The 144,179-nt window shown below is 42.6% G+C and overlaps 4 protein-coding genes across 4 annotated transcripts; 1 reads left to right on the forward strand and 3 right to left on the reverse strand.

Annotated features, from left to right (window-relative positions):
• Positions 1–276: 276 nt before the first annotated feature.
• ACAT1 (acetyl-CoA acetyltransferase 1) lies at positions 277–14,937 on the reverse strand. Its single transcript, XM_054164725.1, has 12 exons — positions 14,870–14,937; positions 13,515–13,562; positions 12,196–12,313; positions 11,199–11,294; positions 9,828–9,928; positions 7,480–7,623; positions 5,528–5,678; positions 4,572–4,667; positions 3,791–3,904; positions 3,318–3,382; positions 2,204–2,361; positions 277–943 (listed from the first exon to the last, which is right to left on the reverse strand). The coding sequence occupies exons 1-12, from the start codon at positions 14,921–14,923 to the stop codon at positions 823–825; spliced, it is 1,266 nt and encodes a 421-aa protein (XP_054020700.1). The 5' UTR covers positions 14,924–14,937; the 3' UTR covers positions 277–822.
• Positions 14,938–21,722: 6,785 nt separating this feature from the next.
• Positions 21,723–56,025, reverse strand: CUL5 (cullin 5). The gene is made up of 19 exons (XM_054164546.1): positions 55,663–56,025; positions 48,708–48,817; positions 46,300–46,399; positions 44,859–45,035; positions 41,423–41,564; positions 40,159–40,304; positions 40,002–40,082; positions 38,715–38,808; positions 35,462–35,592; positions 34,564–34,671; positions 33,913–33,977; positions 31,699–31,831; positions 30,424–30,555; positions 29,675–29,798; positions 28,762–28,937; positions 28,482–28,643; positions 27,659–27,777; positions 26,113–26,236; positions 21,723–24,963 (listed from the first exon to the last, which is right to left on the reverse strand). Exons 1-19 carry the CDS (start codon positions 55,684–55,686, stop codon positions 24,769–24,771), a joined length of 2,343 nt encoding a protein of 780 aa, XP_054020521.1. The 5' UTR covers positions 55,687–56,025; the 3' UTR covers positions 21,723–24,768.
• A 9,017-nt stretch (positions 56,026–65,042) lies between these two features.
• On the reverse strand, positions 65,043–74,427 carry RAB39A (RAB39A, member RAS oncogene family). Its single transcript, XM_009907280.2, has 2 exons — positions 73,888–74,427; positions 65,043–66,705 (listed from the first exon to the last, which is right to left on the reverse strand). The coding sequence occupies exons 1-2, from the start codon at positions 74,208–74,210 to the stop codon at positions 66,279–66,281; spliced, it is 750 nt and encodes a 249-aa protein (XP_009905582.2). The 5' UTR covers positions 74,211–74,427; the 3' UTR covers positions 65,043–66,278.
• Positions 74,428–97,255: 22,828 nt separating this feature from the next.
• Positions 97,256–118,707, forward strand: SLC35F2 (solute carrier family 35 member F2). Its single transcript, XM_054164751.1, has 8 exons — positions 97,256–97,452; positions 104,274–104,449; positions 105,593–105,720; positions 110,453–110,612; positions 112,238–112,394; positions 113,181–113,233; positions 114,029–114,183; positions 117,679–118,707. The coding sequence occupies exons 1-8, from the start codon at positions 97,289–97,291 to the stop codon at positions 117,895–117,897; spliced, it is 1,212 nt and encodes a 403-aa protein (XP_054020726.1). The 5' UTR covers positions 97,256–97,288; the 3' UTR covers positions 117,898–118,707.
• Positions 118,708–144,179: the final 25,472 nt, after the last annotated feature.

The following is a 144,179-nucleotide window of genomic DNA, read 5'->3' on the forward strand; positions in this document are numbered from 1 at the left end:
GGCTTTTGACTAAGCTGCTTACTGAAATCTCAAACAAGGTTAATTGCAAGGAAGCAGTCTCCTGTCTCCCCCTCTCTGCAGTAGAATTGCTTGACTCTGAATCCACCATTAGTCTTTGGGAGTACAAGGGTGCAGCCAGGTATGGGGCAGTCCCGAATGGATAAGCAGCACCAGTAACTGTACTCTCTCAGTCCTGAATCTGCCTCTGCTATTAAGCATCTTTACGAAACTGTAGCACAGAGCTTTAAATGAGAAAACAAAAAGAAGAAGAAAAAACCACCAAACCCTTTTGAGGCTTTATTACTACTGGCATGTTTAAGGTACAACCCCATCTCCTAGCTTGCTGGGATACTTGCCCCAAGCAAGGACTCCTTTGCATTTAACTGGGGTGTGATGCACACAGCAGTAGAACAGCAGCCTTGGAATTAAACTGTGTTTTCCATGAAAGTCACTTAGTACTCAGGAAAAATAAGCAACTGTAGGAAACAAGCTGCTTCTAGTAGAAGCTCTACATGAGTTACCAAGAGAATGAGTTTTCAGGAGCACTTGTGAAACCATACAGCAGTGACAGAGGAGATGCAGCTAACAAACATTCATTGTTGTCAGGTGTCAGGATATTACCATAACTTGTACACTTTCTAGTTGCACTGTAAAAAACACTTGCACTGAGTCAAAAGTAATAAAAGCCCAGTTGTCTGTGTCAATAATCAATGAAAATAATCAATGGCATCCATCCATTTATTGAAAAATAAGCTGTAACAGGTACCACCCATTGATCTGATCTGAGAGCATTCAAGGCTTTGCTTCCAATGCTCTTTAGGCCTACAGCTTCTCTATCAGTATTGCAGAAGCACCTCCTCCTCCATTGCAAATTCCTGCAAGGCCATACTGTCCTTGTTTCAATGCATGGGCCATGTGAACAACAATTCTTGCTCCAGACATTCTAAATAAAAAGAAAAGAGAAAAATTATACATAGTTTGGGTTAAAAGAAATTCTTCAGTTGGCAGAAGATAGCCCTGATCTTCTTAGTGGTTTTTCTCCCTCTCCAGTGAAAGCCCAAACAAGCCCTTTCATCTACACCTACAGGTTAGTTTGCTCTAGCTACAGTACTTAAATATATTCCTACATATACACAAAAACTCCTTGTTTAGAGAATGTTCCTTCTGGAAAAGGAAACTGCCTCCAAGTCAAACGTGTTTGCTTAGAGCTTGCTGTACTGCAGTATGCTACTTGGATCCAACTAATGTGCAAAATCAGACATTTAAATTCTGTCCTTACACTGTCAAAATTAAGACCAACCCCCCCCCCCCCCATAAAATACACACAAGCCAAACATATTCCTTTATCAGAAGCAGCTGATACTGCACAGGAGATGCCAGCATGTCTTGCAGGATTATGCCTTGTTTAGAGCTGGGTTTGAACCATGAAGTCCTCCTGTCTCCTGATGTAGAGTGTGGTTACTTCCCATCTGTATTTACTTAAGAGGTTTCAAAGTGGGTTTTTCCTCACAGAGCTGAGCCATGCAGCATGATCACCCTTAGGAAGCATTAATGGGATACACTGGTCATGCTCTTGGGGAGCACAGCAGGTGATCTGACTTACTCCAACTTCAAACAAAAGAGTCACTAAAATCCCCCAGGCTCTCCCTGTCTGCTGCCTTAGGTGCCTGGAGGCTTTTGGATTCACTTCCAAAAATACTTTGACAAGACCTGGAACTTCACTTTGCTCCTGTAAGAAAATTAAAAGTCCCTGTTGCATATCCTTCACTATTTTCAGAAGTTTACCTGTAAATTTTATTAGCTTAACTAACTGGTTAATTACTTATTGTTTATTCTGTCATGTTAATAGTGATCTGGTTTTAATACTTCATAAACCCATAAATTTTACTAGCTTAACTAACTGGTTAATTACTATTGTTTATTCTGTCATGTTAATAGTGATCTGGTTTTCATGCTTCATAAACCCATGTAGCTATGCTAACAAGTTCTTCATAAAAGCAGGTGATAACTAACTGAGAGGAAAAACAGGATCATGCTCTTTTCAAGGTACCCTGAAATTTAACACCTGCATGAAGCCACTGTGTGCTTGATAACAAATTTCTGTTGCCCTTCCTACTTGCTTTAAGACTGAGAATGAAGGTAGAAGTTGTGTTCAGAAAACAGCACCTCTGTGCAGAACAAACCTGGTGCATATTTTACTTACCCTATTGGATGTCCAAGAGAGACAGCACCTCCATTCATATTTACTTTCTGTGGATCAATACCCAGCATTTTAATGTTGGCCAGCACCACAACGCTGAAAGCTTCGTTGATTTCCCACATTGCAATATCTTCTTTCTTCAGCCCTGTCTCGCTTAGAATCTAGGAACAAAAGTAATGGCCATTATGAAAAAAAAAAAAAAGGAAACTAATTCTAGAAATAGTAAGGTCTGTTTTGAAGTCAGTGACTCAGGCTGCCCATAGTCTGATTGCAGTTCACACTTCAGAAGCTCTTTGTCAGATGGGAAAAACGGGAAACAGGCAGCGAAGCACAAAGTCAAGCTTTTGCAAGAGAAGAACGGAGAGTGCTCTGTGCTGAGAAGAGGTTTTCATCCCAACACAGCTCCTACACTAAGTGCATTGAAACTGATGGTCTTGCCTATCACCACACACTCATTTTCAGTTCCCCTTTGAACTAGTCTACACTTGTATAACCACAATTATTTTGCCTTTTGGCCATACTAGCTGCAAAGCCTCAAGCATTCAAACAAGCCCAGAGATAGTGAATCATAGAATCAGTAAGGTTGGAAAAGACCTCAAAGATCATCAAGTCCAACCTGTCACCCAACACCTCATCACTACTAAACCATGGCACCAAGTGCCATGTCCAATCCCCTTCTGAACATTTCCAGGAATGGTGACTCCACCACCTCCCTGGGCAGCCCATTCCAATGACTAACAACTCTCTCTGTGAAGAACTTTCTCCTCACCTCGAGCCTAAACCTCCCCTGGTGCAGTTTGAGATTGTGTCCTCTTGTTCTGGTGCTGGTTGCCTGGGAGAAGAGACCAACCCCCTCCTGGCTACAACCCCCCTTCAGGTAGTTGTAGAGAGCAATAAGTGAAAGTGAAATAAAACAATATTCTCTTTCAAAACAGGTGTGAAAAATTGATCACTCCAAACATCTGCATTCTAACCCTGATCCTCTGAACAAGTTATTTGCATTTATGATGTAATTGTAATTTCAATCCTAATTACAGGAAGAGCCAACTGAGGGATGAACCAGTGATCCAGTGCTAGGGAGGTTTGTTGGTTTTCATCAAACCAGTTTTATTCCTACCTTGGGAACAGCATATGCAGGTGCAATTGGGAAGTCAATGGGATCAACAGCAGCATCTGCAAAAGCTGTAAAAAAACAAAAATCAGAAAAGATGTTTAAAGACCTCTTCATTTAACCAGACATGGTTTTAATCTGTGCAAGCAGCAAATCCAGCCAAGAGAGAAAAATTCTGCATATAATGGTCCATGAAACAGATAAATCTGAAGTTTGGTGCCTTAAGTGAGCCACAGAAGAATTTTCTCAATTGTTAATATAATTCCATACAGAAAACTCTTTTAGGATTGAAAGCCTGCTTGGCACAACACTAAAGTTTCGAGCACTGCATTGAGAAGACACAGTCATAATGCCTAAGGCCTCAGCTTTTCTGTGCCATGAACATCAGATAACCGCCCAAGCAGGACTCCCAGTCTGTGAGCATACAATGGGAGTACTTTCCAGGACTGTAATCAAAGGTAAGAAAAGAAAAGCCTTACCCACTATCCGTGCCAATGGCTTGACTTTCAGTCTCTTGGCTGCCTCTGCAGTCATCAGTACCAAAGCAGCTGCTCCGTCATTCAGAGTGCTGGCATTAGCAGCTGTAACTGTTCCTAGAAAAGGTAAAGTGCTGTTTAAACAGAGAGGAAAGCGTCACGTAACTCATACATACACTGCAATGATTTTTGCTTTACCTTAATATGCTTGAACAGAAGGTCTTAATGATATGGTGGTATCTACTGCACTGAATTAACCTAAAGTTAGTTGGGGTTTTTTGTAGCAGTTGGATCAAACAAGTACAAGTCACAGCCACTCACATGTTTGTCTAGTGGCTGCTTAGATCACACCTTCCCTGCCAGCTACATTGCTGGCATTAACCCAGACTCCAGCTCACAAAGGGTTGTGACTCTGTGGCAGGTTTTATTTAGCCACAAAGACTGATCCATTAGAGACTTGGAAAGGAACAGGCAACCATGTAAAGGCACTCCATGTCCCACTGAAACAACAGCTTGTACTTCATGGAGACCAAGGCAACAGCTAAACGGAAACCAACCTGTTTCACTCTTTTTTAATGTCAAAAGCCAATTTTTCACTGTTTTAAGGTTCCTGGACCATCTTTTGATCCAAGCCAGTTCATGCTTTTGTGACACATTTCTTTATCTCAGCAGACTTTCGGGAGTTAACGGTAGGGCGCTCAGCTCTTGCCCACAGCACTTTTTGCTGTAACAAAGCACCCCTGTGCTCTGTAGAGAATGAAGCAGTTAATTTAACAATGGTTACCATTTTCCTTTTGGAAGACAGTTTTCAGCTTTGGAACTTTACTGAAATCAACACGTTTGTATTCTTCATCTTCTTTCACTTCCGTGTCTGGTTTTCCTGAAATGCAGGTGTGGTTTAGTATTCCATAGGACAGTCCATGCTCAAGACATTCTCACACAGTACTTATGTACACTGCCTTATTTAAACAATTTACCTCAGTAAAAAACCAAACACATGTAAGATGCATCTCATAGAATCAATAAGGATGGAAAAGACCTCAGAGACCATCAAGTCCAACCTATCATCCAACACCTCATAACTAAACTATGGCTTCAAGTGCCACGTCCAATCCCTTTCTGAACACCTCCAGGGATGGTGACTCCACCACCTCCCTGGGCAGCACATTCCAACGGCCAATCACTCTTTCTGTGAAGAACTTTCTCCTCACCTCAAGCCTAAACTCCTGGCACAGCTTGAGACTGTGTCTTCTTGTTCTGGTGCTGGTTGCCTGGGAGAAGAGACCGACCACCACCTGTCTACCACCTCCCTTCAGGTAGTTGTAGACAGCAATAAGGTCTCCCCTGAGCCTCCTCTTCTCCAGGCTAAACAACCCCAGCTCCTTCAGCCTCTCCTCATAGGGCTTGTGCTCAAAACATCCTTATGTCAGAAACATCCTTATGAAAACTGAAAAAAATTATTCCTTAATACAATTTATAGACAGCAAATCCATTTATACTTCCTGGTGTCTGAATCCAAGGGACAAAGAACATATCGTTGAGGTAATGAATGCAGACATTACAACCACAGGTGTCCTCAAGCCATACTGCTGTCCACCAGATAGTCTGCAGAACAAAACATTCTAATCTAAAATGAGTGTTCCCCCACTCTGCTTGTTTCAACAACAACATTGGCACTGAACACAGACAACATTACAGCTTTTAATGAGAAACACAACTCGTCACACCTTTCCATCATACCTTTCTGTGACACAGTGACAGGAACGATTTCATTTTTCAGTATTCCCGAATCCCAGGCTGTTTTGCTCTTCGTGTAAGAGCCTATGGCGTAAGTGTCTTGTTCCTCTCGGGAAATTGTCAACTTCTTCGCAGTGTTCTCCGCACAGTTGCCCTTGGAGGAAACCAGGAAGGTTAGGTTTGGTATTTCTGCTGATGTGACAGAGAAACATAACTGAAAACACTCAACCCATTTCCAGAACTGAATGCAACCAGCACTTGGTGTCCCCTCTTGGACACCTCCAGGAACAGTGACTCCACCGCCTCCCTGGGCAGCACATACCAATAGCTAACAACTCTCTCTGTGAAGAACTTTCTCCTCACCTCAAGCCTAAACTTCCTGTGGCACAGCTTGAGACTGTGTCCTCTTGTTCTGATGCTGGTTGCCTGGGAGAAGAGACCAACCCCCTCCTGGATACAACCTTACAGAGTCATTAATTCATTACCACCACTGTAATTACCTGGTGACAAAATCAGTAATTTTCAAAGGACACTCATTTGGCCAACCTGCAAGATTTGCTCTTAAACACGTTTTGTTCCACTTCTCATTTCTGTAGAAAACTTGGTGAATCAACACAAACCCCTTTGGTACCCTGCTCATCCACTTCTTCAAACAAGCAAGCTCACTTCTATGCATTTCAAGAATTTGAAGTCTTCACAGCACCAGCAACCTAAGTCTACTGCCAAAACATAGACAAGTTCCTACGGCCATAGGATGGAGCCTCCTGTACGTTCACATCTGCAGCTGCTACAATGAAGACAAAAGGCTCTGAAATACTGTCCCAACATTGGAAAAATTTGTGCATTATAACCAACTCCTAGAGTTTTCCCTCCACATACAGGATCCAACAAAATCATTATTTACATCCCTATAAAAATCCTCACAATTACAATCCATTTGGGCTGAAAGGTGGGAGTGGATTTTAACCAACAGCCTAAGCAGCGTGCTACGCTGCAAAAAGAATGAATTGCATGTGGAAACAGTGAGGTTTCTGTATCAAATTTAGGCTGGAGGTTAGGAGGAGGTTTTACACAGAGAGAGTGATTGCCCACTGGAATGGGCTGCCTGAGGAGGTGGTGGGGTCGCCGTCGCTGGGGGTGTTCAGGGCGAGGCTTGACAGGATGCTTGGTTCCATGGTTTAGTTGATTGGGTAGTTGGATAATGGGTTGGACACGATGATCTCGAAGGTCTCTTCCAACCTGGTTTATTCTATTCTATTCTATTCTAAATACATGGATCACAGTGAAATGCTATTCATGATGGGTTTCCTGTAGAGCTGCAAGAACACTGGCTGACCTACAGTGTCCTACAGTGGTGAATTACCATGGGCAAAGGTCAGAAATATTCCTAAACTGAAAGAAGACATTTTCTTTCCAAACTACTCTTCCCTGATGCTTGTTCTTCACTATCTTCATATCAGTTGTTCTCCAAACCCATCCTAAGTTTGCAGTTTTTTGTCCCATTTGAATTACCATGCTGATGAGTAAGTTTATCAGCTGACTCAAACCCTCCAACAGAAGATAAGAGGTATGTACACTGGGGAAAGGAAAATAAACCTAAGAGCCTGCTGAACACTATAGGATAGGTACCTTCAGTGCTCTCTCCTACATACATAGTAACAGCAATCCATCAGTAACAGAACTATTCTTCAATCCCTGCTTTAGGCTATTCAGACTTCAATCAGAAATAGCTAATTATTAGCACACAACTTGCTATTCTGTTTCATTCTTCTGCTTAGCCCCTCAGGCTTCCCCTACAGGAAGCCCTCAAGTGGAACACCTTTTCCTCTTCTGTTAACTCTATTCCTCATATCCAGGCTTGGTAGACTAAACAGTTTGATAATAATTACAAGTAAGCTCTTTAGAGCTGCACCAGGTTTATGGCTGGTAATTTAGCACTGGGCAGGAATATTTACCATATGGATATGGTTATAAGCATCTGTCAGCCCATCTTTCACTATCAGGTCTTCCAGCTTTACTCCTCCGTAAGGTGTTGATCCCCTGCTCATCGTATAGGGAACATTGGACATGCTCTCCATTCCACCAGCAACCATTACATCCTGCTCAAAGCAAACAAGTTAAAATTAGTAAGGCAGGGTGTTCTCTCTGACTTAATGTAGGAACAAATATTAGCAAAAGCTTAAGCAAGGAGGTTTTATACTTCTGAAACGTCTTAAGGAAAGCAAGCTTAAAAAGTCTTGATGTATTTAGAAAGCAAACAGCAGGAACAACAGCTGAAGAATCCACTCTGACAGAGCAACTGGACTTCTGTCTTGTGTGCAGCTTTAGAATGCTGCAAGAGCCAGGTCAAGTCCCTTGGACTGTAATTTGACCTTGATCTTTTGGAATAAAAAATAATGATTTACTTTCACTGGTTTCTCTGTAAATTTCTCCTTTTTGTTTTTCCATTTGCAGCTCCATATCCCTGTGGAACAAGCAACAGTCAGAATCTGAGAGACCAGGAAGAAGAGACATTTACAAATGAAACTGCAGTTTTAAATAATACTGCCTCATCTTACTGTGTAAAGAGAGATAACTAATGACATCATGGGCAAAAAAAGATTGGGGAGCTTGAATTAAGTTGAATCATTATGGGCACTGATAAATTAGTGTACTTTTCAAGCTGAGACAAAGCAAACAATCAGCAAAGCTATAAGGACCATAAACACATGTATCTTCATCAGGCCTTTACCCCAAAATCTTGAAGATCTCAGGATGGGAAGAATAGACACAGTTATGTTTAATGGCATGTGTGAAATACAGATAAATGCAAGAAAGATACACACACTGTAGTGTGAGTCTTTGAGAGTTCAGTAGTGCTGTCAGTATGAATTCACAAAGATTCTTCCATCAAGCCAGCAATAAGATAAAGATCAAAGGGGCTTCGGTTCCTTTCAATTACAACTCAGAAATGATGGTTTCTTCAGGACAGATTAGGGGACAAACTAGAAAAGCAGATAAATCAAAAGGCATCTGAGATATGGATGCAGCAAAGGAACAGAGGAACAGGAGTCCCTGGCATTCCATAAATTGAAAGAACTGGAGACAGAGGTAATACAATTGTTTATATGGTGATGTAAACTGATTCAAGCCACTGGGAACCATCACTGACTTTCATAGCACAGATACCTCACAGTCCACAGCCAGGGAAAACAAATACCAAAATCCCCCATAACTTAGAACTCTAAGTGGCCAGTAACTTGTGGAGTCTGCTCTTGCTGTGACTGGCACCACAGCATGTATGGTAAGCTATGATGAAAACTTCAGTTTTCAGAGCTCATGGCCTGCATCTATCAAACCAACCTAAGGCAGAACCACTGTCACCAAGTCATTGGATGTAAATTATTACATCCAAATGCAGTTATTTACACAGACACGCTGGGCTTTGTTCAAAGTCCAGTGACAAGACTTCCAACCACCTTCAGCAGGCACTGGACAAAATGCTGCTCTCTGCAGGGCAAGGCCAAAGCAGTAAGGAGATGCCTAGCTCAGCTACAGCATTACTTTCACAGAAAGGACAACAAAACTTAAGTATTTCACTTTTGTTCTAATAAAAACCCCAACCAACCAACACCAGAAAACTGAACATGAAGTAGCAGCTACATTTCTCACTCATAAACCACTGACTTTGCAAGCCAAAAGTAGATACTGAACTGACAATGCTTTCAACTTCAGAGGAGTTCTTGCCCAAATGCTTTGAGCATGGAATTAAGGACAAAACTGAAATGTCTTCACATTCTCACTTCTCCCACATCCTTTGCTGCACAGCATTTAACAGCTTGCTGAAGATGGTTTCTTCTATCCTCCCAATCAGTGATAATATTTTTCCCTATTGTACAGAGAATCTTGCAACAGAGTTGACAGAGGTAAGCAATTCTCCTCCATCAAGTTCTCTGCAATGAAAACACTTACTCAGAGGCAATAGATCACAGTCTGAAACACCTTTAATGTACTTGGAAACAACACTGCTTTAATATGTGTATTTCATTCATTTAGATGTTTAAGTGGCTGAAAACTCAAACCCAAACTCTATTCAAATGTCTTCATCTGACAATCTCCTAATTACAATACACTTTAAAAAATGTTTTTAAGCAAAACACACTTAGATGACTGTAAAATTCAGGCTGCATAAGCAAAACAAAACCTTACTAATTAACTTTATTACCCAAGCAGTCCCAGATCAAAGAGCACAGTCATTAGCAGGACAGGGTCTCCAACATGGGGCTTGTGGGGTTTACATAAAATAGCACTAGAATTCACATACCTGACTCCCACACATCAAGCTTTGTGCTGCCATCATGATTGATTTCATTCCTGAAGCACAGACCTTATTGACAGTTGTAGAAGGAGTGCCAATTGGTAGACCTGAATCAAAGAAGATGCACAAACACATGTGTTCTTTAAAGGGTAGACTACCATTTACTGGTGTTTCTGCAGTATTTCATGAGAACAATTTTCACCTAAGCCCAGGGTGTCCATTGTGCACTCTTTAGCTAGCCAGGGCAACTTATCTACTCTCATCCCTAGTTACCCTTCTTTGAGATTCTTGCTGTTTCTCCCCTCCCAACAACAGACTTCCCAGTAAGTGAAGATCAGAGACAGAAGAGTGAAGAAGCAACTCCAGAACTGTTCCTCCTCCTGACACCTTGATCCCTGCCTCTAAGAACCACTGAGGTCTAAAAAGGTATAAACAAGCTGTAGAATTTAACAAACAGCAACAAGACAGATTCCAGATGTACAGGGACTCTGAACAACTGCCATATTGAACAAGACCAAAAGCCCCAGGTGTCAGTGTCATTCACAAGGTTATTAACAAGTTGCTGGTTTTGACAGTTCATTATAATAGCTCTGAGCTCAGCTGCTGACAGCTTGGCTCAAGACAATTGCACCTCTGCCTCTACCCTAGGCTCACTCTCCAGTACTATGGCTCTGCTACCAGCACATCACCTCCATACCAAGAGTGAGATGGGGAAAACTAGGGGAAAGAAGAGAGCTGTATGCATCCCTTTGCCTCACATGGAAGCAGTTCCTTCTCTTTCAAAGCACTTCATGAAAGTATCCAGTTCTTACCTGATCTAGAGAGTTCCCTAGAGTCATACTGAAGTATGGAATCCTGTCCCCAAAGCACAAGGAAGAAGAAAGAGTTGCTGCACCCCAGTAACACTCATGCTGCAGTTAATGTTATAAAGTGAATCCTTCCAGTAACAACTCCACACTGCAGAAGATGAGTGTAATGACGTACTTTTATCTGCAGTTCAAGGAAACTCACTGACCCCTTATCCAATAAGGCTTAAGAGTAATTGTACACTGAAGAGAGAGTCTGTTTCATGAAAGATTCAAAGAGCAGCACCCATCAGGAGTTTACTATGCTCCAGAAGTATCAGCCCAGTCTCCAGTACTGTTTTCTCCATGGTGCAAACACCATAGGCTGTTACACCCATTGTGGGTATGAAAATTGATTCCCGAGAACACATGATTAGGCTCACTTATATTCACTCACCACAGGACAAAAAGCAAACACAGAATGTCTTGACAAAAGGCTGGGCACTGCTTTGCTTTAACTCACAGCTCAAGAATCTACACTGTCCACATGAAGATGGAAAACATTTATCCCCAGTAACAAGATAATGAATACCTGCCCCCAAGACTGCTTGTCTTGTTGGAGCTTGTCCTTGTCCAGCCTGCAGGACATTGCCCATATATGCTTCTTTCACTTCTTCTGCAGGAATACCTATAAACAAAATTGTTCCAGTTCAGGATTCTTTGCATGGAAGGAATCACTCCCTTTGACAAACCTCCCCACTGAAGTTGTCTGTCAAAGACTGATGAAACGTGTCACGTCCCATCTGTGTGCTTACATCACACAGGCCTGGGTGCGTTCCAGCTCTCTACCCTCACATTCACGGACCACAGTGAACTGGTGACCCAGACAGAATTCCCTTCTTACGTGGCAGAACAAACTACAATTAGATTACTAAAGCAAATATTTTCAAGTCTCAGTTTCCATGAATGATTAAATGCACAAAGCTTTCCACCCACATTTATGTCTAAAAACCATGTTTGTCTGTTTGTCTAACAGCAGCAAGCCAAGGCCATAGCTAGTTCCCACCAGACACAAGAGGCTGCACTCCTGCTGCATGTCTTGCAACAACCCTGGTTCAAGTTCTTGCAATGTACTGTTTCAAGAAGCCAAATTTGGAGAAAATTAACCCTCCTCAAGAGACTTTTGTTACTTTGAATCCATCAATTGTCTCACAGGGGTGTTTCCATGCAAAAAAAAAAAACAGGCAGGGAAAGAAAGGGCCACTGGTTTCAGCAAGGAGTAGCCTTTGCATCATCTTAGGTGTGCCATAAAACCCCAGCCCAGAAAAACAATTAGCATGCTCAGTCAGATTTGCATTGACACAGATATCCCTAAGTAATATTCTGCTCCTAGAAGTAGTACATAATTCAGACTGAAACAAAGCTCAACAGCCAACTTTACATATATGCCGTTTATGGATAAAGACTTCAAGGGTTCCACAGCAGCAAAAAGCACAGGCTCTTGTATTACCAAGCAACTGAAGACAGCATGATACTGTTCTGAGCCACTTCAGGTTATCTTTGTCACAGAAAAAAAAATGTACATATACCTGCCCTTTCGATTGCTCCCTTAATTGCAATGGAACCAAGTTTAGTGGCTGGCAATGACGAAAGTGATCCTTGGAAAGATCCAATGGGTGTCCTTACAGCACTTGCTATCACCACCTCCTAAGAAGAGAAGCATGGAGTCAAAGTCACAGTCTCTCTCACACAACCACACTTACACCCACTATTGAAATTTATTCCCTTTTACTCTTTCATTCCCACCACAGCTTCCTTCCTATCCTGCATGTGTTTTAGAGTAGGAAAATAATCTTTATTAACACATGTAATATGGGCAATAAACACAAGGAATTAAGAGATTGGTGTGGAAGCAGGACTACAATCTTGTTGGGATCATGGAACCACGGCTTCCAAGGCTGGAGTGCTAATACCATGGAGGAGATACAGGAAGAATGGACCAAGACAATGAGGAGAAAGTTGTCCTTTACATGAAAGAACAGCTGGAGTGCATTGAGCTCAGCCTTGGGATGGATGATGCTTGCAAGAATACCAAGGTCCTGCAATGAGTCATCCTCAAAGAAAGCTGGTTAATATTTGAGGATCTCTAGAGGTCCCTTCCAACCTCTATTGTTTTGCAATTCTGTGATTATCTCCTCCAAGCTCAAGAGCAGTCCATACCAACAAGCAGAAAGTCAGGTGAAAAAGCCACGCTGTCTGTACAGGTGACCAAAACTCACAGACAAAAAGCATACAGAAGGTGGAAGCATGGACAGAGAATCTCAGAGACACTGTCTGAGTATGCAGGGATAAGGCTGAAAAAACTAAAGCCCAAACAGAATCAAATCTGGCAGGAGATACCAAAGGCAACAACAAGGGCTTTCATAAGCACTTGGGAGGCAGTGAAAGGCTAGGGAAAATGTGGGGGGAGTTGGTGACACAGGACACAGAAAAGGCTCAGGTAATGAGTGTCGTCTTCATCTTACTCTTCACTAGTAAAACTGGCCTTTGGAATTCCAAGACTCCAGAGATCAGGAGTGTGGTGGGTTGAAGTTTCCCCCCAGCAAGTTGCAGGATAACATATAAATAACCTCAAAAGCCATACTTTTCAGTAATGGAGAGATAGCTGCATTAAGCCTATGTTAGCTGACACACTTCTACCCCATTCTGTCCCCATACTACCAACTAGCAAACCAAAATAAAAAAGGAAGCATTTTACTCTGTGTTTTTCAGTAAAGTATGACTTGGATATCAGTCACATTGTCTTCAATGTAGATTTTCTTTGGTGATAACTTTGTAAAAGCTTCAGCAATTAAGAAACAGCTTTAAACCAGTGGTTTATTACAGTCAGATAGTGCTTTATACTTACGTTTAAAGTACGCTGTGATGCATAGCCACGGCGTGGACACTTCAAAGCCTGAAAAGGAGAAAGTCCTCAGAATGTCACATCAGGAAAGCCAATGCCATGACATTTCAGTAGTGTACCATTCTCACAGAAATCACTCACTGAAAAAAAATAGTATCTAGAAAACACTGGGAAGGTATTTTCACAGAATCAAAGAATCACCAAGGTTGGAAGAGACCTCAGAGACCATCACGTCCAACCTGTCACCACAGACCTCATGACTAAATCATGGCACCAAGCGCCACGTCCAATCCCCTCCTGAACACCTCCAGTGATGGTGACTCCACCACCTCCCTGGGCAGCCCATCCCAATGGCAAATCACTCTAACCAAACACAGACACCAACCAACCAAGAAAAAAACCCTACCCCCCAAAACAAACCCCAAATAAAAAACCCCAAACAAAACCTGCCCCAAACCAAACAAAAATCCTCCCCCACATTTTCTACAGCTGGTGAGACACAACCTTCCGCTTCGCATATGGCAACACTTCCAATCCACATGCAATCCAGCGCAGCATGGACGCTTCACCTGCCCCTTTCTTCGTCGTACAGCTCTCTCTATACCAGTGACAGGATCTCTAGTCCTCCAGGCCAACCAGGCAGCCTCACCAATACAGTAAGCAGTGCCCCAAAGCAACCACGTACTCCATGTGGCCCTTCCGGCACTGGGGATCTCTCCCCTCGTGCACATGGAGCCACGATCGCTGCCTGCTTCCCCTCCCGGCCCTGGCTAGCGGAAGCCACTGACAGCTGCTACACAACCTTGTCGCTGAAGCCAGTGACGGCTACAGGAGTTCTGCGGGGCAAGATGGGTATCACGGTTCTGAGGGGGAGCGAGTTACGACGGAAAGAACTGAAGAGGCCGGCGAGGGCCCCGCTCAGCCCGCGGCATTCCCGGCGCTGGCAGGCACCGGAAAAAAGCCGCTGTCAAGATCGCGGCTAAAGGTCCTGCTGGCTTAGCACGGCTGTCGGCACGGGGCTGCCGAGGTGGGGGGAGCCGCCCTTCACCGACCGGACGGCTCCGGGGCGACGCGGCCGGCTCGGCCCCGCAGGCCGTGACGAACACTAGCTGCCAGCTCCCCCGGCCGAGACTCCGCAGCAGCAGCCGGCCTGGGAACCCGCTCCCTCTCCTCAGCATCTCTCTCCCGCCGCGCCGCATGGGTGAGGCGAGGGGGATGAAGCCTTCTCAGCCACTGACGTGGGTGCGACCTTGGCCAAGTCCTTCCAGGCCCAGCGGCAGGCGGAGGCGTGCACAGGGAGAGAAGAAGGAATACGGGAAAGGAAAGGAAGGGCTCGCTCTGCGCGCCACTCGCCTTACCCGCAGCAGCTCCGCTGCCGGGTGCCGCCAGCCCAACATCGCCACTGCTGCCATGGTCCCGCCGGCCACCGTTCACCTTCACCGCTGCCCCCACCGCGGCCTATAGCCGGCGAAACCCCACCTCTTCCTAGCTCCTATTGGTCCTGAGACCGAGGGCAATGCCAAACTGGTTCCTGCCATTGGCTGGGCTGGAAGGAGGGCCGCGGCGTCAGCGGGGCCGAGCGGGGAGCGGGAGGCCCCGGCGCCTGGCGGGTCAGGGCGCTGTGGGCTGGGAAGGTACTTGGTGCCTGGCAGCTCCGCACACCGCTGCGGAACCACTGTTTCCTCTGGGAACCCTCTCTGCAGTGACTGACGCGTTTCTTTCGTCCTTAGACTGCCTCTAGGAGGCCAGGTGGGGCGGGGGCGCCGAAGCCCGCCTTGAGAAGAGGGAAGGGAGCAGCAGTGGGACGGCCTCGGGTGTGGGACGGGCAAAAGTGGTTTCCGTGCTGAGAAGAATAACTAGTAATGAACAGAACGAAGACAGCGTGGAAGATCCTTGCGGGGCGAGAACCAACTCCTAGGGTGTTAACAACTCTAAGGCTGCGCACCGCCGATCCTTGGCCCAGCCCCTCGCCCAACTCTCCAATGTTGAGCTGAAATGAGACAAAGGAGTTTACCCTCATGTGGAGCTCCTATCAGAAGCACCCCAATTCTGGAGTATTTCCGAGTCCCGGGCACTTTGTGTTCAGTGTGCCCTTGTGCTGTGGCTGCTTTTTGGAAAATCCAACAACTTAATTCTCTTTAAACACCTTCCTGTCTACTCCTGCTAGAGTTACCTTCAAATTCAGACCTGGCTGGGAATGGAATGGAATGGAATGGAATGGACAAAGTTGGAAGAAACCTCTGAGATCAAGTCCAACCCATCATTCAACACTGTCCAATTAAACCATGGCACCAAGCACCCCGTCCAGTCTCTTCCTAAACACCTCCAGTGATGGTGACTCCACCACCTCCCTGGGCAGCCCATTCCAATGGCCAATCACTCTTTCTGTGAAGAACTTCTTCCTAACTTCCAGCCTAAACCTCCCCTGGTGCAGCTTGAGACTGTGTCCTCTTGTTCTGGTGCTGGTTGCCTGGGAGAAGAGACCAACCCCCACCTGGCTACAACCTCCCTTCAGATAGTTGTGGAGAGCAAGAAGGTCTCCCCTGAGCCTCCTCTTCTCCAGGCTAAGCAACCCCAGCTCCCTCAGCCTCTCCTCATAGGGCTTGTGCTCCAGACCCCTCCCCAGCTTTGTTGCCCTTGAACTGTCTGAGCAACTGCCTTTACAGAAAGTTTAGTACCCACTTGACCGCAGCTGGTTTTCAGGGTGTCCATACTGGTTCCACAGTCTTCCTCACACTTTGCTTTTCCCCACCCCTCTATGCTCTTTGTCTGAAGGCCAGTATGAAATCCCTTCAGCTGCCTGTCTGCCTGTCCCCACTGTCTATCCAACATGCACAGAGCTAAGCCAAGAAAGCTTGGTTCTTCCTGGTCTTGAACTTTATATCTCAAAAAAACTAGGCTCAAAAGGCAAGGTGACATCTTCCATGAATTGTGCTGCATGCTCCTTAGTACAAGCAGTTCTGTATTTTTTAATGATCAGTCTCACTCACCTTCTCCTCAGCCACTTTTTTAAACTCTTGAAGGAGTTAGCATGAGTTCTGTTACAATAACCCATGACTGATGCATTCACTGGGGTTGGTATCCACAAGCCAGGTAAAGCAGGATTTACTTGCACCTCTCCTTCCCTTCAGACCACAAACAGGAACAAATGCCAAGAAGCATGCTTCGGATACAGCATCTGGAAAAGTAAGAGTATCTCAACAGCTTGTTACCATCCATTTGCTATCTGCTATCTTGACTGATTTTGTTATTATTTCTTCTTCACATTGTAAAACTAAGTCATCAAAACTGTTTGGGATTATCTTCTGTTCTGCATCTTGTTCATTTCACTTTAAGAGAGGATTTCATTTTCCCTTTCTGTCTCCCCTCAAAAGTAAAATAATTCTTCCTTTCCATATATTCTCCAGACATGCAGTAAGAGGATGATTAGAACTGGTAGGGATGAAGGAAGTATTTGTACTGTTTTGCATCCTTGACTATGAATAGCTGATGTCCTGAGAGTTTCACCAATCTAGTCCAGACCTTTGATTTAGAGCTGAAGTTTTCAGCTACAAACCCAAGATAACAGGAACTGACAAATACTGACTCAGGAAGAGCTTCAGATTTTACCCTGAATAGAAGTATGTATCATATAGGAAATACATCCAACTTGGTTGGATGAGGATATGTTTTAGAAATGAGTAATGCCAAAAGCATATAGAGCAAAAACCAAAATGAAACAAAACAAACAAAAAAGGAATGCTCTTGTTTAATTTTGCCTCTACTCCTACAGTATGCTGCCCTTTTTCTGGGGTAGAGCCTGCTAATGCATCAGGACTAACATTTGTGTCATCCCAGTCAGAAAGGCACTTAGGCTCCCAGACATATTGGTAAACATGCTCTTTATTTGAGCTCATACAAAGAGGAAAAAGGGGACAGTAAAGATTATCCTACCTCCCTTCAGGTGCTGGGAACCCAGAGCTGAGCAGCATCAGACACACCTCTAGTCAGGGCATGGCTGGTGGTGCAGATGCCATTTGTGAAGGTTCCCCCAGGATTTTCTCCTTTAGAGGTCTTGTAGGATCTTCTGAGAAAAAAAACAACACACAATTCTGGTCATAATGTCTTCTGTCAAAAGGATATGCACAAAGAACATGCTGATTTGCTCTGAGATGATCAAAACATGCAGGTGGTGTAACTGCCAGTGCCAGAAGGAAACTCCTGTGTGTTCCTTTGTTACAATTAGTAGTAGTTTCTGTTGCCCTAGGACAGGTGCAGACTAGGACAGGCCAGAAGGGCAAGCTTCTCCTGTGCCATAGCAAGCCACAGGCTGTGCAATCACATAATAGCTGTAGATGGCTGTACTTCTCAGGTTAACTGGAATGTAGGTCATTAAATCCTTGGTATAAAATGGTCTTCTGGTTAGGTCACAGCTAAAATATGGCTGTTGTAATGTACAGAGCAATCACATCTCTGGCCTACAAGGTAAGCAAGGTCAGTTGATCATTTACCAGTTTTCAGCAAAGTACTGACTCCATGGAAATTCAGAACTAAAACATAGGAGTACAATGAAATGAATTAAGTGTTCTACAATTTCAAGTCTCCAATAAGGTAACATTAAATGAAATAACATTAGTTTAAAAGTGATCTGGAGCTGTGTAAGAACTCCAGTGCATAGAGAAGCTAAGTGAAGGAAAGAGAAATATCCCTTCCCTGGAGTTAATAGATGTATTTCAGGACAAAAATCCCCTACTGAAGTATCAACACAATGCAGAAGGAATGCCTTTAGGTCAGACAAAACATCCACTGCACCTGTAATTACCTTCTACACTAATGCCCTGGGGTTATGGTGCAGTCCTTTTCCCAGCAGTTTGGGCTGCACCTTCCCCCACAGCTATTATTTGCACCCTCCCTATCATGAAGGTATGCCAGTGGCAGGATGCCCTCCCCAGCCACCTCCTAGCCCTAGCCGATTTGCCCTGAAGGAGCAAGCTGGAGCAGGAGGAAACCCTTTTGCCAGTGGTATCTAGGTCCTCTCCCATGAAGCAGCATTCAGGAGCTGCTTGCACGTCTCTGTGAGATAGCAGGCACTGACAAAGGTGCTCCCTAGATTGTGTATGTTTGGTCCTGGACCAGTGATCTTCATACATCTTCCCTCTCCCCATCCTGAATCTCCTGCTGCCTCTAAAAAGTTAGTTACATTTCACCTTCCTCCCTGCCCTCCACCTTTCCCCTCTTCAGCTCTTTTCTTCTGGGAAGGCTTTAAGAGTTTACTATTTAGCAGATTCAGGAGTTCAACAGGGACTATAGGAGAGGAGCACTGCCTATGGTGACCACTTGAGGCTGAGCAGAACAACCAGGGCGCTTTCTCTGCATCTTCTGCATGACTTCCCCAGCATCTACCTTCACCATTTAGTGATGTTAAGAGTATATACTTATCTATTACCCATGAAATTGTCTAATCCTTTTTGAACCTGCTGATACCTCTTCCAAGAAAACTCTCCCCAGCATGCCCTGCCAACAAGTCCTCCTTTAGTGTTTTAAACCAATCTTCTGGTTTTATCAAGTAGCCCCAGTGTTGGTGTTCTTGTAAAGCTTGCTCACATCCACATTTGAATTCTCCTCTCCCAGCTGAAGCTCCAGCTTCCCTAGCTTCTTGGCAATTTGGTTTCCTTCTCACATTTTGGTGTGGAATCTAGCCAAAAGCTGCTGGCAACCCATCAGTCCCCAGCCACAGAAGGTGGCTTTTAGAACTGTGTGACACACTTTGGCTAACAGTTCCCTTTGACACCTCCATTCCTTCAGAAGTGATGACTGAATTTCATCTGGGGCTTACTGACATCTACCACACCTGTTTGGTGCAATAAACCCAGCACTTACCACAGCCTGAGGCAAGTTGCAATTGCCTGCTACAAAAAAAGAAAACCAAAAAACCAAACCAGGGGTGTGTGGTAATTTCCTTAATGCCTTCAGTAGTAGATAATCAACAACTGCAGTAGATGGCAAATCCCAAGCTGTACATATTAGTATTAGACTGTGATCTTAAAACCTAAAAGAAAACCATGCTGCATTCCCTTCTCAAGTTCTTTCAGCATCTCTCCTCACCCAAGATCAATTGTACTATACCAATTTCAAAGTCACTGATTTTCACTGTTGTCTTTTAAACACAGCCATGCTGCGCTGGTGTTTCTTAGCTTGGGAGATGAGATTTGCTTTGATTGTGCCCCAGATCAGTAGACTGAAGCAGCAGGTCCCAGCTGTTCTTTTACAGCTCTTTTCAGATCACATACAGGACTTGGAGCATAGGATCCAGCTGAAGTTACATAGCAAATCTCCCATTACTAGAATGCAGGTGAAATGCAGGCATCACACCAACACCTAGAGAGAGAGTCACAAGTCCTACAAGGAGCAGCTGAGGAAAATGGTGTTTAGTCTGAGAAGGAGTCTGAGGGGCCTTACCACTCTCTATGACTACCCGAAAGGAGGTTGTAGCAAGGGGAGGATCAGTATCTTTACCCAAGTAACAAACTACAGCATGAAAGGAAATGCCCTCAACTGGCACCAGGGGATGTGGGTTGGACATTAAGAAAGATTTCTTCACCAAAAGGGTTGTCAAGCATTGGAACAGGCTGCCCATGGAAGTGGTGGAGTCACCAACCCTACAGAGATTTAAACAATATGTAGATGTGGTGCTGAGGGACATGGCTTAGTGGTGGACTTGTCAGTGTTAAGATTCATGACAAAACTCAATCGTTAAGGACTAAACAATTCTAAGATTCTATGTGGACACACAAAGAAAAGAAAGCCAACTTCTTAGTTTATCATGTTTAGGTCAATGATCCTACCTAAACTGTGATCAATTCACACTGGTAGGAGTTGATTCATCTAAGCAACTCCTGTGATAAATGGCTTATTTCTAGAGAACAACTCCACCTGTGAAACCATTGTTGTGAGAGACCACACTCAGCCCTAACAGAAAGAGTGTTTGGAAATACTGGCAGCCTGCTATCAAAGTCCTGCCTACAAGTACTGCCAGTTTGCAGACTGCCATGAACACTTGAATAGTCACTCAGGAATAGGTATTCCATACAAATAGTTTCTAACCTTTGGATGTAACAGAAAGCACAAAACACTGATGTCAGGTGGTGCACTTCAAAGAATAAAGGAGTTGAAATGTAGAGAGATTCACATTAAAAGGCAAGGACAATCAGAGAAGAAAAGGATTTGCAGTAAAAGCTCTCCTGCAGTCTATCCATTGTTCTCACATCATTGTTTACTGCAGGACCAGGTACCTGAGGGTGCCAACAATCTGGTGACACCAGCAATTTTCAGTGACACTCATTGTAAGCAATTTTGGAGACAAAAATCAAACAAAGCATTCAGCAATCTGAATATAGCTCAGTAAGTTACACAGAAACATAGCCCTTTTAAACATGTCATAAACAGATTGGGCACCTCCAGCCACATTTGTCAGGGCAGGCTTTGATACAGTGAAGTAGAAAGACTACAGCTCCCATTTAAATAGAATTTAGAAGACTAAATAGCTCTACATCACACGGAAAAACAAATCATACAAAGGAAAGAACTGCAAGCCTTTCTCTTCAGATCAGGCACATTTTACAGTGGCATTTTTCAGGACCAGTGCCCAAATCCACCTTAAAAATGTTGCAGGGGAAAAGACATGGAAAAATACCTCGCTAAAGGAGTAGTTCTTTTATATTACGTTTTTATTTCGCCAAGAAAATAAATTATACAACTTAAAAAATAAAATTCAAAAAAAATTAAGCAGTACATCAAAATAGTTCAGCTGGACTGCCATACAGAAACTACCACCATTCAAAAATTGTACAGCATTGTCATCTCGGTAGTGGCACACATTCAAAATTGCAAATACCATACGCAGAGAGATAGTACAACTCGGGAACTCAAGTTTGCTCGACACTCCAGACCTACAGATAGTGTACGTGACAGGAAAGCTTTCGTGTGTTGTTCATTTCACAAACATGACCTCCAAGAATTACAAAGAGAGCATCCCAGTCGTTTTTAGATGAAAGATAGAAAACAGTTTCAGATAGCAAATCTTTCTGTAAAACTATCAAAGCTTTTTGCCAACTGTGGTTTGAAAATCTGCACTTGACCGGACAACGGCGTCCCGATGCAAGTCAGTGCTAAGGTGTGAACATTCAAGAACACTTATGTTCAGAAAGGTGAAAAGGAGAAGGTCACGTTGTCTTTTGTTTGGAAATGTCTTTGCATTACAGTCATAAATGAAAGAGAGATGACTGAAAATAGAAGCTAGGGACACCAACTGTGGAAAGAGGAAAATGGAAGACTTCAGAATTGAAACCGAGATCGTCGTCAAGTTGTTGGGACAGAGAAAGATTTAACAGCATTTCTTAATCAAACCCACTAAGAGTGACTGCCCCCCGCCCCCCATTCTGCACCAGGTTTCATTCCATAGCTGTTCACCGTGGCAGTGTGTGTGGCAACGTGTTTTTCAGATGCAGCACCTCTTTTAAGCTAGGTCTTTGGACATACATATTCATAGCTAAAAACTGCAGCCTTAAAAGTGCGTTGTTGCCATATTGCAAGTGAAGAATAGTTCATTTCCATTCAGATCTGAACTCTACCCTCCCCAAAATAACAGTTTACCCCAGGTATCTCCCTGTGCCCCAGGTGATCCTAGTTTTAAGTGCATATTGGTGAAAGTAACCTGATGAAGGATGCTAAATTGATTCTGCATCTGTAACAAATTTGCTGGTGTGAGTCTCAGATTTAATAAAAAACCCAACATCCATTTCCAGTATATATTTAAAGAAAAATGACCATGTCATAGGCACATTACCCATTCTATTTCTGCATCCCAAGTGTTCAGAAATACATAGATAACATTTAGATTGTATTATTTGATGTTTACTGGTTGAGGGAACATGTAGCTCCTTAGCTTTTAGCAACCTGTTGCTTTCTGCATACACTCCTGCTTGCTGACAGCTGTAACTGAGATGCAGTCTCTTACACTCCTCTCTGAAGTCTAAACAAATGGCTTCAAAACCTGCATTACCCCCTTTGCAGCTGTTTCTGTGTGACAGTTTCATACCTGCTCTTCTCTGGTATGGGCTCAAAGTTTTTATGTTTAAAGGTGTGCTCAGACTGCCATTTTCCCCCCAGTTATCCCAAGCGAGCATTTATTACTTTTAAGTTACAAAGACTGAAAGTCTTGCAGCACAAAGTTTTTTATTAGATTTTTGTTTTCTGATGTTGAAATAGTTTTACCAGTTACCTACACAGAGCACCACTTGCTTTTGATTCTGAATTGCAACATCACAGGGCCAACAGAAAAGATGCAATATTTTTTAAACAGCATCTACTTTTGAGTATCAATAAAAGCACGTAACATAAGCTGTGAGACTTCAATCAATGGCAATTGGCCAGGTCTTGATTTCTCTCCATCTCTTGGTACAAAACCCTCACTACCAAAATTCTCTTAAACAGATGCCCATGTACACACTGTCCTCAGGCAGTCACATTGGCATTTACATGAGTGTAGAGCATGCAGCCTGCTGAAGGGTGCAAACAGCCATTCTCGTAAGAGTTTGCTTGTAAACCACTCCTACTGTACACTCTACTGCAACCATGTGAAAGCAAAACTCTTCTTACTTACTTGAAGGTTTTCCTTTTTCACTAAAGCCTCCTCTTCCATCTTTCAATCATCACAGATGATGAGACTCTTAGATGCTGAACTTGAACTGGTTAATTAAAAAACTGTGCACACCTGTGATTTATAGAGTAATATCCACACAGAACTGCATAAAGCTCAACTTACCTTTTGTCCCAAGACAGGCACTCTGCTTGTGATTCACATTATCAGTCCAGTACATTCTGGGACATTTCAGAGTAGCAGAGAGGCAGGCAGTGCCAAACAACTACTTCAGATGATTGAAAATAGAAGAGGTATAATTAAAAAGCTAAAATTCCTGATGTGTATTTGGCACTCTCTCTGCATTTACTAAACAAGGTATTTTTCCTTAGCTTTTTACCATTTCTGTTAAAACTGTATTACCCTGCCAGTTTCAAAATAAAAAACAGAGGGCTTGTTTTTCATACAAAGATGCTGAATTCTAAACAAACCAGTTCAATTGCATTAACCTTGTATGCATATATAAAGTTACCAGTGAGAAATTAGTACAAGGATCTTCAAGTGTTATTTTCCTTCGGGGGCAGCTGTACATTACATACTCTTTAATGCATTCAGATGTACGTAGTCAGACTTAAATATCTGGAATACAAATATTAAATGTACATGAAAATACACTTAATATTTCTGTTTAGTATAACAGACCCACCCATGAAAACTGGTTTTAGAGTGAAGTGTAATTAAAGATAGCTCTACCCTCTCAAAAAGGATTGTAGCAAATCATCCATTCAAATAAGGTAACAATGAATGTAGATCCACTTGTTTACAGCAAACAATTTAAAAACAATGATCCCTTGCTTAAGGAAAAATATCACCCATGACTTGGAATTATTTGTATGTTACTTACGTGTCCATAACTAAAATCCAGTTACTAGACTGAAGCACTGCTCTAGCCAACAGGTTTCAACAGTAACAAATACTTATCAGTTGTGATGCGTGTGTTTGTGTCTCTCAATGGTTATTACACAAAAAGGATCAAAGGACAGTACATTACTCTGTTGATCCAAAACACAAAAGTGAAAGTGCTACTTCTAGTCCTAATTGCATTAAAAAAAAAAAAAGGAACAAAAACAAACAAGAAACCAAAATAATCCCAACCCAACCAAAAAACCAAACCAACAGAAGAACCCCAAACACAAAAAAAAACCCCAACCCAAACCAAAAAACCCCCAAAACAACATCCCAAACAAACCAACCCCAAACAAAACTAATAGCAGTTCCTCAGTGCATGAATATTTGAGTATTTTTTTTTTTTTCCTTGTGCAAGTACTGGTCATCTAAAAACCCAAACCTGTGTTCTTCCTGGTGGGTATAAATCAAATCTACTTTAAAAAGTTCACAATGGGCTCTTCATGAATGCAAGTTTCCCACAAAACAGCATGCTGTTAAAAGTGTGCAACATGAAGGGAATGCCATCATGCTAGCTGAATGAGATTGGCAAAATATAGACCTCTGTAAGGTAAGGCAGGGATTTTTAATACGTAACGAAAAGTCAAAACAAGTCCTCCTGCAGCACAAACTGTTGCAGCTGTCTGTCCAAGCACCCCTCCATTCACGTTCTCAGCATCCTGCAGAGTCCGCCAATTATGCCATGTATATGAAGGTGTTGATATCCGACTCATCTCTTCTGATATATTTGTGCTCTATAAGCCACTCAATTTGCTCTTTTATCATTTTCTTTTGTGGCAAGAACATGTTTTTTAATATTTCTACCAGTTCAGTCTGCAGCTGGGCATTAGTAATTTTCTTCCGCATTTTCATTATTTGGATGATAGCCTCCTGGTGGGGACAAGAGGGGAAAAAAGACAAGTGATTTCTTTTAATGCCTGGGTGAAGTGACAAAGGGAACAAAGCACTGTGGTAAGGCAAGACAGCAAGGAAATCTGCATTTTGCCTTCAAAATCAGATATATGCTGCATTTCTTAGGCTAAGTAGATACCAGACTGCTTTTGCAAAGAAGCCGATGAAGGAAAAGAACAAAACGCTGTCGAAATGCAAGAGAGAAAAGACAAGTCCAGCCACAGGAGAATCTGCAGTGAAATCTTATACCTAGAACATGAATTGCTCAGTAAAACATAGTGCTCATTCACTCCCTGAGCAGGAATCGACATTTCTAGGGTGACTTGTGATATACTTTGGGAATACCTCATGAAATGCAAACAGTCTGAAACTGAACTCAATGATGAGCTCTCATTTCATAAATAAAGTCACACAGTAATTGTTCTGGAAGTATAGCCAGGAAGTCAAGTCAGGAGGTGTAACTAAAATGCACCTGGTGTGGAATCTAATCTGATTGCCAGAACAGACCTGCCATTTGAAGGCAAGATGGGTTTTTTTGAGACTCCATCATGGGTAATGGTCTCTGATGCCCCCCTGCATTAAAGAGTTTTTGGGGTTTTTTTAAGAATTGTCAGCTCAAAAGGTGCTCATGAGCACCTGACCCAAGAACAACCAACCACAAAGCAGAAGCTGCAGTCTATACATCTAAGATGTAGGGTATAAAGTTCCCCTCTAAAGAGAGGGCCTTTCAAAAAGTCATACTGCTATTTCTACACACCCTGATCCCATCTCAGAAATGACTCTCTTCATACAGAGCAAAGAAATCTCAAGATCAACAGTGGTGCTTGTTCATGTTGGTGACTCAAGTCAGTCAACTTTACCATCTGCTGCTGCCACCCCCCACTTAATCTGTTTTGTCCTCTTTACAATTGATGATCTGGTACAAGAGAACAGAAGGCTGATGGCTACAAGCTCACAAACACACAGGCAAAATTCACAAATGCTCTAAGACAAATAGCAAAAGTAAGTTCCAGTGGGACTCAAAAGCATCCACTTCATACATCAACATCCAAATGTGGACAGCATGCAGTACTGGTAAAACAACAACAGAAAGAGGCTAATTTTCTATTCCTCTGGCAGTTTACTTGCCTGTGTTCGTAATATTCTTAGCTGGACTATTCCTTCATTTTCTTCTTCCCGCATTCTCTCTGTAGTAAGTTGCAATCGACCAATCAAATTAATCTTGCCCCTTTTCTGAACTTTAGCATTTTTTCTGAAAAAGTTGTATTGTGTGAAAAACAAGCAAAAAATACACTTTCAATTAAGGAATTCCTGTTAAACTTCAAGTACAGCAGCAAGGAGTGCCATCCCACATCAGACATTCTAGGCTATCCACGCTGCAGCAGGGAGATAGCTGGCATACAGTTCAAAACCCACTGCAGAATGTCTCTGCACAATAAACCCCAACATGCTAGCATTACAGAAAACCCATCAGCTGAAGCTGACAGTGTCCAAAGTTGAAGTTACCAGTGTTATTTAAAGAGTAACAGTTCAGAGAAACTGTTTCAGTCTAACGATATAAAACTAGGGTCCTTCAGAGGAACTGCTTACAGCAAAGCGCAGGAAATCAGACTAGTTAATAGTCTATAAAAAGAACCTCCTATCAGAACAAAAAATGATGACAAAAACCCAAGTATTGTTACAAAGAAAGCTGATGGCATTCATCAGTGGTAACCCACAAAATTTCTGTACAGCCTGTCTCCTATGTCATGCCCCCCCATCACTTCCCGAAGCACACGATCCTGATGACAGGAACGAACGTCATGGCTCTGGGCAAGAAACTAAGCCCCAGGAACTGTCACCCCTCTCTCTCCAGAGATCAAGACGTCCAGCTCCTACTGTGAATGAGGCCTGAAATCTGAGGTTGCTAGCAAGGATCAGTTCTAATTTCTAATCATAGCCATTGATTATAGAGAGGCAAAATCCAAAGTAAAATGTGCTGAATGTGGTTTGTACCGTTTAGACAGTCTCTTTTTATACCATCTTAGGCTCTGAAGGATATTAAAGCACCAGTAAAAGAGCACTGCAATTCCCAGTGAAATAAAGACACTCCTCTCCAGTGAAAGCCACACCAAAGGGCCCAGCTTCTGACAGCATACTGTATCATTAAGCAGTTTTACTTTCTTTTTTAACTTATCACTGAAACTGTGTGTAGTGATCAGTACAACTCTAGTGCTCTGCTTACATACTCTTCCTCCTGCATGAAACCTCATGGGCTCATTAGTAATAGGAAGATGGCAAAACCTCCAGTTTTGCACCTCATGCCTAGGTATTAAAAAAAAAAATCAATTTCACAGAAATCAGAATCATAGAAACATTGACAGGATGCTTGGTTGTATGGTTTAGTTGATTGGGTAGTGTTGGATGATAGGTTGGACACAACGATCCCAAAGGTCTCTTCCAACCTGGTTAATTCTATTCTATTCTATTCTATTTGTCTGAAGTGACTGTTGGATGTCATCAAATCCAAGCACCTTCTTGAAACATGGCTATTGCCCAAACTAAGTGAGGCTAGGGCAGCAAAGCATGTGTCTAGCTATTCTTGAAAACTTTCCAGAATGAGGGTTAGCTTAAAGTGAATTCCTTTAGTTAGAAAATAGCACATTGTTATTTTACTTTTCAAACATCATCTTACATTAAACTGAACTCCTGGTTCACGGAGAAGAGGGTTCCTTCTGTAAAGTCTTTGGGTGAATTGACTTGAGGTTCATACAATAAAACCTGACGTTTCAGCTTTGGAAATGCTACAAGAGACTACAGAGAAAAGGGAGGGGGGGGTGGGGAAAGAATGAAAATAAAACACCAGACTTTCTAAATGGAAACAATCACTTTTTCAGAACATAGGTCACTGCTGTGCAGACTGTAGTAAGAGAACCACGTAGCCTTGTTTGGAGCTGCTAGAGAGCAATACAAAGACACTATTAAAACCAGAGCGGGGACAGAGCTTACCAAATTTCCTTCTGAAATGGGTTGGTGGAAGTAAGTAAAATCATACAAGAAAGTAAAACACATGAACTCATGGCTACAGAATTGGTATTAAATCTGATTTACGTGTTTTCTCTCTATTCTTGAGCTAAATAATTAAAAACCTGACAAACACTGAAGTTGTTTTTAAGCAACATATAAGCCACTGATTTCCTAAAATCTGATCAGTCCCACTACAAACAAACTGTGTGCTTTAGGCAGTATAGGGTCAGAAATACCTTGCTGCTTCCAAAAGTTTACCTTAGTTAATATTGGGTAGAGAGAATGAGTTAATGTAAAGGCTGTGTGTGCTCAGCAGTAGTGCAAGGAAGCCAGCATTACAACTGATTCATGAGCAAGTAAGGCACTCATGTTTCTCACGTTTCAAAGTGACAGTGTTTTCAGTGTTACCTGACAGCTCTTTAAAAACACTAATCCAGTATTTCTGAGTGAAAAAAATAGGAAGAAATCTGTTTCAAGAGAAAGGGAAATACCCATAAAGTCCTCCTAAGTTCTGCATCAGGGAGTTCAGTTGCCAGTTTAAGATTTTCAAAGCTGATCTTCTCTCTGGGTCTTTGGTTCCATGCAAAAAGCACAGCTAGCTGAAATGTTGTTACCTCCAAGTCGTACTGGCCAACCTCATTCTTAAATGTTATCTGTGAACAGAATGACAAGTGTCCTTATGAGCCTTTCTGGATCACAAGCATTCCTACTACTATAAATACACAGAAAGCACAGCCATTGAGACTGATACACTGAAAACCACACACTTACAATTCCATTGGACATGAGGTGGTGCCAGTGCAGTTTTCTACCACTGTGATTCTTTTTATAGAATTCTTCAACTTCTGGGATGAGATCTTCTAATTCAGTGGGCAGGGAGACAAACACCTTCTCAGAACTTCGGGACCAGGCACCAGCATTTAATATTTTAATATTCACAGAGTCAGCTGTAAGACAATATTGGATTCTATGAATCTCCAAGATAAAACGGATTGGGTGGGGTTTTTCTTACCCTAAATACAATTATGGCACACTGAATTTTCAGAAAGCAGCAGGGTGTCTACCTACTTAAACATTATGGTACTCCAATTTATGCACCACTGGCTTTCTGCCAGCAAGACTGACTGAAATCTTCAAGGTTTTTTTCAGCTTGCCTCTGCAGAGCTCCTTAAGCCCTGATGCAGCTTTATAGCTGATGCTTGTAAGCACTACTCAAGGGTTTTCAGCTGCAGCAGGTCCAAAGCTGCATGTTCCTCAGCCTCTCTCATCAGTGAAATTGAACCTCAGAAATCTGATTTGAGCTCTCCATAGCATGCATCCAGCTCTCCTGCTGGCAGATAAAGGGGGAGCACAGCATGAAGCACTCACAAGGAATGATGAAGGCAAAGAAGCAGCGGGTAGTTCAGGCATTCACCTGGTTAATACTGATTCAAGCCCCTGCTTGCAATCTGTAAGAGTAGGGAGTTTGTATCTACAAGACTGCTCACAATGAAACCCCACAGTAACTTACAGAATGATGGAGCTCCAGCATCAACTGTAAGAGAAAGCAGATTCTACAGACACTTCCAATCTAGGAGTTAACAAAGCCCTGAAGACTATGTTTCATCTGCAGTTGATTTAATTTTTAACAGAATTATTTTTCACAAATACAAACTAAAAATAGCAAATCATATGACAACAATACCTGGTAAAGCAAGTTTATTATTCTTGTGCATTTCTTTGAAGGCCTGGTTCAAGTCTTCAGACACTTTGATATCTTGGAACATTCTAGCCAGCTTGTTCACATAGTCTGCTGGCATTCCCACTTCCTGTATGAACGAAGAGAACACTAAACTATGACACAGACAACTATGATCAAAAACCTTTATATTAAAAATAAGCAGCTCAAACAAATGAAGAGCATTGAAGTACAGAGATATTATCACTTTACAGTAATAGCTCATCTGCAATAAAACAGAAACGAGCTTTTTGCATGTATCGCAGGGAGATAACCCTTAAGGGCCCACGTTCATTCTTTGCAAAGAAATCCAAATGCTGAAGAACATTTGCACACATTGAGGAATCAATGAGTTCAGAAATTTGAAGGAATGTTTCAGGCATGTAAATAATATTCTAATCTATGTAAAAATTCACAATTAGAAAGCACCTCACATTATTTACATATCTTAATGAGTGCACTTCATTTTTGCTCATTTGCATTTGGAATACATGAAGCTTCAAAGAATCAGACATGAAACATTTTAAAATCTATCACTACCATTACCACTATGAGGATCAACATTTCTCCTACAAATGTGTGCAGTAAAACCAGAAGTTGACCTCAGTGGCCTGCTATTTAAGACAGAACTCACCAAGAAGGCTATCTAAGTTGAAGAGTGGGAATTAATACCACAAGAGGCACAACCAAAGACAGAGAGACATGCAGCTACTTACTCTGAGCCATTCCACCATATTTTCCTCAATTTCACTATCAGCTGATATATCTAGTATCAGGCGTCTTGTTAAGTGAGCTTTGTGATACCGCATGAAAACGTCTTTATTCTGTACATATTTAAGTACCAAAAGCTGTTCAAAAAAGGAGATTTTGATATATTTATTTACATTGTCAATCAGACAAGTCTTTGAATGCTGATCTAATGACACTGTAGACTATGAAGTATAAAGACTACTTGACGTTGAGAGCAATTGAATAAATCCTGTCACAGGCATCAGCTATGAATCTTTCATACACTTTGCTTTTCTTCATTTGTCAACCATTATGAACCTTCTCTTAAATCACCAAAGGCATTGACATTGATATGTAAAACCTCCTGTAGTGCTTTCTAGACTGACATTAGTTACTGCAATACATTACAGTGCTACAGGCATTTATTTAGCATATTGACTTTTGGAACTGACACAGAGACATAAAACACTGCATGGTTTACAGGGTTTAAACACACACATTCGGTGACATAAACTCTGTCATTATACATCGCCTAACTGTTTCTGGTTTTGAGCCAGCAGTGTGCCCAGGTGGCCAAGAGGGCCAGTGGCATCCTGGCCTGTATTAGGAATAGTGGGGTCAGCAGGAGTAGGGAGGTCATTGTGCCCCTGTACTCTGCATTGGTTAGGCCACACCTTGAGTACTGTGTCCAGTTCTGGGCCCCTCAGTTTAAGAAGGTCATTGAGTTGCTGGAACGTGTCCAGAGAAGGGCAACAAGGCTGGGGAGAGGTCTTGAGCACAAGCCCTGTGAGGAGAGGCTGAGGGAGCTGGAGTTGTTTAGCCTGGAGAGGAGGCGGCTCAGGGGTGACCTCATTGCTCTCTACAACTACCTTAAAGGTGGTTGTAGCCAGGAAGGGGTTGGTCTCTTCTCCCAGGCAACCAGCACCAGAACAAGAGGACACAGTCTCAAGCTGCACCAGGGGAAGTTTAGGCTCGAGGTGAGGAGAAAGTTCTTCACTGAGAGAGTCATTCATCATTGGAATGGGCTGCCCAGGGAGGTGGTAGAGTCACCATCCCTGGAGGTGTTCAAGAGGGGACTGGACGTGGCACTTGGTGCCATGGTCTAGTCATGAGGTCTGTGGAGACAGGTCGGACTCGATGATCTTTGAGGTCTCTTCCAACCTTAGTGATACTGTAAAGATCAAGGCCTCGACACACATCAGGAAACAAAACAAACAAATTCACTCTTTAGAATAATTGAGAAGCAGAAAGGAAGAACATACCACTTCTTTAAGCTTTGCTTCAATTTCTTCAGAGGTTAGTTTTTTGCTTAGTGGTGTTTTTCTTAGCAACATGTCACAGTAATTAGCAAGAAGCTCCGGGCATTTGGACTCTGGCTGTGTTTTCAGTCCAACGCTAAATAGAACAACAACAATGTATCTTCAAACCATATAGAATACTGCTGTCCTGGAGTAGTCACACTGTTAACACCACAGACCATTCTTGCTAGGTCCCCTTGCCAAGGATTCATAGCCTTGTTAAACTAATTAAAAACCAAGGGTAACTCTTTTCTTCTTGAAAGCATAAACACTAAAACATTTTCCAACAGCTTCTACAGCTTGAACATTCAAAGTGCTTTTACTTTTAGAGCTCCGACAATAAAAAAGTTGAAACTAGTTTGAAACAACTGAACATTGCATGGCACCAAGTATTGCAGTAAAGCATTATCAAATGCTGCAGTGAAATGTTTCACTCATCTTGTCAGTATGCACTAGTGAAAATCTCAAGAACAGCCTCCTGTGCTGCATTTCAGACTGCAAAACATAAACCAGCTATCCCGGAGTAACAGAATAAAGCTACTTTAACAGGTATAAACAGCATACTAACAGCTGGGAGATTTAAAGCAGATTACAGAGCTGAACAAGAAGATGCTACAGCAGACAGACTATGGTTCTTCAAAACACATGCAAGCACAAAGTCATGTTCTGAGTCTGTCTAAACTGGTGAATAAAACAATCCCAAGGACTAATCTCTATTTCGAGAGTCAGATGGCACCAACTTCATTGCTACTCTCAAAGACCCAAAATGAAGGCAGTAAGAGAAGCAGGTAGGAAGCTGTGGGGAAGCTCAGGAATCCAGTGTTCTCACTCATTCTCTCACCCACTCATCAACTTGTGCTAAAACTCTTAAGAAGACTTGTCCTTTGTAATTCATGAAGTAGGTTGCAAGCTAGTGTCTTCATTCCTCTTACAGACCATTTGGAGTAAAAAATAGTCTTTTGTTTATTACATGACAAAACTCTTTAACCAGTGTGTTCCCAGGTATTTCTGAACAGAAGTCTTCAAGACCCTGACAGCAATGAAAAATGACCAAATTACATATCCTTAGGCTGAACTTAATGGCACGTGTTAAGCAGGGTAAGGCTTCATTCTACTTAAACCCAGCTGCATATGAAAACTATTTCAAAGAGCTTGGGAAAAAGAATGCTGAACAGAAGACCACTGCCATCATGGTAGCTCCTAAGAAATCCCTAGACAGGCTTAACTTCAAGACTGAAGTGCAGCTTGAATGACATATTGATTTGGACGCTCCCAGGGAAAAGGAAAACATCCACAGAGACCTCAAAATCTTCTACCTTGGCTACATCTATATGAAGCATACAAAGGAGGGGTCTAGTCTTTTGTTTTATGTTACTAGATGAACATTTTCACAAGCAAGGCTAACCCCTGTCCTGGCTTACCATTAGTCCAAAACCAGAATGCTGAGCAGGTATTACAACCATTCATCCCTAACTAGAAGTAACTGGAAAGAGAAACTAGCAGCTCAGCCACATTAAGTTTTCTTCTGTAGTAAATATGACTACGAACTATATATAAGCCACCCCAACCACCTAAATACATCCAGATTTTGACTCAAGTGGAACATCTCATATGAAATGTTAACAATCAGTTAACTGACTGCTACTTTCTCTTGACTGACTTAAGAGTGGCCACTCTAAGCATGGCTCTTCTTGAGTCACACAGGTCTGTTTATTCTACTGAAGTCTAATTCTGCACTGAAACAAAAATGTTAACAACCCAGACAAGTCCCACTCACAGATGGCACAAGAGGAGGTGGCAAACAGCTTGTGGATGGCTGGTTACACCTTAATCAGCCAGTTATCCCCATAAAGATTACTGCCTGTTTTCCCCAGGCCTTTTATTCAAGTTGTGGCAGTGTTATAGACTTCAGGTTTTTGCAATTAATAACCCAGGGAGGTAGTATTAAATTCAGCTAGCAACTGGACTCATTACTATAAAAGAATGGATCATCAATTACTACAAGTAAATTTGAGTTTATGCAGCATGCTATTAACTGGTTCATTGCCATGCGAAGGGTGTCTTACCAGAGAACACAAAGAACTTCTCAACAGTGTTACTTTTTAAAGAGCTATTTCAAAAGAGAAGCTCAATCTTTACCAACTTAAACCAGCCTCACATAAAGTTTAGAAGGCTTACCCCTTTTGCTTCAATGGCAATTCAAGTTTAAATATCGTAGCGTCATTCACAACTGCTTTGTACGCCTAGAAAATAGTAACAGATTATTATTTCTTCATTCAATTTGTCTTTATGATACAAGTCACAGAAGCTTTATCTCTTTTTTACATTACTGTAACATGAAATTAATCTGATTATTTTTATTAGCCCAAAGTTTGCAGATCCAATTTTTTTAATAGGAGTTCAAATTCTATGACTAAGTTTCTCCTTAACTGATATTTTGCACTGTCCTCTTTTTCATTAACATTCTACCTTCCTTTAAAAGCAAAAGGTTAGGAAAGGATTGCAGGCTGAAGTCATGAGAACATGCAAATACACAGTAAATTTTAAACATATTGATAGAATCAGACATTAAGGTGTTCAACACAAAGATCATCTCCTGATGTGCTTCATAACGCTACAAAGCCGTACACAAATGCGACTTCATGCACAACTACAATAGAAATTGAAAGCTCATCAGTCAGTAGCAAGCACTAATGTTTTAGTCTGCATACTTACTAGAGTATTAGCAGCTTCTGGACTTAACAGCAAATGAACACAAAGATTTCAGAGACATCACAACATGAATGACACTACTTAAACTGAAAGCAAATAATCAGGAGAAACACATACCTTATCTCTTGCAGTAAGAAATCTTGGATCATCTTGAAAAGCTTCTTTAACCAACTTACTAAATCGATTAAATAGCGTCAGCAATTGCTCTACATATTTTTCAGAATCCTAAAGTTAAGAGGTAAAAATCAAATAAGAATCAGGCTCCATAAAATTCAGTGTGAACTTACATATCTGTAATAATGTAGTATCTCCAAGTCTGCATACTGAAGATGAGCATTTAATCTTTATTCTCTGTGCTGAAGAGCCCCATGACATGTAAGCTTCACCAAAGACTTTTAGGATAGTGTTTCTGATATGTAAATATATATATATACACACACAAAAAACACCCAAACAACCACCCTTCATATTTTCAACTACTATATTATAACCTCTGAACATTAAAAAAAAAAAAAGAAGAAACCCTTTCAAGGATTAATAAAAGGCACATCCTAATTGCTACAGATACTAAGGCCTCCTAGACCCAGAGAAAAAGACAACAAATAGCTGAAAAAGAACAGCGAGGAAAAAAGAATCATTTACTTCCACACTGAACAACAACTCCAGATTGGAAGCAAATTTGAAATTTCATCAGGAAGGCAAGAATGCTGAAAAACATGATTATGCCTTTTTAGTTAAGATACCAACACAATGTAAGTATCCAATGCACTCAGTTTATAACATTTCCTTTACTGCAAATGGGATTCATCTTTCAAAGTTGTGACTAAAACCAGAAAGAATAAAAAAAAATAAATATTCTAAAGTTACTTAAAACTTCCAGTGGATCAGAATTTGATGTTTAAAGATAAAATCTTCAACATCTTATTTCCATTCATATGTATGTCTCACAAAGAGTACTTAACTTCTGCAAAGTTGTGGTTTTCATTGTTACTTGATGAAAAAACAATGCACTTACAGTAGTAATAGTTTCAGCAGCTGCTACCATATCTGCAAGTCCAGCACTAACAATATGCTCTTCCAAGTCCTTTAGCATAGGCTCTATGCCATTCGGAACTTTATCCATCAGTGAGAACATTAAATGCAACTCTGAAAGATATAAATACTGATAAAGTCACCAGTCAAAGATGAAAAACAAACACACTGCATTTCTGCTAGAGAGAGCTCAAGTGGAACACTGCTTATGTAAAGAATGGATAATCTAATAAATCCCTTAAAAGGAGAGGTCTTTTGAATACTGTTCCAATTCCAGCCCCACAAGGAGATCCTTCTGGTGGTAAAAAAAAATACTTACTTCAACATAGTATTTGCTTATGCATATCATATCACAAGCTTGAATAAAACTCCCTAAAGTCAGCGGCAATTTGGAATAAATCCAAGTTCCCAGTATAACTGCCTTAAAATCCCTGGCAAAAATGGATCTCTTATTTGAAGGTCTACAGGAGTTTATGCAGGACATGGGATGGATTCAAGGTGTTATTTTTTTAAATTGAAGCCAAACAGAGCTGTCTTTATCTTCCAATACCATCTACAACATTTTAAATCAAAAGCATGCCAAATTCTAAAGTAACAAAACCTTACTGAGTTAAACAGCATTCTCTCCTTTCTGTTTTTCAAAAGAATTTGTTCAGTTTTTCTGAAAGTTATCAGTTCAAAAACTCTAAAAACTAATAGGGTTTGTCTACTTTATGTGACGGTATTTCAATACTGCTAATTCTAAAAACAAACACAAAATGGAAAAGTACTGAAACCAACCATACTGATAAAGCTGTTCACAAAGGAACACCTGGATTAAAGCCACCAGATTGTTTTAAAGACCACAAAGATTTGAACTAAACACAGCAAAGGATTCTGCTTAATGAAGTGGAACTAACCAATCACATATTCTGATTGGCAACACCAAGATCCTGTCACCTCTGACAATTCAATAAATACATACATAGAATACATGAAATATGTTATCAACTTCTGTATCTTAACAACTGTTGCAGAACCAAATAGAAAAGCAAAGCACAGAGAAGAAAAAAAGTCCTTTAAGAACAATGCAAATAAAAGAATGCAAGCTACAAATGACCTTCAATGAGAACTTACAACGCTACTAGACACAACTCGTGATGGGTTAAACAATGAGAGGTCAGAGGTATACTCAGTGCAATTTAGACATATTGTAAATGATGGCAGCGCTGTCTTACACAGGGTAAGTCCAAAAAGCTCAGTCAACTTTTACTGGATCTTTTCATCCATACTTCAAAAAAGGGTGAGAGGGAGGAAGAGTTGGTGGAAAGAAGGAAACAAGGAGATATATAAAAGGATTCTATAACTGGTTCTGTAAACTAGTGATGGCATGAATAATTCAAGGGAAAAAAATAAAAATCAGTGGTTTCTCCTAATAAATGGTGGCAAAGGAAGACTTTGCTGCATCCCTAGGAACCTAAAAAGCCCGGATTCTTCAAAGACAGATTTCAAAGTGACAAAACCAAAACTGGTTTTCACTGGAATTTCTCTCAAAATACATTATGACACTGAAAGGCAAAAAAACTCACATTGTAGCTGTTGGGACACTAAAGTTGTGTTTTCACTTTGTGCTTATAAAAGCCAAATGTACTTTTTATTTCTGTTATGAAGTGTTTAAAAATGAAATTTAAGGCTCCCATCTCTAATACTACAAGCAATAAAAACCACTAAGCAAATTCTGAAGAGCATTTGCAAGTTACACATCTTTGATAGTTTCTAGTTGAAAAATATTATGGCTGCCTTCCTTTGCATGGCATGTAAATACTAGGTACTTAATGTAACAGTGTATTTTACAGCAGTGCCCAGCTCATAGTCAAAACACCCAGTTCTTTTAATAAAGAACACATAATGAAATTCTTTGGGGTGAATAAGGACATATGAATAAGCCAAGTACTGCAGAGTATCATGTATAGCTCCAGTATTTAAATAAATTATTATCTGCACCTGTTACCTTCATGAAAACATTTTAAACAGCATAGAAAGGTCTAGGGAAAAACAAGAAAGGAAAAAAAAGAAAGAAAATAATAAGGCTTACAAGAGATGCTTGAGTTCTTATATACTACACTGAAGTATTTTATTTCCAAACAGTATCACAGGACAAACATAACCACAAGGGAAGTGTGGACAGTGTTTCTAAAGGAAGATGCTTTGGATGCTGTAGACGAAACCTTCTGAAGCTCTGCATTTAAATAAGCTTCTTGTACTCTCCCAAAGACTGTAACATACACTCATAAGAAGTTTGGTGACTTTCTAAATTTAGCTCTGGATCACTGCCAGAAATCATGCAGCCAGATGAGCAGATCAGTATGACATACTTTTGAGGTCAAGTATTTTCTGAAATGCTAGCTTTAGAAGTGAGTATTTCCTACACTGTTCTGTCATAAAAGAGTTTTTACATTTGCACAGAAATTAAAACTTCACACAGACATTAGTAAGTGTTCCCTGGCTGCAGTATAGAGACTTCAAAACAACAACAAAATTAACCTGAGATTTCACTTTTTCCCCCACCTCCTTTTCAATTTCCCTACTTGAATTATGACATTTTAATGACTTGTGCAGTTTGGTTTACCACACAGGACCAACACAAGACATCTGAATTACACTAAGCTCTCACTTCATGGCAGTGGAGTTAAAAAAACAACACCAGACCTGTGAAAAACTTCAAAAGGCATGCAGAGCTAACTTTTAACACTCACAGTGGCCTACTAGCTATAAAACCAGAGGAAAAACTTGCAGAGAGTTTGTTTGTTGACCTGCACCAACAATCAGAATAAGAAAAAAAATTCTCCCTGCTTTTCAGGAAAACATCATTGTAAACAGATGCTTCCCTTCTTTTTCCAAGTGGAAGATGATTGTGGGGGTGCAATGAAGGGGGAGTGGTAACAGTTGCCAGAGTTAGTCAACATGAGGAAAGTAAGTTGTGGGAAAAATAAAGAAAACAGCACATAAAAGCAGGCTGAGAGCTATCCAGACATTCATATTAGCATACTGCACATACAGATTTCAGAAGTGATATTAAAACACTTAATCAATGATGGCAATTTCTTGTGAGATAAAATTGCCCACGTGCAGCAGTATCTTATCTAGGAAACACTGCCCTCATCTATTAAAATCAGTAATCTGATACATCTACAAACAAATCTATTTTTACACAGTTGATGCTGAGTTTGTCGTGCAGTTCTTGAAGCTTCACTTACTTTCTGTTTCATTTCGTTTGATCATGCCTTGGCATTCAGCTAAAATAGTCTCTTTAAAAGATGTCACCAGGGCATTGACACAGCACTCCATCAGCTGAAATATATTAAACACAGAATTAGCTCATTTAACCATCTGAACACCAAAGCCTATCTCAAGTTTGCCATGACACAAAACTTAGCCTGTTCTCTACAACTACGCTCTGTAAAAACAAATTAATTCACTGATTCATGAAAGTATGTGAAAGTTTGAATGAAATCTATAAAGGAAATTGCATTTCTTCAAAACGTCTAAGTTCGTAAACATGGTGAACTCTCTCTCAAACCAGTAAGGAGCTTCGTATTTCCGTCACCTCTTTTCTCTCAAGGGAGCTCTCACTTTCGGAACATCAACTACCCTACTTAGTTTCCAAGTATACATCCAAGAGCTAAGAATAGTTCTCATTCCAGCATACTCTTATTTGGCCCAGGCTGGTTGGCTTGAACAAGACACTATGAGTAGATCTGGAACAGAGACTGCTTGTACATGTCAAGACCATCTCTATTTTTTTTTCCCTCAGCCTCTTTATATGGGTCACAAATTTATTGCTGTGCAAAATGAAAGACTTAGAAGTTAGCAAAAGCCACAAAATACATTTTGATCCACCGCAGAAAACACAGATTTGAAGGGCTCTTATTTAAAATGACCTGTTCCCTGAACAAATTTCAGCATACTCATGAACTACTCACTGCAGTTAAATCTTTCTCCAGAATCTGAATGATGTAAAACACTGCTCAAGGTGGGGAAGGAAAAAAAAAAAAAAGAAATAACATCCTTTGTATTAAAAGGCTATATTTCAGCCTAACAGGAGATTTTGAATGATATTTTAATGATGTTTTAATGCTATTTCTATTGCACCTGTTGATTACGATGAATGAGAGCTCGCTCTTTCAGGAATTCTAAATGAGCCATTCTCTGCTAGCTTATTTTCAAATACCATCCTTACTGGCTGGTAAGAGTAGGGGAAAATCATATCTTACTCAAAATGAAATAATAAAAATCAACTTGAATTAAAACCTGCCCTTCTGTCTTAAATTCTGACCTACACATCTGTGGCAATTGTAAATTGCTAGATACAGGATACAGAATTCTGCAAGAAAAATATAGAATGGGTGACTAAACCCATACAATCAAACAGTTTTACATCAATCTACTGCTACCAAATAATACTGCAACACACACACAAACACTACAATGTAGTAACACTTTAACTGTAAAATACCACAAGTGTTCTACACATCTATACTTACTGCTTCCACTGAGTTACATTCACGTCTTGTTTCTAAATACCGTAGTGCTCTTTTCTCCTCTTCTTTTAGTTTAGCATCTGCCTGCGCAAAAGTAGACCAACAATCATTTTAAGTACTAACACTTTCAGTAGAGAGTTACAACAGAGTTTTTACTTACATATTTCATATAATTCTGTACACCATTTTGCTGTAAATAAGAAGGAGCCTGTGTTCTATAAAACCTCTCTGTTGAATCCAAGTAGGCCTTTTCAAAGTTATCCCGATATATCTGAAGTTTATCTTCAGGATTAGAACAAAGGTTCACTGCAAAGAGAAAAGTCCAAACTTACTCTCAAGTCCTGGAAACTTACATGGTTAAAAAAAAAAAAATAAAAAATCAGCAAATCTCTCTCACTTAAGTGAGTCTTGTACTAGTGGCTGCATTGAACAGAAGAATCCTATAAATACACTCTGATCCCTACAGGTAGCAAAAATTGTCCCATCTTTGCTCCAAAAACATTTAGATTAACTATAGAAAAGTAACTACACAATGAACTGCATGCCCATCTCCAGCATTTGAGAGATTCAAACATGGCTAGGAGAAATACACATATGATTGCAAAACTGGGAGGTAAAAAGGGAAAAAAGCAACCAAGCAAGCAAAAAGCTCACTACAATGCCTCAACAAAAATTTGTTCACCTGAATAAACAAAGAGCTTTTTTTAGACAGGTACTCCAACTTTAGTGTCTTCATTTGAGACATTTATTTATTTATATATCTGTGCATTGTGGGGGATTTGTTTGTTTGTTTTGGTGCTCTTTTTGGTGTTTTTTTCCCCCCCATGTTTTACACGAATGGAAACAGTGAGTTTACTGCTATCCAGAAGTGCTTTGCACTCTTTGGAAAAAAATTTCCACTTTCCTCTCAACTGTTACAGAAATAAATAATAAAACCAGTCTTTAAATGGAACATGCTAAAAAAAAAAAATATTAGAATTGGACATCTATAAAGCCACCTGAATGTATTAAGCACAAGCTTAATTCAAAAGGTTGCAGAACTTTGAAGAAAACAGTGAAAGGTCAGAGAAGCTGCAGAGACACAGATTTGTTCGGCAAAGAAGAAAACACAGTGTTATACACGGCCTGTTTAGCATTTCTTCTTCAAACTGATCCAAGAAATCAGAAACAGTATGGAAAGGAGCAGAGACATCAGGTAATATCTGTGACCCTAAAAGATCCAAATGTAGTTTGCCCTTCAAAAACACTCATTTTATAGTAACTAATATGTAGCTAGATCACTTAGAAGTTAAACAGAAATTAACCAGTATCACACACCACCACCACCACAAAAAAGCTAGGTTCATTCACATGGTAACTTTGTATGATGGTAATTCAGTTATTAAACTAAGGAGACAACAGAGATTAGTGTGTGCAAGACATACCATATGATTCTCGAACTCCAATAACAAGCTGAGAGTCGAAAGCTTCTCCTAGTCTTTCAGCATGAACTAGCTTCATTGCACTGTCCTGAAGTCTATTTTTAATATTTGAAAATATGGATTCATTCCACGTATCTAGCATGAGCTGTGTGTTAGGAAGAAAAAAAACCCCAAACTTGTTAGAAAGGTAGGCTCAGATCTAAGTTTATGCAAAAGAAATACAAGAAATTAGAAATAAATAATTTAGTGTCACAGAATGGTAGGGGTTGGAAGGGAACTATAGCCCACCCCTCTCCAGGGCTCACACAGGTTCACCTAAACCAGGTTACACACAAGTATCCAGGGGGGGTTTGAAAGTCTCCGGAGAAGGAGACTCCACAACCTGCCTGGGAAGCCTGTTTCAATGCTCCATCACCCTCAAAGTAATGAAATTTTTCCAAGTGAAACCTCCTGTGTTCTAGTTTGTACCCACTGCCCCTTGTCCTATCACTGGCCACTACTGAAAAGAGCCCAACCCCATCCTCACGATGTCCACTCTTTAGTTATTTCTATGCATTTGTAAGATCCCCTCATAGTCTTCTCTTTTCCAGACCAAAAAGTCCCAGGTCTCTCAGTCTCGCCTCACAAGAGAGATGGTCCAGTTCCCTAATCATCTCTGTGGCCTTCTATTTGACTCTCTCCAGTTGTTCCCTGTCCTTGAACTGTGAACAATATTCCAAATGCTGCCTCACCAAGGCAGAAAGGGACAAGACCCTCCCTTGACCTGCTGGCCACACTCTTCTTAATGCACCTCAGAATTCCTATTGGCCTTCTTGGCCACAAGGACACACTGCTGACTCACAGTGAACTTCTTGTCCACCAGCACTCCTAGGTCCTTACATTTGTAATGCAATTTTCAGGTTACATACAGCAATTAAATCTCCTTAGAACTTGATCTTGCTCTGAACTCACTGTAGAATTAATATTCTACTTACATTACAAGCTTAATTTACTGAACTGGACAGATATTGGAAGCACTATTTGATTCATAAATTAATTCAGAACGCTGTATTATTTCTACAGTTCTCAGTAATCAATCAAGTAACTTTTCCAGCAATGCAATGTGTCAGGAGTTCCAACTCCAGGTGGTACTTTTGAGCCAAACATCCAAATATAGCTTACCATTTGGCAGGCTCAGTCTTAAACAAAACAAAACCTCAATTGACACCATCGTTATGTGGGGGAAAAAAAGAAGTTTTGGGTTTACCTAACATTCAGTATGCAAGTAATGCATATATAAAAACATAAATCATAGAATTGTTTTGGTTGGAAAATATTTCCAGTCCAGCCATGAACCTAACACCACCACGGCCTTTAAATCACATCACAAAGCACCACATACTTCATAAAAAGCTCCAAACCTTATCTAAGCACTGCAAAGTTTTAAAGTTAGTTATGGAGGCTGCTACCCAACTCCTCATCACTCAAAGAGTCCCTTCATACTCCACTGTCTGATTTTATTTTTTCTCATGAGCACTGCTGATACTGCTGTAGGTGCATAGCATTCCACCTGATCACCAGCCCCAAGGTGCTACAGCTGAGCAGTATGAAAAAGAGCCCTGACATACTTATGCCTACCTAAGCTCCACCAGCTGTTCAGTGGTTGATACTCATAGCATGCTACGTGTTTGCTACAAAACCTTTGCTTTAGGATTCAAGTTACTGCAGTAAGTTACTTACAGTATCTTCAAACATGACACCAGCTGCTATGAACATCATTTATGTATGCCAATTCTCAGCCTGCACTGGCGGTGGAAAGCACGTTGAACCAAGGAAATTTACCAGCTCAAGCTTCACCGTATAACTGTGAATAAACTTACTAAAAACCTAGCTTAGAGTGACTTGATGGGGTTGTATAGCTAAGTTAAAAATAAAGGCTAGAGGGTCTTACTTAATGCTTGCTTTTTAAGTTTTAGATTTTAACACAGCAAGCACCTAATAGATGTTGCCATCCTTTATCCTTTACTTCTGCATAACCAGGTCTCAATTTCAGCTAAATTTCCATTTCTGACACCAAAGTCATGTATCTTGGAAGGAAATTACTGGTCAAAATATTGCAGCATTCTTAGAAACAAAACTTTATTTGATTACATGTCCTCAGTTATTTATTTCATTATGACCTTCAGCAGTGAATAAGAAATTACTACACAGGTTCAAGACTCTGGGTATTGAGGTTCCAATCTTCAGATGGTCCTAATTGGAACGCATGAGAGAGAAGGCACATCTCTATCAGCTTCAGACCTGAACAAAATTGTTTCTTTCTCCTTACTACTTTCTCCACTCCACTTTTTTTTTTTTAACTTTCATTTCTTAGTTCTCTTGCCTTCTGCATACAGCACTGAAAAGTTCAAGTTTGCCAGATACTAGAAACCCTAGTAAAATCACATGCCTTCTCCAACAAACAATGAAAACACAGAAAAGGTAATTTGAACTGGTGATCCTCTCTGCCATTTCTTCAAGAGGAATAGAGGATCAGATTTCAAAATAGGAAAGAAAAAAAACCAACTTGCCCAAAGTAATGCACTTGAACTATTTTTGTTCTTCCCATCCTAAAGATAGGGGAAACAGATTAAAATGATCTTCAGTACCAAATGAAAGAATACAAACAGAAATCTGATTTCCCTACAGATACTTTCTGCAATGAAAAGGGATAATGTGTTACGTCAAACTAAAGAACTTAGCACTTTACAACTACTTTGCTCCATTTTTTATTTTTTTTTTAAATAATAAAAGACTAAAGCAATTTCAAGGACAATTATTCATGGACAATTATTCATGACAATCAGAACACTGAACATTCCATACTCAAAACCCTCCCCTGTTTGATATAAAATAGTAAAAATACCACATTCACAGGATTCTACATGTTCAATCTTTTCATTGACACGACTGACAGTTTGGAGAAAACAGGGAAATGAGTTTAAAATGACATATTTAATTGGTCATTTATAAAATGTGGAGATGTGCTCAAATTAAGATCTTGGCCCAGTGAAATAAACTAGGAGTACAAAAGCTACTCATGTGCATATACAAGTACACTTGCTACTTGCAAATACAGAAACAAAAGGTGAATTTACAACTGCCTCCTGCCCCAGGATTCAAGTCGTAATTAAAAACCAGGTAAACAGAAAACCCAAACAAACTGAATGCCTCAGGAAGAAGTGGTTTCATCATGTGAACAAAACACTTAACAGCCAAAGCAAAACTAAAGGAACAGAATGAAACTATTAAGTAGGGTAAAACCAAAAAGAAGGTGGGTTGTTCTGACCCTCACACTGAAGCGAAGTGTGATGTCGTATTTCACAATCAGTGCAGTTTCACCTTCAGCTACAGAATCCTGTCTGTACTATTACTGTAGGCAGAACAGCGTGCAACAAAACTTCTAACAGCCATCACTTACCTTTCGAACAATACTGTCTTCTACGTTAGACTTCTTGTTGCTGCCCTGCTTGCCCATTAAGGTAATCTCTAACTGACAAAATGGTTTGGGCAAAATATCACACTGTGTGAAGAACTTGCGCCACTCCACTATATATGCTTTTAGTAAAGCTGTATCATCTTGATGACTCAGCACTCTCTGGAGGAAGTGGGGAGAAGAGAAGGCAATTTATAAACAGCTTTATGCACAAAATATGGATTGACTTTGGTTAGGCTGAAAATAACTCTCCATATATAAGTAGAATATACAGATATATCAGAATAAGAAAATCTACATATTTAAGTGCCATTAAGTTTGGGAGAGTAGTTAACTCGTGACATATGAGCCATTTCTGAAAGCTTAAAAAAGCTAACAGCAAACAAACAGCAAGTTTAAATTTTCAAAATTAAACTCTTTTTATAAATTTATTTTAAGCTATCTGCAAATCAAAAAGATTACAATGTTTGGTCTAAAAGTATGTACCAGTACAACTGTAAAAAAACAAACACCTGGAATTAAACCTGTAAAGACTATGTTCTGTTCCACACAATGAGAAGAGTAATTCAATGGCATCCTATTGGCCTGTCAGATGTCTTATCAAAGCTTGGAAACCACAGCTATATTTTACAATGGCTATCATAGTGCCTTAAGAAAAGGCCTCTCTAACAACCGCTAATGCAGGCTCCATCAAAGGCCACATTTCAGCACAGCATTTATGTAAGCAAGTACGCTGATGTGACTTACAAATCAACAAGAAATTGTTTTCCTTTAAGCAAAGTCTTGGTGATACAAATTTCTTTACTAGAAAAAGACTTTAATTTTCTCCTTTCCAAACCTCTCTCTTGGAACTTTAATTTCATTACCTCCTCTTGTAAATCCCTTATTGCAGAAAACATCTTTTGCTATACATTTTACAAACATGTATATGTCCTTTGAATCTATTAATGACTTCTGTTGGGGGAAGCCCATAAAATTTGACTCAGCTAAGCTTGCTGAATCAATAGCATGGATACTGCCAGTACACCATCCATATGGCTTATTTGAAAGCCACCTATGAACATGTCAGCACAGCACTGAAGCTAGATTAAAAAAAACCCGCAGAAGTACAGAAATTTCTTAAAGAAAACTTTGTTTCAATAAATTTTCAAGTGGAGGAAGATTCCATAAGTACTGCTGGATAAGCAAAAATAATGCTTCTTTCTGTGGTTATTTTCAATGTAACACAAAAATCATTCCCCACTCCAGTTTCAAGGACTTGGAGAAAACAATGAGTCTTCTTTGTCTATAGATGGTCACAGGGCAATTACCATCTCTAGAACATCACAGAATTTCAAACAGAAAAGAAAATGCATTTAAATCCAATGAAAGTGAGAACTATGTGGTTATTTTTCTTACAATATAAGTTATAAAAGAAATAACTTACTGCTTGTGCTTGTTTAATAAAATCAAGGATGTCTTCCTTCAGAGCCTGGTGGATTTTTGCTGGACCTTTATCATCCCACAAGCAAACTGCATGCACATCTCTATAAAACAATTTATCCATCTTTTAGTAACACTTAAAGTTTAATGCTGTAATGTATGAGGCCTAAGTAGTCGTACTTTAAGTATGTCCAAGGAGTTAATACATTTTTTATCTATCATTGTCAAACAATATACTGTTAGATCCCAGTGATGCATGTGAGTAAATATGTTTGGAGAAGAGACTGAAACGACAAGAAAGTCTTGGAAGCAAATAACAGCAACCTATTGAGAGAAAGGCTACAGTCAAGAAGGAGATGTAGCAGCCAAATCTGTTTTCAGTACCTATCCAATAATCCTGATTGCATTAAGGGCAATTTTTAAAGCTTTTCTTTGACTAAGACAAAAATCACTTGCCAGTAGAAGCAGCATTGCTACTCAGCCCATATTATTCTAAACTACTCTCACTAACATGCAGTCTTTGCTCACAGCTTCACAGTCCAAGCACTAAAACATTCTTGTGCTACAAAGGAAACAGACCTTCCTTGTGAGAAATTTGAGCTCAGGGGCATCAAGCAGTTTAACAAATGTTTTAATTAGTTTAATAAGATCACTTAAAGGTTTCACAACAGTGCTAACATTTTAAAGTGAAACCTACTACGGAAAAGCCACCAAACAGCACTGCAAAGTAAAATTCCATTAATGAGTTTCAAACAACGTTCAAATAAATTCCTGTTTTTCCTAGCAGGCAGCCCAGCAAGCGTAACTTAACTCCTATTTTCCATACTAAAGACTCAATAAAGCAAATTATGCTCCTAACCATACATCATAAATAATTCGGCCTAGCAAGCCTTTTTTTGACTCAATTACTTTCCTCTGGTGGTTCTTCCTTTCAATAACACCACCACATCTTTGAAAGAAAGCAACTACATAATCTAAAGGTATGACTTCGTTCTTGTTAACTCAATAGTTATTTCAATACAAAAGCATCTGGGTTTTTTTTAATGAAAAGACAAAGCTTGCCAGATAAACAAGATTCTTTTGACACAGATCAAAGGTGCTGTTCCACAATTTAGGGAGGTCTGCCTAACTTGTGAGACTTACACAACTTTCACAGGCAGAAGAGGTGTTACTGTATTTAGAATGCCACTGTTTCTGACAGCAGTGCAAAAAGCAATGCTGGATAATTATACTCAAATGGCAGGTAGAAGACATCTACATATTTGAATTGTTACTAAAAACCTTAACAAAGAACATTCTCCAAAAATAGGAACTTAGGAGAGTGGGATCCTTTCCCCCCAATACCCTTCATTTAGCCATAAAGTTACTGAAGTTTCATTAAATAATTCAGCTACAAGGAAAAATGGGAAATTTCAATACCAATGCAGTACTATTGAACTAGTTGCTAAAAATGAAAGCAATGATTCAGAACTGAATTTGTACCTTAACTATACCATATTTCTAGCAGCTACTATAGCTGAGACATCATAAGATATTAAAACTCATTACATGATAAACTATCTTTCCTTTTGGTTGGCAGAAAAGCATGACAGGTGCAGTAAGATAGCTGTAAAAAGAATCAGTAGGCTGTCCTCATTGAAGAGAGCAAAAAAGCTACAGGCTGCTACAGACTATGTTTAAATAAAAAAAACCACTTGTGACATTTTAAAAATCAGGAGAGACTGCAGATTTAAGCTACAACTGTATTTGAGGGAAAAGAACTACTTTAGGACAAAGATTATTTTTGATGTACACGTTGTAACTCACTCCCATGTTACGTTGCCGAAGGGAACACGACATGCTGTAAGCAAAAACTCCTCACCTAACAAGAAGCAACTGCTGGCTTTTTGGAATAAAAATGGCAGACTTTTTAGAAAGTACAATAATGCAAACTGTCTGGAAAATATTACATATATTATTCTTAAGGTATAAAACTATTCAAATTAGACCAGTCAAACTGCATTGCCCTGTTACTTTGGTAGTGTTCTTAAGTTACTTTAGAATAAAGTCATTCAAATGAGAATGTCACATTCAGACTGCCTTTACATGAACTTACTGCAAAGGCAGTACACAACACTTTCTAGTTCTAACAAAAGGTTTGTGGGCAGGTACAAAACTTGTTTACTATGACTAGCTGAAGTCAAAAGCTCTGCTCTTACATCTTCATCCTATTTTCAAAGATCTTCTCAAAAAAAACCCCTCTACTCTGGCACATTCACAGTGAAGTAGACACACTTACCACTAAATAAAACTTCAATTACTTTTGTTCTGTTTCCATATAGTCCATGGCACACATGACTTCTGTGTCAGAAGCAGTACCATGACTGTAATCCCATCACGCAGAAGGATGCAAGATACTAAAAAATTACTTACGAAAACAGATCAAACCATTGCTGCTTTGTGACAGACTCCTGACGAAGAAGTTTCAGCACAATAGGGCGCATGAAATCCCATTTGTCTTCAAACTGAAGTGAACCTTTATTCTAAAAGGATCAAAGAAAACTTGTAAATAAAACAGTTTCTCACTTAATGTTGTTTTTTAGAACGGCAGTATCTATACTCAATGTAAAAATTTCTTCTCAGAAGCATCTCTTATAAATGAGTGTTTGAGCTACAACACCATAGCAGAACAAACCTTATCCACAGTAAGTTTCACTTTTAAAAAGGACAGAGCTATTATTTGTTTCTTAGAGAAGTAGACTGCCAACTTCTTCCTTATTCATTTGCATTAGCTACAACGCAACAAGGTCTTGCATGGACAACACAAGATATTCTTGACAGCTTCACTGTTCTAGCCAATGATGAGGCTGACTTGCAAACTTGTCTTGAATAAACTACCATTAACAAAATGGCAGCCAGGAATCAGGAGTAGTACCTGTGGATGCTGCCATGCACCTTTTTTCTCCACTGTGCATTCAGCATCAGCAACAAAGACAGAGGAAAGCAGAAAAGTGTAGGAGCAGTTGTATCACTGACTCCCTTCCTGTGGGATAACTGGCCACAGGTAGCTTGACAGATGAGACCACAGCTGGTGCATACAAAAATGAATTACACTGAGTGTGCTGAAAAACCTAACCCAAGGTGATCTTTTTTTCCAAAGTTAATGATACAAATTAAGAGGAAGGTTAAAGAAACAAAGTATTAGTATACCATTCTGATGATTCCAAAAGTCTAACCCAAGGTGGCTTTTTTTTTACTCCAAAGTTAATGATAGAAATTAAGAGGAAAGCTAAAGAAACAAGATGTTCCCACATAATTCTGAAAAATCTCACCATAGTGTACAGACTGACTTCCATTATTAACAACCCCCAAATCTTTAAGAGAAAACAACAGCTCTATCGCATATGCTGTACTCTATTTGGTTACAGCTCTGCATATTAAAAAGAAAAGCCTGCAATTAAAAGAAATGTTGATTGAGAATTCTGTGGCAAAGACTACTGGTTCTGTTCCAATGCACTGCTTGCTTTTGAACAGATCATTGTCTTGGCTACTAATACTACATTTGCCACAATTTACTTTGAATACAGCAAATAATACAGTCTAACTACTTGGAATTCTGACAAGTGCACTGTTCTACCACTAGCATCTCTCCAAATAAATAACCACAAGCAGCACATCATCTTCTCTCAATCATCTCCTTCTGACTAATTTCTACATGGAAATTTACAATTAAATCTGTTATTTAAAATTCAGGATAAGCAGAGTTTGGAAACTGTATCCCCTGCTGCTCTTAAGTGCAAAGGTGTCTCATCTTCAAGTTATAAAGATTCAACAGACATCACAGTAATTATTTTTAAAGGAGCAGCACCTGGAGGCCTCACAGCATTATCCAACCATTTCAGCAGGTACTGAATATGGGTCTCACACAAGCAGTCCCTGTCCAGCAAGGTTTAGAATTCTTTCAATATCCAATTCAGAGAGACAGTCATGCCTGTGCTCTTCCACCACCTACATGCTTCCCCGATATAGACCTACCAAATTTTCTCCAAGCTTTGGTGAGTTGCTCCAGTCTTCCCTATTCCTATGCAAAATATTAGTTTCGACTTCCAGATATTTCTGGTCCCAGTTTGTCTTTGTAGCACAATAAACTCAAAAGACAAGCTGTTGAACAGTTAGTCCAGAAAAGACATTATAAAATAAGTAAAATCAGCTTCCTCAAAGTTTTCCTTTCAGAGAGGAGCCTTTAAGTTTTCTGGAAGAGGTAAAAGCCTGCTCTGCATTTCTGGAGAAGTGTAATGCAGCAATTCACTGGAAGTCACTGAAGAGAAAAACTGAGTACTTTATCTTTTTTAATAACACTGTAAAACATTGTGGGGATGGGGGAATTGCAAACATGATCATGATTACTATTTCATGGTAAGAAGTACACATAAAAACCTACATGTCCAATTGTAACAAACTTATAAAGAATTCCCTGACTAAAGCATGGCAGAAGTTTAGAACTTTGCTTGCTATATACATATGATTATTTTTACTTTTTTTCCTCCACACTTTTGCCTTTACACCTAAACTGAGCAGAAGAGTAGATAAAATGAATGTATTACAAATCCAACTCAACTATTCTTAAATGTTAATAAACAATTCAACATCATAAAGGCTTCCATAACCATTAATTTTACGCTCTTGTACTGAAGAAAAAGTGCTTAACACCATCTACTGTGTCATTCACATTCATTAATTCTACTCCTCGTGCATGAGAAACCCAAAAACTATAGAAGGGAGGTCAAACAGTTAGTTGTTACCAAAATCACAGGCACATCAGTGACCTAGATAACACAAGGAACCCATTTTCCAATTTGCTGAGCCACCTACAAACCTGTACAATTTCTGAGCAAAATTCCCTGAGTAACTTTTCTTCCTTAGTCTGTCATCTCAAACCATCATTCCCAAGAGAAGGTAAGCAGAGAAGTCAGTCATACCTTTGGTGAAATATAATTATTCCACTTAACCAAACGTTCTCTGCAAATACAGATTGCAATTGACAGCTGTACCCTGGCTAAGTAACCACTCCAGATGTTTAAAATTTATGGTTTTGAAAAGTAACTTCACTTGGGAGATATTTTAAGTTTCAAAAGTAACTTCACTGAATTTGTTCACCGCGATTTGAAACTCAATTTTAACACTAAATTTAATTGAAATACATACTACAACTCTCCTCTCCAAACATACTTTTGCCCATTTGTCGATTTTATGCCTAAGCCCCTACACACAGTATTTTAAGATAGCAGGTTAATAACCTCTCAGACTCTTTTGGTGGGCATTATTCAGAATTAGTATAAGGATTTAACTGGAATTGTTCCACTGCCCCTTTTTTTCCCCAATTTGGGTATTACCACATAGCACAAAGTTCCTCTCAGAAGCAGGCAGAGAGTACAGTATAAGAAGTCTAGATAAAAGATAAACATGGAATAGAACAAGGCAAGGCAATACAATATGACCCTGTGCTACTGTCCCTCTGGACCTTGAAACTCCTCTCCGTGTTGCAATAAGCCAAGGTGTTCCCTGCTCCAGAAACTGCATAAAAACTTGTGTGTCTTCACAGCACCTGACAGATACTTGGTTTACATTATCTTGTCACAGTATCACAGTATAACTAAGGTTGGAAGAGACCCCAAGGATCATCGAGTCCAACCTGTCTCAGTAGACCTCACGACTAGACCATGGCACCAAGTGCCACGTCCAATCTCCCCTTGAACACCTCCAGGGACAGTGACTCCACCACCTCCCTGGGCAGCACATTCCAATGACAAACGACTCGCTCAGTGAAGAACTTTCTCTTCACTTCGAGTCTAAACCTCCCCTGGCGCAGCTTGAGACTATGTCCTCTTGTTCTGGTGCTGGTTGCCTGGGAAACGAGACCAACTCCCTCCTGGCTACAACCTCCCTTCAGGTAGTTGTAGAGGGCAATGAGGTCACCCCTGATCCTTCTCTTCTCCAGGCTAAACAATCCCAGCTCCCTCAGCCTCTCCTGATAGGGCTACACACTACACATGGAATGGGTTACAAATCCAACACATGACCTGAAACAAAGCACCTCACTTTAAAAGTCACAGAATCACATGTGTTGAAAGGAAAACCTCTAGGAGACTCACCTAGTCATCTACAGAAAAGCAACAGCTTCAGTTTGGGAGAGCGGCTCTGCTACAGGCAGGGTACACACTTGCTTTCCACATAATGGCCACCTCTTAAGGACTTCAACATTTTCATCACATTACAATATGCTGTATCTCACCAGGATTCAACATACACAGAGAGCAGCCCCATGGAGAAGGATATGGGAGTCCTGGTAGATAACAAGTTATCCATGGGACAGCAATGTGCCCTTGTGGCCAAGAAGGCCAATGGTATCCTGGGGTGCATTAAGAGGAGTGTGTCCAGCAGATCAAGGGAGGTTCCCCTCCCCCTCTATTCTGCCCTAGTGAGACCTCACCTGGAATACTGCATCCAGTTTTGGGCTCCACAGTTCAAGAGGGACATGGATCCACTCAAGAGAGTCCAATGGAGGGTTACCAAGATGATTAAGGGACTTGAGCACATGCCCTATGAGGAAAGGCTGAGAGACCTGGGACTTTTTAGTCTGGAGAAAAGATGACTGAGAGGGGATTTAATAAATGATTATAAATATCTGAGGGCTGGATGTCAAGAGGGAAGGGATAGGTCCTTCTCAGCTGCACCCTGTGATAGGAGAAGGGGCAATGGATATGAACTACAGCACAAGAGGTTCCACCTCAACATGAGGCGGAACTTCTTTACTGTGAGGGTCATGGAGCACTGGACCAGGCTCTCCAGAAAGGTTGCAGAGTCTCCTTCTCTGGAGACTTTCAAGACCCATCTGGATGCATTCCTGTGTGACCTGTGCTAGATTCTATGGTCCTACTCTGGTAGGGGGCTTTGTACTCGATCTCTGGAGGTCCCTTTCAATCCCTAACATCCTGTGATCCTGCAATACGGTTGGTTATTCTAATTTTGCATTTAAAGAAGGCTCTCTAAGAATAGGCTTCTCACTAAAAAATTATTTTAGATTAGGAAAATGATGCACTAATGGAGTTTAAACAATGCCCTTTAAAATTATGACAGCCAGTCAGATTTGGATTCAGCCAGTATGTTACTAGAATAAGAAAAGAGTATTTCACTTCATTTTCTCAACTATGTATAAAATTGAACAGGAATGGGGGAAAACCAGAGAAAACTCCTAGCTCCAGTTTATCCTGGCAAAAATAAGAGCTGTCTGAATCCAACTTAGATTTGATTATGCAGGCTTACTTGGCAAAGGAAAAAACCTTTTAGATTTTTAACACCTCTCCATTCTTAACCAGTATTTTTACTAGGCTGAGACATAGCTTTTTTTTTTTAACTTAAACATTAAAGCAGAAGTACATTTCACAGCCTCAAACAGCACGAGGCACTGCCAATCAACACTAATGTGGAATCAACAGTTTGCTTCTCTGACAGCACTGTGATGAGCAGAACTGGGGAACAAAAGACCTTACCTAGTCCAATTCTTGCACTGTTTTATTGTGTCATTATAAACAAAGTCAAATCACTGCATAATCTTCCCTTTTGCAATGCAGGATTCATACTTGACTGGCTTTAGAAAACTCACTAGTTAGTAAGCTGTAGTGCTGGAAAAAAAATCCAAGTGACCAGAAAGGCCTATTTTAGAACAGGTGTCTCTGTAGCATTTGTCTTAAAACACAACACGCATATAGATTGTTGGCAACACAAAATATTAACGATTCAAAGGCCAGTTGTAAAAGCATGACTAGTCAACACAAAGATGCAGCAAGATTCATCTCAAAGAATCAAGGTCCATGACTGTTTTCCCTTACTGTACACCTATTACTCTTTCAAAGCAGCTATAGTGCAATGCTGACAAATCTTAGAGGCTTATGTTTCTTTTACTTACTACAGGCTGTACAATCACATCTTGTCAAAGCATGCATTGGTCTTTCCTGTGATCCTTAAACACACAGCAAAGAGATACACTAAAACATTGGTAAGCAGATCTTGAGCCCTACTCCAAATCCACACTCTTCCATAAAATGCACATTTCTTCAAAAAAATCTGTTCTTGGATTCTTCAACTTCAGATTTTTATTTAAATCTTACCTGCTTAAAAATGTAACTACCCAGTTACGCATTAAAAAAATAGAGAAATTAATTATAACAAAATTAAAATTCATTTCAATTACATTTCAAGAAAGATTTTTTTTAAAGAGTTGTCTTTTTAATGATTTTTTTTTTCTTTTTTGGATACCAGAAAGAAACAAGACTATCAATTTATCTCATTTCTTCACATTGAGTGTCTCTGAGCAATACAATCAGCACCTTCTGGCCAAATCGATACATCCAAAACAGATCAGATTGGTAAAATTTAGGCAGCACTTCTTCAGAATGACATTTAACCAAAACACACAGTGCTGAACACAAGTATGCTTACATTATACCGATAATATTTATATGCATTTTAAATTGTTAACTGCTAAAGTTAAGCAGCTTTCCCAAGGTCTTCTACCCTAACTACACTCACATTCTAGAAACACTGGAGCCATTAGTAGCAGTTGTTTAAAGTAGGCCCGTCTTCCATGGGCTGGCATGGCATCAAAGGCCACAGAGTTTTCTCCACACACATGCCACAGCAAATACCAGGACAGGCTCAAGTACTGGACTGTCATACTGAAAACTTGTGTTCAAATCTGTAGCACCTTGGTGTGACTGACATCTGTCATCAAACGCAGGTGAAGTGCTTCAAAACATCCGAACACAAAAGCAAACCTGTTTAATGTAAGCTAAAGGCTTACAGGAGTTTTTCTTTGCAGAAAAAAAACGTAGTTAAAAAAGCTGGAACATGGTAGTAACCCAAATAACGACACCTGCCCGCCGCGAAGGCATTTTCAACTCTTTGTTTAATTTAAAACTAATTTTTTGCACACCTATGTAGTCTTAAATAAACAAAGGGACGACACCGTGTCCTGTCTAGCAGCTCGACGCAACGCTGTTTCCCAACGACGCGTGTTTGGGAAGGGAGAGCCGGGGGGGAGGGGGGTGCTGGCAGCCAAGCGGCCACGGGCCGAGGCCAGCGGTCCCGCACCGAGCGCGGGCGCGGTGCCAAGGCCGTTCACCTGAGGGAGGGCCGCCGGCGCCCCCGCCTCTGGGGAACGACAACTTCGGGGAGCGGCACCCGCGGCCTGTCCCCGCCCGCCGCTCAGCCCGGCCTGGCCCGGCCGCCCCAGGCACCCGTAAGGCCCAGCCGACGGCAGGGCAGTCCCGGCCGGCCGGACCCCGCTGCCTCTCTCTTCATGCAGGGCCCCGCCAGGCCCCTCGCTCACCTTTAAGAGATTAGACGTCGCCATGATCCCCCCCGCGGGGCCTCCCCGGCCGGCGGTAGCAGCTCTTCTCCCCGAGCTCGGCTCGGCTCCCCGCGGCCGCTGCCGCTTTACATGGCCCCGGGCCTCCCGCCCGCCCGGCCGGACCCGCGGCGGCGGCAGTAGCAGTGGCTGCAGCGCTGGGCTCCCCTGCCTGGGGGAGAGGCCACTGTCAGGCTCGGGGTGCTCCGCCGCGCGACCGGCTGGGTCCTCCGCACGCAGCCGCCCCTCAGAGCCTCATGGCGGCGTCCGCCCAGGAGGCGCTCGGCAGCAGCCCCGGCTCCATGGAAGGGGCCGGCCCACATGATGCGGCGCTGAGGAGCCGGCCCCGCCGTCAAGCGCGGCCGCTCTGGCTGCGCGCTCTGCCTGCAGCGCCCCCTGGCGGCCCGCCGCTACGCTGCGCGGGGGAGCTCCTGCCGGCCCGCCCCATGCTCCCGCTCGCTGCCGAGCCCGCCCTCGCCGCGACAGGGCCTCTGCTTTCGCGGTCCCGCTGAGATGGGTCCAGGCGCAAGCCCTGCGGCAGATGTTGGGGAAACTTCCGGCATGGCAGGAGCCGGTGGCTGGGCAAAGCTGGCTGCTTTCCCCCGCGGCTCCGCGGCCATCCCAGCGACATCCCCCGCCCAAAACCCCTCCCTCACCTTCCCAATCCCCCATACCTTCTCCCTGGCAAAACCACATAAACGGAGGGGCAGATTTAACGTGGCTGAATAATGTGGTTTATAAGCAGAGAAATAAATCTATTTCCTACTTCGCAGCGGTTAGCAAGCACAGGCCTCCAGCCTCTTTCACTGTTTTGGGCCCTGCCAGGTGTCAAGTAGCACTGCACGACCCCCTGCATGCCTGGTGGGTGGGAGCACAAAACCACGATCTGTGCAGGCAGGCTGCTCCCTATACCCAAACCTGGCTAAGCTGCCAAACTGTTTCTGCAAGTAGTAAGAAATGTCTGAGTTCAGGTACCTTTTGGGAGGGATCTGGAAACTTTCAGGTTTCGTTTTATAGAAAAAAATAATTTTGCTTTGTTAAAATATTTACTTAATCTAAACATGAAGAAAATGTCATTGATCTTTTCTCACGAGTTAGGAATCCCATGAGTTGATGCCATCTGTCTGGCCTTGCCTACTGCCACGCTGCCTGCTGCTGGGAACACAAGTGTGCCCTTTGTCTCTCCTGGGCATACAGTGAGGAATGGAATTTGAAGATAAATTAATATCTTAGAAGATAGGGACCCTGAAGTGTTAAAAAAGCTGTAATAACATGTTCAACAAATCTGCACACCAGAGAAGTTTTGATAATGCTGACTAAATATGGCCTGCAGCCCTATTAACTTGATAAATTAAGATAGCCATATTAAGACATTCTCTTAATTAAGAAGTAAAAAGGAGGTACTGAATAATTGCTAGCTTGATAATGTTTCCAGCTTCTGAGTACTTCAATTAGTTTTTAACTTTTTCCTTTGCTGTTACTATATTGTGATAGCTATACTATAAATGAGTATTCAGTATTCACAGTATCACAGTATCACTAAGGTTGGAAGAGACCTCGAGGATCATTGAGTCCAACCTGTCACCACAGACCTCATGACTAGACCATGGCACCAAGTGCCACGTCCAATCTCCTCTTGAACACCTCCAGGGACAGTGACTCCACCACCTCCCTGGGCAGCACATTCCAATGATGAATGACTTGCTCAGTGAAGAACTTTCTCCTCACTTTGAGTCTAAACCTCCCCTGGCACAGCTTGAGACTGTGTCCCCTTGTTCTGGTGCTGGTTGCCTGGGAGAAGAGACCAACCCCTTCCTGGCTACAACCACCTTTAAGGTCATTGCAGAGGGCAATGAGGTCACCCCTGAGCCTCCTCTTCTCCAGGCTAAACAATCCCAGCTCCCTCAGCCTCTCCTCACAGGGCTTGTGCTCAAGGCCTCTCACCAGCCTTGTTGCCCTTCTCTGGACACGTTCAAGTGTCTCGATGTCCTTCTTAAACTGAGGGGCCCAGAACTGGACACAGTACTCAAGGTGCAGCCTAACCAATGCAGAGTACAGGGGCACAATGACTTCCCTGCTCCTGCTGGCCACACTGTTCCTAATGCAGGCCAGGATGCCATTGGCCTTTTTGGCATGCATACAGCTATGCAGTTGTATGCATCATATATAATTACACAATATGGATAGTTCTGGTTGTATCGTACTGTTGTACAACACTGCTGAAGTTACAAAGTCTCTAGCAAGGTCAGTAAAATGTGTGCAGCAGCCAATTTGCTTCCCAGTCTGCATACTATAGAATTATAGAATGGTCTGGGTTGGAAGGGTCATCTAGTCAAACCCCTTCTGCAGTAAGCAGGGGCATCCTCAACTAGATCAGGTTGCCCAGAGCCCTGTCAAGCCTCACCTTAAATACCTTTAGGGGTGGGGCCCTAACCATCTCCCTGGCCAACCTGTTCCAGTGTTCCACTACCCCTATGGTAAAGAACCTGTTCTAACATCCAATCTGTATTTACTTTTCTCTAGTTTGAAGCCATTGCCCCTCATCCTATCACTACAGGCCTTTGTAAACAGTCTCTCTCCATCCTTCTTGTATGCCCGCTTCAGGTACTGGAAGGCCGCTATTAGGTCTCCCTGGACCCTCCTCTTTTCTGGGCTGAACAACCCCAGCTCCCTCAGCCTGTCTTCACAGCAGAGGTGCTCCAGCCCCCTGATCATTTTTTGTCCCTCCTCTGGATCTGCTCTGTCAGGTCCTTCTCCTTCCTATATTGAGGGCTCCAGACCTGGATACAGTACTCCAGGTGAGGTCTCACAAGAGCAGAGTGAAGTGGCAGAATCACCTCACTCGATCTGCTGGCCACACATCTTTTGATGCAGCCCAGGATGTGATTTGCCTTCTGGGCTGCAAGCACACACTGTCTACTCATGTCCAGCTTCTCATCCATCAGCACCCCCACATCCTTTTCTACAGGGCTACTTTCTATCACCTCATCCCCTAGTCTGTATTGATAGTGAGGATTGTTCTGGCCCAGGTGCAGAAGTGGCTCTTGTTGAACCTCATGAGGTTCACCTGGGCCTACCTCTCCAGCTTGTGCTCTGGATGACATCCTGTCCCTCTGGTGTGTCGACAACACCACTCAGCTTGGTGTCATCTGCAAACTTGCTGGTGATGCACTCAATCCCACTGTCCCATTGTTAAAAATATTAAACAGTACAAGTCCCAGGACAGACCTCTGAGGGACACCACTTGTCACTGCTCTCCATCTGGACTTCAAGACTTCAAGGTTACAGCCATGTAAATATCAGAGAAATTGAGATACAGGCAATTATTCTATAGATTGTGATATGGAGGCAGTAATTTCTAGGAGCCACTATTCCATGAATGGATTTATCCTCTTTTCCCCAAGCCCATTTGAAATGTGATTATTTTCAATTATTTGAGATTTTTTTTGTTAGTTTCCATTTCTGTTGCATTTATTAAATTCTTTAATACATATATGCTTGCCATTAAAGCCACAGTTCAGTGATGGTTTGAAACGGCTTTTGAGAAATAATCATCATTCAATTAGAAAATAAACTAATGACAGAGAACTTCATCTCAGTTCCCTTTGATGCAAAGACCAGAGTACAAAACCACACCACAAATCACTGGAATGTTATAATTGCAAGTTTTGTTGCTCAGCATTTAAGCTAAATGATGAGGCTATTTTGAAATTACAGATTTCTCTGTATTTTCACTGTTCATGCAAGCCTACCAAACATTGCCACAAAAATATAGAAGTACATGGGACACAGCAGTGTCTAAGCACTTCCCGTGGTCTAGTCTGCTCTAAGTACCTTCAGGAGGTACCCAGTAGTCATTGCTGTAATGTTTATGCATTTGGCCTGGAAGGGTCAGCAATGAAAGTCCTGAGTATAAGAATTCTTGCATCCTGCCCAAACAGGTTCTTATACAGTAGCTATGAGTAGTGTTAGCCAAGGAATAAAGAGAACTCAAACACCTGAGAAGCAGCTGTATTTTTAACTGATATTAAAAATAATGTATGTCTGTTGCTTTCACTTAGAGCTGTTAAAGATTTTGGTATTTCAGCATCACCAGAACTTCCTATCCTGCGCATCTCAGTACCGCCTCTTTATTCTTAGGCCAACGTTGTCCTTTAGCTTAAATAACTTATGTCTTCCTGATGTTTTTTTTTCTTCTGTGATGTATTTGTAGACCACAGTGCTATTCCCTCACAATTTCCGTGTTGGAAAACTGCACTTTTTGCCCTCTGTTACACTGAGGATTATGTGGAGCGGTGCAGAGCAACTGTGTACCGGCAGAAGCTGCAGGAGGTGTTTTTGCTGAGACTGAATTCCTCTTGGGACATGGAGAAGCACATGGCATGTGTTAGGCAAAATGTGGCCATTGTTTTGTGCCCAAGCACAGAGTTGCAGAGAACCACTGTGGGGAATTACATCTCATCTAATTTTTCCTCTCCTAGCCTTTTTCAGACAGCTAGAAATTTACTGTTCCATTCACTCTGTGTACTCAGGGAGCTGTAGTTGGTCTGCAAAGCACGGTAGAGTGAAAAAGAATACAAGAAAAATTATAATGTCATGCACTGCTTTTCTGACACTTGTTCACATGTGCAGCTCTTTTCAGTAAGCTTTGTCTTTCTTTTGTTTTAAAAGTTTGTTGGGTTTTTTGTTGTTGTTGTTTTTGTGTGTGCTTGTGTGTTTGTTTTCTGAGAATCAGACTGTTTTCCACAGAGAAAAATCCCAATAAAATGAACAGCACTACTGTGAATTTCAATGGTCTGACTAACTGGAATTGGGACTAACATCTTCTAAACTTATGTCCTGGCATGGCTTGCTTGTTTAATGCATATAACACCAGCTCCTCCACAGAGGAGGCTTTTTCCCCTGAATAATGAGCAGTAATTATTTTAAATGAGCAAATTGATGTAAAACATGACTAAATAGCTAAACTATTTTCTTGGCGTTGCAGACATAACCAAAATGGACAATTCTGGAAAGTGCTGCAGGCCAGTGCCAGGCCTGCAATGTTTTTATTATTATGACTGAAATATTTTCCATAATTCTTCCCCTTGGTGTTAGTACCTTAATACTTAGCAACTACCACTAACATTTTAAACCATTGCTCTGCTTGCTGTCATACTGTAGTGCCGATCATGACTTCTGGCAGTCTCTTCCTGCAAAGAAACCACACAGAGAAGGTAAAAGGGGGAGAAGCCTGCAACCTAGATGTAGTGCTGCCATAGAATTATACCCAACTGTTCCTCTTGGGTGGCAGTCCACAGAATTAACCAATCCTTTAAGGGGACACTGGAGTTAGGGAGTCAGCAGGCTGTGTCTCTCTGCTGACACCAGGTCCTTGGCATTTTCCTTTACCCCACAAGTCCTGTAACAGTGTTGGAAATTTCTGTAGGGTCTAAAGGGCCCTGGAAGTGGTTAGTCTCACTGCTCCCCCAGGGCTGTGCAGGGATGGAAGAAATTATGTGTGTCTTGCTCTCCATCTTTATCTTGTGCATTAATTTCCCTGGTGACTGAGTTTATTGCTACAGGAGGCTCAGTCTGTTCCTCCACAGTTTTCATGGAGAAGGAAAAATCAATTTGCACTCAAGCAGATTTGAAGCCATAGCAATGAAGGATCACAATAATTGAACCATAGCTGAAACTTCAGCCTGTTTACCTATGCACTGATTTTATTTACAATACATAGAATTTCTTCTTGTTACTTCTACTGTTATGTTTCTGTAGAAGCTTTTTAGCTGCAAGGTGAGCCTTTAGCAGCTTGTGAAGGCAATCAGGGCTATTTTTAGTCTGAGCTGCCCTTGTAGCCTGTGAAGCTGCTGAAGGTTGGTGTCAGCTGGTTTACCGAACTGCTGCCATGGAGAAGTAGTCTTTCAGCAGATTACACACTGAGTGTCCATCCCTGAGTAGCTCAGGCCTAGCCTAAAATGTGACTTTGAGAAATGGGTGGTGGAATTGGCTGTTGCACAACTGTTTCCTGTCTCCCCAGAGACAAAAAAAGCCCACAGTATATGTGTTATATTTTGGGGGGGTTCATGCCATCACAATTCTATGATTCTATTTCCTGGATGCATTTTAGGCACGTTTATGGTTCCAGTGTTTGCTTGTGGGAGCAGCAACTCTGTGAAGAAAACCTGATTGCTCTGTGGAGTCCTCTGTCTACAGAGTTGGCTCTTGCACATTAGAAGTGCTACTTAGAAAAATATTTTGGGGTTCACAGAACCAATTTAGATTTCCTCACACATATGCTACACTCCCACTAATTAAGTATTATGCAAGGCAAATTGTCTTCAGGAACCTGCACAACTTCATAGTCTTTATATTATGCTCGACTGGGACATCTTCAGTTGCACTACTTTCATCAGACTTCAAGACTTACTGAAACAGGACAAACAATTCTGCTGTATTCAGAAGTAAAACTCAGCTTTTCCACAGCTGTATTCACTTTGCAGAGGAAATACTGCTGAGTACAATGACAGCATATGTAGGTAGGTGGTTTTCAGAGGGCAGCCTCATGGAACATAGCATTAAACCTGTACATGGAACTACTATTTGAAATGCGCTGGGAAATAAGTATGTGTGCATTAATGAGACACATTTTTGTGAATGAATTTTGGTTGAATTATTCTAGTGTTAAATACATTCAATGATACCATTGTTATCCTTAGAAAAATGGGCTACCACATGCAGTACCAGAGCAAAGCATGATTACACAAATGCTGGGACTTTTTTCTTTATACACACACACACACATATATGTATGTATTTAATTTTCTTGTGCAATCCTATTAGTTTTTTATTTAGGGAGAGTTGTATTTTATGGATTCCTCTTCTAGAATTGTAATTATTTTTGCTTATTTAGAATACTGTCTTTGGACTCTGAGAAATAAGCAATGCAAATGTTTGCTACTGACAATTGTGTTTTGATATGTAATGATTTCTTAAATGGTCAAGCGTGTCTGTGGTGTGGTTCCATGCCCTCAGCCCTCCTTCTTTCTCTCCAAGGCTGAATGAAGGCTGTTGAGATTGCTGTGCCCACTCTGGGTGCAGGGCATGGATAAAGGCTTGAAGGAGCTGTTGTCACGGGGTCTACAGCCTGGGGAAAAATGCTCTCCCTGGATGTTAATTGTGCAAAAAGAGGGCAATGAAGTGAGTATTCTATAAGCAAGCTGAAGCACTAAGACTGAAACATCTATGATTGCAGTGCCTCCACCTATCTTTAAAAGTTAGGCATCTTTGGTATCAGTAACAGTTTGGCTGTGGCAGAAGGCATCTCAGCACAGAGCAACTGCAGTGTACTTGGGTGCTCAGACAAGCCTGTGTTATTTTCTTGGTTAATTCCTAGGGTGTGTGGCTGTGTTCTCCTTCTCACACAGGACAGATACCACTATAAGCAAGCCAAAATATCTGAAGAACTAATGTGTATTTAGATGACTAGGGGGAGATACTTTTTAAAAAAATCAAACTCAAAATAAAAGCAATGAAAGCTTAAACATTCTAGGAGTCCAAAACAATACTTTATATCCATTCATTTGCCAGGCCTATGAATCCAAATTCAAACTGTTTAGTATTTTAACAGCTTCTTCCTTTTCCTAACTGTAATTTACCACACGTTAATCTGCAAAGTTGTGATGTTTTCTTAACAAATAATTTCTACTTACTAATTTGGCTGCCAAATACAGAGTACTGTAATTTCTGGAAATTTCATTCTGATATCAGTATCTGCCCTTTCTTGGGGGAAAAAAGACAATACATACACTGAAATAGAATCCATTCTATGGCCTCTTCAAGCTGTTACTTATATACTGTACTGCAAAACACCTGAAAACAAAATCATGTATATCAGAAAAGAAAAATCAGTTTATCAGACATTTCTATTAACTGCAAATGTGTAGTGAGAAGGTACAGTAGTGATTTAATGTATCATCAGGACAGACAACACTTGAATGTACAAGTTAATCTACATATTTAGAAATTACAAATAAGATAACCATGTGCACAGTACTTCAAAATGCAGTGAAGTGAACTTCTATTTGCATTGACAATGGCAGTTCCTTACACAGTTGAATCTAGTTAAAAGCTCTATTCCCAGTGTACTAAAAGTGGCACTACAGGTACAGTATTGACAGCAGAGGTCATTAAGGCTTTGTTCTAATGATTGTTTATTTCTCTGTGCATACCTCCCCTCCGCTCCCTTCTCCCACAATACACCTCATTTCTTTTCATACAGAATGAAAAGTTTGTTGCTCCAGAGTATTCAGGAAGAGAAGTTTAAGATAAAAGATTTTAACCTGAAAGTAACGAAATGTGTAATGAAATGTAGATTCACAGTAATAGCAATACCTGGTACTTATAAAGCTGGGGGTTTTTTTTTGGCATGGCAGAAGAAACCAGTATCCACATCCCATAGTGCTAAACATTCTACAACAGGTAGTACACAAAGAAAAGAGTCCAGACTGCAGATCACAGTCAGGTTGGGTCTCAGCAGTCTTTGTGAAATTCAGGAAGAACAATCATCTCTGCTTTTGAGATACAGAAGGTGAGGCACAGAAAACATAAATGCCTTGCTCAGAAACACCAGTGAACCAGTTGTAGACTTTGGGTCTGTTGACTCCCCAGCTGCCAATTTATTCGTTGGCCCATTCTGTCCTCTTACTAAGACAAGATCTGAGGCACACAACATGGGCCTAGTATCGTGGCAGAATCAATGTAAAATGCATACAGCCTGATTCTGCACTACCTTTTGGCATTTGTAATCACATTTACTTTGTAAAGAGGGCCTAAAATGCCCTCAAATTTGGTGTAAACAATTAACATATGTGGTTTAATAGAGAATCAGGTTCACGACAATTACTTTGTGGCATGCTGAGGCTAGACTTAACCAACCATTTTAATTGCTAATGAATTAAGGCTGATTCCTGTTAATATATTAAGGCCTCTGTATAACAGCCATAACTGTGCCTCAGTGCAAGTGAGACTCAAGCTATTGAAAAAAATAACCTTTCAGCTCCCTTTGAAGTCAGTAATTTTAGCAGCCCTAAATGAATAAAACAACTGGAACCAAAAACCTGTCTTTATAGTATGGAATATTTACAATAGGATTGTAGAAAGACCTAAAAGTAATTTGAGGGAAAACCAATTACATGTTTGTTGAAGAAAAAAGTTAGATAGACTCGTTGCTTGGTCTTGAATATGGAGAATTGTAACACAGTAATACACTATCATTTGAAGGTAACTGGTTTTGTGGTTATGAGTAAGCCCATCTAAATTGTAGATGCTTATCAATTCTGGACATCAAGTAATCTTGTCATACTACTGCAATAAAATAGACTTATTTGGTATTTAAGTGCTAGACACATAGGGCATAGTTTGCATAAAGCTAGTGTGTATTATAGTCAGAGGAATAGGAACGACCTCAAGCTCAGTAAAATGCTACATGATCACATATTTCTCCTATTATTATTGTTATTAAAAGCTATTATGTGTTGTTTTCTTAGAATAGATGTTCTCCAGTTATGCTCTCTGTAGCCAAACATTATTCTAGAAATTCTCTCCTCTCCACTCAATTCCTGACAGCTTTAGTTTCAAAACCTTCAGGCTTCAGACAGTAGTTTAACATTTGCTGGCAGAGAATAAAACAATCCTTGCTCTATTCAGATTTAAGGCCTGGGTCCCCATGGGTTGCAGCACTTTTACTTCCAGTTAGAAGTAGATTAATTTTTTAAAGCTAATATGGAATTTGTTTGTGTAAATCAACATAATTCTCTAGGCATCTGTGTGGCTATGATGGTTACCAGCTGACAATCTGGCCACCAAAATGTAATTCCAGTGGTTGAGAATGCTGTTTTTGCATACAAGTCAAATACCAGCTGGATCATACATGATGTTACATTTAGCTTCATTGGCAATTCAGAAAATATTTCATTATAAACTTCATTGCTAGTATTACTCACTTTTGCATACAAATAAATCCTCTTTTCCAAAACATTCTTTTTCTTTAGTAAGGCTTGTATTCATAGTCGTATCAAAAGTGTCTGCTATTGGAGCAATCTTTCAGCTTGCTTTCTTTAGTTATCTTTATTATGAAATTCTACAGCATTCTAAACTGTGATGGTCATTAGCAACCCTGTACTTGAGTAAAGAATCACATTTAAAAAAGTGTAATATTTTCTTGTCCAAAACTAAGGCAAGATGAACAAAAGCAATGAGCTCATCTGATCCTCACTGAGAACTGATTTGAAAACAGTATTCAAAATACAAAGCTCGAGAGAGGATGTAGCCCCAATGACTATTGCACTTTCTCAGTGTCTTGCTATAGGATTAATTTTTCATTCAGCAATATGTGATTTCTTTTCCTGAAGACCACACAACGTTGTACTCTGAAAAGAAAAAAAAGCACTTAAACTTTTATGAAGTTATGACCTAGACAGAAGGATACAAAACCAAATTACCGTTCTATGATTCAGCTATGTCATGATCTAATACTGCTTCAAAATGATTATTCTGTTATGTAGGTTGGCATCATCTTCTGAACACTCAGTTGTTCTCTTTGGCATGCTACAAATTCAGCAGATGCACTGTCTTCTGGGCTTCACGGCTTCTTCTGATGAATGTACAACATTTGGAACAAAGCCGCTCTTGACACCTTCCCATCCATCTTGTATTGTGATTTCTCCCTTTTTCACAAGTTCATAGATGTCTCGTGTAAGAATTGTAAAGGACTCTTCAACATTTGTGGCATCTTTTGCTGAAGTTTCTATGTATTTCATACCACAGTCAGATGACAGTTTTTCAGCTTCTTCTCTTGTAACTTCCCGCTGTGACACCAAGTCACATTTATGTCCTACTAGCAGAAACACAATCTGAAAGGGCTGCACATGCATTCTTGCTTCTTCTAGCCAGTCTTTCACGTGCTCAAAAGACCTTCGGTTTGTGATGTCAAACACTAGTAAGCCACCCACAGAATTGCGGTAGTAAGAGCGTGTTATTGATCTGTGAAGGCAAGAAGGAGAGCAAAATGAAAACACATTTTCTCTTTATCCTTAAATACATCACTTTTCCATGTGGCAATGTGGTTTTATCTCCTACAAGTTTCATGAAATAGCTTTGCTGTTTAGAAAAACCGATCAGAATTGACCAATTTATCTTCTAGACACCAATGTTCCTTTTTCATTTCTTTTTTTCTTACAGTCAAAAGTTACTTTGCAAACTGTGGCACATGTTCCCAGAATTAATAAAACCCATATATATTTGTCAAACACTTGTTGGTGCTAAAGTCTGAGTCATTCAGTTTTCTACAAACATGCACTTTGCTTTGTTCTAATCAGTTATTGCAAACTGAAGTACGTAGGCAAATGTTGAGAAACCTGGAGCCTGAGCTTGCCAACAACAAGTTCCTCATAGAAAAACTCCTTGGGAGAAAAGTTTGTGCAGATAATCACAATTCTTTGTGCTTGTGGAAGTCATCAGGTAGCAGACTAAGAAGCGAAAACTCCTAAACAAGACTATGCAAAAGTAAGCGAGTTGGGCAAACACACACTTGTTAGAGCGTTGGCAGGGAACACTTCTACTTCCAACACCTCTCTCACACAGAGGTTCAAAAGCTTTTCATAATTGCATTTACTCTTTTTTTTTTTTTTGTCACAAGACTTCCATGACTGGCAAGGGTTATTTTCTACTTTTGAGCCCTCTATGTTGCAAAGAATTCACTGGAAGGAATTTTGAAAGAAGGAAGCCTCTAGTTGAAAAGATTTTTCAATACACTCTAGATGAAAAAATATTTGTTAGAATGTAGAAAGAAAGAAGGATATGGGGTTAAAAATACTGTGTCCAGTTCTGGGCCCCTCAGTTTAGGAAAGATGTTGAGTTGCTGGAACGTGTACAGAGAAGGGCAACAAAGCTGGTGAGAGGCCTCGAGCACAAGCCCTATGAGGAGAGGCTGAGTGAGCTGGGGTTGCTTAACCTGGAGAGGAGGAGGCTCAGAGGAGACCTTATTGCTGTCTACAGCTACCTGAAGGGAGGTTGTAGCCAGGAGGGGGTTGGTCTCTTCTCCCAGGCAACCAGCACCAGAACAAGAGGACAGTCTCAAACTGCACCAGGGGAGGTTTAGTCTGGATGTTAGGAAGAAATTCTTCACAGAAAGAGTGATTGCCCATTGGCATGTGCTGCCCAGGGAGGTGGTGGAGTCACCATCACTGGAGGTGTTTAGGAAGAGACTGGATGGGGTGCTTGGTGCCATAGTTTAGTTGATTAGACAGTGTTGGATGAGAGGTTGGACTCGATGATCTTGAACGTCTTTTCCAACCTGGTGTATTCTATTCTATTCTATTCTATTCTATTCTATTCTATTCTATTCTATTCTATTCTATTCTATTCTATTCTATTCTAAATCATCATCTCTAATCATGAGCAATAAGAGGAGGATGGAGAAGGTGAGAAGCAGCCTTTTAAAGGAAGTGACAGACTACCAAGGAGCAGACACTAGCACTAGGATAAATACATAGCTACAGTATTTGTAAATAACCAACTGACAATCTCTACTGACAATCAGTATTTGAAATTATAATTTAGCTAAGCATTATTTATCTTATGATTATGAAGGGGATGCAGCCTGAAAAACTTTTGGAATCAGGATGAACTGTGCACTGTAGCATTATCTTTCTGTAACAGTAGCTCCCTCCAATTTTCAGTTCATCGCATTTCATAGAATGTTTTATAACAAATTGAACATAGAGATATAATTAGCAGCAGCAAGCATATGACAGATAGGTAAGTGCACAGCTAGATAAGGTTTAGATTTGCTGGCATATCTGAATTCATTTAGCCACAGCAAATGGCATTTGAAATGGTTTTTTAGATAATGGGGAGGGGTTGTTTGTCCTACTGTTGAGGAAAATCTTTTCTATGTTCCCAGCAATAGTCCATGGAGTATCTCTCAGAACAGTTAAAATCTGAAAACAACAGAATCTTATCTTCAGATTAATTTAAATAGCCCCAATATGAATAATGACTTGTGGGTTTGCAAAATTATTTAAGGCCATAAACGAGAGGTGCCACGTTTTGTGAAGTATTAAATAAAGGCGTCATAAAGATCTGTTTCAGGGGTTTGTCAGCATTTTTTTTTGCTGTAGAGCAGTGGCAAACACAAATGAATACATTCAAATAATACATCTGGTTCTAGAAAGCTGAAGTGGGTGACAAAAATGGGATTTGATTTGGAGAAGTGGATGGTAATGCAAACTATTTTAATTAAAAAGCAAACCAAACCCAACAACCAAACCAACCCCCTGAAAACAGCAGCATTTTTTGGGTGCATTTTTGATGTGTCTAATTGTGCAACACCTGATAGACTTGTAGATCTCTTTGGGAAAAATCTTATGAATGCAAAGATCTTATCTGTATTCCATGGAAGACTGAACAAATTCTGAACAAAAGACTCAGTGAGCTTTGGTCTCCAGAAGTCCCTCAAGATGAAAGTAGAGGACAACAGAATACTCAGAACAATACAAAGACTCCATTAGAGATAGGTAGAGTAGGGATAGATACCAGAGTAGGTACCATAGACAAAATTAGACTGGCCATTCTTGTGTTCTTCTATAAGCAAGGAATCCACTTACATGATTATATACACTTTGGTAAATGCTGAAAGATGAGACTCAAAGCAAAATGAAAATTTTAATTCCCTTATTGTTTTCACTTTTTGAACATATGGGAAAAACCCTAGGGGCCTGCACGTTTTTCAAGTCAGGATCAGGAACTGGTGACAGGTCAGGTTTGATGTAGTCCAACTTACTCATAAAGGATGTTCACATTTCCATTTCTCAAATTATCCCCTTGCAGATCCTAAATCCTTGTTGAAATGATGGCTTCTCATGTAAACTTTGGTTTAGCTAATTAATGTCAGTGAAGGGAATGTCTCACTTGAACACTATGATTAATGTTCTGTAGAGAGAGAGGCAGAGGGCAGTACTTCCTTTAGTAGAGGCAAAGCCTTAACTTAGGAACAGGGTGGGGTTAGGGTGTAAAAAACAATGGCTGAAGAGCAGCCTGTCTTATAAAACTGGAGAGACAGAAATGAAGCTTGCCATGTCCCTCCAGGAAACTTGAAGAGGAGGTGCTGGCTGCAAGTTGCAGAACTTCAGATTTAGAATCTGTCAAATGCGCCCCTGACTCTGAACAAAAGAGGGACCAAAATCTTAAATCCATCTTTGCATCTGTCTTTACTCATGTGTCTTATCTCTCTGCCTAAACCACTTTGATTTTCTTCTGTTCCTTTTTGTCCAGTACTTTCTGATGTCCCCGTTCTCAGCATCTCTTTCACAGAAAACTCTGAACCCTTGTCCAGGCAACAGCTAATGAAAGTGCCCAAACCAGTGTGTCTGCCAGGGCCTTCATTCAAGGTGCAAGCTGGTATTTCAGGAAGGAGTTTTTCTGCTTCCTAGGGCTCCAGTAAATGGAAAGACACAACCCTCCTATATAGGAGAGGTGACTGTAACCCCTTGGTGACTGTGCAGCTCCTCTTTTAGGCTGGAGCATGCATGTCATGCCAGCCACTGATGATGGGTGTGCTAAAGCCTCCAGTCAGCCCACACGTTGTATGTGAAGTATTACACAAGCTTTGGCTGAGAGTTGTAAGAATTGGCATAAATATTATTGAAAAGGTAATTCATTTGATAGAAATAGAGCTTGCACAGAGCTTTATCTGTGCTGTTGTGAAATATGCACTGTTCTAGCATTCCCAGGACTATCCTAAGTTCTTCAGCAAGAATACTTGAATGAAAAACTTTTGCTCATTTTATATAATGCTTGGCACTTGTAATAAATGTAAAGGGTTGGAGAAAATTGGGGTTTTCCTTATTAGAACATGTTAACAAGTAAGACTGCACTAAGTTTTGAAAGGGAACCACAACACTTTGATATTGAATGCTGTAAGGTTTCTCCAGATGTTTCTGTACTTGAAAATTGCTGAAGGTGAGACTGCTCTTCAAGAAGCTATAGGTTGTGATGCACAATAATGCTATGTTAGAATGCTTTTCCAAAGGATAACTTTGAAGTCTAATTGGGAACATTTGTTAAATGCAGATCCTAAATGATTTTGTAAATTATGACTTTCCATGTAGGTTATATAATGGTTCTGCTAATTCGCTCTGCCTACACTACCATTATGGAAAAGGAAAATACTACCTAGAACAGAAGTCATTCTCTTAATCTAAATATTACATTCAAGATGTGAGACCTTAATACTCTCAAGAATGGCTTTGGTAAAATGATGGCCACTGAACAACTGCTTCTGAAAATGAATGAGAAGCTGTATTAATCACATCAAACTATGGCTTTAGGGTGACATATGAGACACAGTGTTTCTATCTCATTATGATCTTACCAATCTTTACCAGATGAACCAAACTTTCACTAAAAGCTTTATCTGAAGACTTAGTTTTGTGACTAAAAACTACATAGTAATGGTATTAATTCTGAAAATGCAGGTTGCTTACTCAAAAGGAAGAATAAGGGTAGTGTTCTGTTTGCAAGCCCTGTGTTAGAAACAGAATGTATCTAGTATCATAGCCTGCTAAAAAAGTGGGCTAATATAATTGGGGCATCCTTACAATGGTTTGCCCCTATACTCTTGAACTCTCAGCACCACTACCAAGGACTTTGTATCCTTGGAAGTTTCAAGATATGAATATATTGTTGGCTTTAAATACAGGAAAATCAATCAAACAAACAAAATGACAGCAAAGCAGACAATGTGAAACACAGCCAAAGCAGCATGGTGGCACCTAGCACAATGGGGGATTCTGCTTAGTGATGCCTTACTGATGTAAAAGTAAATACAGCCAGTAACTGCCCTGTCTGAGCTCAAAAGAAGTAAACTGCCCAGCAGCAGTGTTTGCAGATTACTCATCCTTCTTGTGGAAGTGGTGAGAATGACTTTAAGAAGTGATGCAAACAGTGCATGTCAGTGATGATTTCTAAGGCTATACATAAAATCCAGTTCAAATACAGCAGCATCAATGAACTAGACACATGCAACAATTTACCCCAAACAGTTTCTCCAATAAAATAAGTGCTCTCTTTCACAAGAGTGTGACAGCAGGTGTCTTTAATTTTACCCTGGGAATGTTCCTAATACCTGGGACCAAAATAAGGGGGTTACTCTGCAGCCAGTAGTTTGCCCTACACAGGGAACTTCTCATGGAGCTTTCCATCCTTCAAAGTCCCAGTGCAACTGAACCAGAGCAGAACTGAGAATCACAACTGCAAGCTGCTTGACATTCCACAAAATTAGATTACTTCTTGGAATAATTAGTTCTTCCCCAAGACTGTCTTTGCTTGTGATCTGTAGTCTTCTCCATCAGCAGAAAACAGAATGTGCAAGATTTTATTCTATGGTGTGTAATTTAGTAAAATATATATAATTAATTTGAGTAGGTGTAAAACAGACTATACAATAAATGCTAAGATATTTTGTACACCAAGTGACAAGAAACTCTTAGCAGAAAGCCAAACACAGACATTTGAAAGTACTTCCTTCAGTTCATATTTTCTGGGTATTAGAAAAATCAGATGTTTTAAAGAATTTTAAAGGCATAGCCTAAAACTACCACAATACTAATGGTAAGTTTAAAAGCAACTGGCTGCATGACTCATCACTGTATATCCCCTGAGCATTCCTGCGTTAAAGGTTGGCTATAATTTGATTTAAAACTTATGCAAAACTCTCAGCATTTACATTACTTTCAAAGTGCCTTGTCACTGGCCATCTCAGCAAATTCAAAATAAAGAGCTTATACATTCTTAGTCACTTGCTTCCAAGTATTTTACCAATTCTTTGCTGGAGAGCACAATGAGGATGAAAAACGCTAAGAGCTTGCTATTGTCGCTGACAATTTCTTTGCTAACCCCTTCAGAGACCTGCCTGCAAAAATACCTACGAGGTTGAGACTCATGCAAACCCAGGAAAGATCTTTATTGTTTCACTGTAGTGCTATTGGGAAAAAAAAAAAAGAAAAGGCTGTTGCTCCCTGGTAAGGCAGTGAAATTTCACCTCTTCATCTGAATGTGAGAATCTGAACAACTGTTGCAGCAGAAGACAGGGAACATAAAAGAATCTATCCTGGACAGTGAAGAGACCCATTTCAACCTGACTGCTAGCATCCCAGTAACAAGTGTGCAGGACAGGTAGTGTGTAGATGGGCTACATATTAGCCTTCTACTTGAGTTCATACCTCCTGAACCCGAAGTCCAAACTAAAATCCATACACAAAAGTGGCAAGCAAAGAGATGGAACAGAGCCATGGGACTGAGTGAAGGATAGCACCAGTTTGTATGTGGGGAATGACCATGACTCTTTTGGGGCAGGAACAGAGGGTAGTTTTACTGTTTGTCACAGAGAGGAGAAAGGTGAGGATTTAATATTCAGTGCAGTATTCAAGCCAGTTTAGTTACATTATAAATGATAGCGGTGTTAGTGAAGGCTCCTGGCAACCATCAGTGCAGAGCAGGTGCAAAAGGCAGATAAAACACTCATAAGGGACTGTAGCTGGCTGTCAGGGGCTTCTGCACTGCCAAGGCTGCACTGGTGCTTGCAGTGCTGCTGTGCTGGAAGGAGGATGAGCAGGGAGGTGGCTTGGTCCCTCCAGATTGCATGGGAGTAAGAGTTATGGGAGAGGGAAATACTGCAGAGGAGGATGAGTTCGGAGGTGATGACAAAGTACGAAACGCAGAGTGAAGCAGGGACTTCCTGCTGCAAAGAAATACAAAAATGCAGAGGACCAGTACCCTAGGTCCAGCACTTCAGGGCAAGGATGGGGGAAGAGATAAAGGACAAGGCCACTTGTTACCCCCTATTGTGAGCTGGGGTGGGCATCAAAGGAAAGGTGCTAAAGGAGAAAGCTCCTGGGGAGGAACTGGTGGACAGTGAGGTGAGAAGGATAGTGGGCCCTGGGGATAGGGAAGACTGGCAAGCGATGGCAGGCTGTTTTGGGCCACAGCAGCCAGCTGGGTGCAGTGAGGTGTTCTAGAGGGCAAGGCAAAGTCCCTAGGTCAGGAGCCGTGTCGGAGCGCTGGGAGGGTGGCGGGGGCCGGGGCTGTGGATAGGGTGTGCCCGTGGGCCGGCGGATTTGGGGGTCGGATGGGAGTGGGTAGAGGGGTAGATCTCAGCTCCTGTACCTGAATCGCTCCTGCCCTGCCGTGTCCCAGAGCTGCAGCTTGACCCTCTTGCCCGGCTCGATCTCCACCAGCCGGGAGAAGAAGTCCACCCCCACGGTGGGGTCAGAGTGCAGCGGCCCCGGGAAGCGGCCCTCGGTGAAGCGATGCAGGAGGCAGGACTTGCCCACGGTGGAGTCGCCCAGCACGATCAGCCGGAACTGGTAGATCCAAATCGCCGCGTCCATGGCGGCCCCGGCCTGGCTCGGCTCCGCCTTGGGGCTCTTCCTGGGGCTCCTGCGCGGCAGGTGCCTGCACCGCGCTCCGATCGCCCCAACGCCCGGCATCGGCGCAGCTGGCGGGCGGAGAGTGCGCGGGGCCCGGGGAGCCGCAGCCGCGGGTGTAGGACGAGACCGCCGTGTTGGCCACGCCGGGCAGGGCGGCGGCGGCCGGGCGGAGGCCGGGTCTCCCCGCGCCTGGCTCCCGGTGTCTGCCTGGGCCGGGCGGGGCGCAGCGGGGCGGAGCGGGCGGCGCCTGAGGGCGCTGTCCCTTCAGCACCGCGCTGCTCGGCTCCCGCCCCCGCCCCCGGGCCTCGGCTCCGCGCCCCCGCCCCGGCTGCCGCTGGCCTTCCCACCGCGGGGTGAGCGGCGGGGCCCGCCTCTCCCTCCCGCGCTGCGGCCGAGCCGCCCGCCGGGGCCTCCCACCGTGCCGTCATTTGCGCGGCGAGACGGGCCCTCCCCCTCGGCGCGGCGGGCGGGCAGCCCGACCCCTCGCCCACCGCCCACACCATGGCAGGTCTGCGGAAGGCTCCGTCGGCTGCCCGCCGTCGTGCAGCGGAGAGGACGCTGCCCTGCAGCTGCAGCCCGTGTCCACAGTCCAGCTCAGCCGGCAGAGCAGCTCCTCCCGTGAGCAACAGGTGTAGAGATGGGCAAGGAGAAGGGGAGTGCAGGGTGGGGCTGAAACGAGGCCCTCCTGGACAAGCAGAAGAGAGAGAACAATGCTGCTAGAGCGTGGGATTTGCAAAGAAGAGTGGGTGCAGAAAGCAAATGACCGGAAAGGAGCAGAGGAATAAGGTCAGCAGGTGAAAAGAGTCAGGGAGCTGAAAGGCAGCTTTCCTTGTTGAGGGGTATCTGGTCAGAGACTGCCCACACGAGTGCAAGCTGGAAAAGAAACACTTTGACAAGTGCCAAGTGGTAAAGTCTGGCTCAGCACGTGGAAAAGGGGATAAAGGAGAGCTGGTGATCTAGATATTCCTAGAGAGAACCATACCAACTGTATTGAGAAAAGGTGAAATACTGAAAATGACAGGGACGTGCACTCTTCATTTTGCAGTGGAACAACCTTCATGTATTGGGCCTTTGTGAAAGTACCTTTACCTGTGGTAACAGAACAATTTGGTCAGTAGAGATGTCCACTGAAGAAACTTCTTTGCCCCTCCCCGGGATCTTCTGCTAAGTATCATGTTACAATAAATCTGCTGAACAGTAGATTACTCGTATAGAATTATGGAATGTTAGGGGCTGGAAGGGACCTCAGAAGATCATCTAGTCCAACCCCCCAGCCAGAGCAGGATCACCTTTACCAGATTACACAGGAATGCGTCCAGGTGGGTTGTGAATATCTCCAGAGAGGGAGACTCTTTTGAAGTCTCAGAACCACATAGGATAACAAACATTAACAATCCTCAGGTAGTTGGTAAGGGCACTAGAGACAAATAAGCAGAAATCTGACGACTTCTGGTAAAGAGAATTGCAGCTTCTTCTTTAGACTGAGCTCACATAAGGGAGCTGGATGAAGAGAGCCTGAGAACCAAGCAGATGAGGCTGGGTGAGCTGGGAAGTAGGTTGTTGCTGGCAGAAGGTCAGCAGTTAGTGGAAACTCAAATGAATGGGCACTTTGATAGTGGAAAGGACAAGGAGAGGAGGTGGCTGACATTTTAACACAAGCTCTGTTAATGTCAGGCACAGACAACTAAACCATGCCTGTGGCTGGTTAGAGGTGTATCTGAAACCACGCTTCTTTTGTACCTTTGTGGGACAGTTTTGTTATGATGATTATTCTCATTGCCTGAGTCTAGATTTGTTATTCCAATGCTTTAGGTGGTCACTGGTGCGAGACTAATATGTTTCACTCTGTATGCCTGGGCAGACTTTGCAGATCCACAGTGTGAAAAAATGAGACCAGGGCACCTTAGTTCTTCACCTGGCCAAGGGCAAGATGAAGTCAGAAGAGGGTTCTGCATACACTGCATGGGCAATCACTGCTCCAGCCCCAAAATGAGTATGGCTGGGATGTGCAAGTGTGTCTGGCCCTAGGAGACTTAGGCAGGGGACCCCAGAAGCTTCCAGCAGAGAATTGGCCTGGCAGCTTGGAATCTATACAAGGCACAGTCAGAAGCTGCCAGAAGGATTTATCTTACTTTGCACACTGACCTGAAGCTGCAGGATGCTGCCTGCTCCAAGAATGTGAACTCTCCAGGGACCTTGCTCCTTTGAGTAACATTTGAAATAAAACAATATTAACTCAGAAAAATGAACCTTCGTATGGGTATAATTGGTCCAGTTCTTGCAGTTCTACATGGGACATGATTACGGGTGATTCCTAGGTATCTTTCTGACAAAAGTGGCACTTACATACAAGAAGTATTTGCATGTAGAACAGAGATGTGAGGTATGTGATACCAGTAACTCTGATACTTGCTGAATGTGAACAGGACAAAATTTTAAGTGGACTTTGCTCATAATATAATACCTAGATCCTGCATGGATCACCACCCTGGCTAACACCCATAGGTCTTGAAAGTATGTGCTGTCTAGTTTAGATGCATAGCAGATTACTGTCCTTTGCACATCTGGGCTGGAAGAACCTCATACTAATGAGTTACACAGCTCATTTCATTCCTAACAGGTCAGCCAAGTAATTTGCCTATGGCATTTACAGTGGAGCTAAGTATGTTTGCAAGTATTTTCATGGTAGAGCACCAGTGTAAACTGAAGAATCCCCAACCTGCACAACTGAGTCATCAGACTCAATGAACAGATTCACAGATAATTTAGTATCTAAATAACTATCTACATACAGATCCACTTTGTTCATGACATTAAAATGGTTATGTGGAGATGATGCAAGTGAAACTACTTCACAGCAGAATGAACTCACAGAGGCAGTCACTGAAGAACAGGAACACCCATCTGGCACAAGGAAAACTTATTCCTAACTCTTCAGATACAATCTTCCAGAAAGCCTTACAGCATAACTTCAAAGACAAGCCTGGGAACTAAAAGCTCCAAGTATGGGAATTAAAAGTCATAACTTTTCAGAATATTAAAACTTGAAGACTATTTATTCAATAAATGTCTTCCAACCATTACATGTTTTTACTTTTCCACACACCTCACCAACTGTTACGACATCCTTGTTTCACATAAGTAAACAACCTCTATCTGTAGGCCTATCATTGTCTCACCCCCATTTGATAACTATCTTCTCCCTCAAAATGTCAGTAATATCTTACAGCCAGAGCAATCGCTCCCAGCTTGGTGTTTGCTATGTCTAGATTAAACATACAAGAGCTGTATTTCCCTTCCTGTCATGGATTGAGTTGAACCTGCTGCTGTTATGCCAGCTTCAAAAATGAAAGTACTGGCTGGAGCAAAGTATTACAGAATACAGAATTAACCAGGTTGGAAAAGACCTTTGAGATCATCAAGTCCAACCTATCACCCAACACCATCTAATCAACTAAACCATGGCACTAAGTACCCCATCCAGTCTCTTTTTAAACACTTCCAGTGATGGTGACTCCACCAGCTCCCTGGGCAGCACATTCCAATGGCAAATCACTCTTTCTGTGAAGATTTTTTTTCATAACATCCAGCCTAAACCTCCTGTGGCACAGCTTGAGACTGTGTCCTCTTGTTCTGTTAAAGGTTGCCTGGGAGAAGAGACTGACCACCTGGCTACAACTTCCCTTCAGGTAGTTGTAGCTGGTAATAAGGTCTCCTCTGAGCCTCCTCTTCTCCAGGCTAAGCAACCCCAGCTCTCCTCATAGGGCTTGTGCTCTGGACCCCTCAGCAGCTTTGTTACCCTTCTCTGGACATGTTCCAGCAACTCAACATCTTTCTTGAATTGAGGGCCCCAGAACTGGACACTGTACTCAAAGTGTGGCCTAACCAGTGCTGAGTACAGGGGCACAATGACTTCCCTGCTCCTGCTGGCCACACTGTTCCTGATACAGGCCAGGATGCCATTGGCCTTCTTGGCCACAATGCTGGCTCATGTTCAGCCTACTGTCAACCAGTACCCCCAGGTCCCTCTCTGCCTGGCCGCTCGCCAGCCACTCTGTCCCCAGCCTGTAGCACTGGCTGCCAGCTGGATGTGGCACCATTCACTGCCACTTTCTGGGCACAGCCCTCCAGCCAGTTCCTAACCCAGCACAGAGTGCTGCTGTCCAAGCTGTGGGCTGCCAGCTTGGCCAGGAGTTTGCTATGGGGGACGGCGTCAAAAGCCTTGCTGAAGTCCAGGTAGACTACATCCACAGCCTGCCCCACATCCACCAGATGGGTCACCTGATCATTATTATGAGGCTTGAAGTTTAGGTTGTAGCATGGGAGGCTTCCTGTTCTGGTTGCTGCTTCTGGGTTTTGGGCTTTTGGGTGTTGGCTCTTTTCCACAGAGATGGTGGTGAGACAAGCAGGAGTGGGGCATCTGCTGGGTTTCTTTTATGCTTTTTTCTGTATTTCGATGTGCTGCTTCTGCAAATAGGCTATGATAAGGTAGTCATGCATTGTTTTATTAGATTAATTAGATTATTAGCTAAGGTAATTGTGTATTTAAGTTATTTATTCAGTAAAGTCTCATCTCTTTACCTCAACCCTGAGTTTTTCAGTGTTACTTTCCTGTCACTTCTGTGTTGGGGGAGCAGGCAGGTTAACCCTTGCATTAAACCACTACACTCCCCAATGTCTATTTACTACTGTTCTGGTTTAAGATGACCCACTCTCTCAAGCACGCCTCCCACACAGACGGGAGGGAAAGTAACACAAAATCCCCCTGGGCTGAGAGAAGGAGTTTAATGAGATGGTATGAAGTACAATTACCTTAGCCTATTTCACAGAAAAGCACAACAGAAGCAGCATCAGAAACCACCCAAAAGTGACACACATCCCCCCCCAAGACCACAGCCAGCACAATGGAAAAATACCAACCCCAATGGAAAAAGACCAACCAACCCCAAACCCAGAAACTGGAAGCAGTAACGAGAAGCTGGAAGCCTCTCAAGTGACAATTTGAACTACAAGCCCCATGATACTTTACTCCAGCCAGCACTTTGATTTTAAAGCTGGCATCATGACACCATGGTATAGAACATTCATCAGAAGATTCAACTGGAGAAACTAGTGACAACTACAAGTGTAATACGTAGTACCTATCTCAGCAGAACTTACCACTTTAGACATCTAAGATGGTGTCTTTGATAGGCACAGTTGCAGAAGCACATCTAACTCAAGTAAAGTGTCAGGAAAATACTGGAATATACAATCTACTCCACTAATACTGAACTGAATTCATGCACACTGCTGAGCTATTGCTTTAACTGCTTCAGAATCTGTCTTTAGGCAGGATTAAGATTGCCTCTAGGTGAGATTAAGAATCAAACACAAAATACCAATTTATTCTACTAGATAAAATGAGTAAAGTATTTGTTTTCATGTCTTTTTATGTTTGGTAATTTATCAGTCTTACACCTCACTCATCCATTTGTTATTTGGAATGACTCCTTCTAGGATACTATGCATTCTTTGATGAAGTCCACCTCCTGCCTCTCTTTTCTGCTTTGGAAACGTAGGTGTGTAAACCAGTATAGCTTTCTGCTAACAAGGAACAATCTTCCTCTGAGCTTTGTGCCACGGACCCTTTAGGTATGCTATCAACAAGTGTTTTTGTTTTCTTCTGTAAGCACTGTATCTTTGAAGGAACTCTACGATTCCCTGCCCACTGTCATGATCATCTGTTTTTCCCAGATTTCCACTTCTGCTCCAGGCCCATTGTCTGATAATCACTGAGGAGGAGTATTATTTCCAGTTGCCTTACCAATGTCTCTGTCTCTTGAGTGCCTGAAACTCTTCTCACGCTTTACATAATTTCAGGCCTCACAAAGGACACAGAAGATGCTAATACATAAATGTAATTGCTGAAGTAATTCAGGATGGGCAGACAACCCTTCCTGCACTGTTTCCAGAAATTAAACTAAGAACATCCATGTATGGTAGGTGATACTGAGTTTAGCCTACCTGGAAAAACTGCCCAGACAAATGAGCTGTGATAACATCTGCCAATCTTGGACAACTAGATTAATCTTGTATGAGCTGGTAGCACAGGTAATGTTTCTTTTCTTGTAAATTACTTGGGCAGGAGGCTGGAGGGTCATAGAAACTGTGGTGGCAGTTATTAAATGGCTTCAGGGATGAAGGACATCAAAGAGACCAGGCCTCAGACCATGTAATCAGCAGAGCCACTGCCAGCTTATATCAATGAACTGTATAAAAGTTAATTGATAATAACAATAAAGATTATAATTAACTTCATTGATATAACATGTAATGTGATAATAATCATGTTAATAAATAGTTAAGATGACAGATGGTAGCAACCACCATAAAAAGTCAACTCATTGACTGTAGAAGCTGAAGCTCAAGAACTGCAACACAGAGGAGCTAAGCTGTCATTCACAGGCACAGCATGTCAACTAGTCAGAATCCTACCTGTTCCTCTGGGATTACTGGCATAGAACTGGTCTAAACTAGACAGGTGGGTCTGAAGCTCTGATCTAGGTGTGTTGTGTTTTCAGAACAGGAACTATTATTCACCTACCCATCCTCTCAGGCAAATAAATACTAGACTGTGTATCAATGAGTACAGTATCACACCACCCAATCTCCCCGTGACTGCGGGATGCAGAACATAGAGTCAATTTTCATTCAAAACAAAACAGCTGCCCTGCACCTCTACCTCTGCTGCAAAGGCTTTTCTTGGGATTTGCAACTGGAAGTAGGTCCCATGGTCTTTCACACTGAACAAATGCCATCCTCCTCACTTCCAGCCTTGCTTTGTTTATACTGGAGGTAGACTGAGTGCCTTTAGGGCAGGAAGTCCCTCCTCTGCCCATGGAAATTTAATGCCATTTAAAAGTGAGCAAAGTTTCTTAAAGATGTAAGAGATTATGCCTCTGCTCACAAAGCATGTACCTCATGAGTGTATTTAGAACACAGAAGAGGTTTGTAAAAGTGACAAAATTTCCCTAGTAGATACCCTTCCCTTCTACTGCATTAAAGACTACTGTCACAGAGCTGTCCATGGACCTTGTACCCCAAAGAACTTCAAGAAGTAGACTTAAATGAGGATAGTTTTCAGACTGTTAGGTCATATGACTGAAGGCTCATGCCTATGAACACGAAGGTGCAGAGGCATAATGACAGGCAGGGGAACCCCAGTAACCACACCAGAGCCAGCTGAGCTTCTGACAGGGTTGCTCAGTGGGATAGCACAGGGAAGCCACCGGCCCCATGGATTGGAGGGACATTCCCAGATGAGTCAATGTAAGACACTCCCCATAAACCCCATTACAGACTCAGAGAGAATTGCCACCTACAGGAGCATGTGGACTTACCATGGGAAGTTGTTAAGAACATTTTAGGGTTGTGCAAGACTTACTATGGGATGTTTAGGGGAAAGACCAGAGGAATGGAAAGATCAAACTGGACTGGGAGGAACAAGCATGGAAAAATACAGAATAAAGGGGATAGAAGGAGCTGTGCCTATGCAAACAGGGTACTGGTCAGTATGATTTTGTTGAAATGCAGCAAGGGACAGGGCCTTTGCCAACCAGGGCTCCATCCCTGGAAGAAGATGGTTTTGGTGTGCTCAAAGACACAGGTAGCCAAGCTGGGCCAATGACCTGATGATCAAGAAGTGCAAAGGCATCTAAAAGTAACTGAAGGAAGAATTGGAAAACAACAACAAATCAGATAACAAATGATGTAATCATCAATGAGAATTTCCCTAATCAGTCCTGCAACTAAGGACATGGAAAAGTACTAAGGTAACTGCAGGTGGCTGAAAAAGACCCTGGGGAGGAAGGACCTATGTACTCTGCCCCAGTATGCAAGGCCACCTCTGCAACTTCTCTGGAATTCAGGGAGCAGAAAAAAGCCCAGGGAAACTCAAGAGCCACTGATGACCCTGTGCTAGGATGACATGGCATGACAAGAATCACCAAACTGACCCACCCAGTCTTCCTCCAGGATTACAAAACAAGGACCTTGTGAAAGAAACCACAATGCCAGCTTGCCCAACTTCTCTACCTCCCTGCACCACCTCTCCCACAGCAGAGGGAAGTCATGTGATTTGTAAAATTTCATGTATCTATTAAGCATAATTGGTGGGTTGGTGAGAGTGCTGTAGGAATGAGCTTTGTGGGAAGGTCACAGCTGTGCTGAACACAGCTGGTTCCAGACAGCTTTACCTGACCCACCACAGGCTACAGATGAGTACATCAGCCAAACTGGTGGTGCCTAGGTCTGTAGCTCCTCTAAAAAATGAATTTAAGGAAGGCAATGTCCTGCTTTTGCTGATTGTGCAACAGCTGCTGCTACTGATACTTCTTAGGCTCCTGCTCTTGTTTGGGCTCCTTCCTGACCCCGTTTTCCTCTTCCTTCCCCTGCTCCTGAAGACTGTCTTTCCATTTATTGGAACTTGTGGTAATGGTTGCAATAAGCAGTGTGAGCAATGTGGCAGTGTAGGCCTAGGGTCTGACATGGTGGTAGGCCGTGTCCAGCATGGGTGCAGAAGTAGCTAGCAGCATAGCAGAATAGTGCTGTGCCTGCACCGTGTAACCAAAGCAGGACACCGGTAGCTATAAACACAGAGAGTTATCTCAGAATAGCAGGACACACACGTGCATCAACAATCTTGCCTGTTATTACTGGTTTAACCAATAATCTATAGTAATAGTGTGTGGTCACTCGTGAGGGGCCAATGAAGCCATGCCAGCAATGCCCTCCGAGTTGATATAAGTTCTAAGGGTTTTCTTACTGTGCACTTTCCTCCATGCTTTTCTTACTAGCCTGTCAGCTCTACTGTCTGCTCTGTACCATGCTTTCACCATAGGCCTGAGCCATGGGCCTGCAATACTGAAGCAATAAAGGACAATACTTGATCATATTGATCAGATGTATTGACTCCATTCTCTGTCGTCGCTAAAGGAACTGCCATGTATTTGCTGGGCTGAGTATAACTTTATATACTTTATACTGGCATTGGTATTAGTTTTGCCATTTCATGAAATCTGTTTTCATTTCAACCCATGGGTCTTTTCCAACCTGGTTTATTCTATATTCTATGTTCTATTCTTAACTCATTTTATTCTTCATGCCTCTTCTTGATCCCCTTCTCTGCTGGGGAAGGGTCACTGGGTGATAGAGCAACTGTTACCCAGTTAGCCTAAGATACAGGGTAAACATAGGCAGAAAGCACCAGCACAAAAGAAAAAATGACCAGGCTGGAGGAGGAGGATAGAGAAAACCATGCACGAGCCAGAGGCCAGAGCCATGGAGTTGCCTGAGCAGGGTCCATGAGGCACAACTCTAAAGGGACTGCTACTGATGGAGGAACCACCATGCACCAACCCCAGCCCTCTGCACTGCTCGTTGTATCACCAAAGGGACCTTAGTCCCACTACACCCAATGTAGGGTGAGGGGACAGAAAACCAGGAAGAGCCGGGAGAGCTGTGCAGAGGGAAGCAGGGTTTTTTTTGGCTGCACTCCATTAAAAACTAGCACTCTGAGCTCCCTCCAAAGGTTTCACTTTCGCTACCCCTTATAAGTCATTTTGTGTTACTGTCAGGGATATTACTGTCTCTCCAAACTGGACTGTTCTGGTTTTGAAGGAAAACTGGACAAGCCTTTCACCAGTGTGGTACTGCTCCTGATCCCAATTAAAGCATACTTTGAGACAGAACTCAGGAGATATTCTGACCCCAGAAATGAAAATGAAAACTGTTGTCAACAGGTCACACTCTTACCCTAACACCTGTCTGAGATTTCTCAAAGACCACTTGAGCACCTTTGCTCTCAGCTTTTCAGTTATTATGCCCCAGAATATGTCTGAGTTCAAAAGAAAAGCCTCCTGGTTTTGCAGGAATTGGTCAAGAATGTTTAGGGATTCAAATCCTGGAACGCTGATACTCACACGTTGTCCTCTTTCTATCTGCATCGAAGGATAAGGAAGCTCCTTAAGCTTGATGTGCCATGGCAGACAAGCAGCACTATCCACTGGAGGGCAGTGAAAGGCTGGAGAAATCGGAGTTGAGACTGAACTAAATATAGCCCCTGACTAGAAAGGTCCCGAGTTGCCCGTGACTGAAAGAAAATGATACATTGGACAGAACTGGCAGGAGTTTGGTAGCAGGGGGGCTACAGGGTGACCTGTGTGGGAGAACGACATAGACCACCAGTATAGACCAGTCACGGCTGTTTCCAGCTGGCTTGGCAACTGACAAAACCAACCCACCATATGCCCAAACTGGAACCACAGAAGCATATAGAACCTCTGTGAAAACAAATGTAGTAAAGAAGAGTGGCTGCTGGAGGAGATGTGTGAGGACACACTTGATGACACAGAGAAGACACAGAGGCAGCTAAGTCCTGAGGGGACTGCAGCACATGAAGGAATCCCAGCAGGAGCAGGTACTGCTCTGAAGGGGATTGCAGTTTGAGAAGGAATCTGCACTAGGGCAGCTGAAAAGCATAAGAAACGTGGAGTGCCAAGAAAAGAAACCACTCTGCACTGATGTCGATCTCCTGTGCTGCCTGATGCCTCACTGACCTAACTCTGGTTTGCCACCTGCCTGGCTGTGGGTGAGGGCTTGCTGTAGCAAAGCCTGAGGAAGAGCTAGAGTAGAAGGAAACCAAATTTTAACTTAGAGGTTGCAGTGGACAATAGCAGTGTTATTGTGTTCTCTGCAAAACCTGTTCCCCTGTCAAATCTAGAAGCAGGTGAGAAGCTACTTGCCCCTGTGCAGAAGCAGCACAGACCACACATAATTGTCTAGGAAGATCTCAAATTTCCCTTCTCATCCATACTAAAGGTACAATGCAGGTCTGAAGGGATGTATGTAGGGAGGCAGAAAAAAAGGATAAACCAGGCAGAATTGGAAGCAAGCCATACAGAACATTCTAGAGTACTGACGCTAGAAGTGGATGTACCTGAGCCTCTATTCAGATGTTTGTCTCTATTGCATGTGCAGCAGCCATTTAATCCACCAACAAAAGGTCACTATGAGTGCAGTGCAGCAGAACAGTGCTGAAGCTTCAACTCACAACATTTTTGTATGGTGTGGCAGTGCAGGGGCAGAATTCATCATTTTAGCTAGCTTGAGAAATGAAAGAAATCTCTGTGTCCAACATCCTCCAAGTTCTTAAAATAGACCTGCTTAGTAAAGTAAAGGTGTAACTTCTGTGTATCTGTAATACTTCCATATGTGCCCTCTGTGTGTGTGTATTATTGATTTGCCAGAATTCACATTTTAACATTTAGAATACAACCAATTCACATTTTAACCTTTAGAGTGCAGCCATGAATAATTTCCCTGAATAGGCAAACAATGAAACTACTTTTTCATCCTCAAAACACATGCTATGATTTGGCATGCTGAGTAAGTGTGATATCTGCTGGGGAAATTGCTCTGTACTCTTTAAAGATCAAACAATATCAAAGAAATACCTATTATTTACCATTATTTACTCAATATCAGAGAGAGCTTTTTAACAGGACAGCATTTGCTTCCTCCTCAGTGACTGTTATAGGAGTTTTTGAATAGAATAGACTATTTTAGTTGGAAGGAACTTCCCTGCCACAATCATCTAGTCCAATTGCCTGACCAAATTTGGACTGACCAAGTTAAAGCATGTTATTAAGCACTCTGTCTAAAGGCCTTTTAAACACTGACAGACTCAAGGCACCCTAGGAAGCCTGTTCCAGTATGTGACCACGCTCTTGGTAAAGAAATACTTCCTAATATCCAATCTAAATCTCCTCTGATGCAGCTTTGAACCATTCCTACATGTAGTAGATCCCAGGGAGAACTCAGCACCTTCCTCTCTACTTCCCCTCCTCAGGAAGCTGCCAAGAGCAATGAGGCTGCCCTTCAGACTTTTCTCAAAAACAGACAAGCCTGAAGTCCTCAGCCACCCCTCGTGGCACATTCCTTCCAGACCTTTCACCAGCTTCATTGTCCTTGATGCTTTCAAGGACAAACACATGCTTCATAAATTGTGGGACCCAGACATGCACACAGTACTCAAGGTAAAGGCATATCGACACTAGATAGAGCAGGTTAATCACCTCTAAGCTTAGAATCATGGAACAGTTTGGGTTGGAAGGTACCTTAAAGATATTTCTAACCTCCATGCCATGGGCAGGAACACCTCCTGCTAGACCAGGCTGCTCAAGGCCCTGTCCAACCTGGGTTTCAATACTTCCGGTGTTGGAGCCTCCACAACTTGTCTAGGAACCTGTTCCAGTGCCTCATCATCCCCATGGTGAAAAGTTTCTTCCTAATGTCTAATCTCAATCTAGCTCCTTCCAGTCTGAATTGGCATCTCATTTTGGTTTTACTGCTGAAGATCACTTTGACTACCTGGTGACAGGAATCACTAAGAGCTAACCATTAGGGTGCAAGTATTAACAACTATTGGTTGGATGAAGTTTAAAACCAACTTATCAATTTTCTGAACACTCCCAGTGAGCCATGGCACACACAAATATGCATATAGACATGCATACACACACATTCAGCTGCCAGTCAGTCAGCATGGCTTTTTACTTTCAGCTTTTCAGTCATCACAGGCAGTTCTGTTCCAAAGCAGCCCAGCAGCCCTTGCTCAATATGCACGTGTAATTACAAATCGGTGAAGAAATTCTGCATCCTACCTAGAAGTGCATTGGAACAGCAAGCCGCTCTGTATCCCACAGGCTTGTGTGCACCCCAGCCTGCCTTTGCTTGCTAAAGCTTACACAGGACCCGCCTCTCGGAGCCTGCAGACAGACACACTCCCACATCATCAGCACAGGGCTGCGGCACAAAACTGGGGGCTGCGAAGAACGCGGCCAGCCACGCAGGGACACCGCCGCCCCGCAGAGCAGCATCCCGCTCTCCCCGCGCAGGCTCAGCCGCGGCGGGACAGCGCCGCCAAGCGGCGCCACGCGTTACGCCGGGCGGGCGGCCGTGGAGGCGCCGTTACAGCGCCAGGGGGCGCTGGGCGCCGCCATGAAGGAGCCCTCAGGCTCCCGCCATTGAGAGCGGAGGAGTGGGATTACGAGTCGGAGTTGCGAAAACCCACGACAAAGTTCACGCAGGACTTTTCAAACCCAAATATTTTAACACAGGATTATTGGAAAGTCCTCATTTTACCTGCCAAAGTCTGTACCTTGCTTTAAATCATGTTGGGTTTACCCCATTGTGTCTCGTGGGGGACACTAGGTTTATGTGGATGCATAAGCGACAATGAAACTTGATAAGAAGCTGTGATGTGTTGTGCTGGTGGTGTGCTCTGGCAGAGATGTGTCCTCGTGTTCATGACCAATGGCACTGGAAAAAAACCACTTTGACAAAGTATTTTTTTTCTGAAAGCCAAATGGAAACCTTTGTTGCTGAGGAGCCTCAGTAGTTTCCAGGATCAGACCCACAGATGGGTTTACAGATGGATTATTTCTATGAAATCCAACTTTTTTCCAGAAACAAATTCCAATGACACAGAATCACAGGATGATAGGGACTGGAAGGGACTTCCATAGATCATCTAGTTCAGTACACTTGCTAAAACAGGTTCACCTAGAGCAGGTTGCACAGACTCATGCCCAGGCAGGTTTAGAATATCTTCAAAGAGACTCCACAACCTCTCCACAACCCTCAGCAACACATCCATATGTCTTTTACTATCTCCAGGGATGGTTACTCCACCGCTGCCCTGGGCATCCTTTTACAATGCTTTACAACCCTTTCAGTGAAGACATTTTTCCAACCGCCAACCTAAATCTCCCACAGTGCAACTTAAAGACATGTCCTCTTGTCATATTGCTTGCCAGTTCAGAGAAGTAGCTGACATCTACCTTGCTACAGCCTCCTTCCAGGTAGTTGTGGAGACCGTGATGGTTTTCCCTGAGCCTACTTTTCTCCAGGCTAAACAACCCCAGTTCCCTCAGCCACTCCTCATAAGACTTGTCCTCTAGCCTCTTCACCAGCTTCATTGCTCTTCTCTGGACATGCTCCAGTACCTCAATGTACTTCTTATAGTGAGGGGCCTAAAACTGAACACAGTTTTCAAGGTGCAGCCTCAGCAGTGCTGAGTACAGACATGCAATCACTTCCCTACTCCTGCTGGTTAGTTTCTTGTAGAAGCCAGGTCGCTGTTAGCCTTCTGGCTAACTGGGCACACTGCTAGCTCATATTCAGCTGACTGTTGACCAGCCTCCACAGCTAATTTTCCACTGGGCAGCTTTCCAGCCACTCTGCCCTGAGCCTGCAGTGTTGCATGGGGTTGTCGTGACCCAAGTGCAGGAGCCAGCACTTGGCCTTGTTGAACCTCCTACTGTTGGCTGTGGCCCATCGATCTACATCAGAACCTTGTCCCTAATTCCTGTCATTTTTCCTCCCAGTCTTTTTAAAATAATACTTCATTTATTATGTGTTTTAGTTGCAGTACACATTGGGTCATGGTTTACAAAAGAAAATGAGACAGAACTTTGCATTTCAGCCTTTTAGCAGAGACTAAGTGTGTCTAAAACACTAGCAGACATATGCAGGTACAATAGCACCATCAACTCTGGTTAGTAAATGCAGACCTAGTGCTGATCTGTAGTTCTCAATAAACCACAGAGGTATGTAAATAAATGGCAGGGACACTAAGGTCTCACCATCTGACATTCCTCCTTTTCCAGGGCATAGGGAGGTTTTTCCCCACAAAATTATTTAGGGATTTTTTTCCCTGCTAAAATGCCTCCTTTTTTTTCTATGGTGTGCAGCTTCTAGCAGTCAGGAGTATAGTTATTTAGGGCAGTGATTGCTGTGGGTATCAAGTCAGCCTTTGCCTGTAAAGAAAGATAGCATGGTCTCTGAAACACTTAAGATGCCAGCTAGGAGAGTTACTCTTGAATTTCCATGCTCTGCTGACTCCTGCACACATCACTGCAAAACCTGCAGATCAGCTGTTGTGGCTCCTTCTGAAAGGAGCTCAACTGCATCAGACATCATAAAGGGATCAAGTATCAAAATTATAGAGGCTATAGAGGCCTGTGGCAGGGGGGTTGGAACTAGATGATCCTTGAGGTCCCTTCCAACCCTAACAATTCTATCATTGTATAATGAAATGCTGTATCATGGAAGCAGATGAGAAAAGCAGTTGGGGAAAAAATGTCTATTAGAGAAAACACTGGGTTTGAGGTTTGGAAGGTGGTGGGAAAGCGAAATGAAACGTGTACAAACCTATCAATAAATAGCTGTCAGTTCAGCAAGCCGTGGCCATGGGGCCCACTTGTGGCTGTGGTCACCTCTTCACAGACTGGTCTATCAGCTTGTATTTCAGCTCACTGTGGTGGGACTGACTGGATCAGGCCCACTATATATTTATGATACTCATGAACAAAACTGCAGAAGTCCAGATAGGTGATAGCTCTTCCCTTGTCTACTGATGTCGTCACTCTGTCCTAGACAACAACTATGGTTTAACATGTCAGAGGGCATGCTTTGATTTTAAGAATAATGTCTGTCCTAGGAATAAGTAACAGTCCTTTCAATATAGATATGAATAGCAAAAAGAATGAACAAATAATAGATAAGTAAGATAATATAAGGAAAGGAACTGGCAGAAACTGTGTTTCTGAGTCATTAAACGTTAAAACTACTGAGATCATCCTGCATGATCACTTTAATACACATTACTGTGGTCAGATTTGGAGTCTGTAGAACAAGAATAAAAATGGCATATGGGAGGGCATGTAGCAGAGGCCACCAAAATGGTCAGAGTTCTGCAGCCTATGACATCCAGGGAGAAGCCAAGAGACCCTGGAGATGAGAAGAGTAAGAGGGATCTTCTTGCAGTCTTCATCTTCCTGATGGGAGGATGCAGGGAAAAGAGAGCCTGACTTTTCTTGCCAGGCAATGAGAACTGCCTTTTCTTTGCTTCTCTCAGATATGACCATTTGTCTGAATCACAGACTGTACAGCTGCATCATCCAGTTTTTCACTGATGTAAAATATGCTGGTGCAAGCTCTTTCAGAAAACCACTTTCTTGGTTCCTAATCTTAATATTGTTGCATTGATGCAGCCCAAGTCTGCAACACTGCAATTACAATTGGATGAACCGCTGTGTCAGGTTAAACTGTCTTCCAATCATACTAGTTGATCTAATGAAACAATTTCTTCTGCCTGGGAACCGTGTTTTGTTTGTGGTGGACCATCACAATGCTGCCCTAGACAGTCTTACCTACAACTCTTTCACCAAGTTGTGAAGGAATGTGATAATGCCAGTAAGGTGCAAAAGCAACCTTTGAAAGACTGTCACAGTGTTTCTGCTATGTTTGGAGTGGAGACAAGGGTCTTACCTGCTGTAAAATACTATCCTACCCTTAAGCTTATTTTTGGCAGGGCCTGATTAGTCTCAGCCCTAGTCTGTATAGACGTGGTAAGATCTAAAGATGGAATCACACAACACAAAGCCTGGCATTCAGACACATGCAGGGAGAATCAGCTGTGGATTTTGACCTTCACCATGGTGAGCTGTCTTGTGTCATTATGACAGTATCCCATCACAGACAAGCAAATAATCTGAAACGAATACTACAGAATCAATGCAGTTTTGGTTAAGAAAGATCTCAGAATGGAAAGTGTGGCAATTAAAATATGCACTGATTGTATTTTTCCTGTAATATCGAGGCTGAGTGCAGTGTCACTGGGTATCTTTATTAAAAAAATGGCATCAATGTAGTAAATGGATTATTTCATGAGTGATCTTCTTTTAAAGAGTAAGATTCCTAATCTGGTTATATTAAAAATAGGATGGGAATGTGCTACCCTAAGAAAAACCCAAACCTGACAAAATGAACCAGAGTAGCTCTTGTTACCCTAACCCTTTACCTGGTATGCCTCTACCTTTGTGCTGGAACTGGAGGTCCTTCCTTGGACTCAGAGAGCTGAGTCAATAAAACATTGATCTTGTTTAAGAAAAAAAAAGCAACTCTCAAAATCTCAAGATGTTTTCTGATGTCTCAGCCAGCTGCATGGGTTCCCTGCAGGATTAGATAAATACCATGGAAGAGGTCAGACCATGCAGTCAGAGGTGGAAGGCTCCGCATGGTGGTTCATCTTAGAAAGGGAAAGCCAGTCAGTTTCCTGGAGGGTACAGCTCCCAACAACCCACACCAAAGAGGGGCAGGGATCCCATGCTGAAGGCATGAAATAAATGGTGAACACAACACAAGAGATTATCAGATCCCAGGCCTATAGGGCAGGCCAGTATAACCATTCTGTGTGCTTTGCCCAGTCTGAAAAAAGCATTGACGTGATCCACACTAAATTCATATTGCCAGGAGTTTCTCCCTGGAAAACAAAACACAAAGTCTTCCCAAACTTCAGGAATATTCACTGGGCTGTATTTCCTAAATAATGAGGAAAGAATTCAGGTAGAGATGTACCCTAGCCTGCAGAGAGGAAACTCTAGGCAATTTGCTGGGTCTTTCAAAATACTGTTTTCATAGTCATCAGAATGACCAACTGAAAAAAACCAAAATTACTATGTGTAGTCCAAAAGAGCAGAGACAATGTCTATGGAAAAGGTCTCATTGTGGGCTGTAGCTGCACATTTAGAGGTGTTAAACGATATTCCATGAAACTACCAGGAGAATATGATTCTTTTATGAGAAAGAAATCTGTCAGAGTTGAGGAACAGTTTCCTTCATTCCAGGGACAGAAAGTCTGGACAATAAAGATCATGCTATCAACATGTGATAAGGAGATTTATATTTTGATGGTTCTTGGGCTTTATTATGACTATCTTTTTTGAGATACAGGTCATAGTTTGAAGCTGTAATCTCCAGTTTTCCCATTAGTTCTTTCAGTATCATCTATGTTGGTGTCAGTGCTGGAAGACTAAGGATCTGAGGAAGCTGTGTTTGGACTGGGTGTGAAGCCAGTGTCCTTTGAGATCTGACTAGTTATTACTCAAATCAGCACCCACATCGGTTTACTTAGGCCTCAGGGGCAGTTTGTTTGCAACAAACACCCAATGTTTTTGCCTGGCACAGTTCTAAGCAGGGAGTCATTTCAGGTGAATGGGAAGCTGAGGATGGCGTGCGTGACCAGAATTACTGATGCATAAAGACTCATGTGACCTCACAGAATCAATCATTTAGGTTGGAAAACACCTTCAAGATCATTGAGTCCAACCATTAACCCTACTCTGCCAAGTCTGCCACTAAGCCATATTGCCAGGCACCACATCTACACACATCTCTTAATCACATCCAGGAATCATGACTCAACCTCTCCCCTGGGCAGTCTGTTCCAATGACTGACAACTTTTTGAGAGAAAAACATTTTCCTAATGTCCAGCCTAAACCTCCCCTGGTGCAGCTTGAGGCCATTCCCTCTTGGACAACTTCCCTTCAGGTAGTTGTAGAGAGCAATAAGGTTTCCCCTCAGCCTCCTTTTCTTCACACTAATCATCCCCACTTGCCTCCCCCAAAGTATCACCCTCTGTTTTACCACTTCTGTTGGTGATTTCTGGTGATTTTCAATGACAATCAAGTCCCTAAACTCCATTTTTTTGATCTTTGCTTATAAATAAAACTCTCCACATGCTGAAATTTGCATCCCTCCTAGTTCAGTTCCTTTTGCTTTCTTTGACATTGTGATGTGGAAATGTATTCTGCTTCCTATTTCCTTCTTGACAGAGACAGCAGGTCCACCCCTGCACTGCAGGATGTTTGTACAGCCCTAAGGTGTGGTTTTGCACTGGGCAGCTTACTATTGTGTTTCTTAGATTATTTTTTTATTTATGGTTACTTCTCCAGAAGATTAGACCATTTTAATTTTTAAATTGTGATTTCCTCTATCTGTAAATCTTTTAAAAATATAGATACAGGATGGGAAGGATTCTTTTGCTATCAGGTATAATGCTTTACTGCCAAGTAGTTATCTTCTTGTTTCTGCTGCTCCTATGGAAAATTTGTTCCAGGCCCTGATGGTCCTCACAGACACAGCTGTATTGCAAATATTAGTAGAACCATAGAATCATACAATTGTTAGGGTTGGAAGGGATCTCAAGTATCATCTGGTTCCACCCCCCTGCCATGGGCAGGGACACCTCACACTAGATCAGCCACATCCAGCCTGGCCTTAAAAACCTCCAGGGATGAGGCTTCTGCCACCTCCCTGGGCAACCTGTTCCAGTGTCTCACCACCCTCATGGGGAAGAACTTCTTCCTAACATCCAATCTGAATCTAACCATTTCTAGTTTTGTTCCATTCCCCCTAGTCCTATCATTACCTGACACCTTAAAAAGTCCCTCACCAGCTTTCTTGTAGCCCCCTTCAGATACTGGAAGGCCACAATTAGGTCTTCTTGGAGCCTTCTCTTCTCCAGACTGAACAGCCCCAACTGTCTCAGTCTGTCTTCATAGGAGAGGTGCTCCAGCCCTCTAATCCGTGTGGCCCTTCTCTGGACACATTCCAGTATGTCCAAATCCTTCTTGTACTAGGGGCTCCAGAACTGGACACAGTACTCCAGGTGTGGTCTCACCAGAGCGGAACAGAGTGGGAGAATCACCTCCCTCGATGTGCTGGCTATGCTTCTCTTGATGCAGCCCAGGATGTGATTGGCTTTCTGGGCTGCAAGTGCACACTGGTGGCTCACATTGAGCTTCTCATCCACCAGCACCCCTAGGTCCTTTTCTTCAGGGCTGCTCTCAAGCCAGTCGCTGCCCAGCCTATATTGGTGCCTAGGATTGCCCCAGCCCAGATGTAGGTCCTTGGTGTTGTCAGCCAACCTGCTGAGGGTGTGCTTAATGCCACTGTCCGTGTCAGCAACAAAGATGTTAAACAAGACTGGTCCCAGTACTGATACTGATCCCTGAGGGACTGCACTTGTCACTGGCCTCCACTTGGACATGGACCCATTGACAGCCACCCTTTGGGTGCGGCCATCAAGCCAGTTCTTCATCCACTGAATGGTCCATCCATGGAGCCCATACTGCACCAGCTTGGAGACCAGGATATCATGTGGGACAGTAAGAAACTGCCTTTTCCTTTTCAGCCTCAACCTAATTATATTTAGTATATAGATATTTGTTCTTGTGCTAAGGTTATATTTTTTGAAAGAAGTTTCTGTTTCTAGGATTTGCTTTCAGCGCATTTTTGACAGCAATCCTTTCCAGCTTCAGTGTCCTTTGCTAGACTAACAAACCAAGATCCCCTTTTTCCTGAATAGGTAACGAGCACATACACCAGATTTGAGATAACATCTCCCCAGGACTTTGTATAGTTTAACACATCCTGTCTTGATTCTATCTGATGCATCCTAGGATTACATTTGCCCTTTGCGCAGCTGCTAGGCCTTTTCAGCTCATGGCCATGTTGGAAACATCTTTGCCTTAGTACCTAATAATTTCCAAATGATGAGCTTAGGCTACAAATCTTTGTTATTAGTTTCCTGATAAATGGCACTGTGTTCTGTAGTGATAAATGTAATCTCTGTCCTATCATTTAAACTCCCAAGGCTGTAGAGTTCTTCCAGATAGTTTTGAAACATGTTCAACCAGCTTCTAACTAGAAAAAAATAGAAGAAAACAATGAAGCAGAAGAGATAAACTACCTTACATATAGTTTTATTGATTCAGTTGTTTAACCAGCTGTGGAATTTTGCACATTAGCTGGACCATTGCTTCCTTCCTTTATTTTTCTAAGAGAAAAGTGATTATATTGGAGATGTGGAATGAGATAATGAAATGTTAAAACCTGCAACTGTTAAATTAAAAAGTAAAGGACATTTTATTTCATAATGAACCAGGAGCTTTCATTAAATAAATTTCATCTGAAAAGTCTTTATATTGACATTGTCCCAGAAAAACTTAATCAGGGAAAAAGCATTTGATTATTCTATTACATAAACCATCAGAAACTTCTTTAGAGACACTAATTTATGTATGTAGCATGGGTGAAGAAATAGAGAAAAAAACCCCAGCCACTGTAGAGGAAATCACAGGCTCACTATGAAGGACCTCTAGTGGCATAAATACCTCCAATTAAAAAACAAACCAAACCAAAATCAAACAAAAATGATGCTTGCTCATCATTTTACAAGGAATCACGCTAAAAGAGGATGCACAGCCTTAGATGCATGCATTGCAGTTTCCACTGGTGGGACAGCATGGGGAGCAATAAAAACAGTTCTGTGCTGCATGGATGGTGTCTTTGGAGCCTCCCTGTAGCAAGGGATTCCAACAGCTGAGCTCATCTTAAATGGTGACAAAAACCATCAAAGACACCTCTGGAGAATCAGCAGCAGATTGGAGATGAAAGATTAATAAAGATGATGATAACACTCCCACAGTTGTGGATCTCAGATATGATGAAATATGCAGTGTCTGATTGTTGTGCTTCTTTTAAACTGTTATTGTAGGTTATGGAGAATTGTGACCAACATGACCTGGCTCATAACTATCACAACACTGAACTTAATCTTGATAGGCAGCTTTCTTGCAGGAGTCACAGCAGGATTTTTATTGGATTAGGATTTCAAATTAAAACTTTAATAAACTGTTCTGTTATACATGAGAAAGAAAAAAAAATACACAAAATCTCAACATTATATAGAAATAGGTATGTCTATTATAAACAGAAAAGTGGGGTGCTTGGTGCCGTGGGTTAGTTGTTTGGGCGGTGTTGGATTGGTTGATGGGTTGGACGCGATGATCTTGAAGGTCTCTTCCAACCTGGTTTATTCTATGTATTCTATGTATGTTTGTGGATATTCTTTTAAAACATCTAATTATACAGCTTTTCTTTCATATTGACCTACAGCCTGAATATTGCAGGATCACAGAGTCAAAGAGGGGATCTGGGGACCCATCCTCTCCCATGTAGCCAGTATCCTAGTGGTTAGGGCCTGGCACTTGGGAAATAGGAGACTTAAAAATCATCTTTCTCTTTCTGCTGAAAGGGGATTGGCAGACACATGAAGTGACAAAGATGACCTGAAATGGCAGAATAGTGCCCCTTTTACGTTCCTGACTCAAATCCCACGAGGATAAACTTGGATAGTTAGAATGGGAGTTAAACACAGCTAGATGTGTTTAACACACCTGTGACACAGAAAAATGTATCAGAAAAAAAGCTGTGGCATTGGGGGAGAAATATTAAACCGTGGTGCCCTGCAGGGAACAGGTGAAGGTTGAGAAGCTGTATCTTGTGTCAGAAAGCATGCTGGCAATAGCCAGGACAGTGACAAATATTTGTGCCAATGTGGGCAGAAGACTGCTCCTCCTGGAGGCACCTGCAGGGTTTAATTCCATCACTTGTGACACATACAGAGCATCAGTTAAAAAACCAACCCAAAACACCAACAAAACACCAGCATATGCAAAATGCCACCAAGTTCTCCGGGTGAGTTTGGATGACATGGGTGAAGACAAGCAGGACAAAATGTAGGAGTCATCAGGTGGTAGTTAAAACTTTAGGAAGGGAGGAAATCAAGGTTGTGCACAAAGGTGGGAGAGGTTAAACTTTAAGGATTTAGAGGAACGTTGAGACATGCAACTGCAAGAGAGGTTAGGGTGACAGGAGACGAAGCCAGCTTCAGGCAGGCCTCCACATGTGCTGGGGGTTGAAGCCTGCATCTAGGCTGGGCAAAAAGTGGCTTTGCAAGGACAGGCACCAGGGCGCCCGGCTAGGGCTGCCTGAGCTGGACAGCAGCATATGAAATTCATGTTGGCGCTTCTGGAGCGGCCCTTGTAGCTGTTGCTTCTCGCTCTGCTATGCTTAGCATTGTGTCGTGCTGTGCTCTGCCCTCACCTGCACCCAGCGAGTTGCAGGAAACCTGCGGGCCGTTTTCTTTCCCTCTCCCTAAGGAGAAGGGACACGAGGAGCATCTTAGAACAGACAGCAGAGCTCCATCCCTCGGCCCCAGGACAACCCATGCCCCTCCCGGGGGCGGCCCCTCGGCGGGCACAAAGCTCGTCTCGGCGGCCGCCCTCGCAGTTCTGTTCTGCCGTCTGGTTAGCCTGTTCCTTCCTCCCTCCCGCCCGCCTCTGCAGCGCCCTCCCGCCGGGCCTCCCTCCTCTCGGCGGGCCCAGGGCCGGGGCAGCGCCGTGGAATGGAGGCGGCCGCTGCTGGGGCGCCGCCGGCCGGTGCTGCTGGCGCTGCGGCTGCCACTGCGCTCGGGGCTGAGGCGCCGCCCGGAGCCGAGACACCATCCGGGGCCGCCGCCGCCTCTCCGCGCCGGCTGCTGGCGCTGCTCGGGGCCAAGCTCTGTACCTGGTGAGTCCCCGGCCGCGGCCCCCGCCGGCCTCCACGTGGAGCGGGGCAGCGCGGGCCTTCCTGCCCGCCTCCCGGGCGGCGGAGGGCCGTGCCCCGCGTCGGGATCGCTCTCCCGGGATGCGGGAGCGAGCGAAGGAAGCGGGGAGACAACGTTTCTGCCCTCGGCGCCTTGGCCGGTAGCGTGGTAAGGATGCGGTGGCTTCTGTCTGCCGCCGGGAGAAGCCGTGTGGTGCCCTGCCCGGAGCCAGCGCTGCCGAGGAGCTCCCGCCGCGGGGGAATCCCCGGTGCGGGCCCGGAGGTGCTGCTTGGGGTGGGCCGAGCACAGCTTTTATCCTTCGGGAGAGCCTGTCAGGCTGGCTCCCTGGCAGGAATGAGAGCGGCGGGGTGCGGGCGCCCGCCCGGAGAGTTTCGGCTTCTGCTGATGGAAAGCTGCCTGCACAGGCTGTTCTGGTACTGGGGCTGCTGTGGAATCACAGCCAAGGCGCAGCCTGTGACTGCTGCTGAGTGAGGGTGTGAAGCTAAGATAAGTGTAGAATTAGTGACATATCTGACTTTGTTAAACTAAGAGCGTATTCTTGCATATGCACACATGCATTTGATTTCTGTGGTAATTCTGGCTTAATATTTTTTCTGTTTTCCTGTTCTCTCTGTGCCTTTTTTTTCCCCCTTGTACTTTGTTCTGTACAGTTTTAACAACGTTGCTGTCAAGAGCAGGTCACAGGGGGCAGAGAAGATAACAGGACAGAATAGCTGAGATGAGGTGTGGAGTCCAAAAGGACCAGCATCTCCCTTTCTGTCCTTCATTGAATTGGCTTAGGACAGACCTGTTCAAGTGTATCACTTAAAATCGGAGCACTGGTTATGCATGGAAAGCCAGTGAAAAAAACATGCCTACCAAGTTGTGCAAGCATCACATGTGTCTCAAAGCTGTGGAGTGCTACCTTTTGTGGGAACTCCTCTGACTTCCAGCCTGCAAAAGCTACTGTTGACTTACAGCTTCAGTTTCCACCTGGGAATTAATAAAAAAAACCCCACCAAACATTTAAGAGGCTTTTTTTTCCCTCAGCTCTGCATACGTTCTCTAAGAGCTACTGCATCAGGTATCCTCGGCTGGCAAACAGGAGGTGCTGGCTCTTCCTCCAGCCTCGAACTTGTAAGCTGGTGTTCGATGACTGGAGTGTGTGGAGTTCTGTGCAGAGAGCAATGCCTGCCTTTCTATTCCAGTTCTAAGTTTTTCTCTTTTTATCCCTCCAGCCTGTCAGGAATGCCCAGTAAGACAAGACAGGAACTTGTTGAACTGGTCAGTGACCTCACTAGTGCTAGTAGTTTTGTAAAATGTGGCCAGATGGCCACACTGAGTTTGTTGATGGAACTTGAAAGGAAGTAGTGAGCTGTCACTGTCTTCTGCAAAGTATCCTGTTTTGTTTTTTTCCCAAGGTGGCTGGAGGTTCAGCTGCTTCTGTCTTTCTAGAGGCATTTCAGAGTCGTAGGAAGGGGTGGTTTTTTTTTTTTTCAGTAGTTCTTTCTGGTTCTTCTCCAAAATCAGCAATTCATTTTGGTTCTCGCCTTTTACAAATTAAATTGACCTCAGTTTCAAAGCAAAACACTGAAACATCAGCTTCTAAAAATTATTAATTCTTAAATTATGTTGTTGGGTTTTTTCACTGCCCTGAGCTATCTGCTAACCATGTCTTTAGTCAGAATGTGTCTTTAGTCAGAACCTATGTTTTTGTTTAACTATGTGCATGAAATTGTGAGATTATTAAGATGAAATGATCTCTTCCTCCCACCCCTTCAGGAAGGATTTGGTAGTTAACGCTGAAGTGCAAGTAAACTGTCTTTGTAAAGTGTTGCCAGGCCTTGCCTGTTAAGTGTTTACTGCTGGCATAAATAAATGTATGTTTTGAAAAGCTGTGTTTATTGTTGTGAAAAAACCAAACCAAACCACCCCCCCCCAATTACATTGGAATTACAGGATTTATTAAAGTAATAGCCAATGAGATTGTTAACTGTGGGCTTACTAGATTGCCTTTAACTTCCTCAGGTATAGACTGTGATTGAATTTTAATACCTGGGGGTATTTTATTCTGCATTTCACATGGAGCCAAAGAAAGGCAGCCTGACTTTCCCAGGATGTCAAGAGCTGGAGGTTGCTTAACGCTGGCTTTAGACCAATTTGTGGAACTCATGTTCTAAAATACCTCCAAATGATTCCCAGTTTTGCCCATAGCCAAAAATATAGCTATCTAAGATAGGGTGGTGGAAGGGAGAGGAGTAATTGCATAGTAGCCAACTACCAAGCACTAAAAAAACAGCAACAAAACCCCCCCAAACTATAAAAGGCCATTTCAGACCACTTACCTTGCATCATCTGAGAGGCCTAAGTGATTTAGGCCTTACCAATGCATTAAGAAAAAAAAAGGCAAGCAGAGAGGATCAAGTTCTGTCACAAAGAAGTTAATAATTAATATATTAAAACTAATAATAAATTATTAATAAGAAAGTGACACTCATCAATACTCTTGTCAATAGCAGAATGAATGGAAACTCGTGTCCTCGAAGCATTTCTCTTGCAAGAAACTGTCTTGCAAATGGAAACCAATAGGATGTAACATTTGCTTCCAAGTTTTGCAGAGGGCAAATTTACTGTGGGGAATTTAGTGGACACTGAAATAAAAAGGCTTATGAACCCACACATAACAAGGGTCATCTTGGTCTGTTCAAGCTGTTGTCTTGCTGCCTTGAGCCCCAGTGTTTTGTGCCAGCAATGTGGCATCACATTTGCAATTCGAAGAAGTTTACTTTTTGAGATCCTGGCTGCTTCCTGCTGAGGCTTGCACCTGGCTTTGGGGTGTCAGGGTAGAGGTATTTAATATGAAGACAAAGTTTCCAGAAATGAGTATTTTGGTGTGTGCAGGGGCCGTTGTTTGAGTTCAGCCTTCCACTGTCAGTGGACAATGTCTTTATGTTGCCCTTTTGATGTTAACTTTTTGAATCTCTTCAGGGAAGAGAAAATTGAAAAATAAAGAAGGGAATGAAGCAGGTTGAATCCTGCTTTCCTTGTCAGATGCCTTCAGTACTGTAGAAGTAAATGCTGTAGTACTGCTGAGACATACATTAACTAAGTAGCAATGCTTTCTGGTGCAGTAACCACTAAGCAAACAGTTCTGAACATTCTGGTTATTCTGTGTCTCTTCCCAAAACACACCAGAGATAATTACCTAGGTTCTTTAAACCAGAGAAATGTAGATAGTTGAAAAGCTGAAGATCAGTTTAGTGGAGTTAATCCACTGTGAGAGGGCATCCAGATCTTTCTAATTTTTAATAAATGGTGGTTGAAGCTGCTTGGTCATTAGCAAATTTGAATGGCAGCAGATTTTCCCCCTTCTGCCCCTCTTGCTGGAACAGTTACAGTTTGCCATAACACTGTGCACACAGAGTCCCGGCCTTTGCTACAGAGAGGATGCTGTAGTTCAGGACAAGCAAAGCTACCTCTTTGCATCTTATGTCCTGCAGGAAAATATTTAAAACCTTGCCCCATAGAAGTCCACAGTAAATGGGCCAGATGAGTGTGGGTTGTATTGCCCATGGTTGTGCCCATTTCTGTGACATCACCTAGGAGATGAGTGCAGGGGAGTTTGCATTCAGGAGAGCAGGGTTTCTACCAGCTATAAGCTCTCCTGGAAATGTACTACCAAGAGCAGTTAGTTGTGTGGACCTTACAGGCTTCACAGCTTTGCTCCTATAAATTGCAGCAGTTTTGCCCAGCCATGCATCTCTTCCAGTTTGATCCCCACCTCCATACCCTTGTCCCAGGTAATCCAAGCACAGAATGAATTTAGCCCAATAAATTGCTAAAAGCTTGCTCTGTGCCTCCTGCACTGAGGGTAAAGAAGGCATTTTCTGATAGTTTGGAGCAAAACCCTGTCTGAATAATAAAAAGCACATATGTATTTAAAGAAAATGCATGAAACCACATTTTGTTGTTTACTGCATTATTTCTTCTTTGAAATTTTCATGTGTCTCCTGTCATCTTGCCTCCTGCAAAGGAGCCAAAATCTGCAGGGCTGGCAAAGGGTGAGCTGGCACCCTTGTGCATGCCTGCTTGAGAGAAGAGGTAGTCTCATCCCTGAAATTTCATCTGTCCTGTGTTAACAGTTTTCCCAATGCCACATGATTGAATTCATTCTTTAGGTGAAAGTAAAAAGGCATTTCTGTATCAGCCAGTTATATTAGCCAGGATGTGTCACAATTGTTGCCGATTTGATGACAAAGCAGTTCAATCAGATCTTTGACAAGAATAGGAAGAAATTCAGAATTATGGAGGTGAGGTGACATAGACTCAATGTTTTATTCTGTGGGGTTTTTTCATATGAATACATGTATATGAAGTACATACACATGTTTTACATATATATAAAATACATGTATATGTTTTATAGCACTTGATGTTGTGCTGCGACATAATCATGGTCTAGTGGGAGGTGTCCCTGCTCATGGCACGGGGTTGGAATTAGATGATCATTGAGGTCTCTTCCAACCCTGACAATTCTATGATTCTGTTATACATTTCTAGCTGAAATATGGTCTCTGTTATTTACTTATGTATTCAAAATGCTACAAATGAGAACATTCTCTCACACACCAGAGTTATTCACACAAAGCTGGATAGGACCTTAAAAGATTGTGACATGATATATGAATGCTTGTGATGTGTATGTGTACCATTGCTGGGATTGGTAAAATAAGCTACAGCAAAGCATGAAGCTCAAATCTCTTGATTTTGCAGCATGACTGGGCTTTTGCTGCCTCATCAAAATGATTCAGAGAGAACAATGTGCCTAGCAGCACTGTTAAAGTCGGAAGAGCTTTGGGGTCAAGTTGAATTGAAAACAAGATTTGTACCGCTGAATTAGAATCCATGTAAAGATGCCTCCTTTCCCAAAGGGAGGATTTTCTTTGTGATTGTAGTTGGCTTTAGCCTCCCTGAACACACCCATTTTGTCACCTGATAGCTGGATTGCACAGCCTAGCTGAGTGAGCTGGTATTTCCGATGTTAAAGTCACTCAACTTGGGAAAACAACCAATGCTGCTGTCAGATGGAGTGCCTGGCACGTTTGTGCTCTTCCAGAAATGACTGGAGAGAGATGTGGGATACCTTCTTCCCTTGCTTAATTGCTTTCAGTAAGGAAAAAAAAAGATGAATCAGTTGTGCAGATGGTTATATTCTGATCGGTAGTCTTCTGAGTGAGCAAATTAGATGTGAGTTTTGCAGACCAGTACAGACAGCACAGCACTGAGCCCCTCTCAGTGTGTAATGTGAGTATGCAGGCAGAGTCTGGGGTAGTACAAATCTGAATGGCTCCACTGGACATCAAAAACAGCAAGCAAGTTTGTCTAGTACCACCTGCAATAGTTTGCTTTATATGAGCTGAAGAATTGCTACTAAAAGAGTGAGTTCTCCCTCCAGCCCTAGGTGTGGGTTAGACTTCAAAGGAGTTGTAAATGAAAACATGATCTTTGACTAAAATGTGCTTATAAGTCCATTCTCAATTACAGCAGGACATTATGGAATATAGCAGAAAAAATACACAGTAAGGATTAATTACAACAATTCCAATTGTAAGTAAGAGGTTTTTTTTTTACAATGGGAACATTGAATCACTGGAACAGTCTTGCCAGGGATGCAGTAGAGTCCACTTCACCGTGGTTTTCAAAATGTGACTGGACAGGGTGCTAGGTCACAGCACCCTGTGACCAGATGATCTTTTGAGGTCCTTCTGACCTGGTCTGTCCAATGATTCTATGGTTAATGCTTTTGTATTTCCTTAGAACTGTGCAGTTTAGGGTCTCAGAGCACTTTCAAAGGCTCACCTTTCAGAAGAGGCTGAAAGCAGTTGTGCCTTATCTCCGTGTTGCAAATTTCTGTTGCCCACGGTCAGAAGGAGATTCAGCGGAGCAGAGAGGATTTAATGCAGGCTGTGTGTATCAATGCCTCTCTTGATGGGAATAGATCCTGCTAATGGTCTGATCCTGCCAAGTGAGCTGCTTGAAGGTCCTTGGAAATTTTTGCAGTCTCCCTTACTCGTGGTTTGAACTCACCTCGCTTCTTATATGGCTGTCATGAGGGTAGAGTAGGTCTGTGTCCAGTTCTGGTGTGTCCAGCGTAAGAAGGACATCAAACTACTGGAGCAGGTCCAGGGGAGGGCCATGAGGATGTTCAGATGGCTGGAGCATCTCCCTGGTGGGGACAGGCTGAAAGAATTGGGTTTGTTCAGCCTGGAGAAAAGGTGGCTCTGGGGAGACCTCATAGCAGCCTTCCAGTACCTGAAGGAGGCCTACAGAAAAGCTGGGAAAGTGACTCTTTACAAGGGTTTGTAATGATGGGATGAGAGGGAATGGATTGAAATTTGAGGAGGGTAGATTTAGATTGGACATTAGGAAGAAATTCCTTACAATGAAGGTGGAACAGGTTGCCCAGGGAGATCATGGATGCCACCTCCCTGTAGGTGTTCAAGCCCAGGTTGGATGAGGCCTTGAGCAACCTGATCTAGCAGAAGGTGTCCCTGCTCATGGCGGTGGGGTTGGAACTAGATGGTCTTTAAACTCCCTTCCAACCCAAACTATTTTATGAATCTTCTGTGCAGGTAAAACCTGAGTTACTGGTAATCAGAACAACATTGACAGGGAGTAGAGAAAAAATAAAGTGTCACTCTGAAAAATAACATTTTCTCTGGACAACCAGCAAATACTTGTTTTTAAATTGTGCATGTTTCATTCTAAGCTAACTGTGTTTGTTTGTTTGTTTTTATGTTCACAGGCATATTTTGAAAACAATCATTCTGGGACAGATACTCTCCTTGTTTATCTGTGGGACTGCTGTTACAAGCCAGTACCTAGCAGAAAAATACCAAGTGAATACTCCAATGTTTCAAAGTTTCATCAACTATTCTTTGCTGCTTCTAGTTTATACAACAATGCTGGCATTTAGGACTGGTATGTGAAATGGGGGATGGGAGAGTCTAGTTAATTTTTTTCTTTCTTTCATCTTCTACATTTTGTTTTCATACTTTGAAACTAAAGAAGCCAGTACTTGTAGGGTTTTTTTAAGTTCACAATTAGAATAATAGAATAAACCAGGTTGGAAGAGACCTTCAAGATCATCGCGTCCAACCCATCAACCAATCCAACACCACCTAAACAACTAACCCATGGCACCAAGCACCCCATCAAGTCTTCTGAAAACCTCCAATGACAGCAACTCCACCACCTCCCCAGGCAGCCCATTCCAATGGGCAATCACTCTCTCTGTAGAGAACTTCTTCCTAACATCCAACCTAAACCTCCCCTGCTTTGCAATAACACATGGACCTGAATTTCACAGGTTAAATGTGCATTTAATTTTATTTCATTTCATGCCTGTTTAAAATTATATACTCTTTAAGTCCTATGTTATATTAGGGAAAATAGACTTTTTTGTAAGAAGCTTCTTTACCAGAGGCTATTTAGTATTCCCCCTAGTCTTAATTTACTCTTTAAATAACTCTAGTCTTGCAGTTTTTTTTCCTGCGTCTGAGGGAGCTGGGGTTGTTTAGCCTGGAGAAGAGGAGGCTCAGGGGAGACCTTCTTGCTGTCTACAACTACTTGAAGAGAGGTTGTAGCCAGGTAGGGCTTGGTCTCTTCTCCCAGGCAACCAGCAACAGGACAAGAGGATGGTCTCAAGCTGTGCAAGGAGAAGTTTAGGCTTGATCTTAGAAAGAAGTTCTTCACATAAAGGGTGATTGCCCATTGGAATGGGCTGCCCAGGGAGGTGGTGGGTCAATGCCCCTGGAGGTGTTTAAGAAAAGACTGGATGAGGCACTTAGTGCCATGGTCTGGTTGATTAGGTAGGGTTGGGTGATAGGTTGGACTTGATGATCTTGGAGGTCTTTTCCAGCCTGGCTGATTCTGTGAAAATTTATGTGCTTTTCACCACTTGCATTGCCTCCTCACAGGCTTCATTTTGATGTTGTGTTTCTTCTAAGCAGGTGCAACCAAAATAGACTATCTCAGTATTACTTATGCTTCTAAAAAGTAAGATTCCTGTTTAACATTTGCTTGGAAAGAAACACTTACTGTTTGCTGCTTTCTTCTAAATAGGCAGTGACAGTCTTTGGCAAATTTTGAAACAGAGGTGGTGGAAGTATATTTTTTTGGGACTTGCTGATGTTGAAGCCAACTATATGATAGTAAAAGCCTACCAATACACAACCCTCACAAGTGTGCAGGTAAGGACTGATCTCTCTTTTGAACTGGTGCTTTTCTTACTGTTTTGGACTGGTTTCTGAAATGAGATTCATAGGACAGCTGTGGAAGCTATTTAAGCCTAAAAAAACACTTTCAAATATCTATTTTCTCTCTGCAGTACAGGGAAGAGCATCCTGGATCACGAATAACATTTCCAGGAAGCAGAGAAAATTGGCTTGTATTACTCAGTGCCAGCTCTTGAGTTGAACTCTAATTATTTTGATAGAAAGCACTTCTAAGAGTTTGCTGACAGCCACTCAGGTTTTTTTCCTGATGCAAAGTAAAGATTTATGACCAGATAACTCACTCAGCACAGGCTCTTGCTGATGGGACTCTTGTCTGGTCCTAAAAGCTATGGGAAGCATTGTGAGATGTAGCACCACACATGAAGACATACTGCTAGTTAACTGATGTTGCTGACCATGCAGTGAGTGACCAGCCCTATGGCTTATGGATATGCCACTCTCTGTAAGAGATGGAAGGGAACTCAGTGTGCCAGGCTCCTGAAGTGACAGTAGACATCCTCTGCAATGCTAGTGCTAGGTGCTGTGTTGCTGCACTAGAATAAATCTTGTGTTCAGAAATAGCTCTATAAGCAAGAGGGCTAGGGCTGGGCTTTCTTTGTCACCCTGCACAGGCATAAACTGCTGGAAGAGATAGTGCTTTCCTCCTGCCTCCCAAGCTTGCACCATCAAATCTGTTGAGCAAACTGGCTGAGGGCTCTGAGCAAAATCAGACTAAGCCCTGCCTTTCGCTGGACTATTGGACAAACATGTCAGGTTCAAGTTATCTCACTATTTAGCTCCACAGCTGCTGCTGGAACAAGGGAGGAGATGGTGCAGAAGCAAAAAGGGAGTGTGCCTGGGGCCTAGCCAGTCTGCCTGCTTTTACTGATGATAGATCTGTGGCTGGGGTCATGGCCCTACTTACCCGAATGAAAAAATAACATACCATGCAGAGCTGGCCGTTAGTTGGAAGGGAGTGTTTAGGTGTCAGTGTTTTACAGAGTCAGAGTAACAGGGATTAATATTTAAAAGAATTACCTGTAAAACAATAAACTGTGGTTTGGGCTCTTCAAGAGAACTGCAGTAACTTTTCTTTGCACTGCTGAAGACCAGTAACATGTGCCTGATGGATTATTATTGTCACATTTCCACTTTATGCTTGCATATTAGGACTTGGTAGGCTTTTAATTGTCTTACAAATAATGACTAAGAAAGCAAAGCCTTAAGAGTGACACATGTGAGTCTCAAGATCAAGTTATGCTGGTAATTGAAGTTAAGCTGATAATTGAGAGACTCTTTGATCATATGCTTTATAGCCGAAAAAGCCAGGACTTTGAACCAGGTTCAGGTTCTCAGAAGTAGTAAAGCTACTTCCATGATTTCTTTCATGGAAACTAAGAAAGAATAGATAGGTAGAGTAGGTTGTCCTGTCTGGTTGCCAAACAGCATTTGCTGAACCATTTTCCCATGTGGTAACCTTCAGACTGCTGCTGCTTTGTGGCAGTTCAGCAATAGTGAAGTTGTTGTAGCTGTCTGTTGCCATAAGATTTCTTGTGCATTCTCTGAAGTCACCAGTTTCTCACCACTATCAGAAATAAGATACAGAACAACAACAACAAAAGCCTATGATTTGCTCTAGTGCAAGGCATTTTCAGTCAGTCAACAGCAAGCAGTTCTGTAGCTTCATCAGAACCTGTCATTCGAAACACCAAGCCTGATGGCCTGTCTGCAGTACTGGCTGTGAGTGGGTGCCCAGGGAGCATAAAACAATGCAGGAGTATATGGCACCTCCCCAAATACAGGGTAAGCGCTGTTAAAATGTTGGTTGACTGGAGCTTCAGCTTAGTCCTGTGAACCTTGTCTTCAAAGATAAATTTTGTCAGCTCAGCAAGGAACTTCCATGTATTTTCTCACACATGCACACAAAAGCAGAACTGATTTTCCTTTATTTATCAAATACTACCATTGCCCGGAAGAAGTTGGGAGATTTCTGAAGAGATAGCATTGGGATGGCAGCTCTCATTTCTGTGTAAATAAAGAAAAAGGCTTTGGTCCACAGCTGAATTCTTCTTGTTAGGCTGTGGCCAGGGCAATGCTGGAGAGTAGTCTTGCTGCTGGTGTCCTGTCGTGTGTCAAGACTTGGCTCTTCTGCTCTTCGACCACATATTTCATAGGAAAAACCAAGCAGCAAGGCTGTGATTTTGTGTTGGTAGCATATCATTTGGCACGATCTAGATAACTTGAGTGAAGGCATTTTATAGGCTGCCTTTGACAGAATATCAGCTCATGGGAGAGTGTGAACCTCAACAGGGGAAAATGCAGGCTGACTCCCTGGAACTCAGGTGGAGACTGCCCTAAGGGAGTCTTGTGGGAAAGCAGGCAGGGTGAACTGTTGAGCTTTGTTCTTCACAAAGCTGTCTGGAGCTCACAGTTATAAGCAAAGCAATGACCTCCAACAGTCTATGATAGTTTATTAACCATGTATTAAAACATCTATTAATAATTTACTCACCCTACCTCCTATAAACAGTGTGGCCAAAGCATGGCTTGGGTCAAAACATTTGTAAATCAAATCACCAGATTATCCATTTTTTTTCCCATGTGAAAGTGCAGGCTGGGATTGAATAAGATAGATTTGCTGAGGCTCTACTGGCAATAGTAATCAGTATCACAGTACTACTGTAAATGGCATAAACCCCAAGTAAATAAACTTTGTTCTTTCAAATTATTTCATTGACACAATTCATTGAGGCATTACATCTGCTTTGCACCTCTTTGATCTTGATCTTGTTTAGAAGAGAGCATTTCCCACCAAGGAGATCTGTAACATAATAGATGAAGGGAAGGCAAGATCCGGTAGTTGGAAATCAGATTTCTTCTCTCTGTAATTGAGGATAATTGTTCCCTGGAACAGATCACTAGAGCATGTTCTTCATCATTTGGTGCCTGTGTGTCCTGGCTGCAAGTCTTCTAACCGGGATGCTGTAGCTCTACAGTATGTTTTTGGTCTGAGTTTAGTGATGCCCCATCTGGCGTTACTGAAAGAGCTTCTGGCTCATTATGTACCACTTTCTTACATCCTAATTAAGGATTTATTTTTTGAAGGGTTTTTCTTCCATTCTTTCTCTTTTGTTGGAAAACTGCTTTAAGCTATGTGGGAACATCTCAACAGGGAAGTGAAAGCTTGCTTAGTAGTGCTACCAGGGAAGTAAATATTTGCCTTTTAATGTTTGTAATATTTCTTGTGTTTTGATTGTTCAGTTTTTTCCTCAGCCTGAACTAGAGGTATGATAGAGAAAAAGACCTGTGAGTGGGTAGGATAGCACAGTGTGATATTTTGCAGCAGAGCAAAGTGGTATTGAAATAGATGAAATGACATGGGTAAGGCAACTGCAGTAGTACACTTAGGCAGGCAGAGGTGGGCAACAAACACTAAGGACTAAGGGCTCTTTGTCTTGATTGTAATGATTATACTTCAGTCCCATTGAGCTGGACCTAATACTTTGTAGGGACTTCAAGAGACCAAGTTCTAAGGGCTGATATTTGAAAGTAGTTTGTGAGCAATCTTTGAAAAGCTGGTTATATGTTTTGGTGTACACTGTCCTCTTACATAGCTTCATGGCACTCTACTGAGGTCAGAAAATACACCTTTTTTTCCCTCCACCCCCTTCCAGACAAATTCAGAAACAAATTTTGAATTTGTTGAATTAAATATTAATTATTACCTTAATAGTCTCAATATTATTTGGTTATTCTAGAACATTATGCCCATCTGTATTAAGAATACAGGTGACTCTTGATACTCTCTGCCATGAGGGACAATGGGTAGAAGATGGATGCATCATGGAGTGCAGACATCCTTGAAACAAAGTCTGCTTGGAGCAGTGTCTGCAAACACATTTGAAGAGCTTCTAAACTCCAGCTGCCTTTTGTGTCTCTGCTGCTGGGGCATGGGTGAATTAGAGTGTGTTACCTGCTTCAGATTAATTGAGAGTCTGCTCTAACAGAGTAATGAGAACACATTGGTGGCTTGTACATACTTCCATGAGAGACTGGAAGATTGGGAAGGTGACTTTAGAAAAGCTGTTCTTCCCTTCCTATCTTCTGTTAGTTTTGCACATGACTTCCAGCACAAGTACCATATATATTTATTTATTTTTTTTAGTAGGATCCAGTTTGGGGTAGGGGGGAATTAAAACCAGAACTGCAGATTCTCCTCCCAGTCACTTCAATGTAAAATCAGAGTACTTGTATCCTTCAGTTGTTCCAGATTTTTACTTTGCATATGTGGAGCCCTAAATTCTAATTGCAGATTTGAGGAGTGAAAAGATGAGCTACATAAAACTTGCTGGGGAGAAAAGGAAATACTTCCTTGTATTGGTGTCATGGGGAGCAACGTGGTTTCAGAGCAACATCCTATCATTTGTTTGCAAAGCTGCAGAGATTAGTTAGATCCATCGCTAGACAGGTTTCTAGGTCAGTGCCTTCCTATCAGGAGAGACTGGACACCTGCCCCAGCTTCTCTTTCACTTGCAAAATGCTTTTAATGGTAAAATCTGACCTCTTTCAATGAAACCACTGGGGTTGCTTTGTGGCTTTCATTAACCTCTGACAGTGACAGAAAGTAAGATCCTGTGCATTTGCTTTCAGGATAGTGTAATCCAGATTGGGTGGGGTTCTAATTCAAACCATTTCTATGTGCACACAGCTGCTGGACTGTTTTGGGATTCCTGTGCTGATGGCTTTGTCGTGGTTCATTCTCCGTGCAAGATACAGGCTGATCCATTTCCTTGCTGTTGCCATCTGTTTGCTGGGTGTAGGAACAATGGTGGGTGCAGACATTTTGGCAGGGAGGCAGGACAGTGAAGGTAAGGAGTCCTTTATCATGAGGGTGGGGGGAAAAGCAGAGACATTGCCATGATGGGCTAACTTGTAAAGGAGGAAGAGGAGCAAATACAGGGGGAGTGCACATAGTTCTAATTTTAAAGAGAAGACAAGCTACTGTTTGTATTTCCTGTCCAAGAAGATAGTGGCTGAGGAGATGCTGATTTTATAGGGAGCTGTGGAATTTCTTTTCTTGTAGTTTCTGTGATTATTTCTTCCACCATAAAAGTGAAACACTTGTGTTAAGCTTAAATTTTGCTGCTGTGCATCAGAGCTGATTAAGGGCCTCATTCTTGAAAGCTTCTTCACTTCTACTAAGCAAGTGAGATAGTCTAATAAAAGATGCAGTACCAGCCTTGCTTACATGGTATCAGCCTGCTGGCAGCCAGACTTCTCTGATTTGCAGTCTGCTATGAATACAAGTAGCAGATAAAGTTACTCAACAGTAGCTGACTTCTCAGAGATATCTTTGGCAGATCTGACAGAAATGGTCCATGTATACCTAAGGCCCACAGATCACAGACTGGAAAGCAAGGGGTTACTTATGGGAGAGCAAAAGGAGATGTGGACAGGATGCTGGGGATTCCTGGGACCTTAAGCAGGGAGGCTGGGTTCTGGGGACCAGGATCCATTCAGGTGCAGATAAGAGCAGGTCTTTCTCTCTAAATGAATCCCTATCATAACAATTTTATTTTGAATAAGAATTTTGAATTTTCAGAGCCAGAGTGTATGAGTCAAAGTAAATTTCAGGGTGTTGACTTCATCAAGCAACATAGAGACAAGCCTGTTTGCTCTTATTTTGAGGCCTCACTGTAGGGCAGGTGTCAAGGCAAACTGAGGCCTAGCTTTAGTGTTTTGTGGTGCAGGTATATCAATCCTGAGGGAGAAGAGTCTTTCCATGAGACTTGGATTGCATTCACTGACTTGGGTATCCTTGCTACTGCTTGATGTCATATTTCCAGTGTGTCTTCTTAGTGATTGCCAGCTTGCTCAAGGAAGGAAATTTTAAGTCAATTAAAGGATTTAAACAAAAGTGATCCTCTTGCTATTTATCTGATACATAATGGCATTTACTGTATCACAGGGAGTCCCATTTGCACAGTATAAATAAACTGCAGCAGAATACATGATATCGCCCATCTGCAGTGGCCTCTTAAGACCTTTCATAAACTTGAAGCTGAGTCCAGGTCCTGCTGAAATCAATAGACTGATTTTAGCAAGACCTGAATCATGCTTTACTGCAAAAGTGGAGGCAATGCTCAGAAAGGGGGGAGCATCTCTAAGTGGGAATTTTCTTCAGTCTCTACAGCGCTTGAGGTCAGCAGAAGCAGAATTAGACCAGACTATACAGCAGTGGCTTGGTTAGGATGAAATTTAAATGCTGGGGTTAGCTCAATCCAGACTGTGCAGGGGGAGGTAGCCAGGTAGCAGAGTCCATAAGGAGACACCAAGCCACTCACCTGCACGCAGAGGGGATGTTTCCTTTCCCCTTGTTCTGGAAGGTGCTAGGAAGGTAGAGATGTTAGAGATAAATTTGCTTGTCTTTTTAAAGAAAGTGTACAAAGTGTTCGCAGCATTACTCTTATTGTGGATTAATATTTCTGTACAGGTAGTGACGTGGTGATTGGAGATGTCTTAGTGCTTCTTGGTGCTTCTTTGTATGCCATTTCTAATGTGAGTGAGGAATACATTGTGAAAAATCTGAGCAGAGTGGAGTTTCTAGGAATGGTGGGCTTGTTTGGGACTATTATCAGCGGTCTACAGCTGTAAGGATCTAATATTTATTTTAAAACTAATTAAGACTATTCTACAGATGATTGCTTGTCTACCATGAAATCATGTTGTTATGAGTGAATGATTTGTTACATCTGCCTTTGGCCTCTGTGGGAGTCCTGTCACGTGGATTTTATTCTCGTGGCTGATCAGCATCTGTTTCATGTCCTTTTTATTTGCACTGCTCTTATTACAGCCATTTTAAAGCTGAAATTGTGCAATTGAGCACATCCCATACTTGGCTTGGTTTTGCTGATCTTCGCGAGGACGCTCAGTATGCTGAGGACCGTTCACGGGAATGTGTTTCTTCATGGATTTTCTCTGTGGAAGAGTTCAGGAGATAATCATTAGTGGGAAGATCTTCCATATTAAACTTAAAATGAAGCCATGTATACTCTTACAAATAACCACAGTAGAGTAACAGACCACATGCACTTAAGTCTACCTAGTGAATTTTATGTTCCTCATTTCTCATCATTATAGTTAATAATTTCCTCAGATGGTATATCAAATAAAACTGAATCTCTGAAGGATGAAAAAGCCTGGCAAGGAGGCATGAGAATGAAATAAAAGTGCTCTTGACTTTCAAGGCACTTTAATTTTCAAGTCTTTTTTTTTTTCATGCTTGTTAGATGTTGGAGTTAGTGCCCCTCAACACAGTGTCAAATGAAAATTAAGGGATTATAAATCAAAATGTTTCTTTTAGGTTTTGGTAATTAAATTATTTGACTATGATTTTTGTCCCCCTCTCTTCTATTGTATTATATCTTTTACTCTAGAGCCATTGTGGAACATAGAGAGATAATGAGGATTCCATGGAACTGGAAAATTGGTATGTGGATGACAAAATGATGTGCTTTTCTGCAGAACACTGGAAATTACAGTCATTTAGACTTTGAGAGCTGGGGTTTAGGTTTTCCTTCTCTGGATATGAAGCAACATTCCTATTATATTGTCCCATCGCCATCACTGGAGGTGTTCAGGAGGAGACTTGATGGGGTGCTTGGTGTCATGCTTTAGTTGTTTAGGTGGGTTGGATTGGTTGATGGGTTGGACGCGATGATCTTGAAGGTCTCTTCCAACCGGGTTCATTCCATTCTATTCAAATCTGTTTTCTGCAGACTTTGCAGCTTAGCAGAGAGCTGTGGTTTGCAGGATTGAGCATTAAAACCTTTGAGCTCAGGTTTTTGCATTTTACATAGAACATGAAGCAAGTTTTGAAAAGAAATTGAAATAAGTAAAAATTAAACCTGTTTAATTACAGCCATGTCTGGTGCTGGAGCATCACATGAACAGTTTTCTATTGTCCTTCCTAAATGAAATACTGGGAAAATGGATTATATGGCATTTTGGCTGCAGCAGAGCTGTACATGATAAACATGGCTCTAAATTTCTTTAGTCAACTATTTCCTGAACTAGGAAAGAATGAGAACTTTCTTGTATGGATACAGTAATTTTTTTTTGCCAAAGAGGATAGACTTGGAAATGAAATATTTCTTCCATGTCTTCTTAAATTTGCATTCCCATATCCTTTAGGAGACCTTATCCTAAGAGAAAAAAAAAAAAGCATGATTTTAAGGCATCTGAAGGATGTCAGTGTTCTTTAAATTGTCATCTTGTTTTACAGTGCTGCTGTTCACAGTCTTTGCCCTGTGTATGTTCGGGCTGTATAGCTTCATGCCAGTAGTGATTAAAGTTACCAGTGCAACCTCGGTCAACCTGGGTATTCTGACTGCGGATCTCTACAGTCTGTTCTTTGGGCTTTTCCTCTTTTTCTATAATGTAAGTACCTCCATTCTTTCACTGTCATTTCAGTTATGTTTTTACTCCAAAATTATAAATCAAGCATAAAAGCCACTGAGCAGTCCTTTGTACTTGTGTGTTTTTACAGCTTGTATTGCTCATCGTTGGCAGATGCCAATCGTGAGGAGTCATAGTTTAATTAGCACTGCACCATTAGGCAGATAGCGACTTTCAAACAGTCTGCCACTTGATGGAATATGTTAATGTTGATGGATAGTAAGTAATTGCTTGAGGTGTTCAGGTGGCAGAGTTCTTGCTGTAAGCCCTGTGTGCGACTGTATGTTAGATTTGCTTCATCTTCCCATGTCTGAGGAGAGAGTTTGAATCACCCTGTCCTCAAAGGCATTTGGTGTCTGAGAGAGGAGTTTGCTTTGATTTCCAGAAATGACTGTTTTCTTTCAGAAGTTTGATCTGTTCATTACCAACATCTTGGGGTAAGAATCAAGCTCTCTCAGTGACATTGCTAAGGAGAAACTAAAGGAATTACAAAACATGCAGATAAATACTGTACCTCTCCAAAAGACAATTACTTTTATTGTGCTCTAAACTATTGTTGGCAATGTCTTTTCGAGCTAAATGACAAGCTAAAAGGATTTCATTCCACCCTACATTTTTCATCCAGAGTCATTTGTGAGAACCTGGCTTATTACAGCAATCGGAGTAATTGAGCTTGTTGCTCGGTGACTGGAAGGGCTTAGTGAGAAGCTTGTGAACTTTGCTTAAGAGTGTAATTTGTATTATTCCATGTGGTTGCTTTCTCTTCAGCATGATGGAGAATCAGAAGATTTTCAGTCAGATTTGTTTCTGAAAATGAAGGCAAATTTGTTTTACAGTGTGGATTTCTGGTAATGGCAGGTAGCTCTAGCTGGGAGCAGCTGGATTTGCCTTTTTAAGAGTCTCTTAGCTAGGCTTTCGTCCCTGGCTTGGGTTCCAAAATTTGCTCCAAGATACAAAGCATGCATTAAAAATGAAGGTAGGAGGTGAACCATACTTACATTCTGACAAAAAAATTCTTTCTAAGTCACTTCTAAACATATTTTGGCACCCAGATAGCGTAACTCAAGAAGTGATTATAAATTTATAGCTAAGAGGAAGAAATAAGCAAGAGCTTTGGAAGGGATATAATAAATTTATTCATCAGGATTTTTAGCTTATTTTTGTAAGGATTTTTCACCAGTAGCAGATTATCCCATAATTACTAACATCAGGGTATTCTGGTAGCACAAAGGAAAAATGAATTAGAGAAGACTTTGGGATTGTTTTATGAGATTGCAGCTATTTATTAAGATAAGAGCTTGCATCTGTGGCTAGAAACAATAAGGCAGCAAAAAGGTGAGGATGAGGTTTTAACTTGTGCACAGCATTTTGCTAATGCACTCAACTTTTCAGCCCCAACCACATCTGTTTAAGGTGAAAAGTGAATTGTTTGTAACTGTTTTGATAAGCTCTTTCTCTCTTTTACTCCATAATGTATATTTGCTGTGCTTGTTGCTAATGATCTCATTATGTAGATACCTGTAGTCCCTCAAGATGTACTAAAAAAGATCTCCAAATGCTTTTGTTGTATGAACTCATGGGGAAGAGAAGTACACTGCAAATAGAGACACTAGATGGAGTTACAGTCCTCTGGTAACATATAAAGTAGTCTTTAAGCATGATAGCAAGTATGGGAATAGCTGCATAGGTATGAGTGAAATTAGTGTCTGAAGCAGTGAAGTTACTGCAGTATTTTATATAAGGGGGGAGGGTGAAGAATAAAAAAACCCAGAAGACCACTGAGCCCTCCCCAAAAGTGGAAGAAAGAAAAATAGCTCATAGGTAGGTTGGAGCAGCATGATTGAGGTTCACCTGTGCCAATAGCTGTAAAGATGTAGGTAGGTCATGAATCACAGGTATGCTGCAACAGCTTTGGCACCCTGGCTTGCTGACTGTGTGTTAATTTCTCATGGAGAAATCAATTCTGAGCAGGATCTGAGATACCTTCTGCCTTGTATGCACTAGCAGAGGGCATGGAGCAGTTATTGTCACTGCCCAGTCTTGCCTGCCAGCCACATGCTCTTGCACACAAATGTGTTCACTCATGGCCTTAGGTTGCACTGTGGAGAGGTTTTGCAGGTGCCTTGATAGTGACCCAACTTCTGCCTATTTGATTGGAACAAATCAGGGGTAAGACCATGGATGCTGCTGCCTCCATCAGGATGTCTTGAGAGCTTGGTGCTTCCTCCTGTGGAGGGTGAACGCATGAGCTCAAGGTCCTCCAGGCAAACAGCCAGCAAGGTGAAGAGGGAGGGCACATATCACAAGGCCACTGTGTTTCAATGTGCTTTTCCTTTTGCATAGTTCCTTCCAAGGGCTTCCAACCCAAGTGACTGCCAGCTAGGAATCACAGTGCCTTAATATAGATGCCTCAGTCTTTTTTTTTTTTGGATCAGAGTCCACTGTCCAAGTCCTGCCATTCATTTCACCCAGCTCTGCTGTTTGATAAGCCAGAACATGTTTTTTAAACTCACCTGAGGAATTTAAGGAGGTTAGGGAATATTGACTGTGGGATGCAAGATGCTCTATGTCCTTCAGCATACTGTTTAACCAGTGTGGATTGGCAAAGGCAATAAGGATAAACCTGCTGGAAAAGTAGTCCTCACTGTTGATAAATTGATCACTTTGTGTTATTTAATCCGGTGTTATGAAGCAAGCATTTATTTTTCTGGCCATTGTTGGACTTCAGGCAGGCAAGTGAAAAAACAGTGAGTCAAATGTCTGATGTACCTTGGCAGCTCAAGCTCTTACCTCACACTGCACCTAACAGAGCACAAATACCAATCTTGTGAAAGGAGCCTCAGTCTCCCTCTTTTCAAACTGGGTGTTGAGAGCAAACCAGTTTCGGTCCAGGAATTAGAATACATAGAATACATAGAATAAACCAGGTTGGAAGAGACCTTCAAGATCATCGCGTCCAACCCATCAACCAATCCAACACCGCCCAAGCAACTAACCCACGGCACCAAGCCGTGGTTACATTTATCTAACCCTGCAGATAGTTAATAGAGCTGTGCAGAGAACCACCTACTCTGGTAACTTTCAGTAGGATGGAGAGTTTTCATCTCTCGCCAGTGCTGAAAGGAAGTTCTCTTAGGGATACAGTGTTCCAGCATTCAGGTGTGTAACAACTACCCTTTAGTATCACCATATTTACAGCCATTTGCTTTCTTTTGTAAGATTCTAGTATGTAGACCTAAGAAAACTGCCCATCCCACTGTGCTGAGGATGAGATGGCAGAGAAAACATGCCAGTAGCTTGAGTTTGTCAGTAAATGGAAGTGCTACATTTTGATTTTCAGTCCTGAATGCAGACTGTGGTGCTAATCCTCATTCATTTTTGAAAGGAAGGTAGCTTTCACGTTCTCAAAACAAGGCAGCGTTGACATGGTTTTACATCAGGAAAGACTTCATCTGTCTCTTTCTTTTCTCTTGACAGTTTTCAGGTCTTTATATCCTGTCCTTTGTGATCATCATGGTGGGTTTCATCCTGTATTGCTCCACCCCCACCCAGACAGCAGAACCCACTGCCTTGCCGCAGCCCAGCAGCGCTGGCTTGGACAACGCAGCGCTAAAGCTTGAGGAGAACGACAGCGAAACTCCAGGCATAACCGTACAGTTCACAAGAGGAGAAACTGTGGTGGTCAGCTCTGATTAAAGAGATGTCAGCATTTCAAAATACAGCTTTTTTTTTTTTTTTCTCTTACTGCCAAATTTCCCTCAAATATTGATCTTGAGAGTTGTTCTACTGCCAAGGCATATGTCGTGCTGCGCTGGTTTTAATGCACTGGGTAGACTTTAAGGCCAGATCCTCAGTCAGTGAAACTGTATTGATTTACCCTTGCAGAAAGTCTGGCCCCTTGAAGACAGAGTAGTATTTATGTTGAGTCTCTGGAAAGTGAGGCTGTTATTTTTAAATGCTTAATTAACTTAATAGCAAATGCTTGGAGGAAGAACTAAGCCAAAGCAAGCTCCCAGGCCGCTAAAGGGAGCACATATGTTTTGTATTGCACTGGGGACCTAAATCTGCAGGTGATACTTGAGGGCTTCACGGTTCCCATACCTCAGTGCCTGGTACCCTCAAACAGCATCTTACAAAAGCCACTCAGCTTCTCATAGGATCCAGTTCTGCAAGCCATATTACATACCTACACCTTCTACATGCTGTTGGACTTCATTCCTCCACTGGAGGGATTTGCTGCTTACATTCCACCCCAATGTTCATCTCTTCATGTTGCTGCACTCCCTGTTGCAGCTGGGGCTGCTAGGGCTCCTACAAGTATCTTATTTTGAATTTTGCTAGTCTGGGAAGTTTGAATATGTGTTTTTTATAATCTCTTTTGTTTGGTTTTTTTTTCCTCTCAGTGGTCTGGTGCATTCCCACTAAGTGGAGGAGGCAAACACAGGCCCTTGCTCTGTTCAGTTAGAACCGAATGGGGTTTTTTTTTGCTTTTTCTAAGGGACAGCAAAAGGGTTTGAACTGAAGTTCACTTCTCAGTGAATTTCTCCTTGGAATGGGACATGTTATTTTGCAAAGAGATTTTAATGAAATCTCACTTCTTGATAAAAATTGAAGCATTTTGGCCAGTCCTCGTTGCAACAATAATGACACAATCTGAAAGTTTAATGCTTTCAGTAGATTAATTGACAGGTTTTGGTTTTTTCTCCTCTTCCTTTTTACAGTAAACAACTAAAAAATACAAAGCTGCAGTTTTAACATCAGTAAAATCATACTGGGATTATTTTTTTTGTACAAGCCTTCATAGCTCAAGTGTATGAAGTAAATAAAGTTTTTAGCAGCTGAAGAGTTGGCTCTTGGTTTGTTTGTTTTTTTCAAACTATAGTTTCTTTACTGCTCAAAATCAATTCATTTTGCTGACCAGATAATGGTTTTGATGGCTGATCTTTGCTGTAGGAAGTAAATACATTTTCTGAAGATACTGGTGATCAAATGATACAGGCTGGTTTTGTATACTTCTGGTGCCATTTATTCAAGCAAAATAGTCCAGCAATATTCCTACCTGATTATTTAGTGATGGGAAAACAAATATTCAGCAGATACTACAGCACTGAAGACTGCCTTTTCCCAGGGTGGTTAATGTATGGAAAAGTGAAGAGGTGCTGATGTTTTATGAAAAGCATTTGCTTTACCACTGGCATAAGATTCATGTCATGGATTAAAACACCTGTACTGGTAGATCTATAGACATTTATGCATCTAAAGCTGTACAAGCAGCTGCAGACCAGGGAGAGTAAGGAAGTCTGATGACTGTGTACCTGAGAGACCATCTGTATAAAATAGTTCTTCATACCAAGCTTTAGTTGCCTACTATCTGGAGCTAAGTCCTACCCACTGTTACCTGGGTGATTAATGAACTACCTGCAATTACAAAGCAAACAGCAAGCAAACCCATAAGTCTATAAGTGAACATTCCAGAACTCTGCACTTCTTGGTGCATGATAAGATTCAGCTCCTAAATGTGGGTGCTTCTTTTGTGTGGGAAAGTTGCTGTGGTCTCATCTAAAGTGCCTGTCTGTGGGGCATGATTGACTTGCCTCAGTGTCAATTGGGACACCCTATAGTCTGAGATACCTCTAAGGGCTGGCAGATAGCTCCCAGCATCTGAAGGAGACCTGCAACCCAGAGTCAATTGTGGAGGCTAGATAAGACGTAGAGGCTCTGAAATGGTACTGCAGTGTATGGTTAAGATTGATGGTCATGCAGGGCCATGTATGATTACTTTAGATGCTTAACCCTTACACAGCTAAAATTGGATGAGATGAATCCCAAATTGAAGCTTATGGCCCAGCCTGCAGCATATTCTTCTGTGGTCACTGGGTGGCACTTCAGCATCTCTCTGGTATTTGCTGAAACAGCTGTTTGTGTTTGGTGGTTGAGAGAATGCTTTGGTGTGCCTGCATGTCCCATATGCAGTGGGAGATGAAAATCAGTCTCATTATATGCACCTCAGGAAAAATAGCAGGGCCCTCTGCACAGATGGCAACTGAATCGCTGTGCAACAAAGAGAAAGCACAAGGGAGCAGCTGGAGTTACAATAGAAGTGCAGTGGAAAGCGTGGTCAGTGAAAGGATAATGACAGCAGGTGAAAGTATTACCTTGGCAAATGGAAAGAGTGAAGATGGCTCCTAAGTTCACAACATCTGTTCTGATTGTTCCCATTGAGTGAAAATAAGGGGGAGGGTTTTGTGACAAAGCAAGGAATAAAAGGAGACACTTGGCCTGGCAGCTTGCTAATCTTGCAGCAGCTACAACAGTTCAGTGTCCAAATGGATACCAGTGACAAGTGGTGTCCCTGAGGGGTCAGTGCTGGAACCAGTGCTGTTTAACATTTTTGTCAGCTGTGTGGGCAGTGGGATTGAATGCACCCTCAGCAAGTTGGCAGAGGACACCACAATGGCATTCCCAAGTACAGATACAGGCTAGGTGAGGAATGGCTCGAGAGCAGCCTTGAGGAGAAGGACTTGGGGGTGTCACTGACAAAAATCTCGACATGAGCTGGCAATGTGTGCCTGCAGCTGAGAAAGCTGATCATATCCTGGGCTGCATCAAAAGAAACATGATCAGCAGGATGAGGGAGGTGATTCTCCCCTTCTGCTCTTGTGAGACCCCACCTGGAGTACTGCATCCAGTTCTGGTTGCTCCCAGCATAGGAGGAAAATCAAACTGCTGTGGTGGGTCCAGAAGAGAGCCACAAAGATGATCAGAGAGTTGGAGCACTTCCCCTATGGGGACAAGCTGTGAGAGGTGGGATTGTTCAGCCTGGAGAAGAGAAGGGTCCAGGGAAACCTTATAGAGCCTTTCAGTACCTGAAAAGGGCCTACAAGTATAGGTTAGTGCTCAGCTCATCATTGTCAGACCTGATTCTCACTTGCTCTTCTGTTTCTCTAGTTGATGAAGACTAGAGAAACAGAAGGAAAGATGAAGTATGAGATGCTCACCAGAGCAGCCTGCAGTTCAAGATGTCTCTTTGCTACCTCCTACAATCCAGCTGCAGGTTTGTCTCAGAAAACAAAGCAAAATAGAATGCACTGCAGAGAAAGAAAGGAAGAACAACATAAAAGCACGAAACTATCCCAAAACCCACTCTCTCTCATACTGAGGGGTTTGGAGCACAAGCCCTGTGAGGAGAGGCTGAGGGACCTGGGGTTGTTCAGCCTGGAGAAGAAGGCTCAGGGGAGACCTCATTGCTGCCTGCAACAACCTGAAGGGAGGTTGTAGCCAAGTGGGGGTTGGTCTCTCCTCCTGGGCAACCAGCACCAGAACAAGAGGACACAGTCTCAAGCTGCACCAGGGGAGGTTTAGGCTGGATGTTAGGAAGATGTTCTTCACAGAAAGAGAGACTGGCCATTGGAATGGGCTGCCCAGGGAGGGGGTGGAGTCTCCATCACTGGAAGCATTTAAAAACAGACTGGATGAGGCACTTAATGCCATGGTTTAGTTGATTAGATAGTGTTGGGTGATAGGTTGGAATTGAAGATCTCAAAGGTCTTTTCCAACCTGGTTAACTGTGTTTCTGCATGAAGGATGGGTGTTCACTTGCCACAGTGTCCCTTTCTCAGGGATTTTTTCTGTACAGAACTGTGACTGAGATTTCCAAGCCAGCTTGAACTTCCCCCCCCACCTCTGCATTTACCACCATGAAACACAACCACAATGGAGAAGATGCAGTCTTGTCCTGTCTGTTCTTTATGACATTTGTCTTGGGATTCATAAGGAGTGGTTCTCACTTTCCACCTGGCCCCTCTTCCTGAGGGTTTCCTGGTCAGAGATGACTGATAAGTGAATGCATTTGCCAGATCTGCTTTACTGCTTTTTTTCCTCCTTTCCTTCCTTATTTCTGAAAAGAAGCAGTGAGGGGGAAGAAATGGTCTGTAAGTGAGGCACAAAAGCAGAGATTTATTGAATGAGGAGAGCAGACTCCAGGGGCCTCCAGGTAAAAAAAGTATAATTAGCATCATATCATCTGACTAAACAGCTGCTGCTCCACCACCACCATTCCTGCACCCAGGGGCCAAGACCCTCAACCAGCCAAGATACCACACAGAGGAGCTCAACCCCAGTGAGAAGATCCAGCCAGCACCCATGGATGATATTGGAGTAGTCATCAGTCCTGGTCCTAACAGCCGGGGGGCCACCAGGCCCCCCGGCCTTTGTTGTCACCACCACCATCACCCAGTGTGCACCATGGGCACTCACCAGAGACGAGAGGAGGATCCTCAGCCCAGATGGGCTCAGCTTGGGGCTGCTGCCTTTCCTGGGGGGGATTAAATAGGGGAGTGGGTGGGAAGGGCCAGGTGGCCACACCTGGGGTGGGAGGAGACTCCAACAGACTCCAGGTGCTATGGGTTTGAGGGGAAAAAGGGAGATGATGGGGCAGATGAGGGACTTTTAGTGTGTCAGTGAGTGATAGGACTAGGGGGAATGGGGAAAAAATACAGTAGAAATGGGTAGATTCAGATCGGATGTTAGGAAGAAGTTCTTCACCATGAGGGTGGTGAGACACTGGAACAGGTTGCCCAGGGAGGTGGTGGAAGCTCCATCCCTGGAAGTATTTAAAAACAGACTGGATGAGTCTGTGCCATGGTTTAGTTGATTAGTTGGTGTTGGGTGATAGGTTGGACTCGATGATCTTGAAGGTCTTTTCCAACCTGGTTAATTCTGTGATTCTGTGATACAAGAAAGCTGGGAAAGGAGTTTTTGCAAGGGCTTGGGATAGGATTAGAGGGAAAGAATTGAACTGAGGAGGGTAGGTTTAGGCTGCAGTAAAGCTGGTGAGACCCTGGAACAGGTTGCCCAGGGAGGTTGTGGATGCCCCGTCCCTGGAGGTGTTCAAGGCCAGATTGGATGAGACCTTGAGCAACTTGATCTACCAGAAGGTGTCCCTGCCCATGGTGTGTGGGGAGAAAATTTGAACTAGATGATCTTCAAGGTTGCTTCCAACCCAAACCATTCTATAAATCATGAGCCTGTGAATAACAGAGGATGATGCTTCACTGATATCTTACAGTACTGGCATGAACAGAAGGGCACATGAAGCTTCCCCAGGGATAACCCTGGAGATTTTCCATTAGCATCAAGTTAAGCTTTTTACGTTGTGTTTCTGGAAGACCAAGTAGGAGAGGTGTCTGCAGTGATGTGGATCAGCATTCCAAACTGGCTTTGCAGAGCAGCCCAGGCTCTGGACAGAAGTTCTTGAAGTTTGGCCTTTCAAAGTCCTGAGTGTGGAGTGCTGGTCCCTGAAATGTGCTCTGCATGGGCTGGGAACCAGATACATCACCCCCATTCACTGTGTGTCCTGCAAATAGGAAGGAAATAGGTGCAGGCTCTTTAAGAAAGATGCATTGCTTCAGAACACAAGTGACAAATGTATTGCTCCTGGGGAAACAAATGTTCAGTTAATGAATCACATATGCCTCATCATCTGGTACAAGGTGCATGGATGAATCTTTAACATACATCTTTTTAATCTGGGAAAAAAAAATATCCAGCTGTTACTTGCATTAAACCCAAGCATCCAAATAAAAATGTGTGACATCCACCCTCCCTCCAAGGGTTGGTTGCAAGACATCAAAAATTGTCTGGTATCAGAATGTCATGGTGTGCTGGAAAAAAAGAGAAGTGCAGCAGTAATTGAGTGGTGACATTATCTGTGCTGGAGTTTGAGGGAGAGGGTGAGCTTTTGAACATCAGCTATTTTAAGACTTTTGACCTTTCCAGAGTTGCACATACACAGCTCTATGTGATGTGATGTGATGTCTGGGACAAGCATATCACTGCAGTGATATCAGGGATATTTCATTGTGTTATATGTATCCATCTTGTAAATATATCAATCAATCAATCAATTTAGGAAGTTTGGCAGGGAAAATCTGCACAAGCTGCATGATCAAATTTTGAGAAAGCAGACAGATTCATAAAGATGCAAAGTGAAGGTTCCTGGAACTATCTTGGTCTTTCATCAAAATACAGCCTATTGGCAATTTAAGTATTAGACCTGATGAGAATCTGATGAGCTGTCATACTACAGCATTTAATTTTTAACTTGAGGCTGCACCTACACCATCTGACGTGTTGGAACCTTGCCCTCTTGAACTCTCTCTTTGCAGTCCTTGAAGGAAGGAATTCAGTTCTCCCTTAGAGGTTCCAATATTTATTTATTGAGATTTTTTGGTTTGGGTGCCTCATTTTAGGTAGAACTAGGCCATGTCTAGAGACCTCAATAGAATGGAATAGAATGGAATGGAATGGAATGGCATGGAATGGAATGGAATGGAATGGAATAGAATAGAATAGAATAGAATAGAATAGAATAGAATAGAATAGAATAGAATAGAATAGAATAGAATAGAATAGAATTAACCAGGTTGGAAAAGACCTTTGAGATCATCGAGTCCACCCTATCACCCAACACCATCTAATCAGTAAACCATGGCACCAAGCACCCCATCCAGTCTCTTCCTAAACACCTCCAGGGATGGTGACTCCATCACCTCCCTGGGCAGCACATTCCAATGGCCAATCACTCTTTCTGTGAAGAACTTCTTCCTAACATCCAGCCTAAACTTCCCCTGGCACAGCTTGAGACTGTGTCCTCTTGTTCTGTGGGTGGTTGCCTGGGAGAAGAGACCAACCCCCACCTGGCTACAACCTCCCTTCAGATAGTTGTAGACAGCAATGAGGTCTCCCCTGAGCCTCCTCTTCTCCAGGCTAAGCAACCCCAGCTCCCTCAGCCTCTCCTCACAGGGCTTGTGCTAAACCCCTCACCTTTGGGGCTTTGTTGCCCTTCTCTGGATACGTTCTAGCAACTCAACATCTTTCCTAAACTGAGGGGCCCAGAACTGGACACAGGACTCAAGCACAATGCCCCATTCTTATGGGCACTGGTATCTGTAATAAGAAGCTATCCAAGATGTAAGTTTCACAATTTGTATGAGAGATGGAAGAGGCAGAGAGATTTGCCTAGCAGCTATGAGGAGCCCATGTATTGGTTCAACAAGATTTGTGTGCAGTGGTATCCCAAGTGTGCATCCTTTGCTCCTCTCCAGATAACATTTAACTTTCCTCATGTGTAAGAGCATTGAAGACTGAAAGATACAGATTTTATAGAGAAGAGCCAAAAGGAAAAATCTTGTACAACACAGGTCAGCACATTGCATCTGGTTGCTCAGAACCAAATGTGTTGTCTTCAATTAAGCTACAGCATCTCTTTAAAACCTTGATATTGAATTTCCAAAGAAATATAAAATCCTGGAAGCAGAAGAATTGATTTATTTATTTTTCTGAGCTGGATCTTGGAGATACAGAGTGAAGAGAGCTAGTTACAGTTCTCAGAGCTTTCTGAGAGTACACAGCCCCCAAGAGCAGGTTCCCACGCCCTTCAAGATTGATGTATTTTTGTTAAGCTACCCTCTTAGAGCAACTGTGGCATTGCAATTCTTACATATATAGTCTGGGGTCAGTATCACCAAACTCAATCTCATGACATCACCCTTTTAAAAATAAAGTTTATTTCATCAGCTCATCTCCAGCCAGTGTCCCCTAGCTGTCTATACCACGAGCAGAGCTTGCTCAGCAAAGCAGAATGAAAACTGGGACTACAGGTGAAAGGTGTGTTTTGGTCTCATAAATCACAGTGTCAGAACGTCAAGTACAAGTCACTGAGAGTTAGTGTAAACAGCAGCTAGTGACAGCAGCTGCAGTTCTTCAGGAATATTCTTGACGCTGCAGCTGTCTGGAGCAATGTTGCTGCTCTTCAGCACCATCTATTGCCATGGTATCTATTTTAATAGGAACATCACCTATGCAGACAAAAGTGCACCTTCCACAGCACTCCAGTGTAATTCAGTAAATGCATCACCAAGAGGGGGATTTGAAATAGGATACTGAGTCGAAGGAAGAGGATTGCACAAGAGAATGGCTGCTTGCCAGTAGCCCAGAAAAGACTGGGTTTAACTCATTATTATTTAATAAATCAGATAGCTCATCCATACACAGATCTTTGTGCAAAGTGGGGAATGGTTTATGTTTTAGCCTCAAACTATTGAGCCAACAAAACACTCCCTCCTTGAAATAGTAACCAAAAGCATGACAAAAACTGGAATGAATAGAATAGAATAGAATAGAATAGAGTAGAGTAGAGTAGAGTAGAGTAGAGTAGAGTAGAGTAGAATAGAATAGAATAGAATAGAATAGAATAGAATAGAATAGAATAGAATAGAATAGAATAGAATTAACCAGGCTGGAAAAGACCTTTGAGATCATTGAGTCCAATCTGTCATCCAACACTATCTAATCAACTAAACCATGGCACCAAGCACCCCATCCAGTCTCCTCTTGAACATCTCCAGTGATGGTGACTCCACCGCCTCCCTGGGTAAATGGACTGGAAAAGCTTGCTTAGGGTGAAAAGATGCAACTGACCTGTTCTGATGATAATGTTTGTGTGTGAGTACTCAAAAACTCACACAGGTATGAGCTACTACTGGTGTTCTTGCTTTGCTCCATTCTTTGCAGTGGAGCTCCTTCAAATCAGTTCAAGGAGGCTGTGATGCTCCTTGAAGTTCAAAAGCCTTTGTAATTTGTCTCCCTCTGCCATTAGCCTAAGTGCCTGTTGGACTTCCCTGAAGAAATTACTTTCATTTAATAAAGATTATATATTGCATGTGTTAAAAAAAATAAAATCCAAAGGAGTCCTGCTGTGTAATCCTATCTCTTATAACATCTGTGAATTAATTTGTTTCTTGAGAGCAAGAGTGATTTATAACTCACAACAAAGCTGAAGTAGCATGACTAAATTAAGAGGAGCATTCAGGCAGTTGGAATGCAATTATAGCACAAATGCACATGCAGTGTCAATGTGATATTAAGGTTAGGAACTCAGTGAAACAGGAATCAGCACACCCAAAGATATGGTTCCTTCCCTCTTACAGTGTTTGTCTAGTTGCACTAGCATGAGAAATGTCTGAATTAGCTGGATACAATCTAAGGACTACCTATGGATTTCATGCACGCAGATGGGACAGACCATCTTTTCTCCATGTTGCACCAGCTCATGGATGGCAACACACGCTGTGCTCTGTCGGAGGTTTTGCTCTTACTCTGGTTGTTTTCCTTAGTCTAATGGAGGTGCTTTGCAGGCAGTACTGCTTGCAGGCACGATCAGAGAATCATAGAGTGGTAGGAGCTGGATGAGACCTCTGGAGATCATTGAGTCATGATTTCACAGAATCACAGAATATATCTTGTTGGAAGAAACCTCAAAGGCCATCCAGTTCAGCCTTTGACCCAGTCCTGAAGGGTCAACACCAAACCATGGCCGCTTGAACTCCGCCAGGGCTTCTCTTCTGCCCTGGGCAGACCATTGCAATATTTGATAACCCTTTCAGTGAAGAAGTATTTCCTAATACCCAGCCTAAACCTCCCCTGGCGCAGCTTGCAACCACTTCCTCTAGTCCTGTCACTAGTCACCAAGGAGAAGAGGCTGGCCCCCTACTTGTACCAACCTTCCTTCAGGTAGTTGTAGAGAGTGGTTAGGTCTGCCCTCAGTCTCCTGTTTAGGCTGAACAACCCCAGCTCTCTCAGATGCTCCCCGTATATTATGTGCTCCAGGCCCTTCATGAGCTTTGTTCCCTTCTTGAGACATGTTCCAGCACCTCAATATTCTCCTTATAGTGAGGTGTCCAGAAGTGAGCACAATACTTGAGGTGTGGCCTCACCAGTGCTGAGTACAGGCTGATCACCACCCTGTTCCTGCTGGCCACAATGTTTCTGGTGCAATCCAGGATGCCACAGGCTTTCATGGTCACCTGGGCACACTGCTGACTCATACTCAGTTGACTATCAACCAATACCCCCAGCTCTCTCCTCAAGCTGCAGCTTTCCAGCCACACATCCCCAAGTCTGTAGCTTACCATGGGGTTGCTGTGGCCCGGGTACAGGACCTGGCACTTGGCCTTGTTGAACCTCATACAACTAGCCTTGCCCCATCTGTCTGACTTGTCCAGATCATGCTATAAATCTTTCCTATCCTCTATCAAATTGACACAGCCACCCAGTTTGGTGTCATCTGCAATTTACTGAAGATGTGCTCAACCCCTTCATCTAGATCATTGATAAAGATATTAGAGACTGAGTCCCAGTACTGAACCCCTGGGAATATGAATTGTGACCAGGAGCCATCCAGATTTACTCCATTCACCACCATGAGCCAGGCCAACTCCTGTGATAAAACCATTCTCCCCTTTTTGGAGAGATGTACTCCATCTGCTGCTGGCAGGCCTGGCATCATGTAAATTGATGCATGATGAAAAATCTCAAAGTCCTGCAAGTGGCACCAGGCTTGAAGCCAAGAATTCATCTGGTGGGTCTTCCCCAATCTATCTGTGTTGGTCCCCACTACTGGGGGGATGGAGGAGAACACTGCCTGTGTTCCCACTCCCTTGACCAGTTGACCCAGGGCACTGAAGTCTGTCTTGACTGCCTCAGTTTCCTTTCCTTTAGTTCATCAGTGCCTATCAGGAAGGTCAACAGAGAATAATAGTCTGTGCTTTATGCAGTGAAAGCTGTGGCAGAACTTAGCTGCACCATTGGACAGCTCAGGTGATGTCAGTGGTGGAGAACCCAGCAATTCTTCCATGTCCTCAGGTCTGAATGTACAACATGATCCTCTTGTGACACTATTTCAGGAGACTGAGCAGGAGTAAATGTATCAGGCTCACCTCACTTGTGCTCCAGGTTCTTTTTATAATGTCCTTTGCCCTCTCTGCTGTTGCTATCTGCAATGAGTTGTTTGGGTGACAGGAGCGTTCTTCATCAAGGAACAACCGGTGAGGAGCGTTGGTGTCGATGTGTTGAGTTTCTTAAATGTCAAGTCCATGTGTGTGCCTTGGCCCTGCTTTCATCAGTGAGGTCTATTTTAGTCAGAGGGCAGCCTGTGAATTTGCAGAGGCCACACTTCATCCCTTTAATGCTGCTCTGCAAAGTCAGTATTCTCCAAGGAGATGGGCTGCAGTATTTGGGATGAGGAAGTAGTAAGTAACCCAAAGAAGGAAGGCAGGCACCTCAGAGGTTCCAATGAGCTCCTATGACTGTTGCTAATAAAATATAAAGTGTTGCATCAGACACCCAGCTGGGTTTTCTGTAGGTGTTTTCAAAAGTCTTTGTGATTTCAAGGTGTCTGCTTTTTCTCCTCCACAGGTGTTTTGATCTCATTTGAGTGACTGCTAGGAAAAAAGATCCTGCATCGAGGGTAGGGAATGATTTATCTAAGCATGAAAGGCATTTCAAAACACAGATGTCCCAACCCAGGCTGTTAACCTTAAGACTCAGCATTAGGATTGTGGTCTACTGAGAGCTAGCAACTTTTTTGTAAAGAAAAGGATCTTTCATCTCTGTATTGAATGAGGAGAACAGAAGAACTACTACCCTTTCTGCAGAAGAGTACAACTGCCTTTTAGTAGCATTATCAGGCTGCTGGCAGAACTCAGACTAAGGTTTGTACCAAAGTGAATTAAGATTGTTTAAAAGAAGACTTGCATTTTGCTTTTTGATTTGCTGGTGGTTTTCCACATAGAATCATAGAATTGTTAGGACTGGAAGGGACCTCGAGGATCATCTAGTTCCAAGCCCCCTGCCATGGGCAGGGACACCTCACACTAGATCAGGTTGCCCAGAGCCACATCCAGCCTGGCCTTAAAAACCTCCAGGGATGAGGCTTCCACCACCTCCCTGGGCAACCTGTTCCAGTGTCTCACCACCCTCATGGTGAAGAACTTCTTCCTAACATCCAATCTGAATCTACCCATTTCTATTGTATTTTTTCCCACAACAAAAGTTGCTCATGACCAAGTGGGTTCATTTTTAGAAGAGTGAGCTTAGACAGGTATTTAACTCATAAAGCTGGCACCAGAGATGTTGCATTTATGCTCTCTGCTTGTTGGGGGGTTGAGGCTGGAAGACTGTGTGCTTTCTGCACACCCTCATCAGCTGATTGGAAATCTTGAATCTTCCCAGTCAGAAAAACAATTAAAAAAGCTTTTCCACCTTTATCCAAGTTTAAAATCCAGTTCTATTATCTGCAACATCATGACAGGCTCCAGAAACTGAGGTAGGACTGTTTTGTTAGATACCATCTGCCTCGATACTCACAGCTCTTCCTAAATGCAGGGGAACTATAGTAATGAAAGTGATGTACCACAGCCTCTTATCTGATTTCTCAGTACTGAACTGCCTTGAATAACCACTTTCTGTTATTAGTCTGGAAGGAATGTCAATTATTGTTTCAGACCATCTCTATCTAGATTAGCATATTTTGGGAAGTGGCCTTACAGAGTCAAACTTGGATCATTTGTAAGTGGCTGACACCACTTGGTCAAACACCAAGGAGATTTGTTTGCAGTGACTTCACTGTACTCTCTTTTGATCCTTGGATCTTTCTCCTTAGGAGTGCTGCCTTGTGGACAGCATACTTCAGTTAAAAGTCCCTGTCTGAAGAAAGACTTTCAACTGCAAAGGTGTTAGACTATTTTCAAAGCTTTTTTTCATCAGAGATAAGATCTATACTTGCCTACAGTCAACATCTTTGAAACACCATAAGCAAAACAGAAGCCATCAACAAATTGCATTAATATTTTAGGAAGGTATTTAATTATTTATGATGAAGCTTCAGCATATCCTTGATATAAAACCTCAGTGTAAAGTAGTTGCCTTGAGATACTCTTCTCCCTGATCAGTACTGTACCATGGGGAACAGTTTAAAGGGCTTTTATTTATCAGAGAACATCAGCAACACTTAGTTAACTTATAAGGAGTGTATTAAAAGCACTTTGGATAAAGAGGTTATGGTGGTTTTTTTGGTTGCTTATTGGATGCAGGAGTCTGCATAAGCCTCTTTGGTTTCCACCTTCAATAACAGCACAATAGGGGTGTACAAAGTACAGGTTACTTAGAAAGCATGGAAATAAGCTATTTTATTACAGCTTCTCAGATAACACAATGAAACTGCCATGGTCTGAGCACCTGTACTGATAGCCAGGACCCCAGGAACTGAGCCAGGGACACTCACTCTTCCACGGGACTGTTAGCTGTCATGGGAGAGTCATTTGATCTTCCAAACTCAAGTTTCCCAGGTATCAGAAGGAGACAGGAAGACATCAGCCTCCTTTGTGAATGCTTTTGAAGTCAGAGGTAGAGAAGCAGAGGTCTGATCCTTGACAATCTTAAAGCACTGTGAATTAGAGGTGTACTAGAAATGTGGTTAATTTCTGAAAGTTAATATATCTAGCCAGGCAGGTCCATTGCAGGACCCTTTAATGTGCAACATGAATTTTATGTTGTAACACCAATGAATCCAGCATGTTAATTTACCCTGCAGGAAATAGGTGTCACTCTCCACTCCATACATCGCTTGCATGCAGAAGATGGAGGTGGCATTAGAGAGTCAGGGACAAAAAAGAGGCTGGTCTTCTCTCTCTGCCTGCTACAGGTTTAAATTTGAGTGACAATCAACATAGTTGGCATGAGAGCGAATGAGGAATACGGGCTGAAATGGTAACACAGATTTGCAGAAGATAGAAGCAGATCCTTCTGCAAAAAGATCTTAGCATTTCCTGCATTCATAGCATTGCATCAAGTGTATAGTTACACAGAACATCAATGAACTTTCCTGACATCTATTTAGCAAGGCAAGTGGTGCTAAATGCCCACTCATGCATGAAAAAATCATTGCTAAACCTGTAAGTTGAAAATCACCTTCCTGAGGTCCAAGCCAGTACCTGCTCCCACAACCCTGGGGTGTGCTCCACTTGCTGTAGAGGCATCCAGATGTGTCACCTCTTGGTGGAGATTGGGTCATTGCATGAAACATTTGCTGACCTAAGTCCTGTTCTCAGGGAAAGCACCACAAACAGGCTAATCAGGCTAGAAAGGCAGATTCTGGGGCAAATGTATTGCATTTATTGGTATGGCCAGTGGATAGGGGAAAAAAAAAAGATTAGGAATAGAGAATGGTGCAATCTTATACAGAGGCAGAACTAGAGGGAGCTTCTGCTGGGAGTTCATCTTTTCTTTGACTACTGCTAGCCTATACCTGCTGGGTATCACTTTTATCTTTGACTCAAAGGACCACTTCTGAAACAGTTTTTTTCCCTGGCAATTTTTAAACTTGAAAATATCTCATAATCTAAGGCACTTCTAAGGAGAAAAAGAGACTCTGGACCTACTTGCAAGTATGTTATCACACTACCCTCTGAAAAAGCTCTAGTTTTTCCCCTGTGTGTGAAATAGAGGAGCACTGAAGAAAAGAAATCCAGTGCTCACCCAAGCACCAAGTCTATGCCCTTGGAAACCAAAGCAGCATTTGGAGACAGGTTTATTTAGCACTACATCTATGATATTTTTAGTCACATTGTGAGCTTTTAGACTTGTGGGTGCTGCAGTACTGTACAAAGAATCACAGAATCACAGAATTAACCATGGCAAATCTCTCTTTCTGTGAAGAATTTCTTCCGAATATCCAGCCTAAACTGCAAAATTGTTTTAGAATCATAGAATTGTTAAGGTTGGAAGAGACCTCAAGGACCATCCAGTTCCAACCTCCCTGCCATGGGCAAGCATATCTCATACTACATCAGGTTGCTCACAGCCACATCCAGCCTGGCCTTAAAAGCCTCCAGGGATGAGGTTTCCACCACCTCCCTGGGCAACCTGTGCCAGTGTCTCACCACCCTCATGGTGAAGAACTTCTTCCTAACATCCAATCTGAATCTACCCATTTCTACTGTATTTTTTCCCATTTCCCCAGTCCTACCACTCACTGACACACTAAAAGTCCCTCATCTGCCCCATCTTCCCCCTTTTTCCCCTCAAACCCATAGCACCTGGAGTCTGTTGGAGTCTCCTCCCACTCCAGGTGTGGCCACCTGGCCCTCCCCACCCACTCCCCTATTTAATCCCCCCCAGGAGAGGCAGCAGCCCCAAGCTGAGCCCATCTGGGCTGAGGATCCTCCTCTCATCTCTGGTGAGTGCCCATGGTGCACACTGGGTGATGGTGGTGGTGACAACAAAGGCCGGGGGGCCTGGTGGCCCCCCGGCTGTTAGGACCAGGACTGATGACTACTCCAATATCATCCATGGGTGCTGGCTGGATCTTCTCACTGGGGTTGAGCTCCTCTGTGTGGTATCTTGGCTGGTTGAGGGTCTTGGTTTAGCTTTAGTTTTCCAATCCATAAGTCTTTCTCCCTTATTCCCTTTCTCTTCCCTCTTTGAAAATTGAGAGGGGTTAATAGAGAGTGTCTGACACTCATTTAGAGGCCAGCCCAGCTCTAACCCATTGAAATGACTGTTGCAACAAAGGTCATTGAAGTATTATCTTCAGGCATGTCAAGATCCCAGCTTGTTGAGTAGGCTTTTATTTCTGATATGGAAAGCCCATATGGTACTTGTTATCACAGTATTACAGTACATTAAAGGTTGGAAGGGACCTCAAGAGATCATCAGGTCCAACCCCCCTGCCAAAGCAGGATCACCTAGGGTAATCTGCACAGGAATGCATCTAGATGGGTTTTGAATGTGTCCAGAGGAGATTCCAGAACCTCTCTGTGCAGCCTGTTCCAGTGTTCCATCACTCTCACCATAAAGAAGTTTCTAGTCTCACCAGGGCAGAGTAGAAGGGCAGAAGAACCTCCCTAGACTTGCTGGACACAATTTTCTTGATGCATCCCGGGATACCATTGGCTCTCTTGGCCACAAAGGCACATTGTTGTTCCATGGAGAACTTGCTGTCCACTAGGACTCCAAGGCCTTTCTCCTGGAGCTACTTAACAGCAAGGCAGCCCCTAACCTGTACTGGTGCCTGTTGTTATTCCTCCCCAGATGCAGGACCCTGCACATGTCCTTATTCAACTTCATGATGTTTGCCTGCACCCAGCTCTCCAACCTGTCCAGATCTTGTTGGATAGCTGCACAGCCCAATGGGGTGTCAGCCACACACACACACAAGTTTTGTATCATCGCTGAACTTGCTGAAGGTACTCTCAGTCAATTATGGAAGTCTTTCTTTTAAGTAGAGCGGGTGAGCTCTTGACTGCCTGTGTGGCAAACTGACTAACACTGTTCTAGATGAGTAAACTATTCTGAAGCAGCACTGTGTGCCATCACTGCATTCCCAAATATAAATCACCTTTCTTGTATGGACAAGTACAGGGAAGGTCCATAGCCTTTCTATTTACTGTGCACCTTGTGCACACACATATTTCTTCTGCACATGTAGATTTGATCCAGAGACCCTTATCGTCTAGGGCACAGGGTTTTATGTCAGTACTGCTCCCGTGAACTCAGAATATGTCCGTGCACAACCACCTCAGTTCCTGGAATGCTTACTTGTCATCTTGTTGTGAGATATAACCTGGTTACATTAGAACAGAATATTCTATTCTATCTTGTTGTGAGACATAACCTGGTTAAATTAAAGAGGGAGGAAGAGCGCAACCACACCTCAGCAAGAAACTACTGCTTCTCTCAGCGTTGACAAGCTCAGGCAGGGGAGGAGTGTGCCGGTGGCTCACCCGAGCTGCTGAAGAGAATGGTGCAGGTTCTGAGGTTGTAAACAACTTTTAATCTGTGTTGATAACTGTGTGCATCCCTGCCTTTCCTCTAAACTGCAGAAGCAAGAGCAATTAGTCTGATTAAGAACATGGCTGCAGAGCAGGCAAGATGGGCTCTCACAAAGCGAGCATGCCTGTCTGTTAAAACAATTGATAAAATGTAATTCTGTGAAGCTTTTTCTTCATTATTTTGATGCTTTTTTTTCATTCAGTGGGCTCTGTATTAATTGCTAATAAAAAAATAGAGCAAGAGTTTTCATTTTAAGGGCTTCCTCTGCCTTTTGAAGTAAGAAGCACAAAGCAAAGCAGTTTGGTAGCTGACATTCTGATATAACTCAGTGCAGACCTCCTTCCTATCAAAGGTGTTTGATAGCTCAGAGGAGAGTGTCATTGTAGAATGGACACAGTGGGTATGCAGCCTGTGAGATAGTTCTCTGGTTATGGTGCTGTTAAGTGCCTAGCTGAAGCTTAACAGCCCCATTGTCTCCATTCCCTCACCCTGAGTTGGCTCTGTTTTGTTCTGGGACCAAAGTAGCTTCCAGCAAGGTTGAAACTGATGTGGCACAAGTAGAAAAGATAACGTTTAAATATTTGGTCCCCTACACATTCTGCCCCAAGGGACCAATGCATTACCCAGAGCCAGGACTTGTTCCTGTTCTGTGTGCTTTGACTTCAGAATACCAGCATCAAGAATAAAACCACCAAAAAAAGACAGTGGACCTGGTGTGCTGAGGGTTAAGCAGAAGATTTTGGCCATGATAGATGCTCTCATTTTGGGGGAACAAGGCCAGGCTGAATACCCACCTTGGCCAGGCTGAATACCCACCTTGGCCAGGCTGAATACCCACCTTGGCCAGGCTGAATACCCACCTTGGCCAGGCTGAATACCCACCTTGGCCAGACTTAGTGGAAAACTACTGCATGGGGACAAGGTGATAAGGGTGACGGGACACTGGAACAGGTTGCCAAGAGAAGTTGTGGATGCCTCATCAATGGAAGTGTTCAAAGTCAGATTTGATTTAGCAAAAAATGCCTCGGCCCATGTTTGGGGGATTAGACTGTATCTTTAAGGTCCTTTCCAACTGAAAACGTTCTATGATTCTATGATAAAGTGATGATTTTTTTGGACCCTGGGGTCCAAGATGTCTCTTAATGCTCTGATGGAAAAACCTCAAGAGAAAGGAAAGGTGTGGTAGCTGCTGTATGTTTGCAAGGGGGTAGTTCTGCATGCAACCAGGGAGCTACTGCTGCTTTTTGCTGCAGCCCTCATGCCTGACTTTACCCTCCTGGGGCTTGTGGCCGTGCTGCAAACAGTGGCAGCTTAGCACTTGTGTGTTGGGTGTCTGCACCTTGCAAACCCTGGTGATAAATCCTCTGGGGGATTACTCTCCAGCAGCTGTTCCTGCCCAGTTTCCCATGCAGAGCTGGCTGTGTGGTGCACAGGGAGAGTCGAGGTGATTGTGAAGTCTTCAGTGCTGTATGGAGGGCACACTGCTGGGCAATTCACAGCCACACATCCTGGAGGCTGCAGCCATGGAACAAATGAGGGCAGTGCTGCAGCCTGCCTGGTGTAGCAAGGCCCAGGGGCAGGCCAGCTGCCGCTTTTTGCCCTCTCTTGCACCCCCTGGGAACTGTAGTGAGGGATTTGCATGGACTTCATTACCCTTTGACCAAGAAGGAGCTGAGATTCCTCCTTTGCTCTCTTTAAGCATTGAAACTTCTTTCTGCACCCTGTTTGCCTCCCTTGCAACTCCCAACACTCACAGCATGTTATTTTTTAGTCTCACACAAGTGTTTCTCAGGGAGAGAAATCTAACAGCTCTTCCCTAGGAGGTGCCATGTAATCCTAAAGGTAGGAAAAAAATAGAGTTAGAAATAAAAAGAAAGAACAGAACAAACCAAAACCAAAGGTAGGTAGTTGTCACCAGAAACCTGAAGGGGGGGAAAGAATTGCCAGAATGAAGTGAAAAGCACAGAATAGGGTGATGTAAAATTAAGTGTAAAATTAGGGCCTGATGCAGCCTGCAGTGAACCAGCAAGACCTGGATGCTGAGCACCATGAAATGGTGGGCTGGTAGCTGCTGAGTGGTGCTGCAGGGAGAGGGTGGGCAGGTTTTCTCAGAGACTGTTTTCATGTCACAAGTACTGAGATTAAATTTTTATCCCCCCCCACATCAACAAATGAAACCTGTAAAAGGCATATTGTAGATCTCCTACAGTGGAAAACACCCTTGAAAGTATGTCTGATAGTGATCTCAGAAACAGCTGTCAGTCCAGGCAGGCATCAGCAGCCTGCACACGTTATTCTTAGACCAAAAAAGCATAAGTAGGTCGAGTTACAAGTGGTTCTTGTAAACACCATCCCCACTAAAATCAGCTCAGAAATCAGCACAAGATCAGAAACTGGTGCTCTGCTGCATCAGAGAGAACAAATGGGATTGCATGGAGCATTAATGGCAACTGGAGGGGCAGCGGAAAGCAGATATCCTTGGAGCTGGACTTCCCCAAGGTTCCCTAGAGGAACTGATATTCCCACTCTCCTCTGAAATCCTCTGTGTGTTTTGGAGCTAATTCTGTCTGGTTGACCCCACAGCAAGCAGCAATGGGCAACTTTTGTAGTGCTGCTGGCTGGAAAGGAGAAATGAGGAGCAGCAGAGGTGGATGGAGCTGGGCAGCTGAGGTGGCCTTGCTGGGTACTGCTTTGCTGAAAGGGCTGTGCAAGGCTCCCACCTCACCCTGAGGGTGGCTTTGCCTCCACCGGTGTCTGTGGTGCTGCGGAACACCTCAATGGGGTCCTGGCTTCCCCATAGCAACTGCTCTCTCTGTGCTCTCACCTCTCTCCTTTTCTGAGACAAGAAATACTAAGAGTTCATTTGGTTTGGAGCAAAATGTGGGTTGTAAATCCAGTGCAGATTTCAATCCTGCATTTTCATTTATATTTTTAAGCTTCTTGATTAATTCCACATATCTGCTGATCTGCTTTTTTGGGGCTGGCATTACAGCTTTGTTTTTTTACTCTATTTCACACATGTATTACATTACAGCTCAGGGTTAGGGTCACATCCAGTTGAGCACTGCCTAATTAGAGCTTGAGCTCATCTTTTAAATAGGCATAGCATCTTTCCAAATAACATTCCTCTCTTTCTCATCATGAAGGCAGATGTGCTACAGTGGCTTGCAGTCACCTTGATGAAGCAGCATTGAGCTCATCTTGATCATGAGAAAATCTTCTGCACCTGATTGAAGAGTATGAGATTGAAAGAGCACATCAAAATGACATTTTCATAAAAGTCTGGTAGGGGGAAAAATATAAGGAGACTGATCCATGAGCTCTCAGCATGAAAGACTGAGGCTTGGCTCAGTGGCAGCTTGGGTAGGTCCTACCTATGGAACTGAACATATCTTTTACTATACCAGCTAGGTGATTAAAGACCACTGATGGGAGTGTTCAGAGCAGTGGCAAATCATGCCAACTTTAAATTGTGTGCTAAATTCACTCATTAGCACCAAGCTTTTTAATGGGTAATTCTTACACAGTGTTAAGCATTGTCACTACACAGACAGAATGTAGTCCCTGAAAGTCATACTCTGAGTATGTGATACCATGGAGCTAACAGTTTGCACTGCTTGACTGTAGTCTTGGTAATTCATCAACACCAAGTCCAAGTTGTCAGGCCTGAGGGCTCATCAGTAAGAGACTAGAATAGAATTAACCAGGTTGAAAAAGACCTTTGAGATCCATTGAGTCCAACCTATCATCCAGCACTATCTAATCAACTAAACCAGCACTATCTAATCAACTAAGCCATGGCACCAAGCACCCCATCCAGTCTCTTCTGAAACACCTCCAGTGATGGTGACCCCACCATCTCCCTGGGCAGCACATTCCAATGGCCAATCACTCTTTCTGTGAAGAACTTCTTCCTAACATCCAACCTAAACCTTCCCTGGTGCAGCTTGAGACTGTGTTCTCTTATTCTGGTGCTGGTTGCCTGGGAGAAGAGACTAAGCAGTCATCTTTTTTTCTCTGTTTTTCCTTGTTTATGCTTAATGTTTTTATGCTTCTGCTCCTGCTCCAAAAAAGGGATTCAAGGTCTCCTCTTTTTTTGCCACTATTCAGAAAAGAGGTTGGTATCTAAAAGCTACTGACCCTCATGAGGTTTTCTTCTCTTGTCCTTGCACCTCCAACTTCACATAGGTGTGCAGCTCTCAGAAGATGCTCATGTGCAAATGCCACCACATAGGACATTTAAATGCAATGATTAGTGTCTGCTTGACATGCAAGCACTTGCACATCTACATTCCTTCCAATGAATAATTAAGGCACTTTTAAAATGTCTTAAGACAATTTTGCTTCTATGGTAAGTGGTATATTTTCAGGCCCAGACCTCTTATAGGGTTATTTTTTGTTGTTTATCCTGATCTCATCAGCTGCATCCATTTGGGGTTTGCCTCTGGGTAGCCAGACAACAGTTTTCTTCACCTGAATGTGGCAGTGGATTATTCAACCAGTCCTCTCAGGTGAAAAGTCATCTAATCTTCTTAATCCTTCTCTGTATGTTCTCCTGCTTTCCATGCCTGACAGGGTAAAGGCACCAAGCTTTAGCTGAAACATTATACTGCAGGATCCTCACTGTAGAAATAATTCATCCTAACAAGTCCTTCTGGGATCAGATGATGACTAGCCAGTCCTTAAGGAGATTTTGAAGCAAGACCTGACAGGTGTCCTGTGGCAGGGATGGATACACATGCCAGGGATGGCTATGGGGGAACCTCAGATTCCACAGCAGCAATGGCATGATGATGCCTCAGCCATGTGGTCCACAGCTGGCTACGGCTGCATGTTGTACCTTGGTTGTTTGAGACCACACAACTACAATCTGGGAAACCTGCCAAGCCTATATTAGAACAGAGCTGGTGTAACTTCATGTATAACTGCAGGCTATAAAGAATATTTTAGATGCTGTTCTAGCAAGGACTAATGATTGGAAATCCAAACTCTTTCTGCAATTCAGCATCTCTAAAGATTAACTTTCACCCTGTGTGAGAGACTAAATCTTGTCTCTCTTGATATGACTCAACAAAGACAAAATCACCTTTGCTGTTTGCCCAGACAATAGCTGATATTGGGCAGACACCACTGGACAATGACTCTCTGGAAGGTGAGTAGATAAAGACTGCAGACTGCAGCTGCCCTGGAAATAATGGGCAGAGGCCACTGCTATCAATACTCTCTGGAATATAAATACCTAAAAAACTGTATAAAAGATATGAGCAACTACTGGCTCGAAAGAAGGAAAAGACAAGACCAGGGCAATGCTGCTCTGAAGGAAAACAGAGAGAATACCAGGAGAGAAACATGACAGAGACGTCACCATGTAGCCTGGAAGAAGCAGACCAAGAGGAACCTTCTCTCCATGTCCTAAGTTCTGACTGCTTCAACTCATGGAGCTGCAGAGGCTGTTCAGAGGACAGCACAGCCAACAAGGATGACCTCTCCTCCATGCCAAAGCTGCAGCACCCTTCCTCCACAGACCCAACATCTCCATGCCAAAGCTGCTGCACCTTTCCTCCCGAACTGTCTTGGTGGGTGAGGGGTGTGGTAATGTAATTACTTTCCTCTTCTCTCTCCCTCTCTCATTCTCTATTTTCTCTCTCTCCCCTTCTGATCCATCCACTTTATTTGTGTAATAAATAGCCTAGGTGTTGATATTTTGGCCTAGTTTGTGTCTCTAATTTCACGACACGGGCATATTCAAAAGAACTGAGTCTCTTTCCCTGTCTGGACTGAGGCACCCCACTACAAGTTACCAGAATCTGTCATTTACCTCTCTGAAAACACTGAGAGCTTCAGATTATCTAGCCACAACTTATAACAAACTCTGAAACTCTGGTAAAAGACCCATATTCACAATCATAAAAGAGCCACAGTACCAACAGGGAAAGCGAAGTTGTTACCTAGAGGGAATCTGCAGATATTTCCTTTGAATAAAGTAAGTTTTGTCACAGCTTTAAAAAAAAACACCCTTCATCAGGTTATTACAGAAGATAATGATAGCACATAAAATATATGCACAGTATAAACATCTCATCACTTAAAACTTTGACAAAGGAGGTTGATCACTGCTGGCTTTGGGTTGTAATTTTAAAGTAAACTTATTTCAGTCACAACAAAAGGGTTAGTGCTGAATCCTTCACAAACTCACAGGCTGTCTATCCTCCTTTCCTGCTTGCTGAGAGCATCTTGCTCCATGGGTGTGGCCTCCCTGTGCTCAGGGACCAAGCTTATGTTGGAAAAAATATGATTGTAACAGGCACTTGAGGGTTATTTTGATGTCCTTAATGGTTTCTAGTTATGAAAATATTCCTTTTGGTTCTTGTCCATCTCCAAGAGCAGCATGAGAAGGTATTTGTCTATTTCTTTCAACTAGGGCAGCCAGAAATGTGAATGTCTTTGGCTCATACACACAGCTGCCCTTTTTTCATTTGTCTTCACCTGAGACTGAAGCAAATGGCCTGTGGAAGCTGGAGAACTCAAGCTGTATTAAGCAAAAGCTGTCCCAGTCCTTCAGCACTCTCAGGAATTTCCTCTTGGTTTTACTGGTCTCTAAAGACTTCACTAGAGCTTTCTTTTCCCTCAGGAGATCCCAACTGCAGCAAGACTCTGCCTTCCTTAAAAGTGCCAGACTTGCTGGGGAGCTTCATGCCCCTGTGAAGGGCTTGGCCAGGCATCATATCTAGTGAGGTTCACTCGAGAAAAGCCATCCTCATTTCTGAGGGGCTGCAGATGAGACCATCCCAGCGAGGGGTGGTTGGGACCAAGGCAACCATCTGCCCTAGCATCATTCCTCTGCCTACCATCTTCCTGTCTGCAGTGGCCTTCATTGGCTGAGACTATGTGGAAGGGTTTCCAAAGAGGGTGAGTTAGACCTCTCTCCACAGACTGCTGGAGACTCTCAGAAAGACTGGCCCTGGTATGCAGAAGATGCAGTTTGGCTGTGCACCCCATAGTCTTAATCATACAGACAGGTGAGCAAAGAAAATATCACACTGATTTTCTGTATACACCTTTCTTATCTTTCCCCTCCATCACTCCAGTCCCTCCCCCTCCTTTCCTCTGAAATTCTCTAGGAATAAAGAAGAGCTACTACAACTGTTTCATTGTCCATCAACTATTTACAGCAAACAGCTTTTTGGAGCACCATTTATCAAATGGGAAAAAATACAGTTTGGTCTTCAGTGACACTCAGAATGTTTGAAATTCAAAGAAAAGAACTTGCTGTATGTAAAATTAATAACAGGCTTATGAATGGGGGGAATATATGTCTTTTCCAACCTTACTGATTCTATGATTCTATGTAAGAAAACCCCCTTTTTTTAAAAAGAAATAAGTGTTCTAAGCTTTCCTCTTTCTGTTTCTTTGCAATAAAGCATCCAGCACCCTATTTCAAAGATCTTTTTAGTCCAAATGAAATAAGCAGACCTGAAAATACTTTCCCTTTTTTTGTGATGTCTTGGCCTGCAGGTCCATCCAATTTTTACAACATCACAAACAGCCCAAGAGGCAGACAGAATAAGTACTCCTTGAACTAAAAAGCAGGGAAGAGTCTCTCTAGCTTTCCTGGGTTTTAAATCAGGCCCTAGAGGGAAGTTATTTTGCCAGCTGTGCTATCTCTCCCTGAGCACACTAAAGCTACAATTTGCAGTAAACATTAACTGCTGCTCTACTGAAATTTTCACATTTTGGCCATGAACACATTACAGGAAAACTAAGAGATGGAACAGTACTTGCAGATCAGATGAATTTATGTAAATGTTCATCACCTCAGTGAACAGTTCTCACAAAAGGTAGTAAGAAATAAACTGTGAACAATTCCTCCACCGCCCTACCAAAAGGGGGATGGGAGAAGAGACACACTTGAGAGACACCCAGTGTTTCAGTGGTTTTCTCCAGGCTTTTCTTAGCTCAAGTGTGTCTTAGTAAAATAAAACAGTGTTTTTTAAAAATTTAGTCTTTTACAAACATTCAGAGAGACTATTCCTGATGTTAAATGGTGCATCCAATCCCCAGTGCAAATGATTTCATACCACTGATATTTTCCGGGAGCTGGAATTGTGCAGAAAGAGGAAATGTGGGATGTAGCCAGATGAAAGCCATGCAGCCACATGGACTTACCTTGTCTTCCTGCCTTCCTGACACCAAGCAGGTTTTAGGGTTGCAGGTACTAGCCAGGCTTAATGATTGGGGTGCTTGGTGCCATGGTTTAGTTGATTAGATAGTGTTGGATGATAGGTTGGACTTGATCTCAAAGGTCTCTTCCAACCTGGTGTGGTGTAGTGTACTTCTCTTCTCTTCTCTTCTCTTCTCTTCTCTTCTCTTCTCTTCTCTTCTCTTCTCTTCTCTTCTCTTCTCTTCTCTTCTCTTCTCTTCTCTTCTCTTCTCTTCTCTTCTCTTCTCTTCTCTTCTCTTCTCTTCTCTTCTCTTCTCTTCTCTTCTCCTATTCTTATGTATATCCATACACATTATGACTATGTATAATATGAATTCAGGATATTCCTGTGGTGCAGTATCCATGGTGCCTCCTGTATAACATGCTACCCTTCATGAAGACTTGAAATTAGGAGAGGAGCTGTTAGTGATTTGCCTACTTGGATATGCATTGACAGGTGTGTCTACACCTCAAGCAGGAAAAAGACACAAGATTCCTGTGGTTTGGCTGCCTGAACTTGCCTAATTAGGTTTTCACTTTTACATCACCATGAAATCACAGCATAGGCTCCTTGGGTGCTGGGCAATTCCCCAGGGTTCTGTTTGCACTCTGTTTTCAAAGGGTACTCCAACTACATTTGAGTTAGAGAACATGTCCCCCTGTGGGGGTGTTGTGTTGATAGCAGGAGTGGTGGCATCGGTGTGATGCTTCTCTCTCTGTGCTCAGCTCAGTGGTGCTGTTTGCCTGCCACGCACCGCAGCAATGAGGATGCCAGAGCTGTGACATGTTTCATCTTGTGCTGCTCTGTCTGCCCCAGCCATTGGTCTCTTCTCTTCCTGCCCTGGAAAGTGAATATCAAACATCAGCATGGGAGGCTGGACAAACACTCTAGCTTAAGAAGAGGGAATGCTCTTATAGCCTGTGTCAAGCTCCTAATGATCTCCACAACAAAGACTAATCTCTGTCTGTTCTTCCGAGTTGTGAGACCTTGTTGGGTTTGGCACCCATTTCCTCAACTCTGCATGTGCGTTTTTTGCTAATCCTTTGTCTGAAAAGCACTTGGCACAAAGGGCTTCTTGACTATAAACCTATGTCCTACAAATCAAAG

Source organism: Dryobates pubescens, chromosome 10 (genome assembly GCF_014839835.1).
Source record: "Dryobates pubescens isolate bDryPub1 chromosome 10, bDryPub1.pri, whole genome shotgun sequence".
Classification (NCBI taxonomy): Eukaryota; Metazoa; Chordata; class Aves; order Piciformes; family Picidae; genus Dryobates; species Dryobates pubescens.

What these genes read in the sequence shown, in the direction of transcription:
- ACAT1 (XM_054164725.1), bottom strand. Translation starts at nt 14,923, where the DNA reads ATGGCAGCAGTGGCGATGTTGGGCTGGCGGCACCCGGCAGCGGAGCTG. An exon ending in GCTTGATGTGTGGGAGTCAG is followed by an intron (nt 7,624 to 9,827) that starts GTATGTGAATTC and finishes TGCTTTGAGCAG; the next exon opens with GATGTAATGGTTGCTGGTGG. An exon ending in TGTCACTGTGTCACAGAAAG is followed by an intron (nt 4,668 to 5,527) that starts GTATGATGGAAA and finishes CCTGCATTTCAG; the next exon opens with GAAAACCAGACACGGAAGTG.
- CUL5 (XM_054164546.1), bottom strand. Translation starts at nt 55,686, where the DNA reads ATGGCGACGTCTAATCTCTTAAAG. An exon ending in AAGACAGTATTGTTCGAAAG is followed by an intron (nt 41,565 to 44,858) that starts GTAAGTGATGGC and finishes CCTAACACACAG; the next exon opens with CTCATGCTAGATACGTGGAA. An exon ending in ATATGGTGGAATGGCTCAGA is followed by an intron (nt 29,799 to 30,423) that starts GTAAGTAGCTGC and finishes TCGTTCATACAG; the next exon opens with GAAGTGGGAATGCCAGCAGA.
- RAB39A (XM_009907280.2), bottom strand. Translation starts at nt 74,210, where the DNA reads ATGCCGGGCGTTGGGGCGATCGGAGCGCGGTGCAGGCACCTGCCGCGC. An exon ending in GCAGGGCAGGAGCGATTCAG is followed by an intron (nt 66,706 to 73,887) that starts GTACAGGAGCTG and finishes TTGCCTTCACAG; the next exon opens with ATCAATAACACGCTCTTACT.
- SLC35F2 (XM_054164751.1), top strand. Translation starts at nt 97,289, where the DNA reads ATGGAGGCGGCCGCTGCTGGGGCGCCGCCGGCCGGTGCTGCTGGCGCT. An exon ending in CAACCCTCACAAGTGTGCAG is followed by an intron (nt 105,721 to 110,452) that starts GTAAGGACTGAT and finishes ATGTGCACACAG; the next exon opens with CTGCTGGACTGTTTTGGGAT. An exon ending in TCCATGGAACTGGAAAATTG is followed by an intron (nt 113,234 to 114,028) that starts GTATGTGGATGA and finishes CTTGTTTTACAG; the next exon opens with TGCTGCTGTTCACAGTCTTT.